At 46.2% G+C, this 143,311-nt stretch overlaps 4 protein-coding genes across 5 annotated transcripts; 3 read left to right on the forward strand and 1 right to left on the reverse strand.

Moving 5' to 3' along the window:
* The first annotated feature begins 5,789 nt into the window (after nt 1-5,789).
* Nucleotides 5,790-44,813, forward strand: CRHR2 (corticotropin releasing hormone receptor 2). Of its 2 annotated transcripts, XM_081079180.1 has the most exons (13): nt 5,790-5,944; nt 13,777-13,870; nt 19,303-19,428; nt 31,372-31,457; nt 32,203-32,312; nt 32,676-32,793; nt 34,449-34,602; nt 35,112-35,172; nt 36,313-36,385; nt 40,547-40,632; nt 40,792-40,927; nt 41,293-41,334; nt 42,738-44,813. In XM_081079180.1, exons 1-13 carry the CDS (start codon nt 5,858-5,860, stop codon nt 42,876-42,878), a joined length of 1,314 nt encoding a protein of 437 aa, XP_080935306.1. In that variant the 5' UTR covers nt 5,790-5,857; the 3' UTR covers nt 42,879-44,813. The 2 variants fall into 2 exon arrangements, with proteins under 2 accessions (XP_080935306.1, XP_080935307.1); XM_081079181.1 differs by lacking the exons at nt 5,790-5,944; nt 13,777-13,870 and adding an exon at nt 18,953-19,192 and having other exon boundaries at nt 42,738-44,513.
* Nucleotides 44,814-53,802: 8,989 nt separating this feature from the next.
* GARS1 (glycyl-tRNA synthetase 1) lies at nt 53,803-98,322 on the reverse strand. Its single transcript, XM_081079264.1, has 17 exons — nt 98,019-98,322; nt 89,357-89,458; nt 88,495-88,597; nt 86,614-86,755; nt 85,313-85,401; nt 84,416-84,492; nt 78,806-78,951; nt 76,641-76,790; nt 71,893-72,055; nt 70,670-70,834; nt 67,124-67,231; nt 66,255-66,400; nt 62,442-62,527; nt 60,878-60,987; nt 58,362-58,455; nt 57,511-57,701; nt 53,803-56,200 (listed from the first exon to the last, which is right to left on the reverse strand). The coding sequence occupies exons 1-17, from the start codon at nt 98,235-98,237 to the stop codon at nt 56,075-56,077; spliced, it is 2,217 nt and encodes a 738-aa protein (XP_080935390.1). The 5' UTR covers nt 98,238-98,322; the 3' UTR covers nt 53,803-56,074.
* A 9,568-nt stretch (nt 98,323-107,890) lies between these two features.
* LOC308510256 (cleavage and polyadenylation specificity factor subunit 3-like) lies at nt 107,891-109,855 on the forward strand (the record flags this gene model as incomplete). Its single annotated transcript, XM_081079381.1, has 2 exons — nt 107,891-107,909; nt 109,176-109,855. The coding sequence occupies 2 exons, from the start codon at nt 107,891-107,893 to the stop codon at nt 109,853-109,855; spliced, it is 699 nt and encodes a 232-aa protein (XP_080935507.1).
* Nucleotides 109,856-130,510: 20,655 nt separating this feature from the next.
* Nucleotides 130,511-138,536, forward strand: GGCT (gamma-glutamylcyclotransferase). The gene is made up of 4 exons (XM_081079265.1): nt 130,511-130,893; nt 134,427-134,572; nt 135,540-135,675; nt 136,757-138,536. Exons 1-4 carry the CDS (start codon nt 130,774-130,776, stop codon nt 136,898-136,900), a joined length of 546 nt encoding a protein of 181 aa, XP_080935391.1. The 5' UTR covers nt 130,511-130,773; the 3' UTR covers nt 136,901-138,536.
* Nucleotides 138,537-143,311: the final 4,775 nt, after the last annotated feature.

Here is a 143,311-nt window from a genome sequence, read left to right on the forward strand (position 1 = left end):
GACAGGCCCTCTGTCAGGCTCTGCCTACTGCTCGGCCTCACCTAGCGCTCCCTGCCCATCCATGGTCGGCTCCACCCACAAAAACTCCCTGCAGGTCCCTGAGCCTGGCTCACCTCTGGGAGGCCCTCCCCTCACTCTGAATGCCCCTCCCTCCACTGGCCTCTGCGCCTTCGCCTTCACCTAGCCCAGCTCTGCGCATCCTCCCCGCCCCCGCTGCTGGGTTGCTATTGGTGACACCATGCTCGCTAGTCCCCATAGCCCTTCCTGCGCACTCGTCTTTCTCCCCCACCACTCTGGGACAGCTGCTGTTTTCTCTCCCTGCACCCTGCACTTAATCGGTACTCAATAAATACACGTTTAATCCACACTAAGGACTGCCTTCTCCCTTCCAGCCCAGCGCTCTTGTAGGAGTTCAGGAAAGGCAGACGTGGATGGACGCATCCAGATTCTGTCCCGTGTGCCAGGGGTTTCTCTATGCCCTCTGCCTCTTGCCCTGAGACTCTCCTAGTCATGCCCGTTCGTTCATTCACTCAGCAAACACTTGTTAAGAACCTACTCTGTTCTAGGAACCATGGTCAAGCTTCGCACAGGGTCTTGCACGTAGTGGGTCCTCAATGTTTGTTGACTTTTAACTGGAAGGAACAAAATGACAATAATGACGTTCCTTACGCTTCTAGGAAGTGTTTATCTACACCTGTTTTCACTTTAGCCTCACCATGGTCCTTCAGATAAGTGTTATTTCATTTTACAGTTAAGGGAATTGGGGAAAAGATGGAGGGAGTGGGATAGGCATTCTAGGAGCCGTGGCAAATATTGGAGCAGAGGTGGAGGCCCCTAAGGCACACCTTCCAGGGGAGGAGAAGAGGCCGGGTTTCTGCCAGCCCAGCCGGTGGCTCCTGATCCTGGGAGCAGCCTGCACAGGAGACAGGGGACAGCTGTGAAACCAGACATGACACCCAGAGTCAGGTCCGAGTGCCACTCAGCCCTTGGAGCGTGAACTCCACCAGAAAATACAAGCCCTACAGCTATTCTCTAGGTGCGAAGTTCAAGGCTCCTTCATGAGCAGGTACAAACTCTGCCAGAGCTGATTTAATCCCTATTAGTCAAACACAGTGACTTGTTTTTCTTTAGAGACAAGTGACAACAGAGCTGATCATAACTCATACTTGGAATTGGCATCCCTAAAGCAGGATTTTGGAGGAGAGAGAGAGAAAGAGAGAGAGAGAGAGAGAGAGAGAGAGAGACCAAAGTAACATCCCACCGAACCCACAGAAAGAAATAAAAAATGAGGAAAATCAATAGCTGTTCTTCCAACAATGCTATAAAATTGTGTTCTGAAATGGTATCGCAAAAGCATACTCTGCCATCTGAGACTAAATTGGTGTGACCACAGCTAAAATAAGGAGATAGCCTCATACATCTGGGGGACAAGATGTCACCGGGCCATAAGCTCAGGGGGGAGGGTCAGGGAGCCCAGGCAACCTCATCTGAACAGTCTCAGCCCCAGATGAGAGATCGGATCAGTGTGGGGGCCCTGCACCGCAGGACAGACCCCACTCTGGACGAAGATACTGTCTTCTCTCTCACCTGAGCTGCTGGACTGGCCCACGTTGCTCTTTCCTTACTGCTGAACTTGTCATCTCCAACCCCAAACCACCCTGCTGCTGGAGCAAGCCTTGCAGAGTGCAGACCCAGCCCTGTCCCTCCCTTGCTCAGAGAGACACGCAACCCAAGTGTCCCTAAGAAAGCCAGTCCTCCCAAGCAACCTACACTGACCTGACTACCCAGCCCATTAGATGTACAGAAAGTCTGGGCTCTCCCCAACAGTTCCAATTCCGAAATATGGGGATGGGGTATCTTCCACTTTCCTGGTTGCCTTTTACTCTGAATTCTACTCCTGTGCAATTGCTGATCCCTTCTAGGTTAGTCAGAATTCCTAGGGTGGTAAGCAACAGAAACACAGACTGTCTCGGGGATCAGGGAAGATTTGTTGGAGAGCTCCCTCCCTGGGGGAAGAGGCAAAGCCAGCTTCCCCAGTGCCTGGAAGGCCACCAGGACCTTCGCTCTCCCTCTCTCCCCTTCTCCCTTCTGGAATGTGGCAGCTCATTCCCTCAGCTCAGCTTTCCGAACAGCCACACAGCTGCTGCATGTAGCATCTCTCAGTTTCTCCAAAAGAAAGGAATAGTCTCTCTCTTTGATGCAAAATTTAAAAATCCCAGGGAAGGATGCTGATCGCGTCCATTCAGATCAGCTGGCCCTTTCTGTACTGACCAACAGTGGTGGGAGGCCCTCTCCTTTATCCAGCCTGGCCGATTGCATTGGGCCAATCCACAGTGGCCCGCTGCCAATCAAAATCACGTTTGGAGTAGAGCAGGCCCTCTCAAGGGGGCAACAGTGCCCCTAAGGAGGCAAAAAGCAGGTCTTGGGGGGCAGAAGAGTCTTGAATATTACAACGGTTTGTGGCCCCCTATAGATATGATATACATCTGTGGTGTGAAAATTTCATAAGGGAGGAGTAATTAGGAAAATATCTCAAAAGGATCCTGGGGGAGGGAGGAGGTGATAATGACAAAAAACAAACTAAGAAACAGTGGAGTAAAGGATGGAGCGTTTCTCAGAAGGACAGGATCATTCTGGACAAAACCAAGAAATGTCCAGCACTCCCTCTCCCCTCCTCCAGATGCCAACCCCTCTCCAACCTTTTATCCACAGGTGGCACAGCACCTCTCCTCATTCCCGAGCAGCATGACAGCAGCTGCTGTACACAGGGGACTAGTCTCTTGTGAAGATGGGGATAGCCGAGGTTATCACCAGTCCCTGGCGAACATTCACTGACCACTCACACCTCAGGGAAGCCCTTCCAGCCACCCCTCCTCGGACCTGGCCTACCCTACAGTCCTTTTCTGCGTACCAGGGACACCCCCCAGCCCAGGCCCAAGCCCTCCCACCCCTTCTCCATCTTGGAAGCCAAGCAAAATCTAGGCGTTTCCACCTCTTTGCAAAGCAAACCACGCATCTCCCTTCTAAGGCCATCTTGGGTTTATCTTTCATAATCACAATGGCTCTGAAGGCGTTTTCAAAAATAAATAGGCTTAAAGCTTCTAAATGACAGTTTATATTAGCCTGCCATCTCACAGTTGTTGGCAGGGTTTCTTCTACCACCAGCAGCCTGTGAAAGGCAACAAAGTCTACCAGAGGATACCACAGGAGTTCAAGGGTCTTGTGTGCTTTTTATTATTGTTATTGTTTGTTTTAACTATTATGTTTAGAGGGGTCAAGTCCAGACTTCCCTGCCCTGAACCTGAGGTCAGGTTCCCCAGGGAGGAGATGAGGAGTAACCTGCTGTGACTTGTAAAGGAAATGTTCCCGGGAGATGCTGGTGAGAGAGGGGGCAAAGCAAGAAGTCTCCGGCAGTGAGATGCTGGCAAAGTCCCAACCTCCTGGACCACACAAGTGTTAATGACACCTGGAGTTCTTCCACCTCCAGTCAATGGCTAAGCACGCAGTTGGGAGCTGGGGTTGGGGTACTTGGGCATCCCCACCTCCAGGCAAATTGTGGCTATAGCTGTCCAAGGATGGTCCTCCTAAGAGTGCTCCAGGCTGTGGGGGCAGTGGCGAGGGAATGAATTTGGAAGCACACGAAGGGCCCTGCCAGGAAGGAATCAGGCCAATCACCTATGTGCGTGCACCACAGGCCCTTTAGAGCCAGAGCAAACCAAGCTTCCTTCCAGCCTGTCACCCACTGCCTAGCCCTACACTGGCTCCTCCCCAACCAAGCCAGCCTGCACTTGCCCTGCTTCTGCCCACCCTGACTTCTCCATCTGGAGTGAAGTTCTCCCCTTCTCCCTGTTTAAATCCTGCAGTACTTTCTTCCCCTCCCCAAATCCCCTGCCGCCCTGCCTTGAGCTGCCCCAGCGCCCTGTACTATCTCTTACTGCCCTTTGCAGTAACTTATGCCCAGATCGCATGGGCTTCACCTCTCTTCAGGTGGCTCGCACAGCCTCCATAGGCTGAGGTTGACCTTGAGGTCGAGCCTCTGCTCTCTGCTTAACGTTGAGAGGCTGGCCCGGGGGATACTCCTGGAAGACATGCTGAAGAGAACTGTGGGACCTCATACTGACTCATCAACTCGCTTTCTGAATCTACCCGCCTGTCAAAGCTCTGCCAAGGGGTCGTCTCCTGCCAGGAGCCCTCTCTGACCAAGACCACCTGACCAGGTCCAGTAAAGCCATATCCTGTCCCGGCTCCTGGGAAGGGGTTGCACTCTGTCACTTTCTAATGAATGGGGAAATCCAGTCAACTCTTCCACAACTTTTCCCATAAAGACCCCACTGGGGCTAGGCTCTATGCAACAGAGGAGGGAGGGGAAAAGAAATAAAAAGAGGAGGGGGGGAGACTGGGTTCTGCCCAAGCTGTCTGGGGACCAGCCTCATCCAAGTGGCAGTTAGGGAACAGCCAGGGCCTCAGACTCAGGCCGGTGAGATTTCAGGGCCGGGTGTTGTGGGAGCACTCAAGGAAGGCTGCCTGGAGGAAGGGGTGAAGGGGAGGAGAAAAGGGTCCCGGGCAGGGAGATCAGCGTGAACACAGTGTCTGAGTTTCTCGAACTCAGGCTGAGTTCTCTAGGGCCTGTGTCCAACCTGTCTGCACCCTGCAGGAAAATTGCGGTGCCCCACTAATCACATTCTTCAAATGCTTTCCCCTCAGATCCTAACGACTGGAGTGGCTGCTTAAGCTCTGAAACTCCCTGCACCAGGCCCACCTGTTGGAACAGGTCTGGAGGCTGCTTCAGGGGCTCCCTCAGAGCAGGCCTCCAGTACTGAGCCCTGACCCTGACCCTGAGCCCTGACCCTGCCCCAGGTCGGACCTGTCCCTCAGCCCTGCGACATTAGGATCCCTGGGCAACTGACTGAAACCCTCCAATGCCTGGGCCAGCGCCAGCCTCCATAATCAGAATCTGCACTTGCTGAATGTGCTCTCCTCAGTGTTTAGGCGTTTAAAATTTTTTTTAGTATTTCATTTCAAATTTACAGGAAAGTTGGAAGAATGACCTATAGTATACCCATATACCCATATACCCATAAACCCGTCGCCCTCATTTACTGATTATTTACATGTTGACCCATCTGCTTTATGGTTCTCTAGATAGATGATTGATAGATAGATAGATAGATAGATATAGATATTTCCGTATTTCTGAACCATTTAAAATTGTTGGAAACACGGTGCCCCTGTGGTCCTAAACGTAGTTCCTAAGAACAGCTCTTACCTACCCACAGCGCAAGTTACCAAATCAGGAAGCTGAACACTGAGAGAGTAGTGCTATTATTTAATCTGCATCTACATTCAACTTCCAAAGGTCCAAACAGGCATGGGAGCCTGGTAAGAGCTCCCCTGACAATTAGAAGATGCGGGCGGCTCTGGGAAGCCTGAGCAGGGTGAGACCCCCGCCCACTGGCACTGAGGCCACATCCTCAGCTGAGGCCCCCTCCTCCCTATCTCATTGTCTCCCCCCCCCCCCCACCGCAGGTGGCTACCGCTGAGGCTCAGGTGGTGGCAGGTACAAGGCATTAACCCCTTCTCTGCAAGCTGGAGGCAGAGTTGGTCCCTGGCTGCCAGGGAAAAGGCGGCTGCCCAGCACCCGCTATAAATAACCGGGAGCAGGCTGGCCGTGCGGCGGTGTCACGGCGGCCCTGGGGGTGGGGGCCAAGGGAGAATACCCCCATGCCCAGGGCCGGCCTTGGCCTCGGGCTGGGCCGGGCCGGGAGGGGGGGCGCCACGCGCTCGGCCCGGGAAGGGGGAGGGGCAGGCAGGGCGGGGCGCCGGCGCGAGAGGTGCTCCTCTGTCCCAGGCCGCGGGCATGGGGGCTCCGGCGGGGGCCCCGCGCGTCCTCCGCTCTCCACAGCCGCGCCTCTGGCTGCTCTGCCTGCTCCCTCCACTCCTCAGAGTAAGTGTGGGCGGGGGTCGGGTCTCAGAGTCCGGGCGCCAGGAGCGTGAGCTCCGCGCTGTCGCGCCTGGGGGATGGGAGGGGGTCTGGGTTCCTTTCCTGGACCCAGTTTCACTCAGCCCTGTTCTGAGTTGGGGGGGGGAAGTCTCTGGGCTTTTGCTGGCCGGTTGGGGTTGGGGACCCCTGTGTGAGATCATGGGAGGGAGCCCTTCTGCCTGGATGAGGGGGCAGGTGAAGGAGAGATGAAACTCTAATAGCAGCTAGAATGGGACTGAGAGGCCGCGTGGGCGATGGGGGCTTCTGGCTGAACTAGGACATGACCCTCCTCACTTCCAGAAATTCGTTATCCCCTGTCCATTCTGTCCCCTCCCCCATGGATCCCTTCCATCTCCCCTTGCAGGCGCCTCAAATCCCTTTCTCTCCCCACCCCAGTTCTGGCCCTTCCCCTAAAAGCCCCCGTCTCCTGTGGCCCTGTCCCCACCCTCCTCTTAGTGCCTGAAACCAGACAGTCCCCAGAACCAAATGAGCAATGGGACAGTGGAAGCGCTGGGAGGACCAACCTCACCAAGGGTCTCTCAAAGCTGTGGGTGCCTTTTGGCCAGCGTCAAGGTCTGAGACCTGGGGGTAAGAGGATGGAGAGGAGCTACAAAGAAAGAGCTGAAGAAGTGGGGTAAGGCCAGGCGGGCGTGATTCCCAGAAACAGATTCTCAGATACAAGAGGAATCACCCTTTAACCTCGTCCCCATTTTTCAGATAAGGAAACTGAGGCTCAGAGAAGGCAGGCAACCTGTGCGAGACCACACTTTTCATGAAAAGCTCTGACATTAGAAGGGTTCTGCAGAGAGGGCCTCAGAGGCCACACACCGCAGGGGCCAGAGTCAGGCTGGAAGTCAGGAGGCCTAGTCCTGTTCAGGACTGCGCCACAGACCAGCCGCAGAGACCACTTCCTGGGCCTCGACGTCCCTATGTACAGAGGACCGTGGTGGACATTCACTCAACACTCACTCACCAGATAAGCAGTGGGCATCCACTGGTTGTGACAAAGTGGCTTTGCTGACAGATCTGATTCGAATCCCTGCTTTGCTGCTTCGTGTGTGACCTTGGACAGGTGACTCAAATTTTCGAGCCCCAGTTTCCTCCTGGGTAAAATGAGGATGAGATCAGTGTGGAATAGTTGCGATGATACAAGTAGAGCTCTGAGCGCCATGCCTGGCACAGAGTGAGCACTCAGTAATGCAGCCATGGTTTTGTGCCAGCCACTAGAGGTGGAGCATGAAGACACCAGGGGCCCTGCCCTCCCAGGGGGTCTGGTCAGGTGGAGAGGGGTGGGCACCATGCTGAGATGTGCTCAGTTTACCAATGGGCAGACGGTCTCTAGACCTGCGAGGTCCTTTAAATGACATCGCAGGCTGTATCTGGGGTGGGTGGAGATGTGCAGTGAGTTTACTACCACCCGCACTCCCTACAACTCGCCACATCCTGGGCTTTGAGCTCTTTTTGCCCCCTCCCACTGGTTCTTGAGATAGGTGCCTTTTAAGACAGCCAGTGTTAGGGCCTCAGTTGCCTCCCAGCCCACTCCTCTGGGGTAGGGCATGATGCCAGTTGCCCAAACTGGTTACATGGAGAGGGTTCTGGTTGCTGCTCCAGAGCCAGGTGGAGGGATCTTTGTGAGGGTCCCCTGGATTCTGGGGGTGTCAGAACCAGAACCTCGCAGGCAACGGTCTGTGGTCCCCTTAGAGTCACCCAGGCCCTACCCCAGCCCCCTGGAACACCTCAGCCTGATACTAGAGACTAATTACTCACCCAAAGTCACTCAGGATGTAACCAGCGAGAGGGGAACCAACCCGTGGTCTCTCTGGCCCCAGAGCTCAGATAGCTGGTCTGATTTGCAGTTGGGAACGTCCCAACTGGTGGATGAGTGGGGAGGACAGCCTGGTCCAGCCTGGAGACTGGCCTTCCAGTGCACCCTCTGAAGCCTTTGAGAGGCAGTGCTGTGATCGTGCAGCCTACCTGCTACACACGCACAGTGCTCTGCACTTTACTAAAGTACCAGGAAGGTTAGACAGTTATTTACACAGCTAGAGAAGGAGATCGGGTGAGGCTAAGGAATATGGATGCTGGATTCCAAAGCCCTGGATTCTAACCTTTTGAGCTACTTCCCTCTGGCTCTGTGAAGACCCCAGGAATCTACCAGCCCATCTTGGCTGGGTACAGCCCCTCTGACCTTTGGGGAGCAAGACGCTTCCCCTCCCCAGGGTCTCAGGACAGCACTTCTGTGGCCTCTTGCCACAGGTGTCCTGATTTCTGTGGGATCCATCTGTCCTGAGAAGTCCCCCCAGGGGCCCAGGCTCCAGGAACCTGGACCCTTACTAACCTGCACAGCCCTCCCCAAGGCCAAGGCCAGGGCCCTGTACACACACTCCCAGGGTCTGCAGTGCCAGGGTAGGAGGGTGGCGGGTCTCAAAGGCCATTTGGCAGGAGCTCATTCATCTAATGACTTCCCCAAAATTCATCTACTTTCTGAGTGTTTTGTAACCTGATCAGCTAATTTTTCCTCTCTGCTTTTGCCATTTTGTTGATGTTTAAGTACTTTTTTTTAAAGCAATTTGTCTGAGGGCACTATTTACTTAATTCCATATTCCTGGTAAATCTCAAATTTGCAGCACTTTACGAATTAGTGAACTATTCTGTAGTCCTCTTAACTGTCATTTTCTACTTTATCTGATTTTCAACATTCTTAGGAATCCTCAGCCAGTGTGTCTGAAGTTACTTTATTCAAAATCAGAATTTTTTAAGATGTCACTTCAAATCTATCAGGGGGAAGGATTGATTATTCAATAAGCTTATTTTGTTTATTCTATTCATCAGCTACATAGGGCTTACCATGTGCTCAGCACTGTTCTCAGCACCGACATACATTACCTATTTTTAAAAAAACTTTTATTTATTTTAAGTGTGTTTTTCCAGGACCCATCAGCTCCAAGTCAAGTAGTTGTTTCAGTCTAGTTGTGGAGGGCGCAGCTCACAGTGGCCCATATGGGGATCGAACTGGCAACCTTGTTGTTAAGAGCACCGCGCTATAACCAACTGAGCTAACTGGCCATCCCTACGTTATCTATTTTAAGCTTCACAACAACCCTAGGAGATAAAACCATCATTATACCCATTTTACAGATGAGGAAGCTGAGTAGAGGTCATGTGCCCAAGGTCAGTCGGCTGGTAAGGGGCAGTGCCAGGATCCAAACCAGGTGGCCTTACTCCAGATTCCCTTTCCTTAACAAAAATGTATTTTAATGTGATTTAATTCTAATGTCAAGTTACTTTTAGGACACTCAGATGCCAAAACAACTTAGAAAAGGGTGGCTTCTAGGCAAACTGGATATTAAATGAATTGTTATTAAAATTATTAAGGAGATAATTTAAGGCCTAACTGTCCCATTATAGGGCTTCCTGCTGGCCAGCTCGCTCTCCCTTTATTGGGCCAAAGTATTCCCTCCCTCTCTCCCCTTGCTCTCTCCTCCCCTCCCCCCTCCCTCCCTTAGACACCTGTGTGCAGGGCCCAGGGCTTGGCACAGATAAGGGGAGAGGGACAGAGGAGAGAGAGGGAGCCACAGGATTTCAGAGATGACAGAACACATAATGAGAGGTCTGGACGTTTCTCCAGGCGAGTTGGAGGCTGAATTAGGACTAGAAGGGAGAGTGAGTCATCTTAGGAAAAGGGACCCCGAGAACAGAGGCTCATGATGTATTACAGAATTGTACAACCGAAACCTATGTAACTTTACTAACACTTATCATCCCAGTAAACTTTAATAAAAAAGAACAGAGGCTCAGGGATGGGAGAGCCTGCTAGAAGCTGCTAAGGGAACTTGAGGTCCTCGAAGTCTAGCACCTGATAAGTTACAACCGAGTAGCTAATATTTCCCCTTCCAGGAAGCCTGCCCAGATGCTCCAGAAATATTACCTGCTTCCTTCATATGATTTTCAGTTCCTTGCCCTCTGCCTCAGGCAGCCTCAGCTTCCTAAGTACTGCCCATGGCCTCCACTTGTCTGCTCTGGGCCCAGACTTACTGCTTCTCCCCACCCTCCTCCCCTTCTCTCCTCCTCCTTGTCTTCCCACCCTCCCCTCACTCCCCCTTTCCATACCCCTTCTCTCCTCCCCATGTCCTGCTCTCCATCTTTCCTTCTCCTTCTCTCCCCTCCTCCTCTCACCCCATCTCCTCCTCCATGCTCAATGAAACCACTAAAATGAAAGGAAACCTGGGGAGGAGCCCTGTCCCTCCAGAGGAGCCCTCTCTGACCTTGGACAGAGAGGGAGGAGGCAGGGAGCGGCTTACTCCATTCCCCTCTGGTTACTGGCAGCCTGGCTTCTGGAACTATGGTCCCGTAAATCTCCCAGGCTTAGACCAGGGGCTAAATTTAGATGAAGCTTTATCACCAGGCCAGGAGGAAGCATTAGGCTGGGCCAGACCCCCTGGCTCCAGGGAGGTGGCACCTTTGGGGTCTGCCTGGTCCTTGGAGCACGGGTTCTGCCTGGACAAGACCCAAGAGGGAGGAAGAGCAGCTGGTGTCTTGGCTCTGACCTGCTGCCCTCCTCCCCCTGCCGGGGCCTCACCCTCGTCTAAGGTAAGGGCTTCCAGTTCCAGGCACACAGAGGCTGGAACCAGGATTAGGGCTAGCCTTGCAGTGAAAGTTCAGAGAGAAGGAAATCTGACAAGCAGGCAAAGGTCAGAACCCGAGCTCCCAGAATTGGGCGTGATGGTGCAGCTCTACCTGGCTGAGAGAATCGTCATCTCATCTGTCCACCCACCCAACATACATTTAGTGATCATCTGCTATGTGCCAGGTTCTGGACTGGGAGCTGGGGACACAGATATGAACCAGACAGATGTGGGCCCTGAGTTCTGGTAGCCTATAGTCTCATGGGGCAGGGGCGAGGGGTGGGAGCAGCTCTCTGCCCCTGGGACAGCCCAAAGTTGATCAGTACAGAAGCCCAAGCTCCCCATAATGAGGCCTGAACCCCCCATCTCTGAGCTCCCTGAGTGAACCTCCTAAAGTCCTTGACAAGGGCCACCATTTCACACGTGCCAGGCTCTTGATATACAGTAATTGAATACACACCAAAACCTTATGGGTTTGTATTGTCCCCATTTTACAGATGAGAAGAACAAGGCTCAGAAAAGTTAAGTAACTTGGCCAAGGCCACAGAGCTAAGAAGCAGCATCCCCAGAGCTCTGAACACTGGGGTGTTTGCAGTCTTCCCGCCCTGAGAGCTCATCGCCCAGGTCTTGGGTGGAATTATCCACAACTGTGCTTCTGCTCTCCCTGTCCCCTGGGGTGGTTTCCGAGGGCAGCGGCATCCCCCTTTCCCTCCCCCTCCTCCCTGCCCTCCCACCACCTCCAGCGGCTCCACCCAAAATAGGCACCTGCAGGATATGTTGTGGGTTTAAACTGAGTCAAATTCACTCAACCAGCACCTTGAAGAGAATGAAAATCTTTGTCTGTGCCAGCTTATTGGACCAGTGGGCAAGTTACCGGAGATGGAGCCAGATCTGGGAGTTATTCCCAAACCACTTCTGATCCCCTCACGTGTTTTGCTCAGGCCCTAACCACACGCATCAACCTGTGCCCAGTGCTTTGCTCAGCAAGGAGGCCCAGCCACAACCTCAGACCACAGCGTCTCATGCAAGGACAGTCAGTCCCTTGATGCCTGAGTCCGAGGGAGGGTGTCCTGACCTCACCTTGTGGGTTCAGGCCCCCCCACCACCTCCAACCCCAAGGATGACATGAAATACCTGAGTGATAGGACCACACTGTGGCAGTTGAGGGCTTTGAGAGAAGGAACTTGCACCGAAAACACAAAGTCTGGTTGGCCTGAGGGTCGGCCATGGACATTGCACGCCTCTGGGTTGAGTGTTTCCTCTGCTGTGACCTCAAGGGGCTGGCGCCTTTCTCGGTCCCCCCGGGGGGCATTACTAGCTGCCTCTCCAACAAGGTGAAGGAGGATTGGGAAGGTGCTGATGAGTCAGGCTTGGGGCCCACACTCTCCCTAGACTCAGCTGAGGGGGGGAGGCCTCAGAATTCTTCTTGGAAGATTCTAGGGCCAGCCTCACCCCTGCCAGCTGGCTTGCTGGGCCAACAAAGCCTTTCTGATGCCCAAGCAGGTGCTCCCAGCAACCCCCCCCCCACCCCAGGATATGTGAATATTGTGTTTCCTCGATAATAAGACCTAACCAGAAAATAAGCCCTAGCATGATTTTTCAGGATGACATCCCCTGAACATAAACCCTAATGCGTCTTTTGGAGCAAACCTTAGCATAAGACCTGGAATGGAATGGAATGGAAACAAGGTGGCAAGACCATGGCCCCAGTATCTGTCTTGCGGGCCAAGAGACAGGGCTCCTGGCTGATGGCTCAGGAAGCCCCTTACAGCACCCAGACTCAGACATACACACCCTGCATACGCACAATACACAGACACGACACCAAGACACACACCCCCACACACTATAACTCTACATACCATGAGTCACACACACAACCACACGTTACACAGACATAATATAACACATACACACATACACACACACACACACACACACACACACACACGCGGCCCTGCTCCCCAGCTCCTCCCGCACCTTGCATTGTGGGTGAGATTTGGCAGATCCTAACGGCAGTGAGTGCCTGTAAGTGCTGTCCATGCCACCCTAGGCTCTGGGATGGGACAGGAGACATTGCTCTCCTGTCTGACCAGGTGGGGTCCTAATTAGGAGCTCCAGGCCTGCGTGGCAAGGCTGAGCATGTGTCCTCCAGCCCCAGCACAGGAGATGGACTGAGTCTATTATGGGGAGCATGATGTTTGGGGGCTGTCAGACCCTGGCCCTGGAGACATTCTGGGGCAAACATGGACCCAGCTGCCAGGGAGGGGACATTTGCCAGGCAGAGAAAAGGACAGGGCTGCTCACTGGTAAGGCAGTGGCTCTGGCATCCTAGAATCAAGAATGTCAAGGTTGGGCAGGGCACAAAAATCCCGTATATGCATGCACGCACACACACAGGTGTGCACACAATTTATGCACACACATTGGCCACAGAGAAGGAAAAAATGGTGGTCTTGGGAGGAACGTGGGCAAGGGTTAGAATTTGAGAGTGCATTGCTCTCATTTAGTCTCACACCATACATTTCCCAGCCTCTTAGCCTTTGCACAGGCTGTGCTCTACCTAGGCTGCCCTTCCTGGCACCACCTTTATCAGCTAGGCAAACTCCTACTCAGCCTTCAAAGCCCACATCAGCATGACCTCCTCCATGACACTTCCCATTCCTCCTCAGCAAATTGTACACAACTGTGAACAAGTAACCCACCCATCCTTCCCACCAGAAGATGGTCCCCTCAAGGGCAGAGATAACCACGTCACTTTATCTGCCTGAGTATACCCACTGGGTCCCCAGCCACAGTAGGCATTCCACAAATATTTGTTGGGTGAAAGAACTGTTGGCGGACCCTCACCTGGCTCTGCTGATAGAAGGACACGGGACCCACCCATCGTAGGAGTGCATCCCCAAGGGGCCGAGGGATAGATCGAGCAGAGTGCTGCCTCAGAGGTCAGGCTGCAGCAGGCCACTCCTGAGGCGCTCACAGGGTTCCAGGACTGGCCAGGCTGCCATTGTGCTGCGTGGCCTGAGGCATTTCCCTCCTCAGTTTCCCCCTCTGTACAATAGAGGTAAGAGAAGTCAGGGGTGAGTGACAGAACAGGGCAGGGAGACAGACATGTGCTGTCAATGGGTAGCCAGGACCTGACCTCTGACCCTCGTCCCTCCTATTTCCTAGGCAGCCGAACCAAGCCAGGTGTCCAGCGACCAGCCCCCATGGGCACTGCTGGAACAGTACTGCCATACAATCACTACCCTCGCCAACCTCTCAGGTATGCAAGCCCTCTGCCAGCCCCCTGTGGCAGAGCCCAGGAGATGAGGGCGGGGCCCCAGCCTGCGGGAGGAAGAGGTTTGCCTAGGCCAGCCAAGCTCGGGCGGTAGTGGCCGGTGACTGCCTTTCAGGCCTGGCTCCTGGCTTTGTCTTCAGCCGGGCCCCTTCCCCATTTGGAGCTCAGGCTCTTTCTGAGGATGATGGGTTTGACTGGGAGTTGTCCTTCAGCTCCCAGTTCCCTGCGGCTACCAGAGGAAGCTGCCTGGGTTGCATTCAGAAGCGGGAGGAGAGAACACCCCTTTGCTTTCAGGCAAGACCAGCACAAGGTGTAAAATGCATTCTCCAGTTGCCATGACTACAAGTGTCAACTCCTAGTGAGGACCTTCGGAGCAGCAGCCAGGCCCCTGAGTTCTGACCCTTCAGGGTTTTCTGGGGGTGATTGAGAGTCAGGGTCAACCACTGCATAGCGCAGAACAGCCCTGGGATCTCATGGGCTCCAGAGAGCTGTCCCCAGGGCCCCACCCAGTGTCAGAGCCTTCTCAGGCAGACCTGAGAAGCTGGTGGGGGGGCGCCCCTGGGACCTGGAGCTGCCAGGGCTCAAGGAGACCAGGCTGCTAGTCGGCACTGAGACCCAGCACCAAATGCAGCCTGAGTTGGGCATTAAAAAGGAAAGCCTTGCTGCCAGCCTTCCTTACAAGAGGTCAAGAGCTCAGGTGTTGGGGTCAGACAGACCCAAGCCTGGAGCCTAGCCCCTCCACCTGGCAGCAGTGTGACCCTGCGCAAGTCACCTGAGCCCTCTGTATTAGTTTGCTAGGGCTGCCCTAAAATACCACAGACGGGCTGGTTTAAACGACAGAAATGTTTACTCATGATTCTGGAGGCTCAAAGGCCGAGACCAAGGTGTCAGCAGAGCTGGTTCCTTCTGAGGCCTCCCTCCTTGGCCTGCCAATGGCCTTCGCTCTGCGTCGGCACCTGCCCTTCCCTCTGTGCCTGTCTGTGTCCTAATCTCCTTTTCCTGAAAGGATAGGCGTCGTTTTGGATTAGGGTCCAATGACGTTATTTCAACAGAATTACCTGTCTCCAAGTAAGGTCATACTCTGACGTATTGGGGGTTAGGACCTCAACATATGTATTCTGAGAGACATGATTCAACCCATCACAACTCCTGAGCCTCAGTTTCCTCATTGTTAGAAACAAGGCTAAATCAACCTCAGAGTCTCACTGACAAGGTTGAATGAGAGACCCTGGAGACACCCAGCATGGGCCGTGTCAAGCAGCCATCAGGCAGGAAATGGAGCCCCCCCCACACACACACACCACATCAGGAGGGCCCTGAACTTCCCCTCACAGGAGCTGTCTGCTCTCCGGGGCAGTGCTGGTTTATCAGCAGACCCACCGCCTTCTCCCTTAACCCCCACCCCTTCACCCCCCAACCCGACCCCCGCTTCCCACCTATCAGTGGCACAGACCCTGCTTTCCCATGACCCCTGGAGAACAGTAACCCGTCCCCCTCCTCTGAGTGGGGGCGGGGGAGGGGGAATCCCAGCTTTTCCAAGCACAAAGCCTGTCCTGCTCAACTTGCAATATCATGCATCTCTTTACAATGGATACATTTCACACACACACACACAGACACACACACACACACACACACACACACAGTTTGGAAAAAATATTTTTAAGAATCAAAGACGACAATAGTGTTCCTTATCCCACAACCCAGAAATTATTATAATATTTATATCATCGAGAAGTTTATCAACCCAGAGAGCCTCGTGTTTTCTCATTTTTGTTTTTATAAAACTGGGATGATCCCATGTCCACAGCTCCGTCCCCTGCTTTGTCCTCTTACTGTCACTCAGAGTGAACATTTGCCGTGTCGTTCAGTGTCCACCCACCACGTGAGGCTGCCTGCGCAACAGCGGCTGTGAGGATACTAACCGTTCCCCTGAGTGGGACGCGTGGGCTGTGAGGATACCTTTGCACTTCGGGAATAGTTGCTCTGGCCCCCACATGGCAGTGATGCCCTTTTCCGTGTCCACAGACTGAGACAATGCATCATAACTAACATAAAGTTCAAAAACAAGTAAAGCCAAACAAGCTACTGTTTAGACGTGCACCCATGTGATAAAACTGAAAAAGCTAAGTGCCAGGAAATGGTAAATGCAATACTGAAGAGAATATTCCCTGGGCGGGGAGGAGTGGACAGAAAAATACGTAAGAGATTGGTAATGACCGAGTGTCAGATTAGGTGATATTAATAGAATCGTTATATTTACAGCTACACACAAACTTCCATGAAAGAAAAGACGAAAATAAAGTTAGGCCGTGTACAGGCTAATGATGGCAAGCAGTCATGAATCAAAGGCTATGATCGATCCAACAATGTATCTCTGAGGCCCAAATAAAGGAAAATAGACATAACCACAGGTTTCGAGCAGGTTTTAAACGGATTATTTCTGTTTTACTCATCTCAGAGGCATCTAATAGGGCATACATGATAAGGCATAGTATTTATTTAGTCCATATAAGGGTCCAGTGGATTCAGGTATCCCTTGAAATAACTCCCCAGTACACACACACACACACACACACACACACACGCACGAGAGCTGGTCAAATGGGAAGAGAGCCTTGGCCCTGGGGACAGGCATTTCCTCTTTCACTAGTGACTCTGAGCACAGACTTGGAATATTCTGATGGGTTCTGGGGCCTGTTAGTGAACACAACCAGCCCTGCCCTCGGGGAGTCACAGGCTGGTAGAGGAGACAGTAGAAAAACCAACAGCCTTGGTGTGACATAGACTAGCTCCTAGCAAATAGAGGCACCGAGGAGGGCCACCCAAGCCAGACAAGACGAGGAGGTGACAGTTAAGCTGACCATTGGCAGCACAAGTGGGCATCGGCTAGGCCAAGTGGAGCACAGAGAGGTAAGGGCATTCCTGGAAGAAGGACCAGCACGTGCAATGGTGCAGAGTATAGAGTGGTTCCAGGGAATGACAAGTTTTTCCAAAGGGCATCTCAAGTGAGCAGGAGGGAGCGGACGGGAGATGGATGATCATGAAGAATCCTCTTTGCAGTGATAAGAGCTGGGCTGCACCCTGAGGGTCAGGGGAGTCACTCTTGTGAGGAGTGACCTCGGTCTGTGGGTCTGTCCTCAGGCCCCAACTGGCCAGTCAAGATGCAGAATGGCTCTTGGCTCTGCCACTGAAATGGTCCCTTCCCAGAGGAACCTTTAGTACATGTGCTTTCCCAGTGAAAGAGCAATCCAGGTCACTCAGGCCAACCTACCATTCTGCAGAGAGCTGCATGTGAGACAAGAAGTCCCTGGCTTCTGGTCATTGGGCACTCGCCACCCTGGGAGATAGTTGCTCCCATGCGTGGTGGCTCTGGTGATGGACAAGTCAGTAACTTAGCTTGATGTCTCCCTTTCCCTCTGTGCTGTGATTGGTGTGTGGTGGGACCTCGTCTGTGCACGAAGGAGACAATTTCCTAGTGAAGACATGGGCTGACCCTGCCAGCCACACACTAGCTTATGTGCGACCCTGTGGGGCAGAGCTCAGTCTGGCACTGGGAGCTGGCCTAGGAGGGGGGTTGGGACTCAGTTCTGAGGCTGGGGCTGGGACTCAACCTCTCCCTCTCTGCTCCTGGCACTGGAAGGTATGGTCACCAAGGGACCTTTGCCTCCGCAGCTACCCAGAGTTGAGCCAAGGGCTCTAGCTGTCTATTTGGGAGGCAGAGGACAGACCTGGCTGGCTGGCCTGCACCTTGTCGCTACCAGTCAGCCAGACCCAGGGAGATGACAGAGCTGAGCTCTGGTCTCAGTGGTCGGGCTCTCTGGCTCTGCCTGGACAGTCCCAGCAGCATTAATACGGAGGCTGGGGAGACCGAGCACACAAAGGCAGCCCACCTGCCTCCTCCCCGCTGCCTGCTCAGGGCGTAGTGCTGGCCTCTGTAGGGTGGGTTCACCTTCTCTGGCTGCTTTGCTCCCAGTGGAGGCTGGCACGGGGGGTTAGGACCAGTTCCACTGGGACCTTCAGCCAGCTCTGCCTGCCCTCTAAAGATAGCAACACTCACACACACATGCACACACACACACACACATACTCACACATGCACACGCATACATCTTCCTGAGTCTTTGCATCTTAAAATCCAGAACCAGAGGCTCTCAGGGCTGGGAAGGGCCTCAGAGAACATTCCACTGATGGAGAAAGAGCCCGAGAAGAGAGGCTAAGAACTGGGGTCACATGCAAGGAGAGTACAAACAGGCAGGACCAGAACGCCAGCCTGAGTTGGGGCATATGACACCACATGCCCTGTGTCCTGAACCCAGATGCCCCCACGCAGCAGGCATGAGCAGCGGTCCACACCCACACTGGGCCCTCAGAACGGAGCAGCTAGTCCTCACCCCGCCCGGGGAAATTCCGTGTCACACATGTGCAGAAAGCATCTTCGGGTGGCCCTGCCCCAGCCAGGAGGAAGAGAGACTTTATTCTCTCCGGAGCCCAGGCCAGTAAGACCCAGGTGTTTGAAGTCCTCCAGATAACTTAAAACAACTTCTCCCGTGGACTTCGACCCCCACGACTCCTGTCTCCAGTGCCTCCTCACCAGCCTGGCTCCCCCCGCAGCCCTTCCCCCCCCAGCCCTCCCAGCCCGCTCCAGGTCTTCACGCATCAGGCCACTTATCTCACTGGACCTTCCATAGCCTCCGTGTTCCCCCGAAGCCCCTCCAGCCCACGTCCTGCCCGGAGACCGCGAGCGGCTCTTCTCCCGCGCAGAGAGGCACGTGGGCTCCGCCCCTCCCCCAGCCCACCCCTGCTGCCCGCCTCCCGTGTCCTCGCTCAGGTGCCAGACACTCAGGCGATGACCTGCCCAACTCTGGCTCCCTCTCGGGAGGCTGCGGTGGGGGGGGCGGCCGCGCTTTGCTGCCTGGGCGCCGGGACCCTCGCACGGGGCATTCCGCCCTCCCAGGTCCACGCTCTCCATCCCCGCCCCTTCCTCGGGACGGTCCCCGCCCCCTGGCGCCGCCATTGGCCGCGGCCGAGCGGGTGGGCCCGCCCCGCGGTGCGCTCTGCGGGCTGCTCTCCGCGAAGGTCCGGACGGCGCTGCTCCTGGCTCCCGGGCGCGGCGCGCGCACGTGTCCGGCCGGTGGGGCTGCGCAGGCGGCTCCCGAGACCTGTGGCCCCAGGAGCCACGCGGGGCGCGGCTGCGGGGCGCGATGGACGCGGCACTGCTCCACAGCCTGCGGGAAGCCAACTGCAGCCTGGCGCTGGCCGAAGCGCTGCTCTGGGGCGGCGGGGCGCTACCCCCGGACGCCGCGGGTAGGCGGGGGCGAGCGCAGCCGGCCGGCGCGGCTCCTTCCCCGGCGCGCTGGGGGCGCCCGCGCCCCCGCAAGCCCTCTGAGCCGCGCTCCGTGTTCTCCCGTCGCCAGGTCCCTACTCCTACTGCAACACGACCTTGGACCAGATCGGGACGTGCTGGCCCCGGAGCGCGGCCGGAGCCTTCGTGGAGAGGCCGTGCCCCGACTACTTCAACGGCATCAAGTACAACACCACGCGTGAGTGCCCCGGACCTCTGCGCCCGCCTCCCGGGAGGCCGGTGCAGGGAGTGGGGAGGGCTCCGTGGCACCGTCAGACCGCTGGCGTGAAGCACCCCTTACAATGTTGGGGGCGCCCCCTCTGCCCCTGCCCCACTGTAGCTTCAGACCTCAGTAAGACGGTGATTTGCCCACGACTCCCGTGATCGGTGCGGTGAGAACCCAGAAACGGCAGAAGGAAATACTTCCTTTTGTGGGCAAACCTCTCTTCCATATTATATACTCTGGGTGTCCGAAGTTCCCCCATTAGGGCTTCTCTTTGTTTAGCCATTGCCCCCCCCCAGGGGGGCCGGGGACGCTTATGCTAAGTTCCCAACCCCCAGGGTGAATGCGATGATCACTCTTTACTACCAGAGAGAAGGAGGGCAGGAGGCAGGAAAGATGGGGTAAGAGCTTTTGTTGAAGAAGCATGCAGTGCATAGGGGGTCTGGGCCAGAGTGTGGGGTGTTTCCTCTTTCTACCCAGATGTCTCCGGACTGGCCCTCTGGGCTGTGAGTCCGGAGCCTTACTCCAGCACCCCAGGCAATCCATGGTGTCTGAATCGGGACCCCCCCCCCCCCACAGACACACACGCACCTCCCAGGGAGAATAGCCTGTGCCCTCCTTCCTCCTGGAAAACCACTGGCTAGCTTGACACTGGGGAAGATGGCAGCAGAGGGTGCAGGAGTCACCCCGCATTTAGGTGGGAGTGTCTGGTGAGGCCGAAGGGCAGTAATCACGGACCCACCCTGACACGTCACCCACATCGCCAGCCCCGCCCCACCAGCAGAGCCTCCTGAGAGGGAGTGGGCTATCTGAAGCCCCTCATCCTGGAAACATCGCAGCAAACTCTCTCTAAATGTCTGTCTCAACACTGGTACAGCTCCCCTATGCCCTTGCTTGCACTCCTTCCCCTCTCCCCCACACACACTCAGCTCTCCAAGCCCTCAGAACCTGAGGCCTCACCTAGAGAGATGGTAAGACAGCAGTGCCTGCATCTAATGCTGACCAGCATTCCAGTGGAGGGCTCTGGTGGGCCCAGGGGGCAGGGGTGGTCTTAATGGGAGGGGGTGGTAGAGGTAGTGAGGCCACACAGGAAGATTTCAGCATCATCTGAGGACGTCCTTCCCATCATGATCAAAACAGACCTCCCTGCTTGGAAGTGAGCCCCCTGAGCCGGGAGGTATATGAGCGGAAGGAACAGCTTTCATGCTCCTTCCCAGTTCCGAGATTATAAAACTATTTTTAGGATCCTGTAAGCTTATGGGGTGGGGCAGTGGAGCCCAGGGTCCCTGATTCAGACTGGGCCCAGAGACTAAGGGCTAAGCAAGGTGATGCCTGTTGACCTGAGGGAGCTCTGCCTGGCCTGTCCTCTCTTCTCCCCAACCAGCCTAAAGTTCCCTGAGGGCAGGGCCTGGGTCTCTTCTTCACGGCAGAGCTGAATACAGTATTTATTCAATGAATTTATTAAACACCTACTATATGCCAGCTACTGCCTTGGCATTGAGGCCCTGGTTCACAATTGCAACACACAGCAGGAATTCAGAGTGATGTGTGCCCTGATGGGGGAGCACGAGGGGGCTGTGGGAGGGGTGGAAGAGGGCGGGGAGGCGGGGAAGCCTTCCCAAGGAGGCGCCTCGCACACCAAACCATGCATGTCATCAGATGAGAAGCTGAGGAAAGGTCAGGGCACCACCGAGGCTGGCAAATGTAGTGCCAGTTAGCCCCTGGTATCTGATGAATGGTTTTCTTCGTTTGGACCCAAGTGCTGCCCGCGCTATAACTGCTGGGGACCAGAAAGAGCACAGAGCACAGATTGCCATTAACCAGTGCCGCCAGCTAATGGTGATGGATACGGCAGTGATTGAGTTTCCTCCTCCTCCGCCTCTGAGCTGCGGCTTCCTCTCCCTACGTTTGCCTTTTCAGTGGCTCCTTCCTTTCCAAAGGACACAAGCAGGAAAACAGCTCCTATGAGAAGCCTGGGGGAAGAGGAAGAAGGGTCCTGTCTCCTCTTCCTGCCCAACTTTATGAAGCTGCAGCTCAATCCCCAGAAGCCTCATCCTCTAAAGAGTGGGCATTGCCCGGGTGGGTTAGCAGCTTAGGCATTTGTCCCCGCGAACTTTGGAGTGTAGAGAATCTGCCACAAAGCTACCATGCGCAGGTCATTCTCCATGTGTTGGCTACCACTGAGAGCTCTGCATACATCACCCCACTCATCCCCACTTCCCGAGGACCCCTGAGAGATGTACTGCTTTTATGCCCATGTTGCAGGTGAGAAAACTGAGGCTCAGAGACATGAAGTAATTTTTTTAAGGTTGTGATCAGCTTCTGTTTACCAGTGCAGGCAGGAAAAGCCACAGCCCTCACTCTTCACCGTGGGCAGTACTGCCTGCATGAGAGACAGTTTGTCAGGAGAGCTGAGAGAGATAGAAAAAGACTCCTCTCTCCACCGTGGAGGGCCAGGGAGGGCTTAGATCTCTGGGCTGGACATCTGGGGACAGGTAGGAGTGCGGCAGGTAGAAGTACGATAGGTCTTGTGGAGGAGCTGGACCGTGTTCTGTGCCTCGGGACTGCTGAGTGTTGCTGGGATCACAGTTGTGGGAGACAGCTGACCAGTTGTGGAGCTGGTCAGACGGGGAGGGCACGGCACAGGTGGGTGCGGGGAGTCAAGGAGCTTGGGGGAGCAGGTGAGCAGAGGAGCTCAGCTCTGGCACAGTCTCTGAAGGCAAGAGGAGGGTTTAGGAGGCTACTGCAGCTGGCCCAGGTGGAGGGGAAGCTGCAGGCGCAGGGGAGGGATGGATGGGAGACCTTGGGCATTTGTAATTGATAAGACTGGGGTGGGGTGGGGTGGGGTGGGGTGGGAAGGGGGTTAGGCAGGACTGACACCAGTTGTATGGGAAAACACTGAGCACAGTTGGGGATGTGTTGATTCTGGGGGGCTGGAGGGACATCTGAGTGGAGATGTGTAGAAGGCAGCTGGCTGCCTGGGGGAAAACCCAGGAGAACGGCGAGGCCCGGAGACAAGGCATCCGGGAGCTCTCGAGTGTGTGGTTAGCTAACAGCTACAGGTAGCAAGTTTGGGAGGTCAGGTGAGAGCCTGGATGATTCTCAACCCAGAGACTATTGCCAAATGCAGCAATGACCAAAGGAAAGGAAGGGACTTGTCCATGGTCACATATTCTAGCCTGTGGCAGAACCGAGTTAAGGTCCATGTGTCCAAGGCCCCTCCAAGGTTCTCCTTTTCACCCACGCGGCCATTTCAGTGGCCCAGCTTCCAAGTGTCTATACTACTTGTTTGACCAGTGTTAACTCATTAATCCTTACACTCGCCCAATGACAGAGATAGTATTAGGCTGGTGCAAAAGTAATTGCGGTTTTTGCAATTAGTTTTTAAATTTTTAAACTGCTATTACTTTTGCACCAACCTAATATTATATTCCCATTATACACGCAGAAACTGAGACACAGAGAAGTTAAGTGGCTTTCCCAAAGTCACACAGCTTGTAACAGAACAAGGATTCTAACCCAGGCTCTGCTGCCTCTCAGAAAGTAACTCTGCCGGGTTAAACAAAGAAGGGATTTGTTGAAAGGACATTGAGGAACTTGTGGATTCACTGGGTAGGCTAGAGAACCAGATTTGGGGCCTCCAGCTAAGAACTCAAGGCACAGCTGGCCTAGCGAGGGAACCCCCACTTTTCCAGAGTGGGCCCTGACAATGCTACCAGACCTGGCCACCAGATGGTCATAGCCCTGCTGGCACCACTGCCCTGGGTGTCTTAAACTTCCTGCAGTGGCCCCAGGGAGGCTTTCTCCCCATCTCCATTTTGTGGGCCCCCAGCTCACTAATTCCATCAGGCAGGTACATCTAATGGGGTGAGGGGAATGTGTGTAGCTCTAGGTCATACACTCCAGGTCTGGCTATGAGGGAGCCTGGAAGGTGAAGCCCTGGCATTTCAGCTTAATGTCAGATGGTGGCTTCTGCCTCCCCCATCCCCCCCAGATTTCCCCAAGCCCATACGGGAAGCAGGTACAAATCCTGGGCCACCCAGAACTATCCTAATGTCCATACACAGTCTAACCAGGGCAAGTCCCATCCCCTTCCTGGGCGTCAGTTTCCCGGTCTGCAGGGAGCTGGGAAATGGATGAGCCCAGCAGTGGTGTGACCAGAGGGGGGCACTGTACCCCTTCCGTTTTCCTCCCACCTCCCACCCTTCCACTCCCGACTCTTCTGAGCCTATCTCTGTGTGTTTGTGTCTCTGTGTGTCTCCCTGCCTCTGTCTCTGTTTCTGTTTCTGTGTGTGTGTGTGTGTGTGTGTGGTTCTGGCTCTGTCTGTATGTAAAGTGTGTATGTGTATGTCTTTCTCTCTCTTTTCTCTGTCTGTGCTGCTGTTCCCCTCCCTCCCTCCCTCCATCTTCCCTCTCCAGCTCTCTTCCTCTGTCTCTCCCTCTTCCATCTGACCTACTCTGGCACCTCTTCTTGCCTGTCCCTGTGGTCCTGACAGCTGCAAAAGAAGCTGCGGCCTCCTGCTGGGCCAGGGGCATTTTCCTCCTGCAGAATCGCTAAGCCCAGTCTGGCTCATCCTCAGTCTCCTTGCTCTCAGGCTCCCACCATGTCCTGTTGGGAACAGCTGGTCCCATCTGTATTGAGGCATCTTCCAGGACAGGGGAAGAAGGGACATCCTACCTAATCCAACCCTGTAGAGAGGACGGGGTTCTCACTTCCCAGAACCCTATTCTAGAGATGGATTGAGGCATGGGTGGTGTTACAATGGAAGTACATAAGCTCAGCAGAGGGGTCTTCCCATTGGGTCTGCCTGCTTGTGCAAGAATATCCTCTTCAGCCCTGATGGCACAGGGCTGACAGGAGAGGCTGAGCCCTGCTTCAGGGAGCCCTCGGCTGCTTAAATCAACAGTCAGGGATTGGAAAGAGGGGCTTGGTGGGTACTGGAGCATTCCTGGAAGGCTTCCCAGAGAGGGTGGGCGTGGGCCTCGAAGCAGCGGGGACGTCACACGGGTCGAGGACAGGCCTAGTGCAGGGGTGGAGCCTCAGGGTGGGTCCCTCAGGGTTAAGGAAGTAGAAGCTGTGAATCTGAAACTCAGGTGTGCGTTCTCAGTGCCACCTGATCACACCCTGGCCCCTGAGACCCAAGGGCCAGAAGTTCTCGCTGCGTGTGAGAACTGTTTCCCTGCTTGGAGAGGGGGAAAGTGGGACATGCATGGCTGTCACTGGGGCTTTGGCAAAGAGAAGGAGGAAGGGACAGAGAGCAGAAATGGATGCCCCTCTGGCCAGCCAGTCACCTAGACTGTCCCAGCTGCAGGGCCTTCTGAGCTGAGTCCAGCCCGCCCCTGCTACTTAGGGGTGGGGAGACGCAGAGAGGGAAAGACAGTTGTCCCCACCCCCAGAAAGCCCCATGTCAAAGGGAGGACATAGGATTCTGCCAGCCAGAGATGTCTTTACTCCACGTTACTTCATAGAAACAGGCTGAGAGCCGGTTCTAATTCCGGCTGGCCCCTGACCGCCTATCTCACCCTTGGCAGGTTTCTCTCCTCTTTGGGACTCGGTTTGCCTGTACGAGGTGGGGGGTGAGTTCTTGTGGCCACTGTCCCCTCACATTCCTCCATCCCACAGCAGGCTCTGCCTCTGAGGTCCCCGTTAGCCTTCCCCCCCATCTTCCCTCTGCAGGCCGGCGTCATGGCGACGAGCCCATTGAGCGTTGCTATGGATTGCTGGAAGGAGGCATCCCTGTGCAATTGAGGCTGGAACAGGGGTAGGAACCGCCTCCCACGTACGCCTCCCTAGGGAGGGCTGGGATCTCATACATGAGCTGCATTCCAGTTACACCCCTTTCCTTTTTGTGGGCCCAGTTTGGTCTCCGTTAAACTGCTCTGTGTCTCCCTGACTCAGTTTCCCCACTGTCCACTACAAATATGTCTGCCATGCCTGCTCAAAGATGGAAGGGCATCACGAGTGAAAAGTCCTTGGGAAATACGGTGCTGATGGTTTTTGGAAGTCCAGAATGGACACCCCAAGAGCAGTGTCCACACAACACCGAGGAATTGGAATAGAAGTTCCCTATCCCTCATCCCAGATGTCACAAGCAGGTGGCCCTGGGGAGGCCCTGCCCAACCTGATGACCGGGTTGGTGATGACAGATTCCCAGGCTCTCGACCCAGCACCCCTTCTAGGTCAGATGGGCTCAGAGCTTGGGTGAGCGTCACCAGCTGTCACTGGGGCTGTCACCTGCACCCCTAGCAACGTGCTGTGATCACATGAAGACAGGACATGTTCAAGCTGGGCCCCCGAGCTGGCTGGTCTCAGTTAGCGGCAGCAACAGCTAAGCAATGCAGGAGGCTGAACTCAGGGAGAGACACCTTGATTGTTTGGAAGCTCAAGGGAACTATGCTGTTGACGACATGACTGCCACACTTCCCCAAATGGTCTCTTCACAATTAGCCGTGCCCACAGCATCATTGCCCATGGCCAGGTCATGCAACAGGTAGGGACGGTGACCCAAGGTGAAGGTCAGAGAGTTCCCAGCACGGCCCCAAGCCAGACAGGAAGGAGATGGCTGGGTCTGGAGCAGTCCCGCTCCAGGAAAAGGCAGTAAGGGGACGAAGCGCGGAACACCTGGCCCCTCAGGCATTGTCTGGTCTGACATCCAGACACTAAGTGGCTAAGACGCTGCAGAAGCAGCACCGCGACAGCCTCTTCTGGTCACAGTGTCGCAGGGAGAGCATCTCTCAGAAAGCCTGACTCCAGGGTCTCCCGTGAGGAAATGCTTCCCAGGGGAGAGGTCTAGTTCTGCCCTTCATTGCTGGTGACCCCAGGCATGTCACTCTCCCTCGCTGGGCCCCTTCAGACCAAATGAGGGCGAAGTCGCCTCCCAGTCTTAAATTCCCAAAGAGATGCCTGCTGACTCAGTTTCTAATGCACTTTTCTGGGGACAGTCGAGGCTTCCTTGCCCAGCATCTGGAGGATGCTGACCACAGGCTCACGATTTTAGACTGACACCCCTCCCCCAGGTGGCGTTGGACTTACATGTCAGCAGTCTGGCTGGCGGTGGGGCTCAGCCTACCTGTGGCACGTGTGTGAGGCCCTAGCTGCCTCCTGCGTGTGTGCCATTTTGCATTTGCCATGCACCTTTAGTGGAGCCTGGACTTCCACTCGGAGCCTCTCATCCTCATTCAGAGTCCCCCAGTCACCTGGACAACAGTACCACCCTGGTACACCCTGAGCCCCTGTGTGCTCAGCTCTGTGTAGCCCTTTAGAAAGGACCGGAGGAGAGGGCCACCTAGGCCCTGTCCCCTTAGGCTACCTGGGAAAGCCTGACCCCTTTACAGGGGTCAGTGAGAGAACAATCCTGACCCAGCTTGTACTAGGACAGGTGAGCCGCTGAACCCTCAGGGCCTGGAGCAGTCACAAAAGCATCTGGAGGATGTAGGGCTGAAGCTGGATCTTGGAAAGGGACATGATTGGTGTGACCTTCTAGGGCTGAGTGCGCGGTGGAGAGGACGCTGGGTCTTCGGAGCTCTCCAAGGTGGAGGCACTTTCGCAGATGGTGGGAGTGGTTCTGTTCTGCTGTCCATGGTGCTGAAAGTGCCTCCACACTGTGACTCCGTTCCTTCAGGAAATATGTATTTGCTTCTGCCTTTCCCGCCTTCCTGTCAGCACCTGCCAGCAGCTTCCCACCCTCCCTTCTTGTCATTTTCTTTCTAGGTATTCAGTGGCCATGCTGCTGCCCCTCCACCCATGCCCACTCACTACCCATGCCCAACCTGTCTCTTGCACTCTGTCCCCCATAACTACCACCCACACGGTCCTTCCTGGTCCCTATCTCCTATGGCCTGTTGCCCATGCCTTGCCAGTTACAATATCAGAAGTGCCAACCTAGGGAACACTTGAAAGTGATGTTGGGATGTTTAGGGTTGTCGCAGTGGTTCCAGGTCGCCATGGGCAGTTAGCGGATTGAGAAGGCCCACACTACAAATACTTGACCCACCTAAGATGGCAATGCCATCAACGAGAACCGATTGACATGACTTTTTCTGAGAGGTGAAACTGAGGCCGGCCACGAGGGAAGGGACGTAGCTGGCTAGAGACAAAACTACAGCTGGAATAGATGCCCCCATCCGCACTCAGATACACCTCTGGACCACTCGGGCATGACTGCCTGAGCCAGGAACTCTTATCAAAGTATCAGCATCTGAAAGGGGGAGAGCCCATTGTAATGGGGGCTTTCAACAGGCCAGGGCCACTCTAGGGGTACAGTCCTGGCACATTGCTGGGGGTGGGGTCCTGGCTCCCAGGCCAGAGAGACCTGGAAGAGAAGACCCTGCCTGCGTCACCCAGACCCTAATGCCCTGGCAGGCCACACTGCACACCATCAGCATTGATCTTGGCGGGGGCATCTGTGTTTCTGTGTTAACAGGTACCCACCTCACTGATCCATCCCAGTAATTCTGGCCTGGCTACCTGCTCGCATACTTTCTGTGCCCATCTTCCTGTGGTCCTGAGGGAAACTCTTCCTGTCTTTGTCTATCCTGTTCAAGGCTGTGCCTGAGGGCTCCATGTCCTCGTTAGCCAGCTGCCCTGAAGAGCTGGCACATCCGTCTTCCCGTCCCCGGGCACCCAGCCTCTGTAGTCAGAGGCTCATTCCAGGCATGGCTCGGCTCTCTGAGGGAAGCCCCCTCCCACCACTACATCCCAGACCCTGCTTTCCAAGGTTTCGGCAGATCTGAGTGAATTCCATGCAGCCCACGTGTACTGGCTGGGTCACTCCTGAGGGAGATCCAATGACTCCAGTGTGGTGTCTGCCTACGTGTGTGTCCCCAGGGAACTCAACTTCAGTAGCCAAGGACAGGATCAAGTCCAACAGCATGAAGTCCACAGTGACTTATGGCAATTGCTCTCAAAGAGATTTCTGTTTTCCAAACTACAGACTGTAGTGCAACAGTGGCTTCTGAAGTCAGTTTAGTGAGTCACGACCAGCATTTGTGTAAAACAGAAAAATAATTCATTAGAAAAGAATAGAAAGAAAATATTATAACCGTGGTCAAGATACATTTCGCTTTGTGAAACTGGATTCAGTCATGGGTGTGTGTGTGTGTGTGTGTGTGTGTCCTGGATTGTGATATGAAAGGGATGTGTTGCTGAAGGTCAAGGGCACTAGAGTGTGAAGGCTTATGTTTCAAGGATGGGACAACATAGAGGAGGCATTTAGAAAAAAGAGGAGATTACTTAATGTCTCAGGTGTTGAGGCCTCCAGGAGGAGGTGGCATTTGAGCTAGGGTTGAAAAGGTCGGTAGGAGTTTGTCCGTGGGCAGTGGGTGAGAGTCAGGAGGGTGTTTCAAGGGGGGGGGGGTTCAGCAGAGAGCTGGTTATGTGTCCTGCCTGCGAGGGCCAATGTCACCTGCCATGTAGACCGGTAGAGATGGGTCTGGAAAGTTAAGCTGGTGCCCAAGTGTCCAAGGCCTTGAATATCCCACTAAGAAAGTTGGACTTTGTTCCCCAGGACAATAAAAATCTGCTGATGGCTTTGAAGCAGAAACCAATGTGACCACCCTGACAGGCAGGGGAAAAGATAGAGAGAGTCAAGGGAGCAAGAGCAAAACAGGGAGGCAAGATAGGAGGCTGTTCTGCCAGTCCAGGCAAGCAGGCAGGACGACCAGAGAGAGGGTGGAAGGATGGCAGGAGCGGGGTGGACTCCAGGAAAAGAAACAGGAGTCAGAATCCACAGAACTTGGTACCTTGGTATCATAGGGGCAATGACATAAGGCACCAGGAATGTCTCAGATTTGACTGTCTCTATCCTGAACCCCTCCCATCTACAAGCCTGCCCTGTGGTCAGTACCACGACAAGATATCATACTTGAGAAATGAATATTTTAAGGCCCTGTCCTCAGGGAGCCCCACACTGATCACAAACCAGACTCACTCACTCACTTGAACAACTCAGTCCAGGTCATGAGCAAGGGCTGGAATTGTGGGGCTCAGGCTCTCAGAACTGGGAGCTGGGAGGAGAGAGCGAGAGAGGGAGAGATCTGTGAGATGGGAACAATCAAGGAGGCCTTCCTAAAGGAAGGGGCTAACCACTGAACTTCAGGAAAGCTGAATTACATCTGTGAACACATCTCTAGAAGATACATTTTTCTGCCCTTTGAACCACAGCCAGGATCAGGGTCTGTCTCATCTCCCACAAGCCTGTTGAAAGGGACTGTAAACCCCCAGGTTGGGGATCGTTCATTTCACAAAAGGACCCGCCCTCCCAAGAGACCATTAGGTGAGTGCTTTTGGCTTCACCCCTTTAGTTCAGCAACATCACTGACCGCATGCATCACATCCTCTTAACACACAACCTTCCCACGGCGAAACAACTCCGAGGAAGGAGAAAGCCCAAGTGGGGAACTGGAGACCCTGGGCAGGGGTGAGGAGCCCGTGTCCTCGTGCTGGGGTTGCAGTTGGCGTCAGACCAGTATTGGCCTGGTTGGCTCACACAGGGGCCAGGGCGGCCTCCTGCTCGCAGGCCCCAGAGACAGGGGAAGGCCAGTAGCAACCCGAAATTGGAAAAATCTATGCTCTCGGAGCACCAAATTAAAAAACAATTAAGCTAATCAAATCTCCCCTGTTGTTTCTGCTCTTCAGCAAGTGCTCCTTAATAATTCCATTGCTTTTAACTCACTGTCAGCTCAACGGAAGTGGTTTTTTGTGTGTTTTTTTTTTAAAGTAACTTAATTATTTCAGAGCTCACTATTTCCAAAAACAATCTAAGGTTCTCCCTCTCGCTCTGTGACACGGCTCTGTGCTATTTATTTCAATTAGCTTTATATTGTATATCTAACATAGGCCAAAAGAAAAATCTACAAACCACTGTTCATTAGCCAGAGAGCAGAACTCTGGTACAAATCACCCCCAAACAATGGATCCCTTAGCATTTATAATCGAGTCCGGGAGGTAAGAGTCCTACTAATCGTGCCACGCAGAACAGAGACTGGCAAAGGGCTGTGGTAGTTCTCAGGTGGGAGTCGTTCCTCTTGGTTGGAGGTTGAGAGTGGGCTGCCTGGAGGGGGCGGTTTAGGAGCGAGACCTTGATGGTCAAGCTAGGATTTACAGAAAGGTAAATAAGAGCATTCTGTGGCCTTTGTACATTCCCCTTCGGTAAAACCTGTACTTGTGTTCGTCATACTGCGGCTCTGAAATGTCTCTTCACACATCACATTCCAACGTTAGTACTGAGGCCAGATCTCCAACATTTAGAGACATCACATGGTGGTCGTGCAGGCAGCTGCAGCTCAAGGTCAGCAGTACAGTCCTGTTTCCCCAAAGGGCCCTCGTTCCTATGTGCTCAGTATCCTAACGGTTAAGAAGACAACACCTGAAGCCAGACCTTCTGGGTGAGAATTCTCTTCTCATCCATGTATCCTTGGCAAGCAGTCTAATCTCTTGGTGCCTCAGTTTCCTCTCTGTAAAATGGGTTAATATTAGTTCCTATTTCGTAGGGTTGCTATGAGGATTGGTCCGTGGTAAACACCTGGTATGTCAGTGGTAGCTATTATTAAAACGAAAGTGCTGATACTGGTAGGAAAAGTATGATTAAGGATGGAAATTATTTGGCATGCTGAAAGTAGTGAATCTTCACACACAACCCAGGGCTTACTCCTGGGTTCCATTTCAAACAAAATTTAAGTGTACGAACACCTAGTCAAAATTATATCGAAAATGGGCTTTATCTTGCCTTTCAGCTACCCTTTGTGATCTTTTGTGCAGTTGTCTCACACATGACTTTCAGGGAGCTTTCAGATATACGTTGTGTTTCCTGGCCTAGGGAAGCTGGGAAGTAGGGGCCTTATCCTGGGGCAACCCGGGAGCCGCAGAGTGTTCTTGAGGAGGGGAGTGACCTGCCTCTTGGTGACTGGCATCTCTTGCAGGAAATGCCTACCGAGAGTGCTTGGACAACGGGACGTGGGCCTCACGGATCAACTACTCACAGTGCGTGCCCATTTTGGATGACAAGGTGAGCGGCCCAGCCCTGTGCTGACCCCGGTCCTCACACAGGTATTAGGACTCAGGCTGAGCACAGAGCAGCCCAGGGTGGCAGAACCAGTCCTGTGTGTCCCAGTCACTCCATTTTGCGCCTCTTGCCCCTGCCCCATGTCCTGCCTGGTGCTGAGGGACACTGTAGTAGAGTAGTGGAGTAAAGAAGGGGGACATGGAAGCCCCCCGTCGGGAGACCTCGGGCTGGTGGAGGACACAACCAAGGTGGACGTGACACAAGGAGGGCATGACTGTATAATCAGTGTCCCAATCAGGCTGTGTGACTTCCTTCCTCCTCTGGCCTCAGTTTCCCCATGTGGCATTCCAATTCTACGACTCCACGTAGAAATAAATGCAGCCCCCAGAAGACCAGTCCCCATAGGGAGCTGGGTCCCGCTCAGACCTTACCAGCCCCGCTTGCTTTGGAACTGGATTCCATGCCGCCTGCGTGCTGGCCGCCACCCCTTTAAAGCTACGCCACATTCCTGACTCAAAATGACATATCCCGCCGGCGTCCCCCTCCTCATTCACCCAACACAGTCGTCTGTGGGGCTGGGACTTCTCCAAAGACTGAGCCCGCACGGGCCAGGTGTGCTGACGACCCTTGGAGCCACCTCGGCCCCCAAGGTCAGGACACACAGGGGGGCCATTGCTAGCGCGCCAGCCCCGCCCTGCCCGCCGTGCCCCATGCCTCTGTCTGCCCATGTGTCTTTCTGTCTGTCCAGCAGCGGAAGTACGACCTGCACTACCACGTCGCACTCGTGGTCAACTATGTGGGCCACTGTGTGTCGGTGGCAGCCCTCGTGGCCGCCTTCCTGCTCTTCCTGGCCCTGCGGTGAGTCCTGCCTATCTGTCCTCCCTCATCACCCCTCTGTTAGCCCAGACGCGCTCACCCCCACTGCTCGGGCCTTGGAGCCAGTGGACAGGGGGTTTGGGGGAGGCGCCGAGGCCCTGACCGCTGGCAGGCGTGCGGGATGAACCAGGGGAGCTGGCTCTGAGGGCCTGAGCATGGCCGCGGGCGTGGGCGTGGGCGCTTGGGGCAGCCCTGCCTCACCCCAGGCTCAGTCTCTCCCTGGCCTCAGAAAGGCTCCGTCCTAGCTGAACCCTGACTCCAGCCCCAACAGGGCGGTGACCCCAGGTGGATTCACTCCCAGCTGACCCCTGACCCCAGCTGACCCCTGACCTGGGCCTCCCACAGGAGCATTCGCTGTCTGCGGAATGTGATCCACTGGAACCTCATCACCACCTTTATCCTGCGAAATGTCACATGGTTCCTGCTACAGCTCATCGATCACAAAGCACATGAGAACAATGAGGTCACTGGGCAGAGGCTGGGGGCTGGGCCTGGGGGGGCTCGAGGCTCTGGGGGCACCACCTCTCTTGCCCAATCCTTAGGTGCAGACCCAGACCTGAGCTCACCACCACTCCAATTATTGTCCCTCCGGAGCTGCGGGGAGGAAGGGAGCACAGACCTGACATTTATCTGGTCCCACTCGCCATCTCGTGTTGTCGGGACCTTCCAAAGACCCCGTAGAGCAAAGGAGGGTGCACTTAACCTGTGTTGAGCTTTATCTCACTAAATCCCAATGAGACACCTATAGGGATTATTTGCCCATTATACAGACATGGAAACTGAGGCTCAGAGAGGTTAGGTGGTACTGCAATGATGCCTCTACATCTGGGCCAGCAGGATCTTGAGCAGGCCACACCGTGTGTTACCTGCCCACCCTGGGTTTGTGTCAACTGCCACTGTACTGTGTCCAAGTCACTGAAAAAGCAGAAACTAGAGTGGGGCCAAGCAGAGTTCATTGGCATACCATTAGAGACTTCTCAATACCTATCGTTTGCATGGCTGGCCGTGAGCAGACCTCCAGACTGGTTTGACCCTTAACTTCGTCCCACATTGAGCTCTGCCTCAGCACCAACAAAGTTCAATCCAATTTAGGGTACCCTGCAGCCCTGTATTGGCTGATAAGATGTCACTTGGAGGAAAAGCAGGGTTGAGAGGAGGGGTTCTTTAGCTTCCCACTTGAGCAAGACTTTCTCAGAACAGGAGACATACAGCCACGGGGGGCAAAGGTCAGGGCTGGGGCCATGTGGGAAAGCCGTGGAGGCAGCGTCCAGCTCAGCACAAGAGGCTTATCTAATAGCCAGGACTGTCAGACCCAGACATAGAGGGGACAGGCTGTCCATGGGGGCAGAGAGCCCCTCCATCCAGACTGCTCTGGCCACCATTCCCACAGCCCTACCTCAGTTCTGAGGGTGCCCTGCCGATGAACGCATGGGAAAGAAGGCCAGGTAGGGTCTGCTGAGAGGGGCTCAGGACCTGGCTGTGACTCACTGTGGCTCCTCTGGCCACACCCACATCCTCTCTGCGAGGTGCTTGGTGGGGGGGTGGCCCTACTCAGAGGGACAGGGACAAATTCCCCTCTGCTGGGAAGGCACATCACAGCAACATCCATTCTCCCAAACCCACAGACTGGAGCCTCACGTCCATGACTGCAGCCCAGCTTCACAAAGCCTACACTATTATTTAGGTAACGATTTTCTTTGAATTAAATCACTTTTTTCCTACATGAAATTTCACGCCCCATCTCTAGATGGAAACCAGTCTAACTGTTACGGATTAAAGGTGACCCTCAAAAACATATGAGCATAAAAACACACCAATGGGATCCATTCTAGCCTCTGCCTGCAGAAAGCTTGGAGCCAGACTCCTTCTTTCTTGATTAAAAAGGGAAGTTAGAAAGCGTCAGGGCGAAGGCACAGACACACCGGAACCAGTGGAGACTGGCGTCTTAACTCCGTCCAAAACAGGGAGAGAGAAATGACAAAGGGCGAACCTTCCCAGGAGGAGATGAGAGGGTATTTAACACCACGTCCGTGAGCCCCGACCATGGCCGCCCTCCCTCGCGCCCAGGCGGCACCTGGGCCCCCGCCGCTGACCCTGCCCGCTGCCTGCGTCATGCAGGTCTGGTGCCGCTGTGTCACCACCGTCTTCAACTACTTCGTGGTGACGAACTTCTTCTGGATGTTCGTAGAGGGCTGCTACCTGCACACAGCCATCGTCATGACCTACTCCACCGAGCGCCTGCGCAAGTGGCTCTTCCTCTTCATCGGATGGTGTGAGCATCCCGGGGGCCGTCAGAGCCAAACGGGACGGGGCGGGGGGGTCCTGCTGACCAGGTCACCGCCCTCCATCCTGGGTGCAAGGACGGGAGCACAGCCCTGCCCACCTTCCCCAGAACAGTCCAAAGACGCAGCCACTGCCCCCATGCTGGCGGAAGCAGCAAATAGTGCCTCCAGAAGAACCTTCCACAGCCTTCCTGTCCTTGCCTGGAATGGCACAGCCAAAGACCTTTGTCGCTGGCTCTGAAAGAGAAGCCGGCCAGTTCCACTTCTCTATCGGGAAAATCACACCATCCCCTCATCGCTCGGACCTGCTTGGAGGGGACAGCTGAGAGTGGGGGGAGGGCAGGGGTCTAGGGACAGGGCCCCTGAGGACACGGGTGGTCTGTGGCTGGATGATTGGAAACATGACCCAGGCGCCTCGTGATCCCCCCACGCTGTGTTCTACAAGAGGGACCCTGTCCGTTGGTCTGTCCACTGCAGCCCGTGTCTGTCCTTTTCTCAGGTATCCCCTGCCCGATCACCGTCGCCTGGGCCATTGGCAAACTCTACTATGAGAACGAACAGTAAGTGGGGCAGGCCAGCCCCAGGGGGCAGGACTGTCAGGGTAGGGCAGCCATGGTTCCGGCCAAGCACCGGGCAGCAATGGCAGCCGCGCCAGGACAGAGTCGCTTTGTGTTGTCCTTAAAAGGAAACCTATGTCACCAGCATGCAGAGGTACCCAGGTGGTAGGTGTCATGTCAGCTTTCTTTGCTGACTGGGCTCCCGGCTTTCAGGCCAGGGCCCGTCCAAGGCGGTGTCCGTGAGCCTTTCACAGACCCACAGGCCAGGGCTCTGGGTGAGGCTGGACACAGCAGGTGGGATCTGGGGGAGGGGGTGCAATCCCCGAGCTCAACATGAGGCAGCACTCGTAATGATAAAAGCTGACCCCCAAAATAAGGCGGGCAGCTTTTCTTATTATGCAGAACAATAGCGAGCTTCCTGTCAAAGGGGGTGTTCCAGCAGAAACCAGAAACCCTGGTGCTGGGAGGCAGCAGGGCAGAGTCCGGAGGCCGTGGGTACTGACTGGCCTCTGTGTTATGGACATAGTCAGTTCCCTGAAGGCCTAGAAGTCCTTCCTGAGGTCCAGTTGGAGTTGCTGGCAGAGCCAGACTGGCCCCTGACCCTGAAGCTTTTCCACCCACCATTCTCCCGTAGAATAACCAAGTCTCCGTGGGCTCCCTCCCTGAGTGAATGAGGCTCAGGACGGAGCAGGCAGAGGACGGAGGAGATGCAGGACCTCTGCATCTCCTGTTTGTATGGCTGAGTGCTGGCGCATGGAGCCGCCAGTCCCCAGCTGTGCAGGAACAGGTAGCACGGGGCTGGACCAGGGCCAGCGAGGGGGGAGCCTGGCTCTCCCTTCATTCAGGAGCCTCTTGCACACACAGCCCTGGGCCCCCCGGTCAGGAATGGGTGGGGGTATAAAGAGGAGGAAGAAGAGCCCCAGGCTGCCCTCAGACTGGCTGGGGACACCAGGCCCTCCATGCAGGGTGAAAGGAAGCCCGGGGGTGGTCAGGGGGGCTATGACTGTCCACCCAGGCTTCTGGGGAAGGTGTAGCCCTGGAGCTTGGGTCTCAAGCAGGGTGAAGCTGGAGGACCCGGGCCCACATCTGCAGCAGTCCCCAGCTCTGGCTCAGCAGGCCACTTACAGACACCCCTCTTTGCAGGTGCTGGTTTGGGAAGGAACCTGGTGACCTCGTAGACTACATTTACCAGGGCCCCGTCATCCTCGTGCTCCTGGTAGGTGGGACGGGCTGGGCTGGGCAGCAGGGAACAGCTGAGAACCACCCAGCAGAGACTCTGGGGAAGGAAGTGGCCTGGACAGGCCCCCACATGCTCTGTACATGCCACCCTGCTTCCGGGCACTTCCCTTCCTGGGTCTCTCATGCTTTCCTGATTTCTAGTGCCTTCCCTCATAGGATGTCCCCTTGCCAGGTACAGTGCTAAGAGAGCCAGGCGAGAGGGCAGCCAGTGGCAAGAGAAGGGTGTGCAGGCTTCTGAGCAGCACAGACCTACATTCTCTTCCCTCCCCAGCGACCCACGCGGGGCCCAGCCCACCTCCCCCAGCCTGGAGCAGTGGTACCAGAGTGAAGCTAATGAGCAATTGTTCCTAGTCCAGCTCCCCGCCCTTGGCCAAATGTATTTGTATCTGAGGTATAATTGCCGCCCAGCTTTAATCCACGGTGAGTTTTCATTAAGGTAAAGGTTACGTATAGGCTGCATTCTGCAAAAATGAACCCATTATATATCGTACTTGAAAGAAAAAAAAAAAGGAGAGCCGTACAAAAAAGGCCCATAAGAAACTGGCATTTACATAAGACTTATTTCGGGCTCGGTGATTTCAGGTTCCTCTATGTACCGGCTTCCTTAAAGGGCTACCTGCTCCCGTGGGAACTGAGACAGAGCCATCCTCTTGCACACAGCAGGTGCCTAATGGAGGTCTCCTTGGTCTACCTTGCAGACAATTACTGCTGATTTCTTTTACTTCCTTATTCTCCTTTCTGTGACTTTTTTTGGGGTTTGTTTGACTCCCATCTTTGGAGTGTCCTTGGCGTATATGAACCAGAGATGACTAAGAAGGTTTTTTACCCACGGCGTGAAATTCCGCCATCAGGGCTCTCGGTTTATTTCCGAGGCAGAAGTCAGTCCCTGGCAGCAGGCAGGGGTGGAAGGAGTGCCCTTGGAGTCCCAGCTGCAATGAATCACTTACCCCGCCATGTGAATGACCATGAGACCCATCCCTTCCCGACCAGCTGCTGAGAGCCCACCCAGAGCCAAGGAAGTCTGGTCTGGATGGGGAACCCACAGGAGTGGGGAGCAAGCCCCCACTGCAAGGACATGGGACAGTGGTGAGGAAATGAATGGAGAAGGGGAGACAGACAGGTGTGCAGGGCTCTGTGTCAAGGCCCAACTCCCAGCCTCCTCTCCATGCCCCCTGCCCGGTTCCAGCTTCACCTCAAGGGCATTTTGCTTGTCTTTCCCTTGGGGTCCAGCCCACACCCAGCTATTTGCACTGACAGGGCTTCCAGGTTCCAAGCTGAGCCTTTCTAGAAACTGTGTCTTCGTTACTTCCAATCCTCACATTCGCCGATACCTGGAAGAAGCAGGAGCATGCTTCCCATTTCACAACTGAAGAAACTGAGAGGCGACACACCTTGCCCAAGGTCATCACCAATAAATACCTAGCTGAGCTGAGACTCAGGGGCAGGTCACCCACCTCGCATCCTCTCCTCTCACTTGGTGCCCCTGCCCCCGCCCTTCCCCTCCCCGGAGGTTCACAGCTGCATTTCTGTTGCTGAGACACCTGCTTATTTCTGGGTTCTGGGAAATGAGCCGGCTGGTTGAGTGAGCACAAGGCTGTTGTCACTGTTATTGTCATGGGAAAGGCATGTGGCATTTATTGGGCCCCTGTCTGGGCCAGGCCCGGGGCTCAGTGCTCTCCACAGGGTTTCAGCCTAGCTGACCTTCCCCGGCAGGCTCAGTAGTTCCCCTGGCTACACATGTGATGAAGTAGAAGTTTAGAGACTAACGAAGCCACTTGCCCAAGGCCACACAGATGCGAATGGGAACAACCAGAGTTTGGGCCATGCTAGGAGAACTTGGTGTGTTCATTTGGGAGGTGGTCCCGGGAAGCACAGTGAGGGGTGGGAGCGGAAGACAAGGAAAGGAGGAAAGCAACAAAGGACGAGGGGAGGAGCAGGCCACGTGGGGACCAGCAAGTCCAAGGGGCTCAGAACCCCACCCCTCACCCACCGGGGTTGGGAACTGGGTGCCTTATCCATACACTCCGTGCCTTGTCAGTGGAGGTTGCCCCGGGGACATTAAATCCCCACATTCCAGGCACCCCTGTTTTTTGAAGAAAGGAGGAAGGAAGGAAGGAAGGAATGGAGGGAGGAAAAGAAAAACAACAGGAAACTAGGCTGGACAAGATTAGGGTGCAGTACCCGTGCTCACTAGAGCTGGAATTTGGCGGGGGTGGGGGGGGGCAGGCAGAATGGAGAGCTCCATGTGGGCTGGGGCGGTCAGAGGCTCCTTGGAGGAGGGAGGAAGGTGCCTGTGGTGGGTGAGGTGGTGCAAATGTGGCAAAGGGGGAGGCTGGGAACCAAGCTCATAGGAAGAGCGCGACTTTCAGGCTGCACAGACCCAGGCTGAGGTGAGGCGGGCAGCATCACTCACTGCCTGCCTCGTGCGAGAAGAGGGGAAAGGCCTTGTCTTCCAGACCCTCCACACTAGACCCTGACTTTGCTGTTGCCTTAGTCTGTGGAACCGGGCTCTGCAGCCAGGAGGTGCTCACCAGCTGCGTATTGACTGGATGAATGCGTGGGTGGGCATACATGTGTCACCCATTAAATAAATGGGTCAGTGGATGGATGGATGGATGTGTGGGTGGGTGGGTAACTGAATGACTTGGCTAGTGGGTTGATGTATGATGTGTAAATAAGATTGAGTGCAGGGAAATGTGGAAGAAATGAGAATATATCTTGATTCTCTACGCTCACCGAAGTCAGAAAAAAATCAGAAAAGGTCAAATATTTTATCTCACTTGTATGAGAAAATCAGGACTGACCTATGTATTACGGTGACCTCATGGTCGAAGAGAATGTACTAGAAACCCAGGAGCTAGAAATTAGATGAGACTTAGGAGGGAGCAGCTCTGGCTGAAGACTCCCCCCCCCCACCCTGGATTCAGGGGGCTTCATCATTGCAGGTGTGAGAGCAGAGGCTGTGGCCGGGGAGTCTGAGCCCCTCCAGCCCCCAGAGATCCGCAAGTTTAGGGCCACAGGGCTACCTGTCCCGTGATATCTGCCTGTGTCCCCCACTCCCAGCCTGAGATCCGGAACGTAGGAGAGTTTAAGGAGTGAGGAATTCTCAGGAGGGGTGCGTGTGTGTGCGCACATGTACTCACAACTTGTGCTCACACACGAGCCAGCAGACACCTGACTAATACGTAAGTCCCTCTGACCCATGGGCACTTTCTAGGAAGGGATTCCCAGCGTGCCAGGCCTGCATAGCCTCACCTCCCTGTCTGCTCACACTTGGAGACAAATGAAGAGAAACACAGGCACGCCCATGTCCCCAGGTACACACTCACACGTGACCACACTCTCTGAGGCAAACACACTCCCACCAGCACAGAGGATAGACCCGCAGACTCAGCAGGAGCATTGGGACAGCAGCGCAGCCACACAGACAAGCCGACGCGGATTAGCAGGATACCTGCAACGCACAGACCCCACGGCACGCGGGTCCCAGGGAGAGGCTGGGTGTGCAGGCTGGGATGATGAGAGGGGCTCGGAATGAAGATAGACGAGGCCCTTCTAGGAGCCTGGGAGCAACCCAGCGGCCCATTCATCTTCATTGCCTCAGGGGTGCCTGCGAAGGTTCTGGAGTTTTCCTGGCACAGGGGATGGATGGTGAGAGACTAATCACTCCTTCAGCAACCAGGTCATTAATCACTCCATCCGGCCGGGTCCGCCCCTCAGTCAGAAGGGCCTCGGGGAGACCCTCGATGGGGAAGTGGGGACCCTGCAGCAGAGAGGGGAAGGAGCTCGGGCAGAGCCCTGGGCCCAGCTCCTGCCAGGTCCGAGCAGAGTGGGGGTTGGGGACCTCCTGAGGAGCCCTGTCTCAGAAGCAGTGGCCTCTGTGCTATTAAGCTCCCGCCTGAGGCTGCTTTTCCTCCTTCGGGTCTGGGAGTGGCGAAGCAGGCTCTGGAGCCCTGGGTGACAGGGAGCTGAGCCAATGGGGGTGCCTGCCTGTCCCAGTGGGAACGAAGCAGAGGCCTTGGGACCCCAGGCAGGTGCTGTAGCGACTGGGACAGGTATGTGCATGGGCTCTGGCTGCCTCTCCGCTCATCCCACCTCGTGGTGCTTCCTTTTCCCTTCTCTGCCTCCCTCTCTCCAGATCAATTTTGTATTTCTGTTCAACATCGTCAGGATCCTAATGACAAAATTACGAGCATCAACCACATCCGAGACGATCCAGTACAGGTAAGTGACGGGTGCCTCGACCCCCGACAGGGAAAAGGGAGGAGGCCATGGTGGCCAGGACCTTGCCCTGCACGTCCTTGCCCAGGCGCTTGCTCAGGCTCCCGGAAGCAACAGCTCCGGAGGGAGCCCCCTCCTGCAGCGCCCCCCTCTCTCCCCCAGGAAGGTGGTGAAGGCCACGCTGGTTCTCCTGCCCCTTCTGGGCATCACCTACATGCTCTTCTTCGTCAATCCTGGGGACGACGACCTGTCACAGATCATGTTCATCTACTTCAACTCCTTCCTGCAGTCATTCCAGGTGGGGCGCGTGACCAGGCGGGACGCTCCCTCACACAGGACTGGCGCACACGTGGCTCACTTGTGTACACGCTCGCATAGAAGTGCACATACACGGCCTATCACCCCCACCCGAGCCCAGGGGGGCTCACCCCGCTGGGTCTGCGTCACCCTAGCTGGCACCTCCTGCTGGCCCGGCAGCTGTTCTGAGGACGTGTGGCGCCTGCCACCACAGTGGACCCCAGTAAACCTGCACCATGGGGGTGGGACCCCCCAACTCTGAGCCGGGATCCCGGTCGGTGTTCCCCGGCCATCCGTCCCTACGCCACCCCTCAGGCAGAGCGCCTCCCCACGCAGACCACTGATAGGTCCTTCCTTCCTTTCTAGGGTTTCTTTGTGTCTGTCTTCTACTGCTTCTTAAATGGAGAGGTATGAGACCGGGCCCCGGGGAGGTCTGGGCTCTGAGGTGCTCACACCCCACTCCAGGGCAGTTCCAGTGGGGCCACCCAGCCTTTCGGGAGTGCCCGGGGGTCCCTGGCTCTGCTCAGCTCCACCCTGGAGAATGGAAGGTCAGGAAACCACCCAGCCTTGGCGGGCAGGAACCCTGCCTGAGGAACTCCACCCAGTGTATGCAAGCCTGGGACAATGGGCCAGCACCCCACCAATGCCCCGGGGCAGCTGGGGGCGCAGGGAGCCCAGGTTGCAGGGTCTCACAGAAGACAGGAGCCAGGATAGAGATGGCAACAGGAGAAAGCTTCCTGGAGCGTGTCAAATATGAGCCGTGCTTCCAGGCCTCTGTGGACCTAGGGAACAGAAAAGACCCCAGCACGCTCCCTGTGCTGCACGGGAGACCACACAGCTCCAGGCGGGCTCCAGGGAGCCAGGCACCGGCTGAAGCCTGGTTAGCTCACGTGGCCCAGGACGGCTGACTTGAGAGAGACGCTCAGTTAGGCCTGAGGGGAGGTTCTGGGGCAGACAGCAGACACAGCGCCCAGAGCTGAGCGCCTTCAAACTCTCCAGAAGAATGCCAGTGTGGCCTTGAGGTCACTTCCCGTGCCGATGTACAAGGCGATGGTGGGGGGCTCTGCAGCCCTGGGGCCTGTCACTCAAAGTAGCAGTCCCCAGGTGGGCAAGTCTAACAGTGGAGACTGCAACTGCGGGCCAGAGGGCAGGGAGAGAAGGAGCCACTAAAGCAAACAAACTGGGAGTGCTCCTGGAGCATTTATTCTGTTCAGCCATATGCTAGGCTAGCATGCAGGGGACACGGCCCATTCTGCAGGAAAGCTCTTCAGTTGCAGTACAAATGAGAAAATGGCACCAGTGACGATCAGGCTTTGACATGAATAGAAGTGTTAGCTTTCTATCTGGGCGGCATGTGCTAGGGGGAGTGAGGGCAGCCTGTCAGTAGGTGGCACAGAAGGCGTTTCAGGAGGAAGAACACGTGGTCTGAGTGAAGCACGCACCGCAGCAGGGACCCAGGGGAGCGGAAGGTGTGGGTCCTCAGTGCAGGATCGTGGGGGCAGAGCGAGTCAGGAGGGGAAGGCAGCGCCTCTAAAGGAAGGCTGCGGTGGTCTCCAGGACAGGGCTGGGCAACGAGGGCCCCAGACACGCTGCGAGGGGGGCCGTGAGCTCCGAGGGCCAACGGCCGCAGGGGAACGACCCCACTTTTGGAAGCCGCCAGTCCCTGGGTGTGAAGGTGGCAGTCAGGAGGGCCACGTCAGCCTCCCTTATGGCCCTGCAAGGGGCAGGGAGCAGGCCAGAGCAATGTCTGGGACCCCGGGACTGGCCCCTGAGGGCTCGGCTGAGTCTCCACCTCCCCCCGCCCTCCCCAGGTGCGCTCGGCCATGAGGAAGAGGTGGCACCGCTGGCAAGACCATCACGCCCTCCGCGTCCCGGTGGCCCGGGCCATGTCCATCCCCACGTCGCCCACGCGGACAAGCTTCCACAGCATGAAGCAGACAGCCGCTGTATGACCCGTCGGTCGCCCTGCCTCCCCTGTCACTGTCGGGACAGCCTCCCCCTCCTCCCCCACTGCCCACTCTGGGCTCTCCCCGCCATGCAGGCTCTGGTGGGGACAGAAAAGAGGACAGCCTGGCAGGAGACAGGCTGTGCAGTAGCACAAGTGCCCAAGGAAGCAGGGCCAGCGGGGCCTAAGTCTCAGTGCGAGAGGGAGCGGAGCGGAGAGGTCACAGGAGCCCCGCCGCCTCCAGGAAGAGCGGGGCACATGTCTTCAGGCATTTGTCCACACCAGCTTCTCGCACTAGATCCTCACTGTAGCCCCATTCACAGATGGGAAAACTGAGGCCCAGGGCCAGGAAGGGCCTGCGCAAGTCCCACAACTAGTTGGTGGCAGACCCGGGGCTCCCCTGCCCACTCATGGTGCAGGCCTTCCCGCCAGCAGCAGGGTGACGGTCAGCCCTGCGCCCTGCCTGCGGCCTCCATACTCGGTGCCGCCCTCTGCCGTTGAGGGGAGGCACAGCAGCTGGAGTAAAGGCTGCATCCCGCGGCCTCTCTCCTAGAGAAGACGCCTCATCTCCACCCCAGCCCCGACCCAGCCATCCTCCTGCTCCTGGGGCCCCCTGAAGGATGCTGACTCCTTTCTGGGAGACCTGTTCTCAGCCTAGTCCATAGAGTTAGGGGCTTGGGGAAGGGACACGGCCAGGGCAGCCATACACTCTTCGGACAACCAGATACATAGTGCAGGTCGAAACAGGGAGAAGCCGCACAGGGGATGAGCCGGGAGAAGGAGGTAGAAATAGCAGAAACCAAAGTATGTCTTTAGTGATTGGAGCTAATCCCCCAGCCCCCACCCAAGACTGGACTTCAGCCTCCCGTTCAGAAATGACATCTCTGTTCTCTGAAATAAACCATGCCTCTGTGGAAACAGCCTCCCCACAGGTCCACCAGGCATCCCAAGGGGTGCCGTGGGCCAAGGATAGTGGGCTAGGTGCACCCTCGTATGCAGACTCTGGCCCTTGCCTGGGGTTGGTTCTTCCTCTGACCTGTACACCTGCAGGCCTATCTCTTATCATTCCCCCGGGACAAATCTGCCCCTTCTCCCCAACCAAGGGCAGTTGAATTCAGCACGGAGGAGAGGTACACTTAGCCTGCATGCCACGGCCCGTCCCAGTGGCCCAGGTTGTACAACTGGAGGGAAGACAGACAAAGCCCACAGTCTCCATGAGCACCAACCACAGGGCCGTTTCCGCCTTGGCTTGTAGGAGAGGCTGGTAGTCCAGGGACAGAAGGAGCCATCAGGCCAGGGTTTCAGAGGGCTTTGCTCTAGGTACATCCCCCCAACACACACACACATTTTTAAAAACTATCCCATCTTGCATACATTAAGTTGCCGTATAATGTTTTTTATATAAGTTTTAAAACTAGCGAGAGATGTGATTTCTGACATTTGGTAAACATTTACGTTTTAAAATAAAGCTGCCACAACACTTTAAGAAACATCACACAGACTCCAAACACAGCAGTGACTTAATACCTACTCTCATCTATTAAAAAAAAAAAAAATACAACCACTCTTCTTTAACAGTTGAAAATTTTACATTGTTCCTTTTTCTCCATTCCATTTTGCCTATAAAATTTTATAACAATGCAGTATTTTTTATGGTTGAAATTGCTCACCTTATTCTACTTCTCTGATACAAAATCTATTTAGAAATTGAAATATTTAACTTCCAGTGACCAAAAGTTCTTAGGGTTCTTTTTGGATGGAGTTATTACAACTATTTTTTGATATAAAATACAGTATGCAATTGATTAAAACCACATAGATACTAAAGGTTTTTATAAGTAATTGTTAAACCCAAAAAGGAAAATTTATTGAAAACACACTTCATGAAATGGATAGGAACTTAATTGTTCATGAGTCTGTGAATGAATATTGATTGCTACAATGAATTAGCTCGGCATCATTTTTCTTTTCTCATTTTTTATAATTTTACATGCTGAGAGGCCTTTTCACATCGGTAAGTGGTAAGTGGATGTCACTCGATTCTCTGAACCCCTGGGAAGTGTGCTGAAAATTGCATAGCTCTCTAGCATCACCAATGATATGTCCGCTGGCCTCCTGGAGAAGCCCCCTTTAGATCTGGCTAAAAACATGAATCGAGAATTATCAGACTTGCCAAGGGCTTTGCAGCCCCAGCAAGTGCTCGTTCAGTTTGTCACCATGGGCACCTGGATGCCAGCCGGCGCTAGGTCTGGGCAGGAGAGGGGTTCAGCGCTGTGCAGGGCACAGGGTGGTGCTGGGCCGCCTGACTGTGCCCTCCCGAGGGAGGGCCGTGGTGCACATAGAGGTGGCCTGAGGGCCCCTTCCATTAGCCTCCCAGGCCACCTGGAGACCTCTTTGGCAGGAAGAGACTGCTCATCAGAGAAGCCACATCCCAGGCACTCATCACCGCTCACTCCTCAGATGTGTGCCCAGCTCATTTGTTCCGTGGCCTGCTCCCCTGCCCGGGAGAACAGCAGCCGCAGTTTGCCCTGCTCCTTCTCCAGTTTGGAGGAGGTCCCTCTTTGGTTCCATGCTGACCCTGCATCTCAGACGGGTCGTGGCCCCCTCTGAGCTCCTGCCTTGAGGGGCCACGAGCCATTCGGCCCTCTCTCTGGGTAACCCACGTGTGAGCCTCATTAGGCACCTGCTCCTTGCAGCCCAGCCAATCCTCAGTGGGGGCAGCCCCTCGCTGAGCTGGCCTTCCTGGAAAGCGGCCTCGTTAACAGACTCTCCTCTTTAGCAGGCAAGTTCTAGCACCCAGATCATTGGGGCCCTTAGGCTGTCCTGTTTACCCCTTCACCCTCACCCCTGCAATTTATAAAGCTGGGGGAGATTCGTGCTCACAAGGGTATGCCTCACACCAGCTGCTGGCCCCTCCCCCAGCACAGATCCAGGCCCCAGGGGGCCATCATCCAAGTGGGGCCATACAGTGCCTGAGGTGATGGAGCATCTGTGGGGTGGGAAGTGCTACCCAGGCTGACGCTTCAAGCCCCCAAGTCTCCCGTGGAGGAGGATAACCAGCGGCAGAACAGAAGTGGATTTACGGGGCGTTCAGACCCTCACAGAACTCACCTCCGGCCCGGAGACTTGTGCAGAGACGGAGACACACAGAGGCTCACAGGCATGGAGGTGGACACTCACAGACACTCCGGGCCACGGAGGCGTCCAGCAGGTGTTCTCCCCCACTTACCGAGCACCACTGTGCGCCAGGTAAGGAAATAACACTATGAAGTAAACAAGGTTCCTATTTCAAGAAACTCAAAATCTAGTTGGGAATGAACAGCTCCCCAAACAGTACAAGGTGAAAGCAGGGAAAAGGATTTGTGCTCTGTGGTTCCCTGGGTGTGTCTCTCAGCACCCACGTCCGCCTGTCCTGGCAGGAAGAAGGGCATCAGGCCTGAGGACTGAAACGCACGTCAGCGCCTGCCATCTGCACCTGCTTTTTCCACGTCAGCCCACGCCCACGGTAGGCCCAAGCTAGATGAGGTTTCTGGGACAGGGAGCCGAGCATGGCCCTGAGAACACACCTGGTGTTTCATCCGAACCAAGCAGGTTGCACGTGGAGAGCAGACTTTGGGACCCTTTGTTTCCAGACCGGGTGGGAATCTAGGAGTCTACACTTTTAACAAGCCCGCCAGGTGATTCTGTTGCTGTCATGTGTGGGAGCCACAGAACAAGAAAACACCTCCTCTCTTCACACACGTACTGTAGAAAGTGAAAGGGAGAGAGTGACCTGCTTTTCTGGAAACTTCTCTAGGGGAAGGCAACTATAGTAAGAGGGAAAGAGGCAGTTTTAAAACACACAGATTTATTCATCAATGTGCTCAGTATGGTTTCCAACCAGGCTCTGCCCTCAGGTGCCACTGAGTCTCCAGGTGGGGCTGCCCCACTTGGAGACGTTTACCAGCAGGAGGAAAGCGCAGGGGGTGGGCTGAGATCACCGCCCTGTGTTGATTGGTTCCCGCAGGTTTTCTTGTTAGGGATTTCTTTTGCTTAGAGCTTAGGGCCCTCTCACAGAGCTGCAGCATGCCACCCCTCACCCCCGACCCCCCATACACCCCTGGAACCTTCACAGTGGCCTCCCTTGGGCAAATCCTGTCTGTCCTACAGGCGGGAGATCAAAGGGCGTCTCTGGCAGGAAGCCTCCGTGCGAGCATGTCCCTGCTGGGAGCAGAGGCTCCGCTGGACGTGCTGGAGGCACGGGCTGCTATCTTAGCAAGAGCTCTGCACCCAGAGCTCTATGAAGTCATTGAATAAACTGACTTTCCTATTCATTTCACCCAGAGCTGGTTAACTCCCAGGCTAGAGTCCAGTGCTGCTAGCAAGACAGACCAAAGGCTCACAGAATCCGAGGTCTATTAGCTTTGCACAGAGGGAATATTCTCAGCTCAATCCCCCACCACCAGCGCCCGGAGGCCAGGCCCACCCCGAGGGCCTCCCCTCTTCTCCACCTCACATGTGGACGGAAAATTGGAGGAGAACCTCATCTTCCCAAGATGCCACTGCAGGCGTCCAGAGATTCATCTCATCCCCAGGGGCTGTGCGCCTCGATGGATGCTGACTTCCTACTGGACAGAGGAGGAGCCTGTCCCCCACCAGGTCCTCAGGTCGGGTGAGCAGCCCTGGCCTGCCCCGGCTCGGCTAGACGTAGGCCTGTCGTCCTGGAGTGATTCCAAGCCCCCCCTCACTCTCAAGCGTCCTGGTTTGAACAATCAACTATGTGATCACCCTACTTAAACCCCACGTTTGTCTGAGGACACAAGGGCTACCAATGCTGCTTGAATGCATGAATGATGACAGCTGGATCTGCAGAAACTTCCAAATGTTAGCTAGCCTGTTGAACAGAGAGCCTCCGGAGAAAGGCCCTTGTTAGATAAGTCCAGCCTTGGTAACTGCTTGTTGGCCAAATGAGTGAGCAGGGACCGGGAGGGAGGAGCCGATTCCAGCTGAGGAAGCAAACTGTCCCTCAGTCTCTGCTGTGAATACAACCAAGTAATTAATTATGATGCTTCATTAGCTCTGCAGGACGTGGAGAAGGCCCCTTCTGGCTCCCGGAGGCGCAACCGTGATAAACAACCCAGCATCAAGGATCCCCATGGAGGCCCCCTGTCCAAGAAGGTGGAGAAAGTCTGCAGTGTCATTTCTGCCTGCCTCCCCAGTCCTGGTCTCTGTTCTCCGGGGAAGGGGAGCCCATGAGCACCCCTGCTGCTGCCTCCTTTCCTCCTTCTTCCAGCGTGACCCCAATACCTTGTCCTTCCGTGCCCCTAGTTCACGCAAATGACCGTCACACCCAACTCCTAGTTCAAGCAAATGACTCTCCCTGCCCTGTGTCTCCAAAGCCTTCTCATGCCTTCACTTGAAACAGATTCTGGGCTCCGCCTCACCCTCTCCCACACCTAAGTTGAATGTGAAGGTCTTTATGGCTGAAGGAAGGAGAAGGAAGAGTTCCTTCCTTGGAAATGATGGATTCTTTTCCTTAGAAAAATAGGAACGTCTAAAATGTAAAATTACAGTGTATTAAAGAGTGCATCGAATTTCTACAGAAATCCTCAGAAGAACCCCAGACCCACGTTTAAGAGCCCCTGACCCCAGGATAAAATTGAAACACTCTCATTTAGCTAATAAGGATTCCCTAATTGGTGGTGCTCAAGCCTGTGTGTGTTAGAAGCACCAGGGCATTTTAAGCCTCTCGGCTTTCTGAGCCCACACCAGATCTCATGAAACACAAGCCGGAAGGTGTGAACTTGCACTTTTCACACTCCAGGAGTGGTTCTCGCGAAGGCAGGAGGGCTCCGTGGGCTCTTCGCCTCTGCTTGCTGTGTCCCCACTGTGCCCCCCGCCCCTTCCCGTGACAGGCAACGCTACCTTCCCGCCTGGGCCAAGCGCTCCTGGGTGTCCACACTCACCTACTGTACATAAGGCTGGGTCTGTGAATGGCTGGGAGGCAGGGCCTTGTTTGGCCCAGCCCCGAACTGCTAGTACCCGGGAAATATCAGGGTTCCAAGACAGATTTCATTTGAACAAAGGATTCCAAAAGCATGAATCTGAAAGCTACTAAATGTATACAATCTTAGTCCCTTGGACTCTTTCCTCTTGGTGCCTGGGGATAGGGAATTGTTTTCTAAGTGAGATTGCTAGAGGGACCTTCTCCTGAAGCACAGTGGAAGGAAACAAGACACAATACACAGCACACAGGCCAGGCCAGATGTAGCCGTCATGGAACGTGGAGGGGCAAGGACGGAAGTGAACACGGCACGTCTCTGCATGGCAGACCGGACTAAAAGTCTCACCAGTACTTTCTCATTTAATCCTCCTAAAAATCCTGCACGATGGGAACATTCAGTTTAAAAAGGAAAAAGAGCAAAATGAGCTGAACGATCCAAGAAGGCAGAGTAGCTACACACTGTGCTTGCCTCATTCCGTGAACAGATCAAAATGACAACTAAGTTACAGAACAGCCAACCTGAGAACCATCTGAAGCCAAACAGAAGTCCTGTAACTAAAAATACAAAGAAGGAGCCGTTGGATACTGGTAGGTGGGGGTGGAGACATGGAACAGGCCGCAAACCTCCGTGTTGAGGATGACAACTGGGAAGGATATCTCGGCCACGGAGGTTCCCCAGGGAGGAGCAGGGACCCCAGCCTCACACCGAGCTCCCGGAAGAGGTGCCCCCACAACATCTGGCTGTGAAAAAGTAGGGATTCCAACCATCCAGGTGGGATGGAAGGCTACGGGAAACCCAGATGTCCTCTTAAACGGCCCGCACAGACTCGCTCGCAGGCACTCACCTTGGGCTCCAGAGGAGGGCTGGTGACTCGGGGGGCGTCTGAGGCGTGCGTGGGGCAGACTGAGGTGTGTGGCAGACTGAGGGGGTGGCCTGGAGGACTGCCAGCACTTTCCCTGTGAGGTCCTCCTCCTGTGCAGCAGGCAGGCGGGCGCCCCCTTTCCTGTGTTGAGCCCGCCCCCTCCGTGAGGGCCAAACCTGAATCTGATTGGCCTGGCGAGCTCTGCAGCTCCGCCCTGCTGGCTCACTGAGACCCGCCACACCTAACTCAGGACAGCAGGAGGCTTTATGAGCAGCTGAACTTTATTGGAGCCAGCAACCAGCAGCAGGTGGCAGCAGGCCTCGGTGTGTTGCGGCTTTCTGCAGTTACCCCAGGCCCGGTACTGGTGGCAGCCATCCTCAGTTCACAGCACCGCCTCTCCCACATGCCTCCAGGTCCAGCACAAGCAGCAACCAACCATGGATTGCTTTGTAGCTCCTACCAGGCCGTCGCTGGTAGTGAATCCTGCTCTGTGTGTTAAGCCCCCGCAACGCAGCCTGTAAGCTACGGATATGGCCAAACTGCACAGCCAGCCTGAGGGTCAATCCCATCCACTGACATGCAAATAGTAATCAAGGCTCAACTACAGCAGGAGGGCAGATACAACCCACACCAGGGACACTCCTGGAATCCCCGGAGCAGGCGACCAGGGAGACTGCGACAGGGACCCAAAGGTCACCTACTACATAAGGGCACCCAGCAAGAAACATAGTAGTTCTGCCTAATACATAGGAACAAACAGAGAGGCAGCTAAAATGAAGAAACAAAGAAACATATCCCAAATTAAAGAACAGGAGAAAAATCCAGAACAAGAACTAAACAAAACGGAGGCAAGCACCCTACCAATGACAGAATTCAAAACAACGGTTGTAAGGATGCTCAGGGAACTTAGTGAGAACTTCAACAAAGACATAGAAAGCATAAAAAAAGGACAAAGAAACCATAAAAAAGAACCAGTCAGGAGTGAAGAATACAATAACTGAAATGAAGAATGCACTGGAAGGAATCACCAGCAGACTAGATGAAGCAGAAGATCAAATTAGTAATTTGGAAGACAAGGTAGCAGAAAACACCCAATCAGAACAGCAAAAGGAAAAAAAAATTTTGTAAATGAGGATAGTTTAAGAGACCTCTGGGACATCAAGCGTTAACAACACTTGCTGTTCTGATTGGGTGTTTTCTGCTTTGTTCACTTAACACAAGGCCCAGCCAGCCCACTGGGCCCAATACAGGTCCATCTACCTGAAGCCCTGCTGATGGAGGGCTTTTTTCCTTCTTTCTTCTCTCTCTCTAAAGGAAGACAGTTTCTTTAATGGTCAATACAAATTCTTTTAGATCATACAAATTGCAAGGTAACAAGGTAACACTACCCGTAGTGTCAGAGCCTGACTCACACGTCTGCCTCCAACGTTGTCTGACTGTTGTAATACCGCACCAGCAGGAAATGACATTGGGCAAGAAAATGAAAATGGTTGCGGATTCTGAACCCAGTTATTAAAAGCAGAGAAGTCAGGAGAAGGACAGTGCTCTGATGGCACCTCCAAGGAGTGCAGGGGAGAGACGTATTACTCAGCTGTTTCATGGACAGACTTACTAAAATCATTCTATGCAACCAGCTTTCAGAAAAGGAAACAAACCCTCAAGGAGAGGAGCAAAAGGACCGAGTGACTCAAGTGACAACTCAGCGCTCCCCTCTCCAAGCAAGGGCCCTACCTCATAGTTCCTTTAGAACAGTTCTCACAGCATTATCCATCACGTAAACTGCCGAGCTTTGTGCCCTAAATGCTTGGACCGGGGTCTCAGTTCCCTGACACGTGTCTATCCTGGCCAAGAGAACCTTAAATGGCTTCACAAATAACCCTTAAGTGTCAAGGCAAACACGAATGCTCTGAAAGGACTACCTGACGCCAAGTAAAGCTGTATGTGCTTTGTGGTAACCACCCCAAATGGGCTAACACTGAAGAGTGGACAAGAGATAAAAGTGGGGAGATGAGCAAGGGCCAGATCAGACAGAAAGAGAGAAGAGAAGAGAAAGAAAGCCAGATAGGGCATTACGCAAAACCAGTAACTGAGGACAGAAACTGGGGTACCTGGAGACAGAAACTCACAGTGGGCCGATGAATAGTCTTCGCGCCCCTTCTCTCATCATCTCTCTAGTGGTAGCAACACCCTCAAGGAGTTCTATAGACAAGGTTCCCTTGAAATAAATCTTGGCTGATAAACGACTTCCTAGCCCTGCTAGGAATCTGCTTTTACCAACTTCAAAGTGTGGGACAAGAAGGGAAAATCTTGAGTCGTGGGGCAAGGTTATGTACAAATAAGCATTTCTCCATAGCGACAAACTGTTTCAACTTTGTAATGAGGGACTGAGTGTGGCTGAGGTGCAGTCAGGATGGTGAAAGGACAGGAAGGAAAGCAGCAGGCTTCTCCGGGCCTCCTTTTCTTACAGACCTAGGAGCCTGTCCAGTTAGCCACAGAGCCGACTCCAAGATCCCGAGACAGTGACGGAGCTGGCTCTCGGCTCAGGGTCAGCCTTTTGGACTGCAAGAGCTCACGCTTCCCCTACACTTAACAAGGTAAGTGTGCACCGCTGTCAGAGCATGGGGCTTTCCTGGTTCAGCGACGCTGCTCTCCTGGAGTACTTCTCTTTTTAAAGAAAAGCTTTCCTGAGACCCTTCTTCTAGTCCTCTTCGTCCTTAGGCACAAAAGGGAGAAACCAGCAACACAAAGGGCAGCCTACCGTCAGCCCCCTGTGATGCGGTCGTGGACTCTGGACATGGTTCAGAACTGGCTGTCCCCTGCTAGCAGAGTGAACCTGAGAAGCGAACATTATGTCAAAGGACAATGATACTCAAATTACTGTGAGGGTCAAGAGAGACCAACACATAGGAACCCCTTCGCAGACAGCCGGGCACATGTAGGCACCCCACAAATGAGCCTTTCTCCCTGGAAACACTGCTGCGACTTCACTGAAGTCTCTGGGGAAAGAGGCGGCCACGCTCACGAGGCAGAGAGGGATTCACTCCCCCAATCCTACACACGGGGGGCCAGGACATAAGCTGTCGAGATGCCTGGGGTTTCTGAGAGCACATTTATGGTCATCTCAGTGGAGTAACACAAACAGTGCCCCTAAACTCATCTTTTCTGGACACTTTGGTACTGACAGCTTGACCCCTATTGTCAAGACACCCCTCGTTCAGCAGCCTCCTCCCCACTCTGGGGGTCAAGCTGAGGCATCCGTTATAGCAGGGGTTCTCCTAAGGAGCTTTCAGAGTAATACTGATCCCCAGGCCCTGCCCTGGAGAAACTCATTATATCGGTCCGAGGGGGGCACAGACGTGAGGAGCTTTTAAAGCTCAAGTGATTCTGATGTGCAGCCACGGTTGAGGACACTGCCCCTGCATCTTCTGCTGCTGCAACAGGTTTAAACAGGTGTGTCCTCTGACATGCAGGGAAGAGGTACCACGCGGCTGGGTGAACAGCACGTCACCAGCACAAGAGGAGCTCCTGGAAAGAGGGCGGAGCCACAGGCAGCGTCTCAGGCAATTCCTGCCCAAGCTCCCAAATTATATCCCAATTTCCGGAAGAGACATTAATTCCATCCATGTGGTCTTAACACAATTACTGCGCAGAGGCAGCCCAATGACCAAGAATTAATGAAGAGGTAATCAGAGGTGAATTTTGAGGCACAGCAAAATTATTCACCTGTTCACTTACTGCATCTTCAATTACAGTTCTTTGCGGTATTGGCCAAATGCCAAAAACAAAAAACAAAAAAAGCCCTGCTTTAAACAGTCAGACTATGTGCAAAGATGCTGGTGCCAGGCTGTTTGACAGGTGCGATGCTCGCCAAAGGTCTCCATCCTAGCCCCACCCAAGAGACAGAAAATAACACTGTTCCCTGGGGACAGGGGCTTAATTTATATGCAGCTCCATCCAGAGATAATTAGGATTATTTCCAGGGTATCCGCTTCTTTCAGGAATACATTCCACTGGCTAAGACAGTCACTACCATTACCCAAAGTTTATCCTGGTTAAGGGAACAACAGTAAATAAAGGTCTAGAATGAACCTATTTTCAGTGATTTATTGCACAAAAAACTTACGCCAGTTGTCGTCACAAAGAACTCTGACATCTCTAGTACCAGTTCATGCAATGAGTAAGATCATTTCTACACTTATGACTTAACAATGAATTCTTTTTCCAGAACATCCATCTATATTCAGTATTTTGCTATTTAAGCCGTTAAGCAACAGTACGTTTCTCCTACAGAAGGCAGGCACAGACCCCTCTCTAGACATAACTCCTTACGGTATTTGACTGAATACCCTAAATTCCAACCCAAAATAGATTTTTAAAGAAACTACTATGTTATGTAATTCCATGGAAACCAGATAGAACCTAACCTTTCCCCAAAACTACTTTTGGGGAGAGTGATGAACAGGAGCAATTTCTCTGAGAGACAGTGCTATTTATCTAGCTCTGATTGAGCTAGTCCAGTTTGACACAAACAAATACATAAATAATAATAAAAAGGCCTCACAGAGCATCAAGCCCAAAATTCCCTGGTTTTAAATCCACATTGGGCTTGCACAGAAGAGGTGTGTGTGTGTGTGTGTGTGTGTGTGTAGAGACCCTCTTCGTTTAGAGAACAGCTCTGCCCCTGCTTGTGTTAAGAATCCAGCATACAAACAGAAGCGGACAGCTCTGCTACGGGCCCGCCTTCCCCACTCAGGTAATCAATCCCTTTAGAGACAGCGAGTGTTCTCTCAGGAGAAATCATGCATTGCACTTAGGGGAAGGAAGAGAGAAAGGGAGGGCTTATGCATTTAATATCCAGCATCTAACTCAAGACAAATGTACTTGCCAATGAAAAGTGGAGAGCTTTGGTGCCAATCCCTTTATGATCCCACTACCTATTTAATACATCTTTCCTTGTGAGTGAGCGCCTAACAATGCCAGAGGTGGTGGTGATCGTTTGACTACGGGGGTACTTGCTGTAAAGGAAGCACACAAGTGGGAAGAAGTAAAGACAAACCGCTGTGAGAAAGCTCGAGTATATGCTAAGGAGCAGAAGGAATTTGAGGGGAAAGGACTCCCTGGAAACTGAGAACTCAGTTTATTTAAAACTGAGTTCCTTCTGATCTAATCATGAATGCTTTAAAAAGCACCCAGCAGAAGAGAAATAAGTTTCAGTGTAAGACTTTCTTCCCCAAAAGATTTGTTCGGAAATTCAAGACTTACCCAAAGTCTCTAACTGAATACCTCACTGTGCTGAGCAGCCCCGGGATTCACTCCACTGCTCCTCACACCCAAGACAAAGGAAAACATTCTGGAGGACACCCCTCCCCTCCCCTTACTATATGAAGGGAAGTACAGGCACTAGGCAAGGGCTTAATTCTGCAGATAAAAAGTGCATCCTTCAATTTTTTTCCTAACAAACACATGTGCTCCGAGTGGTCTGTACAAAAATATAATGGAAGTAAAGTCCCTCAAAAGCTGAGCCCAAACCCCCTAGACTAGAATGAAGAACTGTGATGGCTGAGAACTGCTAAGCCAGACAGGGCACGTGGGTTCCTCCAGCATCAGGACCGAGTGCAGTGATTTCCAGGGCTACTTCTGCCCACACACCCCTCCTGGAGACTGTAAAGAGCAAAGACTTCTGTCCGTCGAACACTCGGGTGGTAGCCCTACACCCCACACCAGAATGCCCCCTTCTTCCCGCCCATTGCTCCCACCACCCCACCCCACCTCAGCTTTTCCACATGCCGTTCCATCCCCTTAGAGATGGCTATCTCTTTAACACAGTGCATCACTTTCTCAGAAAGAGAGAAAAATAGAAAAGGCAATCTATAGAGAGAGAGAGTAGAGAAGTGGCTGCCTGGGGCTGGGCTAGGAATGTGGAGTGACCCAAACGCGCGGATTTCTTTCTGCAGCGATGGAAATGTTCTAAAATTAAATTTAGTGGTGGCTGCACAGCTCTGTGAATATATTAAATATCACTGATCTATATATGTAAAACTGGTGAATTTTATGGTATGCAAATTATAGTCCCCAAAAGCCATTCATTAAAAAAAATTGTTAGTGTTTAACATCAAGCTATTAGCATGTCCATCCAAAGGTGGGAGAAAGAGTTTTGCTGCAAATGTGGAAACACGAGCCAGTGGAGTACAAGTTTGTTCAGAATTCCTCCAACTTTAATTATGGGTCAGGTCAGGCAGCCTGAGGGTCAAATGCAGTCCCTGGGAGAGTCGCAAACAATGCTGTTTTTTTTTTTATAAAGTGGACATGATAAGTTATTTTATTACAGCAAGTGGTCACAGGTTGCCAAAATCGTCCTCATTCCTCGACTATCTCTTTTTTACCAGTCTCTTGCCCTTCAAAGAGAGGATACCTGGCCTCCACATTGGCCCACGTGATGCTGCCATTGGCCAGATCGCGGACGACACTGGGCAGTTCAGAGACCTGGGGCAAAACGAAGAGAAGTCCACAAATCAATCAACTTGATTAGACTGCCGGAAAGGATTCACTCTGAATTCAGGAAACTTTAGAGAGCCAACTCGGTGTCGGTATAATGACAGGCTGCCTCTACAAACCGGTCCCCACAGAATGCTTCTTGTCGCTTCTTACTTCATTACACTCACCTCCCTTCCAGACCTGGGTTTCTGCCTAGAACGCCTGCCAAGTCCCCCTGGATCACTCAATTCTCCCACAAGGCCTTTCCTGATTATTCCAAATCTCCATGTCACCTGCAGTTACTTCAGCGTTCAGTCAAATCACAGGAGTGAGGGGAGCCAGGGTAGACCGGCAAACTGGAGAGCCCGACTGACGAGCCCACCAGTCCCTCAGCCACAACGCAGTGCTCAGACTTGGGTATGCATGAGCCTCAGCTGGAGGTCTCGGCAGGACGGCGCTACCTGCCCTGTCTCCCTCCCCAACCCCCGGCCCCACGGCACACTCTGCCTGGGATGGAGAAGCCGACCAGGTGATGGGTGCTGCTGGTGCTGGGAGCACACGCAGAACCACTGCCCGATGGGAATGCAGGTCTAGAGAAGCCAGATCTGCTTTTGTACAAAGACAAGCCAGAAATCCGTGACTTCTGAATTAGACTAGAAACGCCTTTGGAAAAAGCCATCTTTTACTTCTGTTTTCCCTATTACTAACTCTCTGTGTCAAGCTGAGCACTTAATAGACACTCTAAATAAAAACCTGCTCAAAATTAATAAATGAATCAGGCGGATGTCAATTAAAGTGGCCACTCTCTCCCTTCTGTACTTTTCCCATCTCCATTATTACCTTCCCATTGTGTAAAATTACAGAAACATTATTCACTGCTTTGAATGGACTAGCATGGAAAAGTTTATACATATACATGTATACGTATATACATGTATATTTCTAGAGAAATATAAAAGATAAAAATGTCTAAGCCCCGCAATGCCTGCCAAAAAAAACGATGGCAACAACCCCTGGGGATCCTATTTCTCCTGCCCAAATGTAAACAAACACCTATAAAACCAAACTGCCAGAGAATGAAGCAGAGAGTGATCCAAATGGCTATAAAATATTGGAGAAGCGTTAATGGATACTTTCATAATGAAACCAAGGGGATTTGGGAATCTGTACTCTGTCTGCTACAAGCCTATGATTCTAATTAAAAAGAAAATAAAGGGCGGGGGAGCATAAATACGTCAAATCCCGCCTCCGATCAGAAGGAGCCGGTTTCTAAGGAGCCCATTTCTAAGACCGAGACGACCAAAGACAAGGCCAGCCACCTCTGCTCGTATCTGCCGCATGGAGTCTCGGTCCCGCAGCGTCGCCGTATGCGGGGTCTTGTTCACGGTGTCAAAGTCGATGGTGATGCCGAAAGCCACGCCGATCTCGTCAGTCCTGGCGTAGCGCCTTCCGATAGACCCAGAGGAATCGTCTACTTTGTGAGAGACGCCGTTCCGCGTCAGGGCTTCCGCTATCCAAAAAGAAGTAAATTCAAAATAAAACAACCGAGAGTCCCAATGTCATCGAAATGTTGTCTTACGTGTTGAGGAAACTTACAACTGGAACGAAGGCAAGACATGCATAAGTTACCGTTTAAGAGATAATGAAGTCCCTGGCTGGAGCCCAACCCGTGTCTGGTACCTACACCTCCCACGGCTCCAGGGGAACGAGTTTCAGCCCAAGAGCCACGGCCGGGAGGCTGCTCCTGCCGCCACCACCTCCATGGGCGGGACCCTGAGCAGCCAGTGACCTCTTCCCACTGCCCGACTCGGACATGTGTGGGCCCCACCAGATGACCACCAGGCTCCCTTTCAGGGCTGTGGGCCCAGTGGCTGGGGACCCACTAAGGTTGTTAAGCTCCACCAGTGGCCCCCATGGAGTGAGCACTAAAGTCAATAGGAGAAACGAGGATGTTTGAAATCTGGCTCCAGGGTCCTACCCCGACTCATTCAAATGCTAGGAGAAAACCTCCTGAGCAAGCACACTCTCTTGGAGCTAAGAGCAGAGGCTAAAATCACTTCGATTTATTCCTTATTCGATACATATTTTTATTGGAAAAAAAAGAGCATTTCCTAAAATTCATTCTACTTGACAGTGTTCCCATGACGATTACTCAACTGGATTTGCTTACATAATTCCTTGACAAATGGCATGAATTCCTGGTTTTGGCTCAGTGGAAGGACGGAACATTTGAACGGAGCTACTACGGCAGGAAAACTGAAGAACTGGAAAGAAATCCAAACATGTTAGCTGATAAAAATCTGAATATGAATGTCCAAACTTCACTATCAAAATACCAGAAAACACAATATGAAAAGCTGTGTGACAAATGAGAAAAAGCAGGATAACCAGAACCAGAATCGGAAAGATCTGAATTTGGACCAACTCAGTGAACTCTCTCTGCACATTAGTTTCTCCATTTAAAAAGTAGGACTCTACCTCTGCTCAGCTTACTTCACAGGTCTGTTGTAAACGTTAAATGACGTGAAAGCATTCTGAAACCCACTACAGAAGATGCTCATTTTTTGGTGCCACATAAAAAGCCTTACAGCCTTACTTCTTTCTGTGGAGCTGCCTAAAGAACCTCCATCCAAATAGTCAAATGATAAGTGGCAGTGCCAAGAAACAAAATCCCATTCTGTTCTTCAAGAGTTTCAGCATAACAGAAGGATCTAAGAATCTTAGTGACTGAGTAAAACCAAAGAGTTTAATTAGCTCACGAACGTATGTCTAAAAGAAATTATATAGAATGAAATGAAACAAAAAGATGTTCTGTGTATGTATACTGAAAAGTACAGTTCTCTCAAACTGCCACTGAAATACATTTCAGAGGTATTCATAAATAAAAGAAAGAAAAGGTATTCTGTGGAAGATAAACTAGTCTACCATTCTGGATTGGAAATGAGAACTGAAGACAATTTTTAAATAATATTTATACAAAAGGTTCACTTGAAGGCAAGAATATGGAACTCGGAATGATTAGGTCCCATAAAAATAATAAATGACACAGGTTCCAGTTTAGCCCCGCACCCCCAAAACCTAATTAACGCTAAATGCCAAGCAGCGGTGAATATCCCACTGTAAGTTCACCCCAGACACCACCAGTATGTCTGAGAGACAGAACACCAATTCTTAGAACAGAACAAGTATCTTGTGATAATTCTATGTGAGAGAGAAATGGCGACCTGCCTTTATAGAAATACTTTTTAAAAAAAATCTTACAAGCAATGTTTTTATACCAAATTTATAGGAAAATGGATTGAGGGCCCCTGTGCTAATAATTTAGAAACAGTTTTGGTTTCCTACAACCTAACTAAATTTTCCTTCATGACAGGAAACTCTGCAATTCATGAAACACTGTCACTAATTTATTCTTGCTCAGCCCTTATGAAATTTCTATCAAAGCTCTAGTTTTATCAATACTGTTACAGTTAAAGGAACAGCTAAAAGACTTTTTAAACACTTTTGTATTAGCACCATCAACAGGAATTGCTAGAAGCAAACTTGACCTGTAAAAAGAACACATCCAGTCATGTCACCAATTCCTCACGAACCATGTCTACGTATGTCTGTCTGTATGCCTGGTATCTAGGCCAGGTTCTTACTCTTTAGTGAATGAATGAAAAGCTGCTCCTTAAATACTAGGAGATGAAGATGTAATTTTAGGACAGAGAATAAAACAGTAAGTTTATTAGCTACATATTACCAACAGTACGCCAGACTTTTTAAAACACTGACCACAAGAGCTCAGCAGTCCATTGCTTAAAGGTCCTAGGGAGAATCTCAAAGTTGATTCCAACACTAGCACACCGCCAGCTTGAGAATGGTCTTAATCCGACATATACAACCTCTCTTGCCTAGCCATTCTTCTTCTGATTGATTTTCCTGGAAATCTGTGCCTGTACGTTAAAAGAGTTTAATTTCTGCGAGGTGAGAAAGGTGAAGTCAGGCAGAATGAAGAGATAAAGTGGAAAGCATGGAGCCATTCAGAAGCATCAGAACCAACAGAAAACTTAGAGTTGATGAAGACTTTTTACAAATATTTACTGTTAGCAATGCCCAAATGCTAGGAAAGGCTATTCCCCAACTACTAGTGCCCAATCTGTGAGCTGTCAATTTCCTACACTGGAATCATCTGGGGTTTTTGTTAAAAAAAAAAAAAAAGTACAGATCTCTGGGTCTCAGACCTCGTGAGTCAGTTATTTCTGAAACAGAACCCAGGAATTTACATCCCCAGACAATTTTATGCCGGTTGAGGTTCCCTTTAATGCTTTATCAGCGCAGAGATACTGTTTTTTGGTTTGGCTGAATTCTGAGCTCTCTTCCTTTCTGATTTTCTGAAAACACGAGTATATGCAGAATGTGTTATTCCTTCCATAGACAGTTTCCTAAAGTCATGTGTTCTGTCTCAGAACAGAAAGCACCAGGCAACTAAAACAAAGGCATCTAGAATAACTTGCACACTCTACACACAAATGAAGCAATGCAAGACCGTTCACTGCTTTGTCAACGGTTATACAAAGACGAGTGTTAACAGCATTAGCACATTACAGTGAATAACAAACAACTGATCACTCGGAGTCTTATTATCGCGCTTGAGCAAATTTCATTTCTGATACTATCAGAGAAGAGTATAAGACAACTTACTGTTCTCTGTTCGTCTCCCTCACGTACATGGAATGTATGTTCAAACACCGTATACATGATCCTGCCCAGGCCAAAGGAGGGTTCAATTACATTCGGAACAACTTCTTCCACTGCAAGAGAGAAATTCAGTAACATTCTCTCAAACTCCACATACTGCATTTCGGGTCCTCTCTAAACAATCCTTATTAGCACTAAAAATATCTCTATTCTGGATGAAACAAAGAAATCAGAACAAAAAACTATTTGCTGGTAGGAAACATGATGCCTTTCAAGAGAAACCTGGAAGGAAAAAAATTTTTTCACCAAATTAAATTCTTTGTTTACATAGCATCAAAATGAAACAAGGTACCAAGGTATTTCATCTATCATCTGCCTTGCCTATGCAGAAAGTATTAAAATTCTAGAGCTTTTATAAGACTTTGCTAGAACTAAAAAATCTACCACCATAGCTGGCAAAATGAACAAGAACAATTCCTACACACAGGTATCAAATGGTTTGTTTGTTTTACTTCCTATCTTGCTATCTTGATGAGAATTCTTTTTTAAGAAAGCCAAGTTGCTGCCATTGTATTGCCAAGGTTCTGGGGTCAGGAGGCCCTCACAGAAGTTTGCTCAGGGACCAACACTCAATGAAAGACATTTACCAAGGCCCCCACAGCTCTTACCACGGGTGAGGCTGTATCTGCGGCCTATTATAGGAAATGTATTCATTATTACCTATTCACAAAAGAAGCACTGGCCAGGTCTAAGGCAACTGATCCTAACCTTGGTGAGTTTGTTTCAAGGGAATGAGATAACTAGAACTAAAACGTTTTTGTCTGTGATAAAGATTAACTCTTTAGAAATGTCATCAAGGCGTTTTCTGCCCATCCTTCCATGGCATCTGAGCAACAGTGAAGTATGGCTCTGAAGCACCTGCTAGGACGGTGGCTAAAAAGCCCCAGATTATGAAGAAAGCCCTGCTTAGTCTTACCACTGCTTCTATAGCTCCCTGAAGTCTGGCTACCCAGCAGGCTAGAAAAAGATGGAAAAGGAGGCCTGCTCTCTTTTTAGCTTCCAAATGCCCACTGGTCTCCATTTCCATCTTTAATTCAGCCACAATTAACCATGAGCATTCTTCAGATACGTTCCAAAATATTCAGTTCCCAATTCACAGAATCTGTTCTATGAAAAATCATTATCTCCTTGGCTTTTAAAAAAGCATGAAAGATCACTAATCTAAATGAATTTTAACAAGTTAATTCGCCAACAAAAGACAGAAGGGGTGAATTCCCTCTTTTGCTTAGGAAAAAAAGCACTTTTCCTTAAAATGAAAAAAAAATCTTTTTAATCAGATAAATTCTTCATATGCACCTCAGGTCATCGAAATAATAAAGCTGACATCATAAATTATTCTGCAATATGAGTATAATTATGTTTTTTTTTAAAAAGAGGCCCAAGATAATGTTTTTTCCTCTTTTTTCCTCTTCAAACTTTCTGTAAAATGGTTACGTTATAAAACTTATTAAAAAAAAAGTTTAAGGAGTAATATTTTTTTGTTTCTTAACTATTTTTACAAATTTACCATATAGTGTTTTCTGGAATCTCTTCACATTAACCATGTCTTCTGTTAACTGAAATGTTTTCCCTTCAGTTTCAATAGTGAATTCCCTGCAAAGAAACAAAGCACATTATATGTTAACATACATCCTATGCCTTAATTTAAAGATTGCCAAACTGTTTTTCATTTTAGGTATAATACAACTCCGTCAACTCTCCAGATATCAGAGCTGAAGTCAAATTTAAATTATTTCATAACGAATACCAAATTAAATATTATTTTAACAATGACACCAAACAGTATTCTGGGAGGCACCCAAAAGTGTGACTAGTTTTATAAAATTCCACACGTGACTTAATGACTAATTCCTTTGGTTTTGAGATCAAGGTAAAACTAAAAACAATTTTTTTTAAAAAAATTCCATTTTAGAATAATGACAATAAATGTGTCAGAAACAGGCCTGTTGGCAAAAGATCACTATTTATTGTCTGAACAAATGTAAAAATGACCAGCTTGCCATCTTACATAAAGTAACTTTAAAACCCTCACACTACTTCCAAATAAACTCTGCTATTTATGCTGATGAAGATCAGCTTAAAAGAAGTTTAATAACTCAGTGTGATATGTCAACATAAACTCTCCCCCCAAAATCAGTGACCACAGTGTGTTCACTTCCTGAGATACACCCGTTTTGGTTTCGGGTGGTAAGACTTCACTTTCACAAAGCACTTCGCGTACTGCCTGTTTCAGCGTAGGGGATCAATTTGGCTCTGTCCTGTCTCACAGGCACCTCAGTGCTGGGAGAAGAGCGCCCCCATGTGGTGTCCTCGACGCTGTGGAGCGGCTACACGGCGCCTGCGTTTCACAGCGGTGATAATCTCCTGCATCGTAGGAATGGCTTTCATGCTCACATTCCGTCTGAAATTTGTGTGCACGTGCATTCAAGATTCCGTTACATAAGCATCACACATATTCTCTCTGCAAGCATAGGCCAACTGCAGAATCGCTAACAGTTATTAAAAAGCTGAAATTAGCCATTAATTGAGAACAATTAAAGGAAAGTGATTTGTGGATAATGGTACCTAACTAGTGATCTAATAACTATATCCATTGTAATGGGATTTGATGTTTTAGCATAAATAGATGTTAATTCTAGGTGACCAGAAATGTTTTAAAATTTTCCTACTGAAATTTTCCTATTTTCAACCTCTAAGAGTTCATCTTGTGATAGTTCTTTCGACAGGCACGTGCAACCACTATCGCCCTAGATGTCCCATGCCCCTTCTCTTTCAATCCCTCCCACCCCAGTTAACCACTGATGTGCTTTCTCTCACTGTAAACTAGGTTTCTTTCCTAGAGTTTCACACAGAACCTTTGGTGTAAGACTTCTCTCACTTAGCCTAATGTCTGTGACAAGTGTTGGCAAACACTCTGTATAGGGTCAGATATAAAATATTCCAGGGTGTGCAGGCCATCTGTAGTCTCTCGTATTCTTTGTTTTTTTAAACAACCCTTTGAAAATGCAAAACTCATCCTCAGCTGGAGGGCTGTATAAAAAACAGTATGAAAGCTATTTCAAGTGCACTTAAAAAAATGTCAACACTGATTTTTAGACAGTCTACAGCCGGCAATGAAGATGACTGATAGTACTTAGATCTTCGAATTCCTATTGATGTTTTTATCTACTTGCTCTACTAGTTACTAACAGAGGGGTGTAGCAGTCTCCAACTAGAATGGTGAATTTGTCTATTTTCTCCTTTCAGTTCTGTCAAGTTTGCTTTATATATTTTGAGGTTCTGTTTTTCGTTGCATACCCAGTTTAAAAGTGATATGCCTTGCTGATGAATGGAACCCTTTAGCATTATGAAATCCAATTCTGTCCCTGGTAATTCTCCTTGTTCTGGTGTCCACTTTGTCTGACATAATACAGCCATTCCAACTTGATTAATGTTTCTATGGAAATACTTTCTGATTCTTTTACTTTTAGACCTATTTGTACATTACAATTACAGTAAGTTTCCTGTAAAACAGCACTTAATCGGGTCTTGAGTTTTTTTAAGCAGAATGACAATAAATGGCTATTAACTCAAGTATTTAGATCATTATATCTAATGCAATTATCAATATTGCTGAGTTTAAATCTACCACCTCACATTTTCTATTTATTCCATTTGTTCTTTGTCATTTTTCCTCTTCTGTCTTCTTTTGGGCTGTTTTTTATTCTATTTTATCTTCCTTATTGGTTTATTAGTTATATCCCTTTGGTTTTTATGTGTTTTTTCCAAATAGTTGCTCTGGAATTTACTGTTATGTACTTTTAAAACTTATCGTTGTCTACTGTCAAATAATATTATGCCAATACACCTTATAACAGTACATTCTCAATTCTTTGCTCCCATCCTTTGAGCTATGGATGGCATACATTTTACTTTTAGGTGTATTCTAACCTTCACAATATATTGTTACTGTTTTTGCTTTAAACGGTCCATTATCTTTTTAAAAAATTAAGAGATGTCATTTTTAAAGAAATTAAGGAGAATGTCATTTATATTCAACCACATATTTATCTAGAGTTCCTAATTTCTTTGGATAGATCTAGATTTCGGCAATTCTGCCTAAAGAACTTCCTTTAACATTTCTTGCACTGCAGGTCTGCTGACAATGTATTCTCTGAGCTTCTGTTTATCAGAAAGGAATTTTCTCTTCACTTTGGAAAGATATTTTTGCTGAGTATAGGATTTTTGTCTGTAAGCACTTTAAAAGATTTCACTCCATTGTACTGTGGCTGGTACGGTTTTTGAGGACTTTAATCATTCTTATTTTTGCTCCTTTATGAAATGAAGCTTTTTCCCCTGGCTACTTTAAAGATTTTTCTCTTCATTATTGGTTTTTAGCAATTTAATTCTGATGTGCCTTTATATGGTTTCTTTGTGTTTATTCTGCTTGGGGTTGAACTTCTTGAGTCTGTGGATTAATAGTTTGCATCAAATTCAAAAATTTTTCAGCTACTGATGTATTTTTAGATATTTTCTCTGTATATCCTCTTTCTGTGATTCCCAATTACACACTAGGCTGCCTCATATTGACCCAAAGGACATTTTTTTCTCCCAGTCCCTTTTTCTATGCCTCATTTTGAGTAGTTTATATTGCTATGTTAAGTTCAATGGTCTTTTCTGCAATGTTTAATCTCATTCAGTTATTTTAATTTGAGATATTGCCTTTAGATGTTCCATTTGGTTCTTATATATATCTCCATTTCTCACCTCATCTGTTCACGTTTTCCCTTATGTCTTTGAGCATATGAAGCATATTTATAACTGTTTTAACATCCTTATGTATGTATTCCATCATGTTTGCCATTTCTGGGTGTTTCTTTTCATTGACTTTCCCTCATTATGGATCATATTTTCCTATGTCTAGCAATTTCTATTGTTTGCCAGACATAGTACATTTTACACTGCTTAGTGCTGGATTTTTGTTGTATTCATTTAAAGATTATTCTCTATTGTTTTTTATATTTATGCTGAAAACAATTACAGAGACCATGCCAAAGCTCAAAATAAGAACACTGACTTGAAGATAGATGTAGTTTCTAATCCTTCCTGAGGCACTACCTTCGGCAAGTTCTCATCCAAGAAAGTTATTGGGGAAAAAAAAGATCTTTATAGTCCATTTCAAATCCATTTCCAGCTACACTGCCCAAATCTCACCAAACCCAGTCCTTTAAATGTAGCCAAGAGATGGTACTTACCTGCAAAAAATTTCTAAAGAAACTAGTCTCACCCTAACGTACAGAACTGGCAGCGTCCATGTAGTAGTCCGCATCTTAAATCTTACCCTTTTTCATTCAATAGTTTCTCCATTTCTGTAATGTAACGCTCGTCACACATGGCGAGGTACTCCGTCACCAGCTTTGCCTCCTTCTTATACGCCTTCCCAATTGCTCCCTTATTGGGTTCAAACTGAACAACATTGACTGTTTTGTATGCAGTAGTCAAGGAATCCAAAAGTACAGAGCTGCCTCAGTATTTCGAGAAATGATTTTGAGAACCACAATATCATTCAAAATAAGTCAACACCATCAACAGAGACTGTTTACAAATTACAGTGAGATAAAAGGGATATTATCTAATCAGGAATATAACTGAGCACACAGCCTGAGAACCTCTGGTAGCAACTTATTCACTTCTAAAATGCCCCAACCCAGCGGGATCTATTTCTGCCAGTGGCCTAGCCCTAAGCTCAGCTCACAGCCTCAACTCCTGGTAAAGGGAGGAGATTTCTCCTATGCTGATTCACATACCAAGTGAGCTCAATTATTGTTTCATCTACCATCAAATTGCACTTGTCTTTTAATAGAGCCAGTATTCACCAGGTACCCTTTACCTAAAGAGCACGGAGGGAGGTGCAGGTGTGGAGAAATGCACTTTGGAAATGGCTGAGAAAAACAGGTCCACACTCTGAAAGACATCTGGAGCATTTTTCTGAAAATGCTTATTTTAAGGATCAAACACTGAGTGGGCACATTACAAGTAAAAAGAATAGGGAAGGAGCAGTGAGATGGTAAAGTAACAGGGTTAAGTGAGTGTTGCCACCATACCCCGAACATCTCACTTTATCCATAGAACAAGGCACAGACCAGGACTCATCCATCTCCAAGATGCTGACACTTGAGTCTTGAGGTGTGACGTGACTAGAAAGGATATAGGCTCTTTCAGAGGCTTCTCAGCTACAAGTGGGACTTTGGTGGCTCGTGCGTGACAGGAAAGGTCGTAACAGGACCTATCAGCACATCCGACAATCTCAATCCAGCCCTAAGAAGACAGAATGGATAGAAACATTGGTTACTTACACTGGGTTCATTCACAAATGTAAGCAGATTGTAACTAACTCACATCCTCAAGAATAACTCAATACAGAATCTCCCCTCAACTTTTATACATGTTTGAAATGGGAACAGCTTTATACATCAGGCAACTCTATGTTTTATAGGATTACAACAACCCTATAAAAACATAACCCACACAGACACACAAAGTAGTCTTATTTTCTGGACAGATTTATTTTGCTGTATTGTGAATGTGGGGTAAACTAATATGTTCTCTGATTTAATTATGGAAATAAAATGTGAACCAATACAAAACTGGCAGGAAAAAAAATCGGTTTCAAATTTGTGACCAGGCTTCCCAATGAGTGTGGCAGGAACCACTATTCTCTTTGGATGAAGTGTCCTAACTACTCTCACAACTTGGCAGCAGGTGGCTGAACGACACACACCTCAGCACCTGGCCACAAACGTGGGCATTTGTGCTCAATTCACTTTCCTACCCAACAAAAGAAAGTTTAGTAAAAGAGTAGGTAATATTTAGGTCACAGAATAAAACATAATAACAGTGTGGGTGCCAGGTTCCATTTCTTGTAAATACTTAAGTTACTTTTCAAAAGCATAACCTAAATTGTTTTCAAAGACCCTTAAGAACCTGTTATTGAATAGGAACAAAAGAGGTTAAGAAAGAGGCTTATTTTAGCAGCTATCTAGTTAGTCTTTCTCATGACTGTTTATTTTTTGCCTTTGGTCCAAAGAGTTTAGGAAAATTCAACCATCGCGAGCTTTCCAAGCACATGTTACCACATGCTGCACTTGGAAGAAAGAGGGCAAATATAAAATTCATGTGAACTCAGAAACGCCAACACACAACACCAACAACCAAACAGGAATTAAAGAACAAAGCCTAAAAACATGTAACTTGATCATCTAACATTCACTAAAGACGTCAACTAGCATATTTACATTCTTAAATGTACAGACTTGGTGATAACCAGTTACCAAAGATGTCACTTAACAAACTGATGCAGTAAAAGGTAAAATTACAAAAACATGCCTGAAAATGGTAAACAACTTTGGGATAGTGGTTACCTCTGAGGAGGGAGGGGCGGGTGGAGCATTAGCTGTGATCAGTCACTTTTTTTGAATAAACAAAATATGAAGCAAATACAAAAAGAAAGTATTACACCCTTTAAAGGCGTTCTCCCCTCTCCTGAAGTTTCTGTTACTCTGGAGCTTCTGGTTTGTTTAGTCCTGGCTTCCCACGGCCTTACCTTCAGCTCAATGCCAGGCTCCTGTCATCTCTTTTCTCTTTTTTCTTCAATTTTTTTAAATTTAGGAATAACTGACATATAACATACTACTTTCAGGGGTACAGTGTAATGATTGGGTATCTGTATATATTGGAAAATGGTCACCACAATAAGTCTAGTCAACATCCATCACCACAATAGTTACAGAATTTTTTTTTCTTGTGGTAAGAACTTTTAAGATCTATTCTTTTAGCAACCTTCAACTATGCAACACTGTTATTAGCTGTCGTCTCCATGCTGTACATGACATCCCCAGGACCTAGTAGGCCCACGATTTCTGATCCCGTCCTTGAGTGTTTGGTCACAGCTCACAGCTGCACTCAACAGATAATGATGAGAAACGCCGGAGGGCTGAATTACTACAGCAGGGAGGCACGCTGGCTAAGGGTCTGGCTAAGGGCACGGACCCGAGACAGACAGCCCCGGGTTCCTGTCCCAGCTCCACTCACTGGACCCCAGCCAATCAATTCCTTTACTTCTCAGCACTTCAGTTCCTTCAGAAATAGGACCTATAAACAGGATTATTGTGAGGATTACCTCAAGTAATACATTAGAAGCACTTAGAAGTCTATACAGCTCTTGGCAATTACAAATGTTGGAGGACTAAACAAATAAAACAAATGAACTGTAATCCAGGCCAGATTCAGAATCTAAATTGAGAGCAAGAATATGTGTCTGGTTTAATTTGAATTTAGAGTAGAGCAAACTAAGAAAGGGAACTGGTATGGAACAAAGAGAAAAGAAATAAACTTTCCTTACACAAAATAGAAAATATTTTATTGGGGTTTGATCTGAAAATAAAAAGAAATTCCAGAAAATCTAAAACATGTAAAGAAACATCTATAATCCAAAAATAATTACTAAGATTGTTTTGACCTACACATGTCAAAGAAAAACCTAACAGATACAGAAATGCTTTCCTCATTCCACAAAGGAAAAAGACTATATTAAAAACACTATCAGTAATGGCCCCTATAGATAGACGCATATCATTACGCATGATGTTTGTAATGCATACATATAAAAGCATCTAGAATAGGGTTTGACAAACCAACGCCCTTGCGGCTAAGAATGATTTTTACATTTTTAAAGAGTTGTAAAAAAACCCAAAAACAACCAGTCAACAACAAAGAAGATGGGCAAAAAGGATCTGCAAAGCCTAAAATATTTGCTATATTTACTACAGAAAATTTCTGATCTAGAAAAGAAATCTGAAACGCTTTTGGGGAGAGGCACACAATTAGACATTTTACTTTCTTTACAGTATTCTTCAGAATTTTTTGTTTTTTTGTTTCAGAAAAGGGAGTAATTATTTTTTATGACTAATTTTTATTTTTAATTTTAAAAATGAATCTAGTAAAAGAAAGTCACTTGAAAAAGTAAAAAGTGAAACCAAGGGCATTGGGACAATGACCCTGGGCTAAAGTGTCTAAATGGGTTTAAGAAAAAGTTAAGCTTCTAGGACCAAATAAGGGGAATGCCAGAAGGCTCTCACCCCTTACTCCCACGGCCACCAATGCACAAAGCATCTTTTATATACAAACGCCTTTCAATCCTAAACTTCAGTACAGATGTTCACGTTTGGCAGGTAGGGATGAGAAGGTGCAGTGAAGAGGTCACCTGGAGGTCTTCTTCAAATTATCATTAAATACAGAGAATTTGAGAAAAGATAGTTCCTAAACAAGAAATCAGAATCTACTAGTCTATCTCCAAATCTACCGAATAGTTCTCTAAACAAACAAAGAGCATCATGACTTTCTTTGCTCAGGCCACCCCATTTCCAACGTTTGCGGGCTCCTTGTCAGGAGGGACACCTTAGCTGCACTCAGGGGGAAGACCGATCGCACTGGCCACCCCAGGGATGTACACCCCAGCACAGCCACATCACGGGCACCTCCTCTCTCTCTCCCCACTCCCCACAAGCCACCTAAGTCTAAAAGGGCTCCCTCCTTATAAGAAGACAGGGGGGCAACTGCTGTTTTCCTTTTTGCTCAGGGTGTCTTTTCTTTGTGTTCTGTTCTGACATACAGCACACAAAAGGCCATTTAGATGTCCGTGTGTCTAAGTTAATTAACAGTGTGAAAATCACACTAAAACCATCCCACTCTGCTTACATAGGACGTCTTGGATTCAGCATCCCAACAGTCACAGGCGTAATGGGCCATCTCGTTCTCCATGTGCTGCCGGAAGCGGAGTTTATCTGGAGACACTCCAACCTTCATGAGGTAGAGGTAGATGCGGCCAATGAAATAGCCTAACACTGAGTTGTTAATCACACCCTACAGTAAATGAATAAACAAACCAGTTAATAAACATGCAAGTAAGCACTGAGGATGGAAACACACACACACTAAGACTTTGAAGGCCCCGGTACTATAACCTGCTGAGAGGTATCTGAAACACGAGGGACACTATTTTATCCAACTTTCAGAAGAATCTCAAATACCCAGAGCATGACCGTGGCTATTTCCAAAGGGGTTAATGTCAAGTTAACAGGCTGGTAATAATGGAGTTATTTAAAACTGTTCTACCAGAGTCACTGGTCAGCAAAAATTCAGGCCAAAACTTCATACCTTATACATCTATAGTACCAAAAATGACATTCATAATAATGACCCTAGGAATGGCAAATCTACTCCTTCTTAATTAACAAAAGTAGTAAGACACATTGAGGGGATTTTAATGTATTCTTACCCACTGAAATCTGTGAACCCCATACAGTATATGTACTCTTACAATTTTAGTACCGGAAGGATCTTAGCCATCATCTGGCCCCATCTCCTACCCCCCACTGCAGGACTCTTGTCTGCAAAATGGCCAAGTTCCCACCCAGCCTCTCCTTGAGTATTTTCAGAGGCAGGAAGCTCACTGCTCCCCAGGGCAATTCACTGCATTATCCACCAGCAGCTGCTGTTAGAAAGTTTTCACTCATTTCTTTAGGCAAATAATTAGAGAAATTCTATTATATGAAAGACTTTATGCCACTTGCTATGGGGAATAGAGTTTAAAATCCAGAGGGCTTACTCTCTGTAAGTCAAAGTGTCTCCCCAATAATAGCATATATTGTTAAAGGTCGGATTGATGGGGCACAGTTCAAACCAAGACCTCTTTTCCAAGTACTCTCTGAAACACTGTTTTCATGTTGGCCCCAATGGCCCCCAAACTACCATGTTCGGGTAATTTGCTCCCATATAATAACAGGATATAATACTATATAAAAGCGAATAATAAAATGACTGCTAAAATAAAACACTGTGTCATCCAGTATATAGAATTTGCTAAGTGCTTCAAACCCTGAATAGGTATAATCTAAATTAAGCTATCTATGAAATCTTACCTGTTCAACAGCATCCCCGAGGCGCATTTTCCGAGCAGACTGTCCGCTGACCTGGGCTTTTGCGGAATACAAATAAAGGTGGAGGTCTGCCACATTCTGGAACTTCGGGTGGTCTTTCTCATTGGGATCTACAAAGTGCTCGATTTCTGCCATTGTGAATTCTCTGAAAGCAAAAAATAGAAGGGACAAAACTGGCAGGCTCAACTATAAAAAACAATAAACAAGGTCCTTATTTTCAACTTCATTCTGTAACTATATTGGCTCTCACACTATAGGAATCTCTTATCACTAAACAGAAAATTGTTTCCTAAGGGAATCGTTAAAAAAAAAAAAAAAGGTTGGATTAGATTGTGGCTATTTTTAAACACATTAATGAAAACGATTACTCATTTAAATAGTATTTTAAATAAATGCAATCAAACTTCTCTCAAATATTAATTCCTTCTGTCTAGTGACAAAGATTCTTCACTTGACCAAACTTTAGTCAGTCTTCTGAAATTTCTCCTAGGCCCAATCTGTGCAATTCCTTGCAAAATCCAGTTTGAGCAAGAACCCTAAGTCAGTTTGACCAGAACCGCTCCCCCTTATTATCTGATCACCCTCAATATTTTATCAGGTTTGTCATCTTCCACCCCCCGCCCCCGCCCAGATGATGTCTGATCACCCTGGCCTGTCTTCAGCAAGCATCCTGTTAGGGCAGTTTAGCCAGAATCCCCTTTGGCCCTGACATTCCCTCTTAGTAATTCCCCATCTGCTGACCTCCACCCTGCTCCTTGGCTAAAAATCCCCATGTTGTACAGTAGATCCCCCTTATCCACAGTTCTGCTTTCCTCGGTCTCAGTTACCCTTGGTCAACTGTAGTCTGAAAATATTAAATGGAAAATTCCAGAAGTCAATAATTCACGTTGTAAATTGCATGCCGCTCTGAGCACCCTGCAAGAGGTGAAATCTCACACTGTCTTGCTCCATCCTGCCCAGGACGTGAATCGTCTCTTTGTCCAGCACGTCTACGCTGTATCCACCACCTGCCCATTCGTCACTCAGTAACCTCTTGGTTTTCAGATCAACGGCCATGGTATGGAAATGCTAATGTTCAAGTCACCCTTACTGCAGCTCATGTTACGTCACGATGCATTCGCCTCACTTCATCTCTTCACACAGGCATTGTATCATCTCACATCATCACAAGAAAAAGGGTGAGTACCGTACAGTAAGATATTCTGAGACCACATTCACATAACTTTTATTACAGTATATTGTTACAACTGTTCTATTTCACTATTATTGTAGTTAATCTCTTACTGTGCCTAATTTAGAAGTTAAACTTATCACAGGCGTGTATGTATAGGAAAAACATGGTATATATAGGCTTTGGTACTAAACGTGATTTCAAGCATCCGCTGGGGGTCTTAGAAGCCATCCCCTGCGGGTAATTTCAGGGGAACGACTGTGGTCAGAATTGAGCCCTGTTCTATACTGAGGTCTCTCTGCCCTACTGCAATAGTCCTGAATCAATTCTGTTTCTACCACTTTAACTACTGTTGATGTCTGTTTTTTCTTTGACACTAGCCACAACCACAAAAGGTTATTCCTTTTAATGGAAAATAATTTTTAAAGAACAGATTAATAGTTTTTAAAATTAAAAACTTAAGCAAGTTTAAAACTTCAGCAAATGTCAGACACAAAAAAGAAATGAGATACTGAATAGTGGCTTCCAAATGAAATGGTTTTCCTTAAAGCATTAGCAAGTCTTATAAATCTACACTAAACGAAGCTCCCAATGTTTACTCTTCAAAGAATGGGAAATTAAAAGTGAATCAAAATTGTTCTTTGGCTTTTATAGTAGTTTGATTTCTTCTTTTTTATTGCTCTGAACAAGTAAATGACTGATAATGACACCATACAGCTGGTTTCTTTAGAGTAACAGCTTCTTAAAAAACAGTATTATTCAAGACAGAGGACAGAAGGCACGAGTTGAACAAGCTAACATCAAACTAACTCCATATTGATTAAATAAATATGCACATAGTAATGGTTTCCCAAAGAGATTCCTCTGAATGACAATTTCGTAGCTATTGGAGGGAAAAGTGCTTTAAGTTAATTTTATGATTTAAAATCAAATCTCTCTTTAAAACACACATTTACTAGAGTGCTTCATGATTATCTCAAGTGTTTTAGAAGTAATGAAAAATTGCTTAAATGGGTCCTAAAAATACATGAAATGCAGTGCAAAAGAGCTTTGATTTTTGAATTTTATTTTTTAATGGTATCTCTTCTTTGGTCCTGCAGCATCTACGTCTTAATTGTCTTTCAACAACTATCAAACATTTTCTGTGTGCACAGAGATATGAGAAAGACAGAAAAGCACATTGTCTGTCCTTGCAGAGCTTATAAATGGGCTGGGCTGACAGCAATAGAATATCTAAAATGCAAGACAGATCAAAATAAGGTCCTGGCCCAGATTCCCAAAAAAATCTGCTGCCAAAGTCTTTACATCTGTTCTGTCAAACCATTGCAGCTCAGACAGAAGACAGAAATCAACGCTAACACTGATTTTACCAGCTGTCTCTCGTCTCTGAGTTCAGAGACTATATCTGGAACTACGGAGCACTAAAATAGGTATAGGCTATTGAGATGAAGCAAAAAGCCCCAAACGGAGTCACTTGTGCTAAGCCCCATGACAGCAAACCAAGACTTAATACATAATTTAATTATAGTTTTCAACCTCTCCCAGAAATGTAACCAGTGAACCTGGAAATTACCTGGCCAGCACTAGTGAGGTGTATGGAGGCCACTTCCCTTTTAAGAAAGCGAACATGCTGAACCAATGTACTCTTTGCTAATCATTCCTTTTACTACCCTCTTTCTGGCTTTAAAAATCTTCCATTCTGTACAACCCTTTGGAATTCCTTTCTATTTGCTAGATGGGATATTGCCTGATTCATGAATCATTCAATAAAGCCAATTAGACCTTTAAAATGTACTTGGTTGAATTTTTGTTATTTAACACGGCCTAGAAGACAGAACCAATCAAAATTAAATTTTAAAAAATTCATATGAACAATCTAATACACCCAACCTAAACAAAAGGAATCATAGCTATATAAAACTAATCACTTGATAACTCTGTTAACAAAAAGAAATTGTAACACTAAACAAACAAATTCTAGCCCTGCCCTGGAACAAAAAAGAAGGGGACATTAACTCATGGAAGAAAGAGTGTACTTCGAGTCAGGATCTTGCAGAGGCACATGACAAAAATGAGCCAAAATCCAGACAGGGTGCTCTGAAGTGAAAAAGACCAAGGACACAGTGTCAGGAAGCCCCAAGGGCCCTTCACCAGTTAACACCTGGGATGGCTCATCAGTTCTGAGCTGCTTTTCCTGTCTGCCACTTCTTAATCCACAGGTTGCAGGTTTTGTCTTTCTTCACCATCCTTTATAATCTCCTAATAGCTACTCTACTCGTAAATGCTCTCCAAAACACTGGTGTTGGACAAGGTCAGGCTTACACAGCTGCCTCGGTATTTTGAAAGCAGGCTTGCAGATGCTACTAGAACAGAGCGGAAGCCAAAAAACAAAAGGAAAAAAAGATAAACAAAAATCATTGAGAAATAAAACATACTCAAATCTGACAAGTTTTTCATTGTGATAATACCTGGTTCAAGTTTCTGACTGCCTCTTCTTTCTGCATGAAGGCCCAGGGTGTTCCTCCCACCCCTTTTCTCTAAGTTGAGCAAACTCTTTCCTTGTAAGTCTCTCCTTTCTAATAGACCATAAGGCTGAAGGGACTATAGGCCTAAATATACAGTTTGGTCAGAACATAAGGACATTTCCTCAGAGGGTGTCATGGGGACTAACAAGATGAGGCAGACGGTTGGGGTGCTTTGATGTAGAGTCAGTGGCTGGGTTGTGCTTTGACTGAAGTCTGTAATTACAGCAAATAAAAAAAGAGAGGAAATGGGTGGGGCTGCAGAAAATACTTTGGGAACCTAAGAAAGTTAAGTTTACTAGCATATCCTATTTTTTATTTGGAATTTATTCCCCTAAGAGATATCAGTAAGACAATGCACAGAAATCACAAAAAGCTTAAGTCATACACAGATAAGTCATAATAAGTCTCTAAAGAAAAATGTAACTTGCCACTGTGCCTTCCCACACGTGTCTAGATGTTCTGTCTGGATACCTCTGACCAGGGAAGGTTATCAGAACGAGGCAAGAGTGTGTCTAAACTGGAGCAGACAGGGGTAAGCTTGCTAGCTGGCCGCCTTTCTTCCCCAAATATCTGGAAGCACACCAACTGGTTACCGAAACACCTTCACCCCAACTCCAGCAACGCTCTCCTGGACACATACATGTCATGACCGTCACCCCATCCCCACCTCACTCTATACTTACATCCATCACCATTGCCAGAAAATGCCTTGGTTTAGACAATCAAGACCCTGCCGTCTTCAAAACATATGATGAACAAGGGGAAAAGATCATTTTGGGACACGTAAGAAACTTAGGCCACTCTTCACCTTCCTTTCCTTTCCCTCCAAGTTTACTTTAGTTCCTCAAAACTGCCCATCATCTCAGAGATTACTTTTGGAGATATAAATGTAAAACATGCTTTTTATGTAGGACAAAAAATAAATACATAATCATGTAAGAATCACACAGAATTGTCTCAAAATAGCACGCTTTCATTCCCAATTCAACGCCAAGGCATTGCTTCATTTACCAGCGGAGTAACATGGGCAGTACCTGACTCGGATCAGTCCAGATCGAGGGGAGATCTCGTTTCTGAAAGAATTTCCAATCTGGGCAGCAGCAAAGGGTAACTTTCCTTGGTTGAATTCCAGAAGTCGTTTGAAATTCAGGAAAATCCCCTGTGCAGTTTCTGGTCTCAAGTACCTATAAATTTAAATAAATCAGTCCGTTATAAAGAAAGAAATTATGTTTTCTACCAAATCTGAAATTCCTAAGAGTCCTAAATGGACTCTTTTCACACAATGCTGTATAAGCCCTAAAACAAAGTATTAGAAATAGGTATTTTCTTCAGTAGCCAACATTCCCAAGCCAGGATTAGAGAAAGTACCAGTAACCGGTATAGCAACACTTGTCAGAAATGCCACTTCATTTCATCACTTGGGGGAGTCAACACCACGTCTTGCATAATGGCCCTAAAACGGCTGATATTCTCCTGACTACCCATTTCCATGGAGACAGATGACAACTGTATTCCTTCTGAAAAGCAGACCCATGCCTAAGCATACCTGTCACCCCACATATTAAAGTGTAACTTTGGGCTAAAAAGAAGCCCGTGTGGCTTAGCATGTCACTTCAGAGTTCACGCATTGCAATCACCACACTATGTCAGGCAATTTTTGAGGTTTTTCATGTCATGTTCTTTTTTGTGGCAGTTTACATTTTTAGCCAGAAGCTTCTTCTAATATTTCGCCAGATTTTAAAAACAGAGCCAAGCAAATATACCATTAGAGTCATTGTCCCTCTTTGAATTTCACAGAAAATATTCCGTGCAAAACTAAGAAAACATACCCAACAGCCTACTTCGAAATCAATATTTTACGAAAACAACTTTAAAACAAAGGAAAAATCAATAAAATTTTACTCTCTTCTCACTCTAACACACCCAGCTCTTTTGATATTTGTGGTACTTTCCAGATTTCACCTAAATGTAAGTATAGCTACAGTTTAGATGCATATTTATAAGTAGAATGTATAAAATTATGTACTTTCATTTATTTTATCCTTTCCCATTTTCTAAATAACTGTAAAATTTTCTCATATTTAATAGCTACAGAGTATTCCACTAAAATGTTCTACTTTGCTATAACCTTTTTAACCATCTTCAAATTATTGGATAAATAGATTATTTCCACTTTTCATTTTGAGACCCCTGACAACTATAGCTTCCTTTCCTTTTGAACCATTTTCTTAGATAAATCACATGGAGTTGGATGGCAGATCAGAAGATATGGCCCATTTTATGCCTCTCTGTATGTATTGCCAAGATGAAAGGCTTACCTTTGGCCTCTTTCCACAAAATATTCCAAATCAACCCGTGTCTTATTAAAATAATTCCAGTAATACATTCTGCCACATTAATTTTTATTATTCTTTAGTTTCTATTCCAGGAAACATGATCCATTTAGTTTCATCTTGTAAAAAACCCTACCCTCTCTTACCCTAAAATGAGACCATAAGGAAAATATGTGAAGCTATGAAATGGAATACTTTGGCTAAGTTTGTTAACAGTGGACAAGGAACCTGGAAATACAGAGTCTAGTTCTGGATCGTACTGTAAACTCCAGGTTTTCTTTACTCCGTGAAAACCACATCTTTTAAATCAACATGCTAACCCTGTGTTGTGCACTGTGGTAGGCCGCTAGTCACATATCTATTTAAATTTAATTAAAATGAAATCAACTTAAAAATTCCATTCCTCAGAAGTACCAGCCCCATCGTAAGTGCGCAACGAGCACACACGGCTCCCACACTGGACAGCACAGAATACAGAACATTCCATCACTGCAGAACACTGCACTGGACAGTGCTGATCCAGGCGAAACGGTTTCTAAACGTCTCCCTCAGCAATAAGTTCAATGACTTTCAAAATCATTCTTCAACTGCCTTCCTTGCACGATGCAACTGTAACTACAAGATGTGATGATCACACACTTTTATGTTTATTTTATGGCAAGAAAATCAGCATACACACTAAAAGAATAATATTCAGAGAGAATTAGAATTTAAGAATATGTCTGTCATAACTTCTCCTTAATATATTTATCTGCACTTTCTCCATATCACTTTTCCAAATTTTTCCTTTGTGGCTGAGATGAAATTCACCTTTTATTACAAGCAATTTTAATAATTTTGTTACATAAACAATAAGTGGTACATACCCGGGCATGTTTCCTCCAGGCCCAATGAAGGTCTTGAACATTAAGTTAAAAGATACTGGAGGGGACAGATCATTTCCAGTAATGGGAGATTTTACATTATAGTTCACAAAAAGATCCCCAAGTTCTTGCTGTCCATAGTTATCGAGCTAAAGAACATGCCAAGAAAATAATTAGTGTAAAAGACTGGGGAAAAACAAGGCATAAAATAAAGTATTACATATTAAATTTCATCCATCGTTAAAATTCACCCAAAATGAGATCGGAATTAACCTAACCTTCAAGATATCCACAGTAAAACTACAACCAGTCTACATGCTTTTCATTTAGCGATAGGGAAATGAAGAATCTTTCTGGGATTGACCTAAAACTCACGCATTCACCATTTCACAATGAAAGATAAGGCAAAATACCTCTCGTTCAATTGTAAGTTACTGGTTGTCAAGAAATCTGAAATCATTGTAAATAAGTTTTCAAAGTTGAATTTTACCACTCTTTATATTTAAGAGTCAGGTGTACATCTCTGTCTCTTAATTAAATGTGCACATAACTTTCCTTTCCCACTCTACATTAAGCTCCTTGCGGGTAGAAGCTGTGTCTTATTCATCTGTGCATTTTCCAGGATATTGAACATTCTATAGATTGACGATCAATGCCAAAACCTCTAAAATGACATTTGACCTCCAATTCAAGAATTTCAAATGGCTATGACAAACCATCTAATAGTAAAGAATATTTAAAACTTAAAAAATATATATCCTAATGGAAACAAAATAATTAGATAAATCAACTCATGGCCATAAGAACTAAGGCTATAGAGTCAGAAAATCCTGGGGAAATCATTCAACTCTACCACTTATGGGTTGTGTGCCTCAGGATTAAGTTCTTCCACCACTCTGAGTCTCAGTTTGCTTATGTGGAAAATGAGGGAACAGAACCTACCTCACTATAAAGAGCTACTATGAAGATTAAATAAAGTAACATATGTAAAGTACGCAGCACGGGGCTGGCACATAGCAACGACTCAATAAAATCACATTTTATATTTTCTCCCCTCATAAATCCAGTGGACATTTTCATTCCAGAGAAAGGTATCTTACTCACATTAACCACATGTCCCAAATTTGAATGAACAATTAAAAAAAATTAAGCCCTCTAGTCTCTATTTCTATGGACATTCTTGGGAAAATTCACTAAATGTCCTATCATACCATTGTCCAGGAGACTGGATCAATGAGGAAACTGTTCCAGAGTCTTCAAGATATGAATACCATAAAATAAACAGTTTTCCCTACTTGAGGAGAAAGTCTGAGCATGGGGAACATCTGTTTCCCAGGCAATTCAAGAATATATAATGCTTTTCAGTAGAAAACATAATGAAAAAAGAAGTCAGGAAGGAAACGTTCCAAAGACACAGACAGAAATCAAAATCCCATGGAAGGGAAGGATTTGGCAGTATCTAGCAAAATTATATTTGCATGTACCTTTTGATTGAGCATTCCCACTTCCAGTTATCTATCCCAAAGATGCAACAACAAAAATATGAAAAGATACAAGCACAACGCTCACTGCAGAAGTATTTGTAATGGCAAAGGTGGGAAAGACTACATCCATCAGTAGGCGACTGGTTCTATAAACTCGTGCATCCACATAATGGAGAATTATGTGGCTATAAAATGGAATAAGGTATATCTCTACATACTATTCTGAAGGGTTCTGAGATATTTTGTTATATGAAAAAAGCAAGTTGGAGAAATGTATGGAATGCTACCATTTACCATGTTTCCCCAAAACTAAGACCTAGCCGGACAATCAGCTCTAATGCGTCTTTTGGAGCAAAAATTAATATAAGACCTGGTATTATATTATATCATATTATATTATACTATACCTGGTCTTAAATAAGACCAGGTCTTATATTAATTTTTGCTCCAAAAGACGCATTAGAGCTCATTGTCCTGCTAGGTCTTATTTTCGGGGAAACACGGTACCTAGAAAGGGGGCATAAAATACCTATACATCTTTGTTCATATTCCATAAAAAAAATTAAAAGGTTTCCCCCCGCCCCAACATTAAAACTGGTTACCTATGGGAATAGGAAGGGAACAGGGAAGAGGAACAGACACTAGATTTATTTGAATGTACATTGTTTTGAAAGTTTAACTTCGAATGGGAAATTTTTTTGCTGTAACTATAAAATAAACATAAATTAAAAAAATAAAACTCTAAAAATTCAAATTAAAACAAAATAATAGACTAACTGCATATCCAGCTGGTGGCTGAGCTATTCAGAGAGAATGACTCCATGTGATTTTAAACAGTTATTAGACTCCAAGTACTAGTGTGTCCGTAAGGAAATAAAGAACAAAACAATTTTTTCAGCTGATTTCAATATTCATATTGTTGAGGGTAATGTTGGTGTCATTATTCTGAGGCTATTCATGTGTGTAGTATGGGACAAAGCATATCAGTAATTATCCTGGGGCTACTGAGAACTCGAATTTTTGGTGTAGATAAAGGAGATACAGGTTTAGATTAATAAAACAAAGCCAAGTCCCATACCTAATGTTAAGTAAAAGTATCAATATGAACTCATGAGTTTTATCTTAAAACAAACAAAAGACCAATTCCCTAGCTCAATCCACTGAAAAGGTCTAATAGCAATGACTAACAGCAATACCACTAATAACCACCAGGGTTCCTTGGAGAAAGGGCTGATTACAAGTCTGCGACAAGAAATGTACAAGATGAGTCTGAAATATCTTGTCACTCAAAACAAGTGATCAAAGATTACTGGGCTTGTGTCAAAAGGATTTAGCAAACAACTACTGTTGGCAAAGATTAGACAATTTTGACCAGCAATAAGAATAACAACTACAACTGAGTGAAAAAGATCAAATGTTTTAATCTGTAAATTCATAATGGAAGAAGGGAGGGAGAGAGGAAGAGGCACACAGGAACTCATTGCACATTTCTGAAGGGTGCTAGGGAACCAACTAATTGAAAACAGGTTAAAAAAAAGATGGGGGTAAAGGGAGTGGAAATCAAGCCTTAGACTCACTTTTCATTAAAAATAGTGTCTCAGAAATCAAACAGTTGATGAGGGAAAGTTTTTCTATATGGAAATACTCTAGCTAATAGAAAAGAGAAGAACAAAATGATAAAATCATCATTTGGAAACTCCTCATCAATTAACGAATCCAGACGACGATCATCTCACAGAAGAGATAACCAGGCATTATGTGCCTCCTAATAGAAGCACATTTATCACTTGCCAAGCGTCTTGCCAAAAACAGCTGATCAAGCCTCTAGGTCCAACTGCCCAATTATAAGAAATATAGAAACAAAGGAACATATGAAACATCACCAAACTAATGTAATCAGCCAAAATCCAGACAGTAGAAAACATTAAAGAAATGTCTCAACTTAAAAAATCAAACATTTTTTCAATGAAAATATAAAGAAAAGAGATAAAGAACCTATAGTCTGAAATAGATTTAAGAAACATATCAACCAATCACAAAGTATGGACTTCATCTGAATCCCAATTTAAACAAAATACTGGTAACATTTAAGACCATCAGGGAAATGTGACAATATTACACATTGTTAGTATTTACTGAAATAACAGCAGTGAGGTTCATGTTTTTTGGATTTTTACCTTTTAGAGATATATAATGAAATATTTACAGATGTAATAAAATGATATTTGAGATATGCTTCAAAAAAATTGAGGAGGGGCAAAGGCAGAAAAGAGTAGGGAATAGGCTCAACAAAACAGGCTGATCAGTATAAAGTATTTATTATATGATTTTCTATTTCTTATGTTTTGAATTTTTCATAATACAAAGTAAAAAATGACTTTACAAACTGGTATATGCAGTGATGGGTCAACAAAAATGGACAGAGAGGAGAAACAAGAGGATTCTGAACTGCTGAATCTAAGGAACAGAAATAAAGCTCTTCCTAGCACATAGGGTCAATGAGAGCCTTTTAAAGAAACAGGAGTGCTTCATACAGCTGAAAAGTTGTCACAGGCACTAACAGGTGCAGAAAATGCTATTATGTGTTCAAGCAACAAATAGGTCTTTGGCCATGAATCCACAGGGGTCATGTGCGAATACTGGACCATTTCCCAAAGGTCCCTAACTTTTCACTGAAAATTATACTGACAGCTGCATATGCATGTGATGTGGCAAATCAAAAAACAGAGTGCTCTACTAGAACAAGGATATGTGATGAAACACAGTGCTCAAACTATAAAATATGACTTAACAAATCAACTAATTACTTCCTGCTCCTGACAATTTACTTGGAAATGAATGAACCGTGTTATGATCAAAGGCATATGCACACAGAACCGTAGTAAGTATAACATTCTGAATAAGAAAGAGAGTAATTAGAAGCATTCTTCATTTCTTCTTTCTAATAAAGGTCATGCCTTTGGAAAAGGAAGGAAATGAGAAATGAATGTGTGGTTATAACTGTGTCAAAATATAAGAACTGATTTTCTAAATCATAAATAATACTAAAGCAATGAGTTTCAAACAAGGGATAAAATGTATTTTACAAGGACCCAAAATAAATCGCCAGATGAAGAAGATTTTCAATTTAAATGAGGAAGGAGAAACGTTCTCAGCTAATGTTGGAAAGCTAGCTATCACATGGAAAAAATAGCATGTTAAAAAACAATTAGGCCAACAGGGGAAAAATACCAGCAAATTCTCATGAGAAAAAAAAGCAAAGAGTGAGGGAGTCCTACGTTCAGCCCCACATATTTACATACCAATGTAAAGAAAATAAGTATGAACACAGCACTGGTTGTTGTTTTCTCTTTTTACCCGAGGAAGTAAATAAAGTTTACGAGGTGAGCCAAAGCGGACCTCAGGATCAAATACGGTGTTGGAAGAATGGACTTTGCTTAAATCAATACATGAGGTGAGAAATCAGCAACATATGTAGATGGACATGTGCATCTTCCTGGGGCAAAGACGTGAAGTTTTCATTAAAATCTTAAAGTGGTCTGTGACCCACAAAAAGGGTAAGAACCACTTTTGATGTAGAAAGTATTCCTGCACTTGGTAAAAATCGGAGTAGATGGTCTCTACGGTCTCTTCCGTCTTCCCTAAAACCTGTCAACTTAAATAGAAATGACAAAACTTGAGTCTACCAGAAAAGCAGGGCCTGCGCATCGGGTCCTGAGAACAACAGCATGCAGTCAGAGACAGGGAACGAGAAGCACATCAAGTGGCTGACAAGACAGTGCTCATAAAGATATCTGCCCCCCAATCCCCCCCTCGACACTGAACACTATCCATCATTAGTCCCTCCTCTGGTTTTGGTATTCAACCCAGAACACTGGTTTCCAAGGAGAACAAATTTTATGCCGAGTTAGCTGAATTTGCTAGTTTTGACTAAAATAAAGGGTTAACCACAAAAGGTAGAGAAGGAAAAAAAAATGCCAAAAGAGGTGCCATGAGGAGCAGCAGTAAACTTGACTTCTTAACAACTGTGTCAGAGGGTCAGCACCACACGGAATTTAACAGTCATCGAGTGCTGAAAGAAAGACAGCACCTCCCTGAGTTACTGTGATAACATCTCTCAGGTACTCACCTGAGCCAAGACACTTTCCATCTCTGATTTCTTCTCAGCAGAACACTTCTTATCAGACATCAATTTCTGTAAATGAGCTACAAGGACAGTTGGTACATGTCAATTTCAATCAAGAGGAAAAAGAACAATGCATTTTTGAGTTTCAATGCTAGACGGGTCAAAACAAAACAAAAACAAAAACGAATCCAAAGATAATGTTCTTAATTTATATGAATCCCTTGGTTGATTCTACAGGGAAAGTCATGATGTTGTCTTTTTTTTTTTTTTTTTAAACTTTTACTTATTTCAGTGTGTTTCTCCAGGACCCATCAGCTCCAAGTTAAGCCGTCGTTCCAATCCAGCTGTGCAGGGCCCAGCTCACAGTGGCCCATGTGGGGATCGAACCGGCAACCCTGTTGTCAAGAGCACCGCGCTACAACCAACTAAACTAACCAGCTGACCCCGTGGTATTGTCTTGATTCTTTTGCTGACCTAGAACTTCTAATTATCTGCATGTATTGTTTTTTTTTTAGTAAGGGACTTGATCTGTGTACTTAAGATCTGTGAACTTTAGTCTTTGTATGTTATGCCCCACAAAAATATTTAATAGAAAAACTTTGAGGAAGGTTTAATTTAAACGCTTTGTTTTGATCAATCATACTTAAAAGGATATTTATCTGAGATGAAGAATAGTACCTTTTTTTTTTAATTAAATTTATTGGGGTGACAATTGTTAGTAAATTTACATAGATTTCAGGTGTACAATTATGTATTATATCATCTATAAATCCCGTTGTGTGTTCACCACCCAGAGTCAGTTCTCCTTCCATCACCATATATTTGATCCCCCTTACCCTCATCACCCACCCCCCACCCCCTTACCCTCTGGTAACCACTAAATTATTGTCAGAACAGTACCTTTTAATAGATGGTCAGCACGAAAACACTCTCCATTTTTTATATCTTTCACCATGAAGTCAGCAAATTTGTCTACGTGGCCAGAGGTCCTAAGTTAACAAATGCCAAGTCAATTTGTCATGTTGACACAAATTGATACATAGATTTTTACCTTACTGACAATCCCCCTTCCATATGTTTATCCACAGTCTGTAGCTGTGAGCCTGGAAGATGGAAGCTCCCATTTGTAGAATGATGTATATCCATGGTAGATAATAATGTACACCAGGGAAAATTCTTCCTCGAATTTACTCCTATCTTCTACCCAAGTTCTTCCTTCCCGTAAGGAAAAAAGACATCAGCTAGATTGTACTTTATCTCAACTTGTCATAAAGTCTATGCTACCTTGCAGAATCAATTAAGCCATGCCTTTCCCATTATTACTAAGCGAAGACCAACACCATGGTGAGTGTGACTAGCCAAGAATCACAACTCAGTACAGACACTGAATCTGAATGAAAGAGTTCTGTCACTGAAACCTGTATGGACACTGGTGTTATCTCCACAGTTCCTATCTGTGGAGCAAGTTGCTAAAGAATAGGTTGTCCTGATCTTTTAGATCCATCATCAGAAATTCATCTTGTTATAAGTGGCTGAAATTATTGAGAGCCCAAAGGATGTAAACAGTGAAATTAGCTCTTTACCAGGCAACATTAGAATGAGTGACGAGATAAAAAACGGTTAAGAATTTCTCTTTTACAGTGTTATATTCAAGAAACTCAGCTCTGCTTTCAATAGTGTTGGTAGGAACAATCTAAATTTCTGCACTGAAACCTCAATACAAATAGTAGTCTTTGGTTAAAATGTATACAAACCTTAGCCCAGAACTTCTAAGAATTTACACCAAGGAAATAATCAGGGATATCCACAAAAATTCACCTCCCAGGATGTTCAGTGCAGTCAAAAATCAGAAACAATTTACATGCCTACAATATGGCAGCAGCTAAATAAATTACAGCATACCCATAAAACAGAATACTACGCTGTTATTAAAAACGCTTTCGAAAACGAATGACACAAACAAACGTTCACCTACGCTACGTGAGAAGAAGCAGAGTGCTGCTAACGTTGATACATAGACAGGGACTTACAAAGAAAAAAGGCAGGAAGGATCAATACAATGTTCACATGGCTCTTTGTGAATAGTAGGTGAATGTGTTATCTGTTTTTCTTTATTTTCTAGATTTTCACAAGGCACCTGGGTAGTTTTTGTAATCCAAAAAGTGACTGAAAGAGGCACAGTAGAAAACGTCAGCCCTTACTTTAACACTGGCTCGGGGGTAAGCATAGTGCAGTCGATCTCCAGGATCTGCTCCTCCTGGATAAAGTGCTGCCTCCAGGTCTGAATGATGTTGTTCTTCAAAGCACAGCCCACTGGCCCGAAGTCATACAGACCACTAACACCTGTAAAACACCAAAGAGGAAAATGTGCACTTCCCCTTGTCACTCTGAACAAAGGAAGACAAGGAAACAGGAGAAACTGATACCAGTCAGACTTCACATACTCCCTAAACATGTATGAAAGTCAACAACTGAAATCCCTCAGTACTGGAGAGCCTTACCTCCGCTAGCTGACAGAAGTAAAATTCAAATGCTCTTACTGTTTACTACTTCCATAGTAAGAATTTCAAGTAGGATTAGCCAAAAAGAAAAAAAAAGAAAAGAAAAAAAAAGGAAGGACGTCTCTCTATATACAAGAAAGAGAATGAAAAAAGATTATTACAGTTTTCTGCTGTGGAAGTTAGAAAATAATTTGTTGCATCAGCTGACAACAATAATCTAAAATTTTAGCACCTACTGTAATTCTCTAATTTATTCTTGGGTATTTGAGCCACTATTTAAACCTCAAGAAGTTAAACATGTAGAGATCTGCTGAGCCAAACTCGAATCAAGTTTCAGTGGCAAAGTATTAAAAGTTTGTATTGTTTAAATGATCTCTGTTGACAATGAAAAATATCGTTCTACATTTAATCAGTGAATTATATTCACCTACATACCTTCACATAGCATTCAGAAAGATGAAGAGATTTATCTACATACCATGTTTCCCCAAAAATAAGACCTAGCAGGACAATCAGCTCTAATGTGTCTTTTGGAGCAAAAATTAATATAATACCCGGTAGTATATTATATTACACTATATATTATATTATATTATATTATATTATATTATATTATATTATATTATATATCATATTATATTATATTACCAGGTCCTATATTATAGTAAAATAAGACCTGGTCTTATATTAATTTTTGCTCCAAAAGACGCATTGGAACTGACCGTCACTAGGTCTTATTTTTGGGGAAACAGGGTACCTATGAAGAATGTTTTCTTCTGGTAGTTGCCATAAAGGATAATCTAGGGACTCTGGTTTATCTGGTTTACCACTGCCCTTCTGTTGAGTTGCACGGTATAGGTGCCCTGTGTGACAATGGCCCTCTAATGCTCCAGTCTCCATTGCATTTTAAGAAGTCTAACACATACCTTTGACGCTTGAACAACATGGGGGATTATGGGTGTGGACCCGCATGCAATCAAAAATCTACTTGTAACTTTTGACTCCCCCAAAATGTTAACTACTAATAGCCTACTATCGACCAGAAGACTACCTGATAACATAAGTAAATTGACACATATCTTGCATGTTATATGTATTATTACACTGGTGCAAAAGCAATTGCGGTTTTTGCAATTGTTTTTAACCTTTTAAACCTCCATTACTTGTGCACCAAACTAATATATACTGTATTCCCACAATAAACTAAGCTAGAGAAAAGAAAAATGTTATTAAGAACTCATAAGAAAGAGAAAATACATTTACAGTATTTAAAAAATTCCACATATAAGTAGACCCGTGCAGTTCAAGGGCCAACTGTATATTAAATGCTTAATACCTGGGCCTCCAACAATTTTACTACACTGTAATGAAAAAGAAGCAATCTTCAAGAATAAGTAGGGTGGAGGGAAATAAAAACTGATTTTACACCAAATGGCCGATTCCAAACAAATGGAAGAAAAATATTTACCCTTTGCTTTATGTGACCTCATACAATTAGCTATCAGTTAGCAAGCCATGTTTTTAAGAACAACATTAAAGCCACTAATAACACAATTGTTCTTTCTATCATTAATCTCTTACCTCCATAAATAGCAAAAGCTTGATCGTAGAAAAACCTCCTCTTCAGGGTATCTTCCATTTTTGCTCTGTCTACAATGTCATCTTTGGGTTGTAATGCCAGCTCCTGGATGGGATTTTTAAATAGAAAACATGTGATTGGAGGGATGAGTGGGAATTTGAATTTATATATATGAATTTAGTTTATTCCTCAGCAAAATTCAGTATAAAATTTATCAAAATTTTAATAACCTTAAAAAAAAATAGCAACCTCTGGGTTTTCTTCCCCCTTTGAGTTACAGAGAAGATACCTTTCCTTATTTAGGAAAGTATATGATCATTTCCAAGACTACAAGCCTATGCTTACTTAGATGCAGATACTGATAAGCAATATCTGAATTTTTAGTGGATCACTGAGGCAAAATACTGGCTTAAAACTCCAAACTGTTTCAGCTTGGTGATGGGAGATTTATTGTTTGAAAACTTTGAGAGTGTGTATCCGATGCACAGACCTTCTCCTCAGCAGAAAAAAAAAAATTGTAAACACAAAACCATTATTTCTGAGCACAGGAGAATTCATGAAGAACACACACAATGCCTGCCAGGGACACTCATGGGGCATACTGAGTCTAGGACCTGGAGGGAGGGGCAGGTCCGCTCCAGGAAGGCTTCAGAGAAAAGGTGACATTTTTGAGTTGCACACTGAGAGGATGAGGAGTCTGTCTGCCAGGCAGAGGAGATGGGGCAGGCATTCTGAATAAGTGGAGATAAAGCAAACGGTACTTGTTCAGAAACTTTTCTAGGTCTTTCTCACCCACAGAGATTAAACAAAGATGAATCATCCTATACCTACTTACGTTTCCTATTTGAGGACCCCAACACTCACCTTTGCTTCCAGAACCCTTTTCCGGGCTTTGAGCTCAGCCACTGCTTTGTCTACATCTACTTGGGGTGCTTTGTCTTCTTTCAGTTTTCGCACAAGATCTCCCTAGCCAACAAAGAGAACATACAGTCAGGACTGGTTTCAGAAGTCAAGAAAAGTTAGGAATGAGTTTTTAAGCATGCCTTTTAAATAGCACCTGTGTAAGATTCAAATGTTTATTATGTGAAAGGTCATTGTGAATAACTGAAGATCTCTCCTCAGCATTTATCATCCAGAAGAACATACAAACAAGTACACAAATAACTATGCTCTAAGGGTTTAAGGTGATTATTACTAGTGTGGTGTTTTTTTGTCCTTTGGGGGAAGGGGACAGCTGGAGAAGGAGGAGAAAAAAAGCACAAAAGAGCAAGATTAGTACTATGAACAGAAGAACCAATAAACTGACCACCCTCCTCGAGTCTCTCTCCTCTCTCCTTACAAAAAATGACTGTCTTCGTTTTCCACCTACTTCACTGGCCATTTCTTCTCAGTTACCACTGGATCATCTTCCTCTGCCCTTTTCTTAATTGTTAATTTCTCTAGATTACTTTGTTCACGTCCAACAACCTACCTCCTGTACACTGATTTGCACACTTAAAATCATGTGGTGGAATAGGTAACTGGGAAAGCAAACAAACAAAACACTACCTACACGGTCCAGGAAACTCCAAACTGAGAAATTAAAGTTGTCAAATTGACAGAGCCCTTGGTGCTGAACAGAAGCCACTGCCCTCTGGAGGAGTAAACCTTCCACGTAGCTCTTTTAGGACTTTCCAGATAAACAGCACCAAAATAAGAAGCACTCAGCTCAAAATTAAAAACAAGCCACCATGAGGAGACTCAGCACAAATGACAAATAACAGAATAAGAGGCCCCCAAAGTATCAAAATGATGAAATATACTTTTTAAATGCGTAAGACATTTAAAAAAAATAAAGGGAGAAATCAAAAACATGAAGAACAAGAGACTATCAAAAACAATTAGGGAATTTGAAAAAGAACTACACACATCATCTGGAAATTAATCACTGACATTAAAAACTCACTGGACAAGTTAAAAGGCAGTTGAAGATACAGTTGAAGAGAGAATTTGTGACCTAGAAGACAGACGATAAGAAAGTATCCATGGATAATTCACGGAAAGAAGCAGAAAGACAATGAGTTAAAAGTACAGATTAGGTAATAAGACATAGAGAAAAGAATGAGAGTCTGACAATCCAGAAGAACAGAGAAAATTAACAAGAGATTATATCTGAAAAGATCATGGCTATGAATTTTTCTATAATTGCTCAAAGACTGAATTCTCAGAATTACGAAGCACAATGAAATCCAAACAATATATAAAAATTCACACCTAGACAAGCTGTATAATATACAGTACCTAAGAGGGATTAAAGACCTGGGTTTTAATACTTGATCAGCTGATTGTGAAATCCAAGCAAACTAAAACCTCTGTAATATCAGAATAACAATACTAACCTCATTGGATTGTTATAAAGAACACACGAAACAACTTAGACTATTTTCAGTAGTACCTAACACAAAGTAGGCACACAAGTGTTTTATAGCTGTTATTATGCTATAAAAACCCTCAACTTGGTTGTGGCCTGATTGTTTTTTACATTTATCAAACCCATCTTGTTTAGAATTATTTTTCTCTGCTCCAAACTTGTCCCTTCTCCTGTGTGCTGCTCTCCATTTGTTACTGGCAACAAAATCTACCATGTCCCAAACAAGAAACATCAAGTTATCCTACATTTCCTCCCAACATCTGGTCAATTTCACTCCAGAATTTCAAAGCTAATCTCTCCCTTTCACCTTTCACAGAGGAGACTGCTATAACAGATTACCAGCTTGTCTCCCACCCAAAGGTGTCTATACGATTACACCAGGCACCAAATTCCCTAATTCATGTCATCTCTTTCACATCTTAGCATGCCTTCTTTTTACAAACACATAGCATCCCTCATTTGGTGACTGATTCTACCTCAATGTCTTCAACTGTATTTGTCCTCTTATTCAAAAGTGCTTCCCTTATGCTGTGGATGCCTAGTCATGGCATTGTACACCAGAGGCTGGACATTAATGAATGCCAACTATAATTTTATGTGTATAATGTGATGGCTCGGTGTGAGGTCGGGGTGGTGGTGGATGGGGGGAGGGGGGTTCACGGTGTGAGGGATGTAAAAATAAAATAAAATAAAAGTATAAAAAAAAAAAAGTGCTTCCCTTTACTTAATGAAATGCTACCACATCCTCTGTGAAGTATTTCCCAAATATTCCAACCTTACAATAGCCCCTTGGAGACACTTCTCCCTTGCTGTCTCAATGAGGGTAGGTTTTTCCCCATATCCCTTTGTTCCCCAGGGGCTGGAAATGGAATAGATGTCCTCCTTATTCCCCTCTGTACTTTCAAACCGATGCCTCTTTCCTCCTTCTAAAACCCCTGCTCCTTTAAAGGGCTTGTCATCATCCTTTCCCCTTAATGACATTTTCCAAGCTCCCGCCTACTACCCCTCATTCAATGACAGCCTCCCTCTCCTGCATTTAGAATGCCCCTCTCAGGAGGTGAAAAAACTGTTTATAGTTACCTAAACCTAGAGCCTGACTCTGCTTACATATAATCAGAAGTATTTTCCCAGTTTTAACATACACTCCATGTTCCAGGAATGCACCCAGGAAAATGTAATTTAAAGGAAGACTATACCTGGTTTTATTCAGTTTTACAAAGAGTTGTTAGGATTCGAAACAAACAAAACCATGTGACCCACAGCAATAGTATTGTGGCGTTTGAGCAACCAACATAATTTACCTCTAACAATGTGCAGGTGTAGCAACTGCATTCACAGTAAACATATGTATGAGCGCCTGCTTACTTCAGCAGAACTTCCAGTGGAGTCATACCCCCAAATTTGCGTATGAAACTACATATTAGTTTAATAGCAATTCCTTTTTATTTCTTTGTATTATATTTAGAGCATTACATGTATATGTATATTTTCCATAATTAGATTTAGTATGGATTTTGTAAGAATTTCATTACAGGATAGTAATGGTGAATTCCAAAATACCTGGTGTAAAAGGGGAAGCTGGGTTTGAAAGCTCAGAGCTACTGAATTCGTTTTTCCTCTTATTCTCTTGTGTACAAATAAGTCTGGTCTGTCATTATATTACCCCAGCAGTTTTTATCCTACTATCCTGAGCTCTCTAGCTAATGCAATGGCCCCAGTCAGCTTCTAACTTTATTGTAGCTTCTTCACTACACTTACAAGACCGGAAATCATCCCATCAATGCATTGGCTCACCTATGTACGTGCATTTTATCTGTCTCTGTCTTAGGACAGAATTTGGGCATGTCAATTCTGACACTCAAATATTTGTGAACTGGTATCATCACCTAAACCCAGCAGTGCCAAGCACTCAATACTCAGTAATATCTACTGGTTTACTCTTGACTCATTCAGTGTTCTTTTCCCTTCCTCTATCTATCAGAACATCTATCTCATAAATGTTTGGTAATGGTGTTCTTTGATGGGGATAAGAACTCTGTGAGAGCCTTTATCCTGAAGAGGCTGGCAAGTAGTAACTCTGTTTGAATGTTTGAATGTCTGTTTGAATGTCTGAAAGAAGCAGGCCCGCGATCCTTTTGACTATCTACCTGTGTGTCAAGTACTGCCAATCTCTCATATTTCATCTCCTTTTTCTTTTGGAGCTTCCCGAAGGGCACTGGCAAGCCAGTCACAAGTAAAGGTACAGGTAGGAAGAGTTTAAAATTAATCTCCCTCGATCACTTTTACAATCATGATTCGTAATGACTGACTCCTGAAAACAAAAGAACTGGAGGTGATCTAAACATAGATGAAAGTACTTAAGGGTTCCTAATTTCTGGTTCTTTTCCTTCTCTCTTCTTCACCACCCAACTGTATTTTGTGTGTCTGTGTGTGTGTGGTTTCAACGAAACTGATGTTAAACGTCATCAATGTCTCTAAATTAGCCTTAAGAAACATCAATTAGAAGCTTAGTTCCTGGATAGATTCTTGCCATAAAAACATATATTTGAACTAAGAGCCTGTGGTTATTACAAAGCAAAGCAGTTATTAGGTGAGTTATCATTCTGCAGGCTCTTCATGGATCCTTCATACGTATCAGGACACATATTCAACTGGCCAACAAAAAATAAGAAAACATTTCTTCAACTTTGCAAGGTGTTTGCCTTTACACACACGGGGCGAGAGGGTTCTGGTTTAGATTAATGGGTTCGTCTCAGATTTCCAAGTGTTTTATAGCTATGGGTAAAAACTTCATAAACGTTTTATTTGCCCTGTGTGGATTAAGCAAGAGCTTTAATAGGCACTCTCAGTTCAGAAGATCAATGCAGAGAAAAATCCAGGGCTCTTCACCCTAAGTCTCTAACTACTACTAAGATCTGGGTTTTATCTGTATCCTCCCAATTATAGCACAAGAAAACATGAAACATCAAAACACAATGTTAATTCACATATCTATTCCTATCGTTAGTGATTTAAACAGTAAATCATCATTTAAAGACCACCCAAAAACTCATTAAAAAGGCTTTTCTACTATCCTGTCTTACCAAATTCAGAAGACATCAACGATTTGGTAAAACCAGCATTCCACGAAGCACACTCATTTCAGAATAATACCTAACATTTTACCAGGAACTTACTATGTACTGTGGGCAGCACCGTCAGTACTTACATGAACTACGTATCGCACTTTAATGTTTATAACCCCAATCCTGTATTACAGATGAAGAAGTTTGACTACAGAAAGGTTAACAAATTTGCTGAATGCCACCAGCTAGTAAACCGTGGAGTCAGATCCAAACTCTGGAAATACAACTTCAGGGATATAACAAAAGTCCATCCGGCAATTCTTCAAAAACCTCTCTTATCTTGACAATTAAGTTTCAGGGTTTTTTTGTTTTTTGTTTTTAAATCCTTCGTTATTTTTCTCCATACTAGTTACTTTGGGAGAGCATCAAGCTACATCCACCTGTCATTTTAGCGTGACCTCTTAAATCCAGACAATGATATGAAAACATCTCGCCAAATCTCTACACCAGTTCCCCTTTAAATCTCTAGATCAAGTAAAAATCATCTCAACAGGTCCTGTTTGTACGAGACCCTGACATATATATTTCTTCAGTTAATGAATCTCACTTAATGTTTAGACAAAGCCAAGGGAGAGGGCAGCAATTGTCACAGGTGAGTTTAATCAACACAGTTAAATGCTGAAACAGGTAACATGATGATCACAGAAAGGTACCTTTAGGGTAGTAGGCAAGGGCAGTGCTGGCCGCCAAAGGCAGGGTGCAGTGGATGCAAGAATGATGGGAAATGAGAGTGAAAACAAGGAGAGTATTGGGGAAAACTCTGGGCTGCAAAGGGAACACAGACTGGGAGAAGGGGAGCTCCTGGGGGGCTATTCCAGCCAACAGACCACACTGGTCTTCATATAAATCAAATATGTCCATTCCCCTAAAGCAGCAGTTCTAGAACTTTTGGTCCCAGAACCTCTTTATACTGTTAAATATTACCAAGAACCCCAAAATGCTTTTGTTGTTGTGGGTCATTTCTATCAATTTTAACTATTAGAAATTAAAATGCAAATTTCAATTATTTATTAATTCATTATAAATAACAGTAATGAATTTTCCAAAATTCTGAAATTTCCTAAAAACTTAATTTTATTATTGGCCATAAATATTATCAGTTTTCTTGAAATGACAGGCTCACTTCACTCATTTTCCCGAAAAACGAATGCCCAGTAACCAAGACTGAATAACAATACTTTCGCAGACATTTTACAAATAGTGTTCAATTAAAAGAGACAGATGGTTCAGCCTGTAACTCAGCCATACAAATGTTTTCCCTGAAACAGTCATCATATTTCAACATGCTTTATGCATACTTCCCATTTTGTCACACGGAAAATTAAAATGATGGATGAAAACAGGTCTGGATTTAATAAAATGAATAATTTTTACTGCTCCGTCAAGGACACTCCACAGCAAAACTCACTTGTTTTCTTTTCTAACTGTTAAGAGTGTGATGAGGAATAGAATGACTTAGCTTGGTGTCCCTCACGTGATCAGTGCTAAAGGCAGGCAGTTTTACCCACCACAGCTTTTGCACAGTGAAAAAGGAAAATAGCATCTTATTATAAAAATGGATTTGACCTTGGGGACTTCCAAGGATTTGCTGACCACAATTTGAGACCAGTGCCCTAGAGCAATAGATCCAAAACAAGACACTGCAGAACAGAATTTTCATTGCTACATGGTAAAAAAACACCACACACACACACACAAAATGTATTAGATCTTTTTTCAAAGCTAAACCTACTCAATACAAATAATTTCTTTATTCTGACTTACGGTCTGCCTTTTTTTCTTATATATTAAAATATCCTTTTTTTAATGAAATGAAACACGAATTCAGGTGGCAGTTTGATGACCGTACTCATTTTTTAAACGTCCTTATTTGGCAAAATGAAAGCTGGCCACCCTATGCTAACTCCTAATATTTTAAAAACTAAATTGTCCTAGAGTGCCCTCATCAAACAACTAATGCAGTTATCCTGATGTTCTGAAGCCCTCCTACAAGTTTCTAACTAATCCTCCAGGAAATACCTAGGAACGTGCCATGGGAAAATACATGTCAGTCAATCAACAAACCAAACCTTTAAAAGCGACAGCATCTACACAGCCTCGTCGATGAGCAAATTAATATGAAACACGTATTTGTCCGAAACACATCCCACTAACAAGACCAGTTGTTAAGCACCTTAAAATTCCCACTCCAAGGATGTCTTCAATTGCATACACTTCACAATGGAAATATGCAAAATGGATAGACGGGACAGTGTGTCTCATTTCCTCATAAGCAAAAAAACAAAATGGGTTTACCTAGGTGTCTTTAAATTCCCTTCCAGCTGACACTGGAATCAGTGTGATTTAAAGTTCATATATGTGTGGTCCTGGAAAATTAGAAAAAGAACGTGAACTAACTTACATAAACTTACATATTCAGAAAATATCTTAAAGTACGGAAAAAAATTAACAAACAAGCCAACATAAACAATACAGAAGATAGTTATGGGATGGGGAGGTTGTTCCTCCATCAAAGTTTACTTCAGTTAACTACTTCCCCAGTTCTGACTACAGATGAGTAATTTGCACTGCACTTCCAGACTAACGTGGCAGAGGGAGGGGTTTGGGCATGTGTTTTGGTTTTTTTCTTTTCTTTTTTTTTTTTTTCAATTAGATGTAGGACATGAAAGTGAAAGACATGAAAAAAAATTGAGAGTCACGGAAAAGACAAAGGGACCACACCTAATTTTATTTGGGGTTCGTGGATGTAGGGAGACGGAGAATAAGCATACACGGAGTTCTGATAGCAATAATGAAAAAATTTAAGCCCATAGTGAAATTGCAAAATAAAACACTACTGAATCAGTCAGGTTCACACTAGCAAGAAGTAGACACTGCAAAGTGGCAGGATTTGCTGGATTTGTGGCAGCTCTGCCCAATGAATTATTTCTGAGAGAGGGTTCCACCCTCTGTAGCTAAGGCAAGTTATTGCATCAGGCGCCCGTGCAGGAGAAACCCGTTTCATGTTGACTACGAAGTCATCGATCCGCGGGCTCCTGTTCCAAGCTTTTGGCTCTACCGGACTGGATGTGAAAATTCATCTGCAATAATCCCTTCCTCGTCCTCTCTAAATTCAGATATCCCTGCAGTGCCCTAGGAAAAGCGGGCCTGTACAAATGACCAAGTCCTCTAGCCATCAAACGTCCCTCCCTTCCGCAAAATCAAATTTCGAAATGTTCCAAACGAAGGATGGCTGACTTCACCGAAGTCAGTAACTCAGCAACATTTACGGTTTCCCAGGTTTACGATCAGAAACTCACTCATCCCAAGCGGCCCTTTCGGAAGCCAGAAAAAAAAAAGACAGGAGCGAAGGATGAAGAACTGACATCATTATTAGAAGAGGAAAAGAGACACGTTCAACACATCCCCACATCCACGTTTCAACTCCGTGTTTCCCCAGCCGGTCATTCGGCCGAGAACCGAGCAGCGCCCGGAGGACGGCGTGGAGGAGGAGGCACCGCGCGCAGCATCCTGAGGAGCCCGGCCGTGCGGGCCCAGAAGCCGCAGCTTGGGCTCGTCACGGAGCGGGGGAGCACCAGGTACCTCGGCACCAGGGTGCACGAGGCCCACGGCGGAGGCTGGAGCAGTGAAGTGGGGGTGACCGAGCTCGGACAGGAGGAGAAGCAAAGGGTCACTGACCCCCACGCCATCGGGAGAGCAGGCGCGGGCAGTAACAGATGGGGAAGGAGCACAGATGGCGAGCGAGGGATGCGGGTCGTCCGAGGGGGTGCGAGGGAGTCCCCCCAGACAAGGGAAGGACGGTGGCCGACGCCCCCGGGGACCTGGGTCCAAAGCGGCGGAGGCGAGGAGGACGCCAGGAAAGCACGGGCTTCCGGAGGAGGCAGGCGAGGGTCACGGCCCGGCGGCCGGCTGCCCGGGAGAGAGGGCAGGACACGGGACGCAAGGGTCGCGGGCCGCGCCCGGGCACGGGGAGGGCGCAGCGCGCCGGTACCTGCTGGCGCACGGCGAGCCGGAGAGGCGCCAGCACCTCCTCGGCCCCGGCGCCGTCCATGCTGCTCCGGGAGGCGGCGGAGAACGAGGTCGGGGCGGGGGCGCGCGTGCCGAGCGGCCGGCGAGGCAGCAGCGGGGGCCGGGCCGGGCGCCGCGGTGGCAGCGACAGCAGCAGGGCGGCGCTGGCGGCTCTGAGCAGCGCCCGGCGCGGAAAGGGCATGAGCCGGCGGCCCGGGGCGGCGCGGAGGAGCCGGCGGCGGAAGCGGCGCGCGCGGCCGCGCCCCGAGCATGATGAAATCGCCGCGTAAACGCCGCGGCGCGCGCGCAGCCGCACATTCCACACGCCGCGGCGCGGCACCGGCTCGCCGCCCGCAGATTCGACACAAGGCCGGGAAGCAGCCGGGGGCCTTCGGGCGCTCCGGGGGCGCCAGCCCCACGTGGGACGCCCGGCAGCGCTGCGGGCTCGCAGGGAGGCCCCGGCCAACGGCGTCGCCGAGTGGTGCCTCCGGCCACCCCGACGGTGCACGTTCGAGGCCACGGCTCCGTTCGAGACGTGCAAACTGAAACTCGCGCGGACCTTCAATGCACAGGCTGGGTCACGGGCGGGCGCTGACACGGGCTGACACGCTGGGAAACTCACTGCTGTTTCCGTGCTTTTGCCCCTTAGGCCTGAAAGGGTCTGAAAACGTCACATCTGATAGGGGCTTGCATTCCAGGTTGCTCAAGCTCAGATGTTTCTCGTGGGGAAACAGGGCAAGAGGGTTTAATGCCTTGCCCATCACACACCCACGCCCGCGACGACAAGACAAAAGCTGGGGGAAGGGCGATCAGTGCTGCTCAGCCCTTGCAGGGTGAGCAGGATTTAGGTAACTTAGAATGAGCAAAGGAAAGCGGCACGGGCCGGGAACCAGCCGGGAAACGCGGTGACGCCGGGAGCGGAGAGGAGCCATCCCGGAGCCCGCATTCCCGGCGCCCCACCCCCGCGGGCCTGCCTGTTGGGGACGGCTCCCTCCCTCCCTCCCTCCCGTCCCAGGTGGGGGTCCGCTGGAAAGCTGGACTCCCTTTGCATAGAGGGAAGAGATACATAAAACATGTGTTGGTTATTAAAATAGCATCGCCAAGAGAAGGCCTAAAATGAAAAGGATGGGAAATGCCACGTGATGCGCTAGGCCTCTCCTGCACTGAGAAGAGTGTCAGCTGGAGAGGTGACAACTGGAGAACGGTGGGACAGTATCTCCTGAAGCCAGCCCTGCGCGCCTTCCCTGTGACCAACAGCGCCACCCGGGCGCGGACACGAGTACCCAGGCTCAGCGGAACGAAGGCCATGTTACTTCTCTGCCTGTTCCAATTTGTAGAAGCGCACGATGTGAAAAGTACTCACAATTTAGCATCGGCAGCGCGGGTGGCTGAAGAACCTTTTGCGATATGAAACAATGTGTAGTTTTAAAACTTTCATTTCGAGATTTGATATTTTATTCATCCTTTTTCTTTGGCTTTGCTTTAATAGGTAATTTTTCATTTATCTTAATATTTTTTACATATGGAAAACGATCTTAATTTGCATGTCTGCTCTTATTTACATTGTTACTAAAACATATTCAAAGCCTGTGTCCTTTGAATCCAGTTATATAGTTTTTAATTCTTTAGATCAATACTGTGTCCCACGTTCGTGTGACGACAGTCCTATCACTGGTCTCCCAATCCATTCTTCCCCCCGTCCAGTGCGCCCTCCCCACTGCTGCCTCAGTGATTATTTCTAAAAGGCAGAGCGGTGGCATGTTACACCTCTGCTCAGGATGTTTCCCCAGGTCCATGTGGCTCTTGGAAGAATTTCTTACATCGTTTTCCTTAGAAAACGACCTCTGCAGACAATAATGATAGCTTATAAATGTTGAGGGCTTACTGTGCACCAGTTAGTATTATAAGTTATGTAATTTAGTTACCAATCTAATGAGATAGGTTCCATAATAATACCCATTTTACAGAGTCGGGAATCAAGGCACCAAGCTATCAAACACCTTGTCCACAGTCACGCAAATACTACGCCAGCAGCGGGCCAGAATGTGAGCTGGGGGCAGAGGCAGTTGTAACATGTAGCTAATGAAACTACTGAAGCTGTAAGAGAGCTTCAGGGGCCCTCGTTTGGATGGGCTCTTTCAAGGACCTACGACAGACCCTAGCATTGTATATACATGGTCATAGTTTTTTTTCTTTTCTTGTGAAAGTTCTTTATTTGAGGAACAAACTTTGTGCCTACACTAAAATGTACAAATCTTAAGTGTGCATTTCAAAGGATTTTGACAAAGGAATACCCTCTTATAACCCACGCCTCAATCAAGATAAAGAGCATTTCCCTCAATTCAAGGAGTTCCTCCTGTCTCTTCCTACAGAGATACACAGGACTGCCATGTGAAGACAGTGACACAGTGACCCTGGAACAGCAAGGGTTGGTGGCCACCACCAAAGTGAGGAAGAGACAAGAAAGGATTCTATCCAGAGTCCCAGAGGGAGCCTGGTCCTTGTGACACCTTGATTGTGGGCTTCTAGCGTCCTTAACTGTGAAAGGATACATTTCTATTGTTTTAAGCTACTGGATTGTGGTACTTTGTTACAACAGGCCTAGGAAACTAATATAAAGATCATGGTTATTTTTTCATCCTCTCACTCTTTATTCTTTCTGATTATAAAAAAAAATTTGCTCCTTGGAAATTTCAAATATTACAGCAATATGTAACTTGGAAATTAAGAGACAGAGGGGGAAAGAATAAGGAGGGAACGGGGCCTTATATATATTTTTAAATATATAGAATGTATCTGTGTTACTTGCGTTGTTTTACAGAGTGAATAACCTCTGCATTTTGAAAATGTTTTTAAGTGGTATAATATGGAAAGTCTTTCAAAATCGGAAATCTCAGTGATAAACACTATTTTAACTGGGTCCACAATTTGTACTATTTCTAAGCAAAGACAAGTCCATTTCACATACATACATAATTTCCTATATGAGGTAGGGAGGACCCTCTCTCTCATATGCTCTTTCTGTAGGGGAGGGGAGAGGCGAGGCTGTTTCTCTGGTGCTCTATTTCCCTCTGTTCTCTTTCTCCTTTCCAGAAGCTCCCAACAGTTTAACCCACTCCTTAACTCCTTTGAGTTCTAGCCAATGGAACATGATTGCACTTGCCGCGACCATTTCCCAGCCTGGCCTATGTGAACTCCAGTGTGTCGCCCTCCGTGCTGTTCCCTTTTCTGCTGGCTGGAAATTGATGTCCCTGTGTTAAAGATGGCAGAGGCTGGTTCCTGGCTGACAATGTGGAACAGAGTCCATTGCCCCACCCCTTTCTGATCAGCTCTTTGAACTGGTGACATGAGTAAACAGTACATTTCCATTGTGTTTAAGCTATGATACATGCAGATCTGTTTGTCAGAGCAGCAAGCTTGCCCTAACTACTCCACAAACACTGGGCTGTGTATGAGAAAGGTGGGGAGGACATGTGGGACATGGGAAGAGGGAGAGGGTGAGGCGAGCAGCTGATTGGCCAAAGTTCTGTTTATGCTTACCTTTTCAGGAGTACAGAGTTAGGCAAAGCGGGGCTCACTCCACAGGCTGATGGGGAATTATCCAGAGTGAGTGGACTGACTGGTGGGCCGTGGTCCACTTCCCTGGGTGAGCATCTCTCCAGCTTTCTGATGCCTGAAGTAAGGTACCCACCCCTTCTCCTTCTCCTGCTGCTTGGCCTTCAAGCTAAGGTGTGTGCAGTTTCCAGGAGCTGGTTTTCTTCCAGCCCACACCTCCAGGATTCTAAGGGATGCTTCCTAGACTTGTGGGAAGACGTCACACGCCTAGTCCCAGCTCCTCCTCCAACTCTCTGGCCTCAGTCTCCCCTTCTGAACATGGGGGGGACTACACCTGACTCCATCCTTCCAACTCTTACTATGCATTTGTGACTTTGTGACTTAGGGAAGTAAATCTCTAAATGGAAAGAGAACAGGTTTCCATCTGTCCAGCAGAGGGGAGCAGCGACCCACACACCAGCTCCCAGGCAGAGAGGGCTGTGCAGGAGCACTTGCAGGCCTGGCCTTCAGAGGGTTGCTGAGCAGAAAGATATTTGCACACAGGAGCCGTATCCCCTTAAAAACTGTCCAATCCCAGGTCCCTCAGAACTTCCTCATTAGCACGGTTTCCTGATGGTCACCTTACCTGGACAAGTTCCGGTTGTTAAACTCCCCCTGCATCAGGGACCAAGACCGGACACGATACACCTGGTGTATCTAACCAGATGTTCTAACCAGAATCAAGGGAGCAAGACCATTTCACTACCTTTGGTGACGTGACCTGAGACCATTTGAAGGACTGTGACTTGTGACGCCAGGGTGGGGATGAGAGTTGACGGGTTCTTCGGCCACCAGGAACCCTTCCACGGGTACAGGGCTGTGGTGTGAGGACGACAAACCGCCTGCTTTGGAAGGGGTAGTATCCAGCCAGGGGCTCAAGCCAGAATTTTTTATTCTGAACGTGACACCTTTCTCTCCTTTACCCACCAAACACAGTTCTTGCCTATTTTATTTATCTCCAAGCCTCTCTAAACTGTTTCACCTCTCCCCCCGCCTCCGTCATTTCTTACCTGGATCCCTGCAATCCTAGCTCCTTGCTATACTTACAGTGAGCGTCCCAATTTGGAAATGTGATCATGTGACACACACACGCATACACACGCGCGCACACACACACACACACACACACACAGAGCCTACCCATGACTTCCTGGATCCCTTGAGATAAAGTCTACTCTCCCCATAGCCTACCTCTCGGTCTCCCTCTGGCCAGTCTCCCCACACTCTGTGATCCAGCCTTATTGACCTACGGGGGGTGTGGCCTTTTGCCTTTGGCCTCTGCACAGGCTCATGCCTCCATCTGGAACCTACTTTCATCTCTATCATCCCTCTCCCACATCACGCCCCAAACCTCCTCAGTCCCTTCCCCCTGGCTTATGCCTTATATAAGGCAGGGTTCTTGGATACAAACAAGAGCCCATTCAGGCTAGTTCAAGTGACAGGACATCTGTTGGAGGGACAGCTGGGAGACTCCAGAGTGAATGGAAGCTTGGGGGCCAGGCTGAAGAATGCTCAGCCCTGAGACAGCTCTGAATAGCCAAGAAGCAGAGAGTGGTGTATTAGTTAGGAATTGCATTTGGCTACAAGTAACAGCAACATGAAAAACAGGGGCATAACAACACAGGGCTCTATTTTTCTCTCATCCAAAAAGAGGTGCAAAGGCGAGAAATCCAGGGCAGGTGCAAGGCATAAGGATATGGGGGCTGAGTTCTCCGAGCTTCTCTTGGCGTTTCCCTCAGGACTAGTTCAAGATGGCTGATGAAGTGCCAACCACTAGGCTCAGTCCTCAGGCAGGAAGGATAATGAAAGGAAACTGCCTCCCTCCTCAGAAGCCCTCCCAGAAGCCCGCTCAACGATGTCTGTTGGCATCTCATTGACTAGAAGTGGGTCATGGTGTGATGATTAATTTCATGTGTCACCTTGCCTAGGCCACAGTACTCAGGCATTTGTTCAAACACAAGTGGATGTTGCTGTGAAGGAACTTCTTAGATGAGGGTAACATTGAAATCAGTAGACTTTGAGCAAAGTAAACCTCTATAATGTGGGTGAGCCTCGTTTAATCAGCGGAAGGCCTTTAGGAAAAGGTTGAGGCCCTCAGGCTATAGTTTGGAAACCCTTGTCCTAGGGTAGCCGACAAGGAGATAGAAAGGACAGTGTAGGAGGGGAGAAAAAACTGTCATGAGAGCTAAGGGAATACTGGCAAAAGAGGAGCCCTTTAAATCTTCCGGGGACAGAAAAGAGGAAATTTCTTTGATGTTACCCAACAGTTGACCTGCCGAGGAGAAAAGCGCAGAAAGGTGTGTGTAGCTAGAAAGACTGTGTTGGCTGTCTCAGGGTTGGCCGGCCATGCCTCCTCGTTAATTCTGCAGGTCATGCTGGCCAGATGCCAAAGTGTGGTCAGCTCCGGGTGATTTGCTCCTCCTGAGAACAGCGGGTAGATAAATCTCTGTCAGCACCATGGCAACCAGCTCGCATTCTCCTACAGCAGGAGGATCGCCGAGCGCACCCCTGCTGCCTCTGACCCATTAGTGTGCACTGAGCTCCTTTCAAGGCCAGACCTGTGCTGAGTGCTTGGAACACAAAGACGTATAAACCCAAGGACTCCAGGCTTTAAAGGAGTCCACAGGCTGAAGGAGGAGACAGGACGTGCAAAGCCGACAGCGTAACAAGTGACCAAGGAAGGACCACAGCAAGGCCTGTGGAAGCGGCTCCACCCCCTTGGGATCAAGGACCTGACCTGCTGGGCCCCTCTGAAGAGCTGAACTTGGGAATCAGTGAGACTTGGTCGAAAGGCTAAGCTGGGAAGCTTGAGAGCCATGGCACCTTTGGGGAACGGCAAGTGTGGCCCAAGCCCAGGGCTCTCGAGGGTGCTGGAGGTGGACAGGGAGAGGCCCACAGGTGCTGAATCCAGAGCACTCTGCCGACACAGTTTTCACTGGGGTCCATCACAACCCCGCGCCCCATCCAGGGGCCATTTCCCCGTCCACTGTTTGCCCCAGCCCTTCTCTTCAAGGATCCTGTCTTGATATCATGGTAGCATGATACCACCAACTCCTGATGTTTCTTCTGCAGTTCTGGCTGCCTTTCTCACTCTTCTTATTTACTTCCTTGGTTTCTTAAATTCTAACCTTCTTCTCAGGCTATGCTATCTCTAGGTATATTGGAGGCAGACCATATGGCTCTCCATTTCTCTTTGCATCTGGGTCTCAATTTCTCCGACCACAAGATAAGCCCCCTATACACGTCTAGGAATGTGGCTGCAAGAACCCCAGCATAGTAATCCCCACTGGGGATCCCCATGTCCATCTGTAGGTCAGTGTCTCCCCTATCCATCTACCACCCCTGGGAAAGGGTCTGACTGATACTGGTTGGGTCATATGCCTGCCCTGGGACCCCTCACGGTTACGGAAGTGATGGAGCTTATGATTTATGAGGAGAGAAATGAGGTTCCATGATGGACCCCCAAAGTCACAGTGAATTAGAGAAGAGCAGTTCCAAAGGCAGGCATGTCAGTCGGGGTCCTAGTTGGGAGATAAAAACTACACAATGGTAACAGGGAAAGTTTAATATAAATGATTATTAACTCACAACAGAGGCTTAACCACTAAGGGGTAAAGAGAACTCTCAAGAATACAGGAACAGATGACTGGATAAACAAAATGTGGTACGTACATAGCACAATGGAATATTATTTCACCAAAGAAAGGAAGAGAATTCTGACACATGACAACATGGATGAACCTTGAAAACATTTCCTAAGTGAAATAAACCAGACACAAAAGGACAAATATCATGTGATTGCAGTTACATGCAGTGTCTGGAAAAGGCAAATTCCTGGAGACAGAAAGTAGAAGTTACCAGGGACTGGTGGAGGGGGGCTGGGGAGTTATTGTTTAATGGGTACAAAGTTCAGTTGGAGATGATGGAAAAGTTCTGGAAATAGATAATGGTGATGGTTACCTAACATTGTGAATGTACGTCATCATACTGAATTGTGCACTTCAAAATGGTTAAAATGGTAAACTGTACTTCCGTACATCTTACAATAAAGAATACGGGAGAAGTGGATAAAGGCAGCAGGCCCTAGCCCTAGGACTGAAGCCGAGTACCCAGAGAAGAAACCTCGCTGGAAAAGGCTGAGGGTCAGACCCCAGTGGAGCGGCAATTCCCAGGGGCAGAGGTCATGCCAGTTTGAGACGTGTTGTTCAGTTTGATTTGGAGCAAGACTACATTGGTTTGGTTAAGGCACGTGAACAGGTTACCGAGCCAGTGCAGCCTGATTGCTGTACGTGGCATAACCCAGGACCACTCAGGCATCGGGAGAAGCATGTGAGTTTGTACCAGTCAGACAGAAACCAGGTTGTGCCATCCGCGTGTGTGAATAGGATGCCGGGAAGCCTCTCCAGGGGCTGCTATCGCCAGCATCAGGCACAGAAGCGGCCATGCCCACGTGAACTGTCCTATTTCCACAGCATGTGGGCAAGAATGACACACCCCACAGAAGGCAGGTTGTAGCAATAGTGCTGCCAGCCCCAGGCAGACCATGTGATGGTTCCAGGTCGTGTGGACCAGGAACCGTGTGTGCATTGCACCCCCGTCCCCACAGCTCAACTCCTCCAGGGTCCAAGGTGTGCCCTGCACAGAAGCGGGGTTCTTGTTCTTCCTCCAACACCACAAACTTGGCACATCTCATTCCAGTGCCTATCTTTCCTTCAGTCATCCCCACAACATGTCCAGAACTTCTGTCCAGAAGGGACAGGGCATGCAAGTGACAAGGGCATTTTTACAAACTTGGCAGAGACCCAGAGTCCTGGGCAGAGTCCTGAATGGGCTGCTGCAGTGCGATTCAGTGAGCTGGGCTTTCAATCAGGTGACCATTATCTTTATGTTCTAGAACCATCTCAAGCCAACAGGAAAATCCAGGGGCCCGAACCAGAATTTGGATCCCCTCGGCCCCATTTTGGCCAGGCTGGCACCCGAATGGTACACACCAGCCTGGCCTGGTGCGGCTTTTAGAGGAAAGAAGGAAGCATCATGCCTAGGAACGGTCAGGGTAGAATCCCAAATAGGCTTATGTAGCTCACTACCCTTTTTGTTCTGGTCATTACCGGGGAAGCCACCACGGGGAGGTGATCCCTTTCTAGGCAGGGCTATAAGTCTGCTCGAGCTGCCATAACGAAATAGCAGAGGCTGGGGGGCCTAAACAACAGACATTTACTTTCCGACAGTTCTGGAGGCTGGAAGTCCTTGATCAAGGTGCCCCAAATTCAATTGCAGGTAAGACCCTCTTTTGGACTTGTAGCCGGCCGCCGTCTTGCTATGTCCTGACCTGATCTTCTCTCTCTCTCTCTCTCTCTCTCCACACTCCTCGTGTGTCTTCCTCCTCTTGTAAGGACACCAGTCTTGTTGGATCAGGGCCCCACCCTTATGACCTCATGTAACCTTAATTACCTCCCTACAGGTCCTATCTCCAAACACAGTCATTTTGGGAGTTAGGGCTTCCACCTATGAATTTGGCAGGTGCGGGGGACACAGTTCAGTCCATAACAGTGAACAAACTAAAGAGGAGGTGACAAGGTAAAGTTCGAAATCTTTGTAAATGACTTTTTTAGGAGCCTGTTCCAATGCTGAATAATATCAGATGCCTGATGGTGGCGGGGAGCACGAGGGGCCCTTGTCTGAGGGCGCTTTGGTGGGTGGCCATCGCAGTTTTGACTGTAGATGGTCTGGAAAGCTGAAAACAAGACACGGTTTTGTTTCAAGGGCCATAAGGGCCTGGCCAGTGTCGGTTATACAGCTGCTGGATTCCAATGCCTGGTATATCATAGGCGCTTAATAATTTCATAAACATCAGGTGTCTTTGCCTATCTAATTCTTTTCAACCCTTCTATTTCCATTTCATTTTGCATCCTTACAATATTTGCAGCAGGGTTTTTTTCTCCCTTGGGCTAACTTCCATTTTCCTTGATTCTATTTTATTTTCCCACTGTTTTTCCTGTACTCTTTCTTCTTCGAGGCAATCATTTCATGACGTTTTTAAATGCCTGGCAGTTGTCTGGTTACAACTTTTCCTGTTGTGCGGCAGCATTTTCCTGGTGAGGATCCTGCATCTGCCATTTGCTTTGCCTGTCCCTTCCCTATGCTAGGAGCGACCCTTGGGGCTTCCTCTGCGGTGAGTGGAGGCTTTCCTGGCCAGCTCTTTGCTGGAACACCACGTGGGAGAGGTTAGAGCAATGCTCCCCATTAGATGGAAGTTTCCTCATGACCCAGGGTTTTGGAGGTGAGTTTGATCAGCCTTCACTTCCCAGCTTAGCCTCCATCTTGCAACCCAGAGAGAGTGGCCTCTGCGAAGGAGATTGGCACGATTTAATTTTCACTCGTTTTTCATTTCTTGCTTAGATGATGAGAACAGAATTTTATGTTCCGTGTTTGGGGACAGAGACAGAAGGTAGAATGACAGTGTGCCTGCACCTCAGCCTCACAGGGACCGGGTGTGAGCAGCCTAGAGCAAGAGATGCTGCAGGCGGCAGAAGACGGCTCTTCTGCTTCGGGCCCAGGTGACCAGCATAGATGTCACAGCAGCGCAGAGACACCAAAACCTTCTCCCCACTCCTGCTAGAATCCTTAGCTCAGAGGGAACACTGCCCTGTTTTGGCATCATGTCAACTGAAATCTCTGATTACAATGGACAGAAACCCGCCGGGCCAATGCGTGCAGACCCAGCTTTCCTTTCTCCTTCGACTTGTTCCTGATGCCACCATCAATGACACAGCCACCATCACCACACTCACCACCCTCGCCACCTGCACCTGGGCCCTGGATTCCAGATTGGCCTGGAAACTTTCAAGACCCAGTTAGGAGTCTAAATGTTTGGACAACTTAATCAAAGGAGAATCTAGTGTGGATCGCAGAGTCAAAAGAGTAATTGAGTATCAGACTCTGTAGAGAGTGGGCTGCTCTGGACTTTCCATGTCTCTCAGGGGCCCTACCTCCTTCAGATTCCCTGGAAAGAGACAGTCTCATATGTGGGGAGCCATTATTTACTGTTGCTCTGGAGTCTGGTGGTCTGGCTCAATTTATGGCTAAGGCCTTATCTCTGCAATAAAAACCTTGAGAGTGTTTTTGCAAGTGGCTTAGGAATGAGGGGGGAGTGGCCGTTTCCCCAGACACAGATAACTGGTGACTATCAGGATAATTGGTAGTCTCTTTCTTGTGGTAATTACTTTGGAGAAGTTTTGTAGTGATTTGTAGTTTCTTTGAAAAAGTTAGAAAATTTACTCTCTGTAAGATAACACAAGCCAGTGAATGTTAAACTGCACGTACCTAAAGGATATAAATTGGTGAAGGAAAATAAAGAAAGCGCTCCACCATCAGTGGAGACTGGCCGCATCATCATATGTGTGTGTGTCTCTTTTTGCATTCCCGCTCCCCCTTCCAGGTACCGTTCGACTCGTGGCGGCTGGACCGTCACACTTGGCGCCCAACGTGGGGCACGAAGTTGCAGGAATCAAGTTTTGGTGTTACCACGCGGGCCATGTTCTGTGAGCCGCCATGTTCATGATTGAGATCGCAGGCGTAAAGCTTTTGTATACAGGTGATTTCTCAAGACAAAAAGATAGACACTTAATGGCAGCTGAAATTCCTAATATTAAACCTGATATTCTTATCATTGAATCTACTTATGGGACCCATATCCATGAGAAGCGTGAAGAGCGAGAAGCAAGATTCTGTAACACAGTTCATGATATTGTAAACAGAGGGGGAAGAGGTCTCATCCCTGTCTTTGCTCTGGGAAGGGCTCAGGAGCTGCTCTTGATTTTAGATGAGTATTGGCAGAATCACCCAGAACTCCATGATATTCCAATATACTATGCATCATCTTTGGCCAAGAAGTGTATGGCAGTGTACCAGACATACGTGAATGCCATGAATGACAAAATCCGCAAACAGATCAACATCAATAATCCCTTTGTTTTCAAACACATTAGTAACCTTAAGAGCATGGATCATTTTGATGACATTGGTCCCAGCGTCGTAATGGCCTCCCCAGGCATGATGCAAAGTGGCTTATCCAGAGAGCTCTTTGAAAGCTGGTGTACGGATAAGAGGAACGGTGTCATTATAGCAGGGTACTGTGTGGAAGGGACACTTGCCAAGCATATCATGTCTGAACCCGAAGAAATCACTACCATGTCTGGACAGAAGTTACCATTGAAAATGTCATGATAGCTGCCAGTTATCTGTGTCTGGGAAACTGGCCAGTTCCATCTCATTCCTTAGCAACTTGTAAACATTCTCAAGGTCCTTTACCTTAGAAGCTGAGACAAGTTAACTATATATTAGCCAGCTCACAAGGTTTCTGAGAAACAAGAAATCATGGCTCCCCACACTCATATTTCTCAATCATGTCAGGGGAGAATTAAAATGTATCAGCTGCCAAAGGCTAATGTCCGCTATTTTGCTTTTGCTTTTATGAAAGAAATCCCAGGCAGTACCATGCTTGAGCTTATCCTCCCTAGAGAATGCCAGACCATTTCATTCACTCAAAGTGAAGATAAAAAGGAACCAAATGGTAACACAACAGCCAATGTATTCACCAATAACCCCACAGTCCTTACCTTGGGGAAAACCAACCACCCTCTTCACCATGGGTTTCACATGAAAATATGACACATGTATGGAAATGTCTATTTGCTTTTATAATCTCTTTATATACTCTAGGTTATCCTGGCCCTTGGGTCTTTGTTTAGCTACTAAAAAAATTTTGATCTCAGTTCAATGACCCATCCACCTTCCTGCCTGGCATGAGTTGTGTGGAGCTCAGGTGAAAAGCTTTCTGGAAACCTGCCTACAACCAACTCAGTCTAAGGGAAATTCTGACGGGGAAAATTTGGAGAGGATTCGATCAAATGGCAAAAGGCTTAGAAACGGGACCTAAATAAGAGAAAAGAATCCATGGAGAAGAAAGAGATGTTTTCTTACACTGAGAAATTAAAAGCTGAAGCTATTACCATTGAGACTTTGTTCAGGCAACGAATATGACTACCTACTTGAGGTCAAATGATGGATTAATGTTAAAGACACCCAAACAGATAAGACGTAGGCCCAGCCCCAGAGCTCACGGAGCGGATGTAAATGTTGCAGAGGAATCATCAGGCACTGAGGTCCACACTCTATTATATTTTAATCGCCCTGCTTTCCTTATTATGAAAACAATGCCTGCTTATTGAAGAGAATTTGGAAAATGAAGAAGAAGAAATTTAAAACCATCTTTGGTCCTGCCACCAGCAGTAATCACTGAATTATTAATCAGTTAATAATTGTATCTTTTTTTGGAAGTACATATGGTTATACTACTAAGCACCAACGTTGATGAAATGCATTCCATGTGCCAGGAACTGCTAGCCTCTCATTGAATCTGCATGGGAGCCCTATGAAACGGGTACCGTCATTGTCACCATTTTACACATGAAAAGGCTTTGAGGTTAACTGCTCAGTCTTGTAGCTGTAAATGGCAGACGTAGGACTCATCCAAGATCTGTCTTATTCCCAAGCTCTTACCCAGCCCAGGGAACAGAAGGACCCAGCCAAGACTCATTTAGAGGAGCAAGGCAATTCTGAATACAGCCCTCTTGGCTTTTGGGGACTAATGTCTGATCCCTATGAAGACACGGGGGCTGAGCAAGCTCTTTTATCCTCTAAAAGCAAACACAAACCCTTGGGCTCTTTGGGAACTCTTTCACAAGAGTTTAATGCAAAGGGAAGAAAAGCCTTCTTTGTCACACTCCTGGCGGAGGGCTGCGCCGGCTACAGTAGTGCTGCCACCTGGTGGAAGGGATGGTGTACGACACGGTGTCCCGCAAGACCAGCCCTGAGGGCCAGACAAGACACTCCCTGGGATGGAGGAGAAATATTTGGAGAGAAATTTGCAAGTTTTGCATTTGCAGGTTGGGATGGCGTCTAACATCACGAAAGGGGCACAGAATAAGTAATCCAAAAGTGCTATCTCCTGGGTTTGTCTATTCCACTCTACCTAGGATGAGAGGATCGCACGCTTCCTGGTACTAACAGCAAAAGTGCCCTCTTGCCCATGCACGCGTGTATGTTGGCTACTTGACTTAATTCTCTTTGCTATTCCCTGTTCTAACAGTTCTAACATAACTGAGGAAATTGTGATCATTGTTTGACATACAGATGAAAAGTCCTGTCTAGATGCTGGACAACACAAATACTCAAGCTGCTGGTTTGAAAATTGTGATTTACCAACAGTAATATGTCTTCCCTGTTTTTAGCTGATAGAAAATAATGATAGCTACGTAACATTCTAGCGTTTGTAAGACCTGGATTTGTTCATTCAGGAAAGCCTTACTAATCTCAACTTCCTAAACTTTTTCCTAGTCTTGCTCTTCAGATCAGCTTACATTACCAATTGTTCAATACTATTAAAATGTTAAGAAATGCATATGGCCAACTGAGCTATAATATTTTTAAAGGCTTTGCTCTTGTGAACTTCGGACCTTATTAAAAACTATTTAAAATTAGTTATTCCACTTCTACAGTCTATATAAATTTCACAGTATCATCTCTTTGAGCATCTTTTTGACATCAACAGTGATTACATCATTCTATAGTGTCAACTTAAAACTGTAAGGCCAAGATTCTAGATTGACTTTGAGACCTTGGATTAATAATTGAGTTAAGTAATAAATAACCTTTGGATGCCCAGATGATGTCTTAGCAGATCAAAATTCCAAAAGGTAGAGAATAGAAAAATAAGAAAGCACAGTTTTAATAGATCGGCCCTTGCTTCTTATTTTTATTCTTTAGGGAGTGACCAGCGGTTAGTAGATGAACAAATTAGGTACAAATGCCTTCGAGTCAATGGTAGCAGACATGCTACCGTTTGCCAAGTCGGAGACATGCAGAACGGATGTGTGTAATGTGTGCTTATGGAGACATGCAGAACGGAGGCGTGTAATGTGTGCTTATGGAGACATGCAGAACGGATGCGTGTAATGTGTGCTTATGGAGACATGCAGAACGGAGGCGTGTAATGTGTGTTGACCAGCAGGTGTCAGTGCAGTGCTTGGTCTGCTGAAGGTACTCGAGTATGTCAGATGGTGCTCGGCTACTTCCGCCCGTTTTCTCTGTGCCTGAGTGGGAACACGAGTTAGTTTCTTTGTTTAAAAGTTGGAATAAGCTGGGCACTGAAATAGTGGTTGCAAAGAGGTCCAAACATGTAAGGTGATGGGAGTCACCGTCACCTTTTGTTGGGTTTTCTGGGAAATTGCTGTACTTGTATTAGGATGTGGCGTATGTAGTTTTATTCAATGTGGTATATGTGTTATCTTACATGATATGCTGAAAAGAAGTATTGTCAAAGCTTGGTTAAAAGCTATATAGTTACCAGTTAACTATACGTGTGTATCTAAATATATACAACTAAAGGCATGCGAATTAGTAAACAAAGTTTGGGAATGAGAAATATGGTTCCGAAAAAGATTGATCTTTGACTATCCTATTTTTTGCTTTTGCCATGCTTTTGAATCATGTTTAAACAAAAATTCTTCATTTCTGAAAAAGTTAGGATTTCTAATAATTAGCATTGCTTGTCACTGTTTTCATTTTAAATTGTCCATCTGACAGAGACTGTAATAATTTTCTTATCTTTAGGCACATACTATTTATGCTCTTTATGTATGTTTGTATCTCATCTGATAACTCTTATTTTGCATTTTCCATATTCAAGCCCTAAATTCGAAATATTAAAACTGTTCCGATATCTTTTGCAATCTGGACACCTCTCAGATGGCTACTGGGGAGCACCTACAACGGTCTCACCTTTTCATGAAAGACATATTTGGCTTGTCCATCTTTCTCTTAGCTCGATCACTACAGAGCTTTCTATAACATACGTTCCAGAAGGCCTCCCTTAACAGCCAAGTGCTAAGTAGGCCTCTTCCTTTCCTAAGCAGACATGAGAGCACCTCCTGACTTTGGGCGCTCTGACCAGAATTTAGATTCTTCGCAGCTGTGTTTTAGAAGTGCTTTTTGCAAAAGCTGAAAACTCATCACCAGCCCATGGCCTACCTTAGCCAGGTTTCTCTGCTTTGTTTGTCGCAAAGAACCGGTACCTCTGTAGACACTATTTTAGCTCCACTTCTCACTTACTGCCATCATAGGATTTGCTGTTCAAACCTAATGGCTTCGAAACAGTGCATAGTAGTTATGTGCATTTCACCCATGACATTTCTTCACTGACTACTTCCCACGTAATTGTCAAGCACCACTCCAGCCTGAGTGATCCAACCCGAGAACACCAATCTCACTCCCCCAACTAATGAAAGTAAAGCGCGTGACTGCTGAACAGCTCTTCAAACTCTCAACAGTCCATGTCCTGACTGACACTCCCTTGGGCAATGCTGACGTGCTGTTTTTTCCATGGTTCATATCTTAAAAATAATCAAAGTACATTCTGTGCTGTATAAGCTGTATCTATTTTCCTCTTATCAAGAGCATACCACCTTGTAGAAGATTGAAGAATTCAAGACCACTCACTGATAGCATATATGCCTTTGGGTCATTCAAGATTTGGCACGCAATGAAAGAAAGTGGATTTCCTAACTTTTTTGAGCACCTCAACCAAAAATGGAAAATGAATTAATAATGTATTAGAGACAAAACAACATCTGAAAGAAATATGATTTTTAAAATACTATGAAAAATACTACTTATATCCTACTATAAATACATACTAGTAATACTTTTGAAGCTAAAGGAAATGCCCTAGCCATCTACTAAGCAAAACAAACAACCCTTACTGATTTTCCCACAACTGTTATTATTATATGAGAGTTACTTAATATAATTTAATCAATCAGAAGGATTAATATATAGTGCTCTGTCCCCACAGAAGGGAAAGGACAGTGATATATAAAAACTGTCATGCATTGTACATCTGAAACTAATATAACAATATAATGGTGTATACCAACTGTACTTAAATGAAAAAAGAAAAACACAACAAAAAACTCTCATGCAGAACTCTGGGTTTTGGACTTCCCACGATGGCCATCTGGTGGCTTCCAAGTACGCATACGTACAGACCTTTATCACATTGGTTTTATGGGATCATCTATGATGCCAAGGATGAATCGATCCAAAATACAAAAAAAAAATATACTTGGAGGAATGTTATTTGATGCTCATTAGGCGACTAAAATTTCCCTTGTCTGTAAGTATCAAAATCCAAGAAACACCGTGAAGCTAGGGCAAGACTCAGAATCTCACCTCAAGAGTCCCTTGAACATTTACAAGTGGATTTCTAAATATGTTTCAGTAATAGCCTGCATTTTGCTTGTTGGGGGGAAAAAGCTTTCTTCTGCTCAAAGGATAACACTTTAACTGATTTAAAAAAAAAACCAAAAACCTTGGGATTTTGTTTTTTCCACCCAGAAAGAGGAACTCACAGCTTCCCTACTGAAGGAACTATGTAGAATCTTCAAATAAAACGGAAACTTCATTGTCCATATAAGCCCTAAAATTCTAGAAAGGTAACAAAATGAATGATATTTTAAAATTAACACTATCCAAATGTTTAGATAAAGCTTAACCTTTCTTGGCCTAAAGTTTGGCCCTCTGCCCTCACCAGGAGATGTACACCACAAACCTCAAACTCACTGTATGAAATTCAAATCAGACGACCTATGACTCTCAGAGTATCTCCTCCTCCAACAGACTTTACCTTGTTATATTTCAATTTTATCAGCTATTTTCAAAACTAATATGTACACAATCATAGGCCCAAAAGGTGCAAGCCATATTTTGAAAGAGACATCAGACACATTCCTACATGATGGAAATCCAGGAAACTAGGCAGACCGAGAAGGACACCAAGACTTCAGCCTTGAGAAGGTCATATCAAGTTTTTGTTCTGTTTTGTTTTAATTGAGGAATATTGGGAAACAGTGTGTTTTTCCAGGACCCATCAGCTCCATGGCAAGGCGTTGTTTTCAGTCTAGTTGTGGGGGAGGAGGGCGCAGCTCAGTTCCAAGTCAAGTCATTTTCAATCCAGTTGTGGAGGGCCCAGCTCACTGGCCCATGTGGGAATCAAACTGGAGACCTTGGTGTTATGAGCACTGCACTCTAACCACAGAACCAACTGGCCAACCATATCAAGTATTTTTAACCACAAATATTGCTCTTAAACTCTAGGGTATATGTTCACGGAGTCATGATTCCCCATGTAAATGCGCTAAGGATTCTACAACTGGGACATCCAGTCCCACTGGAGATACGTAACCCTGAGGCTCAGTAAAAAGCTTTCAGAAGCACACAGCTCTGAAATAGCTACTCTCAGATTTTTGGATCAAGAAGATGACATAGAGTATAGACAGTTTTTATGCCAGATTTTCAGATTAAGATTGTGAATCAGACTTAATATTTTATCGTTTGTCTCCTTTTATGACTTCTATCCTTTCCTTTGTGTGGGTCAAGGTTTTGGATTGTAAAATGACCGCCACAGTCCTTTTTTGCCTTTCTCTCAGCTGTCTTCTTTCCTATTTACTCTTTGATTCTCTAATTTACCTATCTCAAACAATTGCGATGGCTGCCAATTTTTCCAACTGATGAATTTGCCCGCTGTCTTCAGACCCCTCTAATAAGACCTATTAACATATCTACATATCTTAACTGAACCTTAGGTCCCTAACCATTAGCTGCTGTTCCCGAAATCTAAAAAAAAGAAAAGAAAAAAGAAAAAAAAAGAAAAAATCAAAGGAATTCAAGGAATATCACAGATAAGAGACATGAACCTTACTTTCCTGGTTCCCTGGGCCAACTAAGAAACAGGATACCAACTGGTTCCAGGTGTTTTTATTTTTAATTATATTTGTGATTGTTCTTATACTTATTGAGCTCCTGGTTCCAGGTGTTTTTATTTTTATTTATATTTGTGGTTGTTCTTATACATACTGAGCTCCTGCACTGTCTGATACCCAGCTGCTTAAATAGTACTGTGAGCTACAACCATAAGCTTCTTGATGACACTGCATCAAGAAGACACTAAAGTCACTAAGGTCAACCATGGAGTTGGATCTTTGACCGCAGAGGAGAGTGAGGAATTATACTGAGAGAAAGAGGGAGGTCCTAGCGTAACTGTGGCACAGATACCAAAGGAAGGATATCAGCAACCACAGATGAATATACCATCTACCCACTCCACAGCTGAAATCACAAGATTTCTTGGGAGAATCGTGGACAACTGTAATTGCCTATGCTGACTATAATGCAGTCTGCGTGGGTGCAAATTGCCCCTTTGATAGTTTTCAGCCAATTAGCAAGCCCAAGGACAAAACAAAAAAATTCTTCTGCCTGAAGGTTTTCCCTCCATAGACCCTGTTTTGCCTACATGGTGACAAAATGCCCATATGACTGACCTCCGTTATAGATGAATAAATGTGAGCTGTGCTTTCAGGGAAACTCGATGTCTCTTAGATATTCTTGACAATGGTGATGTTAACATCTAAGGGAATAAAAAAGCCGAGAAGTAGTTTTGGAAAGGGATTAAGGTTTGGAATACACAGTTTGTAGTACTTGTAGCACAGACACATAGCTGATAAGCAGTTAATTAAAAGGAAAGATGGAAGCTGGAGCAGAAATTAGGAGTTATTAACGTGTAAAAAGAAAGAATTTGTAATAGATTATCCAGTGGTGCATGAAGGGAAAAAGGTGAATCACCACCGAACTATCTACACCACCGTCGGAGGTTGTCTGAGGAAGAGGAGCTGATGAAAACTTAGTAGAGCTATGAGAGAGGAAGGAGGAAAACCTGTTCACAAGTCTGTGGCACAAGAGTGGAGACTCCAGGAGATGGGACTGAGCCACGGTATGAAATGTCCAGAGGAGCAAAGAAATGTATAGCATCAAATACAAAGTGCTGTTGATCTGAAGACATCCTGAGGTCAGAAAAACTGAAAAGTGTATGTGTCTTAGAATTGATGAAAGAGAACAGAATGTGGGCTGAAAAGAACACATTAGATTGGAAATTAGGACATTGCTGGTTGTCTTAGAGAAATCCTTTTCACTAAATTGGTAACTGCAGAACTGGATGGCTGTGAGTTGCAGCCAATGGGAGGTGTGGAAGTAGGAATGGTATGCTGATGGCTATCTTAAGAAATATGGGGTGATGGGAAGATGTGAGGAAGCTTGGGTTGAGGCAGGATTGAAAGGAAGGTAATTTTTGTATGAGAAAGAATCGAGTCTGTTTGAAAGCTGAGGAGAAGCTAATTAGAAGAGGTAAAGAATAAAGGATCATATGAGGTGGGGTGGTATAGAATAGATTAGTGGAGGGAGACGCAGCTATGGAGACAGTCAGGGCTGGGTTTAAATACTAACTTTTCTGCTTACTAGTCACCTGACATGGGGCATCTCCCTTAAACCTTCTGAGACTTGTTCTCCTTATTTGTAAAAGTGAGGTGATCATTCCCCTAATTCATGGAGTTGTATGCAGAGATGATCCACATAAAGTGCTTGGCACAGTAGCCAGGACATAGTAAATGCTCAGTAAATGGGATCTACTATTAAGATGAAGAGAGAGCATAATTGATTAGCTAAGTCCAGTTGGGAAAGGATGGGATCAAGCACACAGGTGAAGGAGTAAACCCTGAAAAGGAAGAGGGATCCCTCTATGCTGGCATGTCCACAAATTCTTTGATAACCCCTCCCTCAAAAGATGGAGCCTCATTCCCTTCCTATTGAGAGTACATGGTACTTAATGACTCACCTCAAACTAAGAGAATGTGGTGGAAGTGACAATTTGCAACATTGAGAGTAAGTTGTAAGAGGCATGGCGACTTCTTTCATGCTCATTCTCTTGGGTCCCTCAATCTGGGGGAAGCCAGCTGACATTTCATGAGAACATGCAAGCCATTGTGTGGAGAGGCCCGCGTGATGAGGGATTAAGGACTCCTGCCAATAGCCATGTGAGTGGTTCACCCTGGAAGTTGGTCCTCTGGCCTCAGTCAAGCTTTCAGAGGAGTGCAGCTCCAGCTGGTATCTTGACTACAACCTCATGAAATACCCTCCCAGCTAAACTACTTCCAGCAGGAGAGCCCTGGGAATTCTCCTGATTTAGCCAGCCATCAGTCTTTATCTCAGAAGGGGGTAGAACTCCAGCACCTAGAGGAGGCTAGGCGAGGACTGCCCCTTCCTAAAGTTATACCACTTTACAGCACTGGTCTTCTTAACCCCCAAAGGCCCACCAGGAAATGAGTCAAGGTGTCTCCTTGCAGAATGACAAGTTCTGCTCTCCTTGGGAGCTTAACTTCTCTCTGCACTGAGTCTGTTTGCAAATTGGAAAACCGAAATGTCACTGCAAAACTGGTGCCTTGTCTATCTTGTACAATAAAGTCCATTCATTTATTCATCATTTCACTCTCTGTGTTGTGCAATTATTTAGCAACTCACTATTAAGTGTCTACTCAATAATGGGACAGGCATGTACCAAGTGTTGGGAAGAAAAGATGAATCCTGTAATCTCGAGGAGCAGTCAAATGGCATGCTGGCACGTGGTAAACACTCACTACATACGTGTTGAACGAATGATAATCCCTGCCCTCTGTGGGCATCCTAGTCTAGCAGGGGAAGGAAGCATGTCCATAAATAATTTAAATAAATTGGTTTTAGTGCAACAACAAAGGAATCAATAATTGTATTATAAGTATAGAAGACTACATTTACCTGGAAGTTAGGGATGGTTTGCTAGAGGAGGTACCATTTGTTTGATCTCACAGAGAAAGTAAGAGTTTTCCAGGAAAGTAGGAAAAGTCTTTGCAGGCAGACCAAAACTGTGAGACCAAAACTCACAGTTCCTATTTTTAGCAGGATTCTTTTCACTCCAGCCTAATCCCGATTTGCTAATATAAGCATTAACCAATATTTTGTTGGGTTTCAGGTTTTGAGTTTATTTTTGGTTTTGTTCCGTAGGCAGTGATAGGTTGGTAAAGTCAAACGCAAAACAATTCTACAAAAGAGATTATTTTTGACAGAGTGGATGACATTAATACAAGGGGGGAAAAGAGGATATATTCTAAGTTTCTTCCTGAGAAAATCTTTAGTATCTTGTAATTCCTAAACCAGATGGAAGATATTCTTCCTAAAAATGGTCTCCCTATTTATCTCTAAACCTTTCTCCAGACACCTGACTGAGAACCTGGAATGCACCCTCCTTCTACCATTGCCAGACAGGTACTTACTATTATTTGCTCACTTGGAGCCATTCAGGAGCCCATCAGACATTGTACACACTAAACCAGATTGGCAAAAGGACTTGAAACAGCCAAATGCAGTCATCTGCTTTGTCATTATCAATTCATTAGTGACTATATATATTGAGAAAATTCTTAATTGCATGACAGCATGGAAAATCGTATTACACGAGGGAATAGAACTTGCTAAACCAACAGATTCCTCCAAATTGGAATTTGGAAAGCTCTCTCATTTGGATCGAGAAACAGAAATCAATACTGACACTTACTAAAATGTTTCAATGAGTAAGTTCAAGCATTTTATTTCAAGAAGCTACTGGCCTAACAAGACCTGCCACTGTCACCAGCACTAATTAGGTACATTTCCATGAAGTTGTCTAACCTGTTCTATTGAGCCTGTAAACTGTTTTGACAATCTTAAAGGTCATAAGAAGGAACAAAGTAAAAAGGAGAAACAGAAAGGGCCAAGACGCCCAATCTTTTTCCAGTTTAATTGAGAATTTTGGACTCTATCACGCTTGCTCGCAGCCTTCCAATCAAATTCTTATTTTCACCAGCTTGTAACCATCATTGCATTTGGTGCGGTTGATGGGCATTTTTACACGTAATTCTGCAGTTTCAAACTGTTTACCAGCAAAGCCCTGCAACATTGCAATGACTCGATTTGTGGTAAAAGGTTATCGCCCACTAAGCCAGGCAGTTGCAAACCAGAGCAGAGATTTGTTTGGTTTGAGGCAGCAAAATTATGCTCAGACATTGATTTCGTCTTTGCCAGCCATTTGTTTAACACAGGTTCACTGCAGGAATGGCACAAGCCAAAAGCATATGGAATAATGTCTCTCAATAAGCCAATAAAGAAATACCATATTCCAAAGCAAGGCTAGGTTAATTACACCACAGTTCCAGGCAAGGGGAGGTGAAAGGAATAAAGACCAAATCTCGCTGAGGTGCACCTATTCCTGCGGAGAGGCACTCAGGAGAGCAGGCTTTAACCAACCTTGAGCTGTTGGCGGGCAGAATGGTTCCTTTGAAGGGCTGCTGCGTGGCTCATGGCCACTGTCTACGAGGAGTGGCCTGGCCAGGCCAGGAGCTAATGCCCCAGGATCTTTGGAGAGCTAGATCGGCAAAGTGTGCCTTGCCCAGACGGAAACTCTGAATAGTACGCACGCACAGTCCGTATTTATAGTGTAAGCACTGTATCTAATACTAGTACTATATGGAATACTAACATAGCCATAATTACCTCGCTACATGTTATGAATCAGCCCCCAGGGGGGCCCCTCAGCCCCTGAGCTGATGACTGCTTCTCAACAAGGGATGAGACGATGATGTCCTGACACAACTGGACGTCCAATCTTATATCAAAACGACTTTACTTTTAAAACTAACGTTTTTGGTTGTCTTGGTCATAAGCAAGTGGATTAAAACAATTTTGCTTGTCTTATAAGCAAGTGGCTTTGGAATCATATTAAACCAATACAGAACATCTAGCTAACACTCCATTGCTGCTTGTCTTCAATTTTGTGGATAATTTAAGATGTTAGTTAATATGATTGATTCTTCAAGAACTGAACAGACATCCTAAAAACAACCAAGGCCAGTCTGTCACCCCAGGCAGCATTTCCCACACGCTCGCTCGCTCGCTCGCTCGGGAATATGCTTTCCCCATCAAAAGGTCCTGCGACCTCAGAGGTTTGGGAAAGTCAGTGCTCCACAGAACTCGCCAGGTATTCTCAGGTTCCCGCAGGTGGTAATGGACAGTGAATCTCCAGCACATGTGGCCGCCAAAGCCGTTTTTGGGTGAAGGACCATCCAGTGGGGCCGATGTCCCACAGAGCGTACTTTGGGAAATATTGCTGCTCAAGTGTCATTGTTATTCTCGAACGTCCCATAGCATTAATGGAGCACTGGACACTGTTAAGGGGACGCCAGGGAAGGGGCAGCACATTAGCAGCAGCTGATTTTCTTGCCTACGATAATATCCACCGAGCCCATCTGGCACCGGCCCTTTTGAAACAGTAAAGACCCCACATTCCTTCAGGGCAGTACCCGGGGATGGGAGGGACGCATCAGGGAGACACGTCAGACCTTTAAACTCCTCACCCTCACTTCAGACCTAAGGAATCCGATGTCCAAGTTATCTACCAACATTTTGCTGTTATTACTTCTTACAACCACTAATCCTTGGAAATAAGGGTTTTTATGTTGTTCCTTTTTTTTAATGAGGTGAAATTCACACAACGTAAAATTAACCATTTCAAAGTGAACAAGTCAGTGGCATGTAGTATATTCACGGTACTCTGCAACTACCACCTCTTTCTAGTTCCAAGACATTTTCGTCACCCCAAAATAATACTCATACTCATTAGTCCTTCGTCCTCCCCTTAGCCCGTGGTCACCACCAATCAGCTTTCTGTTTCTCTGTGTTTCACCTATTCTGGATATTTCATATAAATGAAATCATATCATACAATATGTCACCTTCTGTGTCTGGCTTCTTTCAATTACCATACTGCTTTTTCGGTTCATCCCCATTGTAGTGTGTATCAGAATTTCATTTCTTTTTATGGTCGAATACTATTCCATGCACGATATACCACCTTTTGTTTATCCATTCATCCGTTGGTGGACTTTGGGTTGTTTCCACCATTTGGCTATTGTGAATAGTGCTGCTGTGAACATTCCCGCCTAAGTATCTGACTGCCTGTTTTCTATTTGTTTGCCTATACATACCTTGGAGTGGAATTGCTGGGGCATGGGAATACAATTTTGTGGCATCCTCCTAAAGCAAACCAAATAGTTTATGTGATTTAACTAGCTTGAGACATAGTTGTTATAGTCTATAATGATACATATAAAATGCACTACCCATGGGAAGCTTAGAAAATGACTCACTGAAGAAGTTTCTTCTCTCCGCACAAACATACCCATTTCTCCGTGAATAACTGTTACTTTCACTGAGTTATCGGAGTTTCTGTTACTCAGCTGCACAGTTTCTGTTGTCTTCTCAGCCAATAAGCATTTAACAGAGACAATAAGTAGAGATACTGTTTGGGAGTTCTTTTATTGGGATGTGCTGTATTCATGTGAAAGCAGAGAACAATGAAAAAGGAAAAAAGTTGACACCAGCCCTAGATCAGCTATTCTGGAAAGAATTCCAAACACCCACAGTTGTTTTGTAGTCAAGTAAAGCACTGCATTTCAGAGTATGTCTCTGAAAAGAGTTAACTATTGATTAAATATTGTTGAATAGACTGAAAACATGAAATCCAAGCACATTAATTAAGCAGAGAACTCAAGCATAGTTCTCACTTTGCATAAATGTATCCAAATGCTTAAATGGAGCTTCATTCCAAAGACATTCTTCTTATGGGGACCTTAAAAAACCCTTGGCTCTTATCTAATTGTACACAACATTAAGGATTTACTGAGTGTAAATGTCTAGGGAAGAAAGAATGAGGTCTATCACCACAGGAAATACTGGGATTTTCACTTTAGTAAATCTATATTCTAAAGTGTTATTACTTATGTACTGCTATCATATGCAGCAAACTTTTTCTTTTACATTTTAATTTCAACTGAATTTAAGGTGTTGCAAAGAACATGGACATACAAGCTGAGGAAATGAATGTATCCATTGTGCTGCTGTTTGTCAGAATGGAACGGTAGTAAATCGTAGGTACGGTACATGTCCATCTAATGCAGCTGTGCCAAGTGACATGGAGCTAGCTGACTTGCTATAGGCCCAGGGCCTTCTGCAAGTGGCCTGAAATTGACAGTAGGATCTAGCAGGTCATTCTCCTAGAACGTACGTGTGACCTTCTCCTAACCCTGACTGGGAAAATATTGTGGTTCTCGTATCCTCTGACATCTCAAAGGGCAAAGAGGGAACGTTCAGAGGCACGGTGAGATTGACCTGCAGCTGTGCGCCTCCCAGAATGAGATGGTATCTTTCGCATAGCGAGGTTAACTGATCTGGCCTAATCATCTGCTTGATGTGGTGAGAAGCTGTTGCATTAGTCTCACTGGGCAGTTTATTTCATCATCACCCTCTTTTCATCTTCCTGACCTTAGATCTCTCGATTTTGACCTAAAATTCCATAAAGTACATATTTTGGTTCCAACTTTTGATAACATATATGCTAAAATAGCAAAAGTAACAAGGAGTACGTGCTCAAAGTACATAAAATATGAAGGAATCTGAACACAAAAAATGAAAGCTTTTTTATCAACTTGCTCCCCTATCCCCCACCTCTCCGATTCTATTTCCCTTCCCATAGATAAGCACTGTTAACAGTTTCATGTTATAGAGACAGAGATATCAAAGGAGACCATTTACTAAGCACTAAATAATAAACTGTACTGGAACTACTTTTCAGGGTCAGTCTCAAAAGAAGAATATAGTCTGTCATATATCCTGAAACATTACTGCCTACTGGAATTTTAATATATTATTTTTTCCCTTTTCCTCCCAGAACATTTCTGATTTAATATATTCTGGCATGCTTTCCTATCATTTGCCAGACCTGGGGGGAGATATAAATAGCACTATGGCTAATAAAAATTATGCAGACTCTCATATGCTAAAGCATTAGTATAAATTTTTAAATCTTAAATCAGAGCTGAAGGACAAGTGCCCCTCAGTAAATCAAGGAAAGTTGGAAAATGTTATAGGGAAAAAAGGATTTGGGAGCCTATGTGAAGTACAGGGCAGATTTTGACTCTGATCCAATCGATCAGCAAATATTTATTATTCATCTACACTGTGGTAAACACTGCAGGCATACAGAAATATACGGTGTGGTCCCTGCCTCCAAAAGGTTTACGATCCACTGAGAAATCAGACTGTCAAGACATAATGGAATCAGATAATAAAGGCTTGCATAAAAGCCTGAACTTGATAAAGTAATCAACAACATACCGCCTCTAAGGTTTCTGCACAAAGGAGTGATATGATAAAGCAAATTAAAAGAACATGTCTTCACTCCCTTCCATCCCTTCATTTCCACTCTGTAACTACTGCCCGAGCGCAAGGTTTTTGTGACCTTGCCTATTGCAGTGAACTTGTACCCAGTACTCAGCCATCCGCCCTCCTAGGTCATCTCATTCACAGTCACAAGGACGAGTTTCCAAAGGGGCAGGAAGGCCCCTCTGCTCAAAAGCCCAAAATGTCTTCCGTTTGACCACCAAATAGTCTGAACTTTTAATGCACAATTCAAGGCTCTCCCATAGACTATGCTAATCTCCTTCCAGATTTATCTCTATTTCCTAATATGAACCCATTGCTCTGCTGAAATTGAACTACTCACCATTCCCCAAAACCACCTCTGTGCTATCCTCATGTGATTTGTACCCTTGCCCCATCTCCACAGAAAAGCTGAGTCAGGGAAACCAGTCCGGAAGCTGCTGCCCTAATCCAGGTGCAAGATGATGACCCCAAGGAGGAGGGAAGGAGTTCGGGAATGAACAGAAGGGTGGATACAAAGGGAGTAGCTGCAGATCTTATTGACCGGTTCAATGCAGGGTTTGAAGGAGAGGGATGAGTCGAAGGTAACTCATTTTAGGCTTTAGACAGCGAACAGAATTCTTTCTCAATAACTGCTTATTCCACATCCTTGTTCATATTTATCTCATAGATGCCTGTGCAGCCTGGGACTACATATAATGAATAACAACTTCTCTATACTTGGGATCACTAATATATATTTATTTAAAGTAATACAGGCGTAACAAAATACTTTACTTTGGGAGCTGGAAGTCTTCAAGACACACTCTAAAATATTGTTGCGGGATTAAATGTGCCGCTTTCCACATAAACTATATGCATTTAATAAGAATCTTTTATTTAATGACCAGTGTGGTGTATCAGGCTTATGAGACTATCTTGTGAAAACGAAAGTGAGAAATTGAACTGGGTCTTGGGAACAGCTGGAGCCAAACATTTGACGCTCAGGACTCAGGTTTCTCTGTGTCCCTTCTCTCCTTTGACTGTGGTCTGGTTTCTTCTTTGTCACTCAGATCACCTTCCTCTTCTGATTCCCCCTGTGTAAACGTGGCTGAGACCCGCTCAGAGTGTTACAAGCTACATTCTAGGCACCCAGAGAGTAACCTAACCCTCAGACTCACGTTCAAATTCTCAGGAAAGAAAACTAGAATTAGCAGGAAAATCAGATCCCTGTGTTCCCTGATCAGTGCTTCCTTCTCCAGAAGGAAAATGTACTAAGAAGACAGATTAGAATTGGAAAGATGTTTGGGAAGTAAGCATGGACTCAGACCTCCAATCCCTCAGCAAGTCTGGTCTTCATTACCATAAAACGGCACCCCACATCAGTCCTCCTTTCTCTAGCCTCACCCCCACTACCCTGGTCCAAAGCCACCATCCACTCGTATCAAAACTTCTGCAATAGCTTATCTCTTAATTATCATTTTTATCCCCTTAAAATTGATTCTCCACTGAGCATCCAGAATTATCCTGTTGAAAAGTAATTCAGATCATACCCCTACCTATAACACCCCAATAGCTCTTGATCTCTTAGAATAAAATCCAGACTCCTTCACGTGGCCTTCGAGCTGCTGCATGAGCTGGCCCCTTATTTCTCTCTTGATCTCCTTTCCTACCACCCCTCCTCTTATTCCTTCCACTCTAACCACCTGACCACCCCTTATTCCTCAAACATGCTAAGTTCATGCTGGAAGGCTTCTGTGGATTTATTTTCCTGGTGGGAGAAACTGTACTGATCAATGCACACAAGTCTCTGGTTTATCTGTTACAGTTCTCATTATACATCAACAAATTGGCATCCTGATGTGTGTACATCTGTCTCTTGAGTCTGGTTAGTGTAAATCTGCTCCCAGAGTCAAGATTGAACTTCTCAGCCCACAGAGCTAAAAGACAGACTCATGAGACCTAGTCCTTATCTGTCCCCCACTAAAGCACTACAGCCCCGAATGATCTCTCCTAAGCAGCCAGCAGGCTCTCTCAACAGACACACTGCCTTCTTACCATATGTCTTCAAACATGCCATAATGTGCAAATGTTTTGCCTGAAGTGTTTTTCTTCAAATGATGTGAAAATCGATTACAACAATGGCATTCAAAGTGGATGAGCGAGTTGATCCATTGAGGTATAAAAACAGTTAAAATTCTATTTTTATTTAATCTAAAGTATTAGGAAGTTTGCTTTACCATACTTTACTTTTACTTTTACTATACTTAGTAAATATACTTATATACTAATGTAAGAATTTCATTTCACTCTAACACTAGAACCCTCAGTCATCAGCTGTCTCATGAAAGATGTGAGGTGTCCTGGGGGAGGAGATGGGGTGCCTCCCCAAGAAGGGGTTGCCAGTATCATTGGCCTTCATTCATTCACTTTCGGTGTCTTGTGATTTACTGTAATGTCCCTGTGCTTCAGTGGGCTTAGAGAGAATTCTTACCAAAAAAAAAAGATTTCTGCAAAGAACTGGACTGCACATCTTACTAAAATTGCAAGCACAACAAAAAAGAAAGGGACAGAGATGACATTTCTGACTTCTGGTACAAGCTCTTCATCAGTATAAAAATAATGAACTAATAAAATCTGACAAAGTCAGCCAAAATAGGGAAATTTGCAGGATTATTTGAAATCGGATTTCCACTCAGTATTATTTGTAATTAACTTGGCCCTACATGTAGGTTTTCCTTGAGATGGGTCAATGATGAATGAAACTATTACAATTAACACGACGGTTAAAATACTAGTTGTTTAAAGATTTCTATTTTGTGGATATTATATCATATATTACATATATATACTCTGTGTGTGTGTGTGTGTGTGCTCAAAAATTTTAATGATACAATCAAAAACTTTAAAGACTACTAGATTTAAAAGATGGTGTTTGGAAAAAATTTCGTGTCATTATCTTTAGAATCAAGTGACTGAAAGCTAGAACTATTATTTCATAATATCGTTATACATAACATAGAGATTATACTTGAAAATGGGGGCCCAGGACAGGCTGCCCCAATATTCCACAATGGGAGGTATATTGATTATTTTGAATCAAAGTTACTTAAGAAACTGCCCATGCAAGAAGAAAACCTTTCCGTCCTCCTCAAAGGAAATACATCTCCCATGGGATAGGCGTCCTTCCTTTCCTGAGACTGAGACAACCTTATCACAAGACCTAAAAGCAGCCAGAGTCAAAAGCTTGTATCAACAAGCTGTGTATCACCTTTATGAATTTACTTTGTTTAGGTTCCTCACTAATGAATAACCAAACCTTAATTCCTCTCTAATGAACGCTAACTTTGTCCTGAATTCTCACAAATGTATTGTTTCGTTATCTAAGAAGTATTAAAAGGTGCCTGGTTCGATCATTTCTTTGAGCCTCATTTTATGATTTATGATGATTCTCCCATGTGCACGTGTTACATTGGTGTTTCTCCTGTTTATCTAGTCTTGTGTCAATTTTATTATTTAATTACTAGTCCAGCTATAAGAACGAAAGCGACGTAGAGTGGGGGGAATTCTCCCCCTCCCTGACAATAACCAATGACCTCACTAGGGCTTTACAATTTGAGAAATTCGCGAAGCAGCATCTGGTAATGACTCTAGAATCAGACTGCTTGGCTGTTAACCTCTGCTTCAGTGGTTGCTAAACTGCAACCTGGGCAAGTTGGTTAACCTACTGTACCTCAGCTTCCTCAGCTGTAAAATGAGACTATTACAACTTTCTGCAGAGGACTATTTTCAGGATTAAATGAGCTGTTGGATATAAGCTTTTCAACTAGTGCCTGGCATTTGATAAGCGCTCGGTGAACGTTAATTAATACTAACCAGGCAGGTTAGTATGGTTAGATTTGAAAAAACAAAAACAAAACAAAACAGAATCACCTTGCTACCTACCACCCCTTCCTGGACAACAGGGGTCCACCACGATAAACATGGAGAAGGTAAATAAGATGCTTCATTGGAGTTAAGAAAAGATTTTCAATGTTTGAGGAAACACTGATGCCTGTCTTCAGAAAATTTTTGCAAAATGGTCTTGAGAAAATCAGTTTTCCTTTTCCTTTTTTGACTTAACATGAAAATATTCAAACACATAGAAAAGGATAGAATAATAAAATGAACATTCACATATACATCACTCAGTTTAACATTTAACACTTTCCACATTTTTATTTTCCTGATTTAAAAATAAACATAGATACCAAACATTTTACCCCTAAATACACCAGTATGTATATCTAAGAAGTCATTGTTTTACAAAAGCACGCCATGATCATACCTAATTTTTAAAAATTGTCTAATATCATCTAACACCCTAGTCTATATTCAAATTTTTCCAGTTGTCCCCAAAATATCTTCTGTACCTGGTTTATTAAACCAGAACCAAGGACAAGCTGCTGAATTTGGTTATGTCGCTCGGGTCTTTCCATCCAGAACAGCCTGCCCTCATCAACTGGAGCTCCGTGGTTACCCTGAAATGCAGCTGTAACTAGAAAAGCAGGACGTCTATTATCTTAAATTACCACTTTTCAGAGCAAAGAGTTGGTGTTAATAGTCACCACCAGTAGTATGGCAAATGAGGTTTTTAAAGACTGTTTTTTAGATTTGACTTGCTGTTTTGGGGGAAGGCCTTTTACATGTTTGACACTTGCAATCAATTGCAGTCGTTCGTTTTGATGCTCAGATTGGTCTAACCGTGGCCAGTGGGCATACCTTCAAGCTGGCTTCCGTGTCCTTCTGAAACGACCTCGTTTCTCATGGATACCTCCTTCCTTTCTGTCGAAAGACGTTCCGTGCACTCTTAGGATTCATGCCCAGCTCGTGAGCTGGCCTCCGCCATTTCTCCAAGGAGCTCGGGTACCTTTGGGTAGAGAGCGGTCTTTAGAGATCAAGAGCCGGGTGCCCAAGATCGTCATTGTTTCCAGGCTCTGAGGTCACATTAATTGTTTTCATGCCAAAGTTAACAAAAGAGGGTTTATTTCATTGTTCTCATACTTCCACATCTTCTTTGACACTGGCGTTTTTGTACCTAATGACATTACCAAATAACTCTTCGAAGACTTACCCCAACCTCGTTGGATAGGGGCTCATAACTTACGAAGCCTATTTTAAAAGGGAGAAAACAAACGAGGGGTGGCGCGGGGATGTGACCCCAGCCAGCTACTTCCAACGGGGAGGGGAGCGCAGACACTCAGAGGGGCTTCCCCAGGAAGCAAGGGTCCGTAGAAAGAGCATCAGGGGCTGGGGATGCAGGAACCAGAGCGTGGGGCGAGCACACCTGTCCTGACCGACTCCTCTAAACCTGGGGGGGGACAGGAGTGTGGCGAGCTGCCGGGGGAGGTCACCGCGGGGGAGGGGCGCACACAGGGCGGCCGTTTCGCCTCCGAAGTGCCCCGAGGTCCCTAAAGCGCACACACAGCCTGGGACCCACGCGCCGTGGATAAAAACAACAACGAGGGAACAAAAAGCGATGGACACAAGACACCTACGCTCTGCGCGCCACGACCCCCACGCCGAGGCCACACCACCTCCGCGGACCGCCCGCCCATCCGCCAATGAGAAGGAGCCTTGAGCGCGGGGGAGGGACCAAAGTGGAGCCTGACCAATGAGGAATCAGCACCGGGTCGCCTCGGGTCGCAACATGTAGGAGTCCAGGGGCCAGGAGGCGGTGGGCTTGACCTATCAGAGGGGGTCGCACCGTGAAGACCGACAGCCAATCAGGAGAGCGCTCGCACCCGGCCCGCCCGGCCCACCCTGCCCACCTGGCTCTTAACTCCGGGGGCGGCCGCTGTCCCGGAGTCACAGGCCGGCGGGCCGCGGTCGCGTTGTCTCTTCACAGCCGCGCAGGCGTCTAGTGGGACCAGGCGAACCCGGGCTGCGAGATCATGCAGAGCCAGGAGGAGGAGGACACTTTTCTGTACTTTGCCTATGGCAGCAACCTAATGAGCGAGCGGATTCACCTCCACAATCCCTCGGCCGCGTTCTGCTACGTGGCCCGCCTGCAGGTCAGTGCTGCCCGCCGGGCCCCTGCGACGCTGTGCCCACTGCACAGACCAGGGGGCCCGGATTCCGAGTCGTCGCCCGGGGCCAGGAGTGCAGCTCTTCCTAATAAGAGTCCATCTTAGCCGCACGATCTGGCTGCTGCCCCCCTGGGCAAGCCCACCTCGCTCTCACCTCCTATGCTTGACCCCTGCTGACCAACGGTGCGCCCCCAGGCTGCCGTGATCTCCCCCTCTAACGCTTCCACGAGCTGCTCCTTCTACCCAGGTCTGACCGCCTCTCTCTCATCCACTAACGCAGGGACATCCTCATGGAGTCCATTCAGTTGGTACCTGTGAGAAGCCTTCTCTGACCCGAGTCAGGAAATCAGTTACTTTCTGTTCTGCACATACCTTTGCTCCAGGCCTTGTCACTGGTACTGTACAAATTCGCTTCCCTGTCTTTCGCTCCCGATCAGAGCCGTCCTGAGAGCTGGACCTGTGTGTTGCTCCCAGTAAGGGCTGTGCTCAGTGCATTCAAGTGGCTGGATGAACCACAACCCACTTGGGTAAACATCATTGCCCTGTGGTGCAGTCCATTCATTCATTTAGTACCTATTCTTCCAGCACTTACCTGGAGATGCAGGTGATTGAGTAAAGGTGGCTGCTTTGAGGACCTACCAGGTCACAGGACAGACGTGTAAATTCTGTGCAAAACCTTTTGACTTGTTGAACGAGACAAACATGGTCGCTGCTATCATTGCCGGGGTTCTTAGTTGCAAGCAACGGAGAGTGGCAGACTTAAGGAGAAAAAGAATTGTTGAAAGGCTGTTGGAGAACTCACAGAATGACCTGGAGGTAGGGCGACAAAGCTGACAAAACACGCAGGCAAAAAGGGAGATGTGGCAACCATAACACAGCCAGTGTCACAGCCAGAACCGGTCCAGGCCACTGCTGCACCCCTGCTGAACCTGGTAAACGTGGACCCGGCCTCTTATATCACCAGATACTATCTGCTCTGGACCCTGCCCGCCATTGTCACGACACCCCTGCAGTTCCTGAAGCCCAGATGTGCAGTTTCTACTGTCCGTGGGCACCAGCCTCTAATTGAAAGCCTCAGGTGGTGTCCTGATTGGCTAAGTCTTGGCCACATGCCCATGCCCTGACTGCAAGCAAAGCTGGGAGAACCAACTTCTGGTGTTCAAAGCTTTAAAAATAGGAGTCAGGCTGAGGCACCGTCTACCCGCCAGGCTCTTAAGGTAGGGAATTCCCCAAATGTGGGAAAGATGTTCAGATGCTTATAGTTGGGACTGGGAGAAGAGCTACCACGCATGTGGTTATTCAGTTACGGGTATGGTTACTCTTAAAAAGGAGTTATGGTTTACCTTCCTCTCAGTTTTGTTGTGAACCTAAACAAGTAAAGTCCTTTTTTATTTTTTAAGGAGACATACAAGGTATTATGAGAATGTAAGACGTTGGATCGTCTGTAAAGCTCTCTCTGAAGATGACATTTAAGCTGAGACCTGAATGATTGGGGGAGAGAAAAAGCAAACAACAGGAGGAACAACATGTACAAAAGTCCTCAGGAAAGAAGAAGCTGGGTCATCCAGCTAGTGTGGCTGGAGTTGAGTGTGTGAGGAGGATGTGGCATGACTAGAGAGGTAGGGCAGGGCCACATGTTACAGGACCACAGAAGCCAAAGAAGACTTGGGGCTTTATCTTGTGAGCAATGAAAATACCCATTGCAGAACTTCAGCAAAGGAAAGATCCGATTTGCAATATGGAAAGCTCATCTGGTTGCTCTGGAACATGGACTGGAAAAGGGAGGGCAACAGTGGATGTGGGGACCCCGAAAAGAAAGCTTTTTGTACCAGTCCACACAGAAGATAATGGCACCTTAAATGGTAGCAGTGGAGGGTAGATGAGTTTGGGAGATGTTTAAGAGGTAACAATGTTTTCTCATGGTGATTGATTGTAAATGGAGGAGGAGATAATAGGGATGACTAAGGTTTTTGGTGCCACAACAGGGTGGTGATGGCGATTGATTTTGTAAGTAGAAGAGGAGAATCAGATTTGGGAGGGAAAATCAAGCTCAGTTTGAACATACTGAGTTTGAGATGCTTGTTTTACATCCCAGGGAGCTGAAAAATATTAGTGAACATTTATTAAGTTCTCAGTGTGGGCTACACCCCATGTGTGCTAAGCACATTGGAAGCATGGATTAAAAGATGATTGGAATATTGGATGGTATTTTTGAAGCCATTGGAGGAGACAAGATTGGCTTGAACAAGTCGTTGAATGAACAGAGAAAAGGGCCTAAACTAAGCCCTTAGGAACGCCAACATTTAAAGACCAGGTAGTGGAGGAGGAGTTGGGAAAGGGAACTAAGGTGATCGGGGGTGGTTAACTAGTATATCAGAAGCAGCTGAGAAGTGGAACTAGATGAAGAATGAAAATTGTCTATTGGATTTACCAACAGACAACCCGTCCCTCGTGTGCCTGTAACTGTTATCAAATCCTCTGGTGTCCTGCCGGGGATACTTGGTCCTAGGACATCCAATATACCAATTGAAGGTACTGGTCACTCAAAGCAACCTTTTTCCGAAAATGTCTGACAAGGTTTTTAAGAAAATAAAGGTGACAGGAATCAAATATAAATCTTAGATTTATTATCTAGCCCAACCTTTTTTTTTATCTTATTAAGGAAACTGAGCTCTGGAAAGATGAAAAAAAACCTTCCTCAACCAAACAGCTAAGTAAGGATTTTTAATCTTCCCAGGACTCTGTCCTCTGATTACTCGTCTGTGTGAAGGAAGAAGCTAAACTGGAAAACTGGCTCCATTACTTATTAGTTATGAGATCTTAACACAAGTTGTTTAATCTTTGTAAGCCACAGTTTTTCTTGCTGTTAAATGGGTATAATAATTAAGTTGTTGACAGAATAAAAATGAGGGTCCTATAAAGCTCAGCACAGTGTGTAAAACCCAGTAATTTTCCAGTAAATGTTAGCTGCTCTTATGATTATTATATATTAGTATAATTTGTGAATATTCATAAGTATATAAAGCACCCTCAAAGGCCAGTTCCCTTAGTGCAAACATAGTGATATGTGATAGTAGGCTACTCTCAGAGAGAATTTTATAACCCCTATATAGCCTTCACCCAGTCTCAACAATTACGTACACGTACACTATGTTTGCTTCTGAGTTAAAATCTATGTGTAAATAGACTGGGAAGTAATTTTCAGAAATGAAAATGGTTGTGTTAAGGTATTGGGATTATGGGATTTTCCCCCCCTTTAAACCATTTGTTTACGGTAGGAGATTTGTACATATTCAGTATCTATTTCGTTTTTTAAAAAAAAGATGAAAAAATAGAGTCCTTCAGATATGGGTCCCTATTTGTTTGTCTTTGTATTTTCCACAGCATCTTACACATAGAAAAATCTCAAAGTTTATGTTTTAATTGCACGAAGTTCAGGTAAATTTTTTTTTTAACTTTGAGAAAGGAAATTATAGTTCAAGAGGATATTGATCATATCACTTTGGTTTTCTTTGTAGGATTTTGAGCTCGATTTTGGCAATTCCCAAGGCAAAACAAATGAAACTTGGCATGGAGGCATAGCCACTGTCAATCAAAGTCCTGGCAATGAAGTATGGGGAGTAGTCTGGAAAATTAACAAAAGCAATTTAAGTTCTCTGGATAAGTAGGTATCTTCTCATTATAAGTTAAATAATGACCAATTCCGAAAGTGGATCATATGCAAGAATGTATATGTATATACGTGTATGTTGGTTTTTCAAAACCATATATTACAGACATATTCTTTATACTTTAGAGTAAACATAAAAGGTATGATGTGCCTTTCCTAAAATGAGTATCTTAGAATGATCATTCTTTGTGACTGAGATTTGGGGGTGATGTGTAATCTCATCTATAGAAGATGGAAGTCCTTATTTTCATTCCATTTGTCTTTTATAAAAATCTTTGTAGTTTCATATTGTGAAAAGGCATGCATATTTTTGTAATTGTTACATATTTTTATTGGTTTCTAAAGCAACTGTTCAGTTTTTATTACAGCCGTTTTTAAAAACTAATTCTTTAAGGTGGCAGTTGGATGAGAAAAAGAGTAATAATAATGTGTAAAAACTTTAACAACATATTAGGAATGCTTTGATACTTTCTAGAACTAGAATTCCCAAAAATTATGTGACAGAGCATTTAATACAAAGAAAATTGACAGAAAAGATTAAGACTTGAGAAGAGCAGATTATCTGACATGCTTGATACTGTACCTCCCTTATGAAAGGGAATGAACCATCTTCTTGACTCTTCTCTGGTGGATAGTCTCTTACTGTCAGAACACATAGTCTGTTTGTAGCCCAGAGAGCAATGTTTCAGAAGTGTAAACATTAACTGTATTGAAAATAACTGCATGTTTTTATATAGGATAAATATGGAGATCTGTTAGAAGTATACGAGTACCAAGTAATAGTAAGTTTCAGGCTTTCTAATTGAAATGCCGTTTACTTTTGATGTGGTACTATTATAATATGTTCTACTATATCCCAAAATACGTAGGGAGAAAATACATCCATATAGTTAAAATTTTAATCCAGTAAATTAAATTGGCTAAGTTAAGTATGTTTAAAATTTGGCTGTTCTTGTTTCAGGCAAGAAGGGGTTAATAATGGAACATATATCCCAATAGAAATTAATGTCTACACTCAAGAAGGAAAAGAAATAACCTGTCGAAGTTATCAGATGAAAAATTATGAGCAAGCTCCCCCTTCACCCCAGTATAAAAAGGTAAGCTACTTACAAAAATTTTCATTGAGCTAAAGAATATCTTGTTTTTTAAAAGGCTTTGGGTGTTTTCAATTCTACATGAACAAATTCATTTTAATCAAAAAGATTTAATACAAAAGTGATAGTTATTTACTTGAAGTGCAAATTAAAAAACGTTTAGATTTATTTGTAATGATAGAACTGTTTCTAAAACTTTGTTTATGAAGAAAAAGCTTTTAGAAGTATTCATGAGTCATAATTCTAGATATGTATTTTCTTTCTTAAAGTAGGCAATAGTATGCATGGTATATTTTTAGTAAACTTATTCTATACACATGCTTTTGCAGTCATTTTTTTCCTCCAAAACATGAACACCAAGATTCATTTTAATGGGGAAAAAATATATGTTTCCTACTGCTGATGTGTTTTGTATCCCCAGATGAAGGGAAAAAAAGCTCACGTTGCCTTTCAAAATCAGAGAAATCAGAGAAATCACTCTCCTGAAGCACAGGAAAAGAATGTGGGATAGAGACCCTAATATCCCTTTTCAGAAATCCAGACTTAGGTATTATTGGCAAGCCCAATAAGGACATGGCACTGGAGTGGGTGACCCAGTTCCTAGGCCTAATCTGGAATTTTCTAGCATGGAACCTAGACGAATTAGCCCGGTATGGACCAGGGAGGCTCCACTGAACAGTTACCCTTTTATTTCCTCGTGTCTAACTCAGGTAGAGTAGATGCTGGGTTTCAATTTAAACTCCCTGTAAACTTTAGATTTTTTTGAAGAATGGCATTTTTTTCCTTAAAAGGTCATGCAAAGTCTGTACTATAAGTTTTTGTCTTAAATCACATTATTGAGTAAAATTGTTATTCCATGAGGTTGTATCATGGGGCTTTGAAAACTTCCTGCACATTCATACTCAATGAAACAAGACTGACTCTATCTCCATTTTGTTCTATAACAGTTTATTCTAGAGTTATCGTAGAGTTATCTGAAAGCTAATATTGCATACTTTGATACTGAAAGTAAAGCTGCAGTATTCTCAGTTAAATTATGTTCCTAACTAAAAGGAGAGTTTTGGTTTATTTTAACTATTTCTAGGTCATTTGCATCGGTGCAAAAGAGAGTGGTTTGCCACTGGAGTATCAAAAGAAGTTAAATGCAATAGAACCAAACGACTACAAAGGAAAGGTCTCAGAAGAAATTGAAGACATTATCAAAAAGGGGGAAGCAGAAACCCATTAGAACATACTAGAATATATCTACAGATGCTTTTTCTATGTGCTAATGTACTTTTAACGTTTAGAAGAGGGATTTGGGATATCTTTACATTTAACATATTTTCAACAATGCTCTGAGGCGATATCTCGCTTGAATGATTCCCTATTTTCAGACTATGAAAGAAACTGGGTCAGGGGTTAGACAATTGCAAAGGGGGCGTGAAGCACTGGAATGCATGATAAATGGCTCTGGGTACTTCTTCTGTGAACACTTATTTTCTTGGGTCAATATGAAGTATATTTTTGCTCCATGACAAAGCGTAGATTTGCAACTCGATGATGGTGCTGGTGAATCACTCTGCTCTGGAATTTTTCTTATCAATAAGAGCTAGCCAACTGCAGAGGTAGTTGGTAATAAAATTGTTTAAATTTACAAGCTGGCATGCTGTCCTTAGATGAATAAATGTGTTTGTGGTTTAACCTGTACTCCCTACTAAAGTTCTGCGTTTCGTTTTGTTAGAGATTCACATCATCACATGCAGTGGGTGTGTTCCTGGTCCTACCAAGTCTGTGCTAGAGACTGTCACAGAGTCTGGAATCAGACAGCCTAGCATCAATGGTCAGTTCCACCACTCTCTAGCTGGGAAAGTTTGGGTTATTTGACTCGGTGCCTCAGTTTCCTCACCTGTAGAGTGAGGACGCCAAAACACCTATGTCTTAGGATGATTCTGAGGAGTAAATGTATGTAATGAGCTTAAAACAGAGCCCTGCATAAAATAAGTATCAGCAATCATTATTGTTCTTATTGAAGAATTAAGTTTGCAAGACCCAACCTTGAAATGGGATTTTGAAGTAGAAGAGTCAAGGTGATGATGGAAAAATGTTTTCTGGAAGCTATAGTTTGATTCTTGGCTTTTCAAGAAATGGTCACCTTCGTAAATTTATTTACTGAATAAATGGAGAGAAAAGAGTCATGAATAAAACAATACTAGTTATCAAAAAAATCTGTCTCTGGAAGGCAGTGAGCTGGACCTTCAAAACAGGTTATTACAATGATAGTGAACTGGCTACAGGAGCATAAAATAAAGATGTGGTTTGTTCTCTTGGAAAAAATGACCAAAGGACTTTTCAGCTACAGCTGCAATTCTGTAGTGAGCCGTCGACTACAGGTTAGAACATGTTTTACAGCTCTTACACCTCACTATTTTCAAGTATACCCTCCAATATTCTAGTATTCTCTAGTTCTTAACTCCTCCAAAGAAGACCAAGTTTGTCAGTGTCCTGGAACCCAATTATGGTAATATAGTGAGCAAGTCCCATTTTTGCTGTAGATACTACAAATGGAATATTAATCTAATAATCTATCTCGCCTAAAATGACAACCTTTATTAAGGAATTTAGAACACTAGCAGTACAACCTTCATATCTGGCCTTTTAGCAAAAATCTGGTAACCACGAGGAATAGTTTCTCCAGTCATTTTCAAGGTGATCCTTCCAAATGTCCTATGTAAGGGATTTCATTTCCACCAGTGATTTTAGCCCTCTAACCACAATACAAACCAGTTCCTGGGTAAACCATAACAATCATAGTTTGTGAAAAGCATTTCTGGACTTGCAAGGAAATAAGGAAAATCTTCAAAGTATATCAGTCCCTCTCCCACAAAAAAGAAAGAACAAAGCTGTGAGCTGAAAGGATAGGCAAAGTGGTAAACAAACGACCCTGCCGCCCTCGGGTATAAATGCCAGTAAGAGCCCTGGAATTAGACTGCCAACCCTTGAGTACCTGCTGCAGGACAGGAAAACCGAACCTAAGAATTCCGTATGAAACTAGGACCCTTGAAGCGAGCTAAAATGAGCCTCAGTGAGCCTTGTGGCTCCCAGCAAAGGTAGACGCAAATCCTCTGAAGAAAGCAATCCCCTCTTAGAGCCTCATTTCCACTTAAAATTTATGCGATAAGTAAGGAAAATGATATACCGTGAGTGGGAACAAAAACCATCAAATCCCCAAGGTTTTGAGGTATCAAAATTGTCAAAAGCAACTTAAAAGAAGTCTATATGGTGAGTGTGATTTCCGGGAAGATGGAGTAGACATACTCTTCCCTCTTCCTTTAGGTAAGTACAACTGTCAAGCAGGGACTCAGCTTCCGCTCCCCGCACAAGAACATAGTATATGGTGAGGCCCAAAAGGAACACCAATGGAGCCATAGATAGGGGAGTCATACCTCTCGCTAGCGGCTGGGTTGGAGACCCAGGAAGCAGGAGCCACATAATCCGCAATCTGCCATCTGCTTCTCTGCCAACCAACCAACGTAGCCACAGCAGTTATATCAGTGTCTAATGGCTCACCAGTAACAGCTGATGGCCAACTAGTCACAGCTGATGACCATCTACTACCTGAGCCAGCACCTTTCCACATGAGGCCGGGAGCCTGGAAACTGCTCTCTGGGACTCTGTCCCCACAACAACTATTAATAAAATCCCTGTACATTATATGGCAAACAAACAGAAGATTGAAAGCTGAAGAGAAAGCAGACTAGCCAGGGACCTCAGGACCCACTGCACAACATAGTGCTGAATTCCCTGCGTTTTCTTTTGCCTCACACATCTCAGACTTGTAGCTGAAGAAGCCAGCAACCCCAAAGCACCAATGAGCACAAGAAAGCAACAATAAAAATGTTTAAAGCCTACTCTCTCTAGCAAAAGAAGTAGGAAACAGATGATCTAGCAAGACCAAATACTTTAGAGAATGAATGCTCTACTCCAGCCAAACACCACAGAGAAAAATTCTGGACGCCCCCCAACCCCACCTCTAGCCAGCAAAGGTCAAGAGGGGAGCCTAGACTTTTGCCCTTGCCAGGCTGTAATAAGGCACCCTAACCCGGTCCCCTGCCACCACTACCAGGGTAGTGTCAGAAAAGGCCAAGTAGGGAGCCACCAGCAATAACAAGCCCCACCTGTCGCCCTCCCCAAAGTGACTTATTTAACACAATGCTGGAAGTTCTAACCAGTGCGATAAGGCAAGAAAAGGAAATGAAAGGCATACAGATTGGAAAGGCTTTCATAAACAGTCCCTGTTTACAGATGACATGATTGCCTGTGTAGAAAATCCCTAGGAATATAGAAAAGAAGTAGTCCTTAGAGCCAATAAGTGAGTTCAGTAAGGTAACAGGATACAAGATAAACATACAAAAATTAATTGTATTTCTATATACTAGAAAACATGGACACTGAATTTAAAATCAATGCTATTTACAATTGCCTTTTAAAAAAGAAAAAAAAGATTTTATTGGGGGAAGGGGAACAGGACTTTATTGGGGAACAGTGTACTTCCAGGACTTTTTTCCAAGTCAAGTTGTTGTCCTTTCAATCCTAGTTGTGGAGGGTGCAGCTCAGCTCCAGGTCCAGTTGCCGTTGCTAGTTGCAGGGGGCACAGCCCACCATCCTTTGCGGGGTCAAAGTGGCAACCTTGTGGTTGAGAGGATGCGCTCCAAACAACTGAGCCATCTGGGAGCTCAGCGGCAGCTCAGCTCCAGGTGCCGTGTTCAATCTTAGTTGCAGGGGGCAGAGCCCACCATCCCTTGCAGGACTCGAGGAATCGAACTGGCAACCTTGTGGTTAAGAGCCTGCTGGCAGCCTTCAGAGTTAGGAGCATGGAGCTCTAACCGCCTGAGCCACCGGGCCGGCCCCTTTACAATTGCCTTTTTTAAACTAACTTTTTTGAGATGAAATTCGCCTAATATAAAATTAACCATTTTAAAGTGAACAATTTAATGGCGTTTAATGCATTCACAATGTTGTCCACCAGCTTTACTTACTTGCAAATGTTGTCATCACCCCAAAAGGAAAACACATATCCAGTAAGTAGTTACTCTCACTCCTCTGTTCCCCCATTTCCTGGCAACCACAAATCTGTTTTACGGCTCTATGGATTTACCTGTTCTGGATATCTCATACGAAAGGAATCTTACAATATATCACCTTTTGTGTTTGGCTTCTTTCACTTAGCATAATGCCCTTGAGATTCAACATTTAGTATGTATCAGCACTTCATTCTTTTTTATGGCTGTATAGTATCTGTTGTCTGTGTATGCCGCAATTTGTTTATGCATCCAACCATTGATGGACATTTGGACTGTTTTCCCCTTTTAACTATTGTGAATAATGCTTCTATGAACATGTCTGTACAATATCTAAATATCTCTTTTCAGTTATATTGAGTTTATACCTAGGAGTGGAATTGCTGGATCATATGGTAATTCTAGTGCTTAACTTTATGAGGAACCACCAAACTGTTTCCTATATTGGCTGAACCACTTTACTTTCCTACCTAAAATGTATGCGATTGCTTCTTTAAAAAGGGGAATACTTAAGTGTAACCCTTACAAAATGAGTAAATGTGTATGCTGAAAACTACAAAACATTGATGAGAGAAATCAAAAATCTAAGTAAATGGAGAGCCATACCATGTTCATGGATTGGAAGGCTCAAGTAAAGATATCAGTTCTCCCCGATACAGGTTTAACACGGTTCCTTCCCAAATCCCAGCAAGATTATTTTTCTGAAATTTATATTGAAAGTCAAAGGAACTAGAATAGGCAAAATAATTTTGAAAAAGAAGAAGAAAATGGGAGGACTGCACCCAATTTCAAGACTAGATGTTATTGGCAAAGGGATAAACACATAAATCAATGAAACAGAACAGAAACCAGAAATAGACCCACACAAAGACGCAAAGGTAATTTATAACACTGGAGAAAAGACAGCCTTTTCAGCAAATGGTGCTGGACATCCATAGGCAAATCATCATCATCATCATCTTAAGTCTCACACAATAATTAACTCGAAATGGATCATAAGCTTAAATGTCTGACATAAAACTATAGAACTTTTAGGGTAAAAAAGGAGAAAAATCTTTGAGATCTAGGGCTTGTCAAAGAGTTCTTAGACTTGATACCAAAAGCATGATCCATACAAGGAAAAGTTGATGAATTGGACTTCATCAAAATTAAAAACCTTTGCTCTGCGAAAAATCCCATTAAGAGAATGAAAAGACAAGCTAGGAGTGGGAAGAAATATTTGCAACGCCCATATCTGACAAAGGACTAATATCTAGACTATGTAAAGAACTCTCCAAACTCAACAATAAAAACACAAATAATCCAATTAGAAAATGCCCAAGAGACAAGTCACCCAAGAGGAGATACAGATGGCAAATAAGCATCTGAAAAGACGTTCAACATCATTAGCAAATTAAAACCACAATGATCTATCACTATCACCACACACGTATCAGAATAGCTCCAATAAAACATTGTGACAGCACCAAATGCTGACAAGGATGCTATGAAACGGAGTCACTCATACATTGCTGGTGGGAATGTAAAATGGTACAACCACTCTGGAAAACAATTCGAGAGTTTCTTAAGAACTAAAAATGCAAGTACTATATGACCCAGCAGTTGCACTCCTGGGCATTTATCCCAGGGAAATGAAAACATGTTCACATGTAAATCTGTACGTGAATGTCTACAGCAGCTTTATTCTAAACAGGCAAAAACTGGAAATAACCCAGATGTCTTTCAACAGGTGAATGATTAAACAATCATTCTATGTAATCTATGTGGTAAAACCATGGAATACTACTCACCAATAAAAGTGAAAAAAACACACACAAACTATTGATGCATGCAATGACCTCTAGATGAATCTCCAGAGAATTACTCTGAGTGAACAAAACCAATCACAAAATGTTACATATTGTATGCTTCCATTTACATCACCTTCTTGAAATGACAGATTACAGAAATGGAGAACAGATTCGTGGGTGCCAGTGGTTAAAGAGGGGGTGGTGTGGTCTAAAAGGGCCACATGAGGTATATCAGTGGTAATGGAAATGTTCTGTATCTGGAGTGTATCAATGCCAGCATGCTGTTTGTGATATTGCAAAATGTTACCGTTGGGAGAAGTTGGATTAAGGGTACATGGGTCTCTCTTACAGCTGTGTGTGAATTTATAATTATCTCAAAATAAAAAGTTGAACAAAAACACAAACAGAAATAACTACATATTCATTCTTTTAAAAAATAATGGAATCAACAAAGAACAGGAGATTATTAAAAATGACCAAGAGATTATTTAAAACGACCAAGAAAACTAGGTATAGAACCAAAAGACTCTTAGAATGCAAATACACTATTGTTGAAATTAAGAACTTAAATGAATGGTGTTAGTGGTTTCCTATTGCTGCTGTGACAAGTTACCACAAATTTAGTGGCTTAAAACAACATCAGTTTGTTCTTACGGTTCTGGAAGTCAGAAGTCTAAATAGGTCCTACTGGACTGAAATCAAAACGTCAGCAGGACGGGGTGCCTTCTGGAAGCTCTACGGGAGAATCCATTTCCTTGCTTTTTCAGCTTCTAGAATCCACCTGCTTTC

Source organism: Rhinolophus hipposideros (assembly GCF_964194185.1).
Source record: "Rhinolophus hipposideros genome assembly, chromosome: 18".
Taxonomy (NCBI): Eukaryota; Metazoa; Chordata; class Mammalia; order Chiroptera; family Rhinolophidae; genus Rhinolophus; species Rhinolophus hipposideros.

What these genes read in the sequence shown, in the direction of transcription:
- GARS1 (XM_081079264.1), bottom strand. Translation starts at nt 98,237, where the DNA reads ATGCCCTTTCCGCGCCGGGCGCTGCTCAGAGCCGCCAGCGCCGCCCTG. An exon ending in TCGGGGATGCTGTTGAACAG is followed by an intron (nt 70,835 to 71,892) that starts GTAAGATTTCAT and finishes CATTTACTGTAG; the next exon opens with GGTGTGATTAACAACTCAGT. An exon ending in CTGAATCCAAGACGTCCTAT is followed by an intron (nt 67,232 to 70,669) that starts GTAAGCAGAGTG and finishes CTGTCTTCTTAG; the next exon opens with GGCTGGATTGAGATTGTCGG.
- CRHR2 (XM_081079180.1), top strand. Translation starts at nt 5,858, where the DNA reads ATGGGGGCTCCGGCGGGGGCCCCGCGCGTCCTCCGCTCTCCACAGCCG. An exon ending in AAGCACATGAGAACAATGAG is followed by an intron (nt 32,794 to 34,448) that starts GTCACTGGGCAG and finishes TGCGTCATGCAG; the next exon opens with GTCTGGTGCCGCTGTGTCAC. An exon ending in CCGTCATCCTCGTGCTCCTG is followed by an intron (nt 36,386 to 40,546) that starts GTAGGTGGGACG and finishes CCCTCTCTCCAG; the next exon opens with ATCAATTTTGTATTTCTGTT.
- GGCT (XM_081079265.1), top strand. Translation starts at nt 130,774, where the DNA reads ATGCAGAGCCAGGAGGAGGAGGACACTTTTCTGTACTTTGCCTATGGC. An exon ending in GCTACGTGGCCCGCCTGCAG is followed by an intron (nt 130,894 to 134,426) that starts GTCAGTGCTGCC and finishes TTTTCTTTGTAG; the next exon opens with GATTTTGAGCTCGATTTTGG. An exon ending in AATTTAAGTTCTCTGGATAA is followed by an intron (nt 134,573 to 135,539) that starts GTAGGTATCTTC and finishes TTCTTGTTTCAG; the next exon opens with GCAAGAAGGGGTTAATAATG.